General features: G+C 53.8%; 2 protein-coding genes and 1 non-coding gene across 3 annotated transcripts; 1 reads left to right on the top strand and 2 right to left on the bottom strand.

Annotated features, from left to right (window-relative positions):
- Positions 1-8,690: 8,690 nt before the first annotated feature.
- On the top strand, positions 8,691-75,280 carry Ahdc1 (AT-hook DNA binding motif containing 1). Its single transcript, XM_052718776.1, is given in 8 exon segments — positions 8,691-9,051; positions 9,288-9,382; positions 52,276-52,457; positions 58,702-58,813; positions 58,940-58,977; positions 59,284-61,253; positions 61,255-64,189; positions 74,838-75,280. Coding segments are annotated over 2 exon segments (4,788 nt in total). The 5' UTR covers positions 8,691-9,051; positions 9,288-9,382; positions 52,276-52,457; positions 58,702-58,813; positions 58,940-58,977; positions 59,284-59,357; the 3' UTR covers positions 64,147-64,189; positions 74,838-75,280.
- Positions 30,038-37,918, bottom strand: LOC128096244 (translation initiation factor IF-2-like). Its single transcript, XM_052715585.1, has 3 exons — positions 37,915-37,918; positions 36,233-37,566; positions 30,038-32,099 (listed from the first exon to the last, which is right to left on the bottom strand). The coding sequence occupies exons 1-2, from the start codon at positions 37,916-37,918 to the stop codon at positions 36,398-36,400; spliced, it is 1,173 nt and encodes a 390-aa protein (XP_052571545.1). The 3' UTR covers positions 30,038-32,099; positions 36,233-36,397.
- Positions 75,281-93,679: 18,399 nt separating the features above from the next.
- Positions 93,680-93,786, bottom strand: LOC128098035 (U6 spliceosomal RNA). The gene has a single exon (XR_008214075.1). It is a non-coding gene; the product is annotated as a U6 spliceosomal RNA (small nuclear RNA).
- Positions 93,787-105,113: the final 11,327 nt, after the last annotated feature.

Genomic DNA, 105,113 nt, shown 5'->3' with positions numbered 1-105,113 from the left:
GTTCCAGGACAGTCAGGGATACATAGTGAGACCCTGCCTCAAACAAACAAACATGCCTGCTGAACATCAGATGTGTTTTGCCTCGATTCCCCCAATGTAATCTAACGCTGAGACTGTTTTCTATGATTAGTTCCACTGGATAAGAAAACCGAGGCCCAGCGGTTACATGATATGCCTGGATCACTTGTTGTATGTGGCAGAGCTGATCTTATACAAAGCCCTTGGTCTCTTCACCAGACTGTGTTACCACTGGGCTTTCAAAAGGGTGTGTATCCTGTGTGTGTGTGTGTGTGTGTGTGTGTGTGTGTGTGTTCTCTAGCTATTGGCAGAAAGATTCCCTAGAAACTCCCGCCAAGCTGGGGGTCTAAAGGAAAGGGGGCAAGATGGCATTAACTGAGACTTCCCTGTGACCACGTCTGTGTTGAGGGTTGTTGAATGGAATCAAACGATGGAGAGAATCCAGGTGGCTGCTGAGAGGCGTTGTCACAGGATGGTAGCCTTAGCTCTGCAGACAAACTCTCAGGTACCAAGGCTTCTTGAGGCCACAGTCTCCTAATCAACCGAATTCACAGGAGCCCGACATACAAGCCAGAAGGTAGCATTTCTTTTTTCCGGCCATGGAGTAAACAGTTAAGAGCACAGGTCTGGAGCTGTACTTCCTGCTGTGACCTCTGCCTCTACCACTTACTGGCTATGGGATGCTATGTAAGTTTTTAATTCCCGTAAGCCGTAAAATGTTGAATACAAGTCAGCTGCCGGTCACTGTCATTTACAGAATGTTAACTCCATGCCAGGTGTCCTGCTAAGGGCATGCTGACATTTCAACCCCGCATAACCTAGGACAACAGGAGGCTGTTCTAATAACCTGAGGCACTGTGAGGTAAACTATACCCCCCACCCACTTTGGAGATAGACTTTCTCTACGTTGCCAGTTTTCTCATAAGCATATACCATCATGCCCTGCCTAAGTCAAATTTTTGAAGGTGTCCAGCACATAAGCCGTGGATCAGGGGCTGAGACCAAGTCTCTGGCCCCAGATTTAGCGCTCAGCCTCCACAACCCTTTCCTGGAACCAGGATATTCTTGTCTGCCTCCTGGGGCCCTGCCTGCTGCCTGTGTGGTTTCAGTAAAGGCCCAGCAGTGCGGTGAACCATCTGGAGTTCGCCAGGCCCCTTGCTGCTCTTCAGCAGACCAGAGCTTCCCTGTGTCCCCAGGTTCGCCATCATTCCCTCCAGAGCAGCTGGATGAACCTCCTCGGCACCCCCCATTTTAGTACCGCCTTCTGTTCCCTCCAGATAGAGCACAATGCAATTGATTAGCCCACTGCTCTCGCCATTTCAATCACATCCTCTCGCCCTGCCTCCCCGAGATTACAGGGGGGTCACCTTGATTGCAGCTTGCACCGTTCACAAAACTCTTCAGTCGTTTACAAAACCATCTCTCGCCTCATTCACTCCCCCACCTGGCTCTTCTCCTCCGTGATGTGTGGATTTTACTGGCTTAAGACTTAAGGAGGGCAATTTTATTTCCAAGTTCGTGCTGGGGGAGGGCACCTAATTGACTGATGCGGGGTGTTTCATTTGCATGGTCTAATTTGATCCTTGCCACGAGGCTCTGCAGCAATGTGAGATTATAAGCATTTACCCCCCCCAAAAAAAAAGGCTCTGACCCTCACCCAAGGTCATACAGGAAGACGAGGGAGTCCGGTTTGAACTTGTGCATCCCACTCTCACATCCCTTTGATAGAAAATCTAATCCTGACCCAGGGAGGCTATGGGTGTAGATATGGACCCAGAGTGTCGCCATACACACTGCTGATTGCCTTCTGTGGGGACTGGAGAAATGGCTCAGTGGTTAAGAGTGCTTGCTGCTCTTGCAGAGGACCTGAGTTCAATACCCAGCACCCATATCTGGAGACCCACAGCTGCCTGGAGCTCCAGTTTCAGGGGATTCAATGTCCTCTGGCACCTGCACTCACATGTGAACATTAACGCATGCAGGTGTACATATATACACATAAGTAAAAATAATAAAAAACAAACAAAAGCCCCAACCTAGCCATTTGTTAATTTTCTATACACCCGTTTTTGTGCTGTTTTGTTTGTAGTTTTTGATGGGTTTAGTTCTCTTTGTTGTTGCTGGTTTTGAGATGAACATGGTCTATGTAGTCCAGGCTGGCCTTTAACTCAAAATCCCCCTGTTGCTGCTTCTCAAGAGCTGGGATTACAGGCATCTGCCACCCTGTTGGGCTATTTTGCATTCATTTAGTGTTCTCTCCATTAGGCTGGTCTTGTCCAGGAGGCAAGACAGCAAACAATTTCAACACGTAGCAGCAAGGCCAGTGTAGATGCCCGGGGAGATTTCTCGGAGTATGTGAAATAAATCGGCCAGATGAAATAACAGAGCGAGGTGATCCTATGCAAAGGCCCAGAGGCACGGCAGAGGGAGGCTCATTCGGGCAAACACAAACAACTACGTAGGAGATGGTTGAGGGTGTAGATGAAGCCAGCAGAGTACGGATGGCGGGTCAGAACAGGAGAAGCAGGAAATCAAGAAATCATCTGGGAGTCCAGGGCACATTAGAGGAGACTTTCCTGAGTCCCACTGCCCCCAAACTGAGCTGGATGACTCCCCTGTCCACTCCTGTGGGTGCTTCCCGGTACAGTTAGGAAGCCTCCCTCCCTCTGTCCCACCCACCCCACGCACATGGCCAGGATGGCCCCGCGGTGATGCTTGCCCCCCACCTAGTGGAAACTCTGAGAACTACATCAAAAAATGAAGGAAACTTTTTTTTTTTTTTTTTTTGGTTTTTCGAGACAGGGTTTCTCTGTGTAGCTTTGCGCCTCTCCTGGAACTCACTTGGTAGCCCAGGCTGGCCTCGAACTCACAGAGATCCGCCTGGCTCTGCCTCCCGAGTGCTGGGATTAAAGGCGTGCGCCACCACCGCCCGGCATGAAGGAAACTTTTTTAAAAAAAAATCTGAGTGGGATGCTGGGGTGTCAGGTTCCAATTCCCGTTCTCAAGGTACACAAAATTTAATGGTAACAGGGTTCAGAGGAAAGACAGAGAAAATGATAGTCTAAGGTGTGTTGGCAAACAGGGGAGGATCCAAACTCAATTGGGCAGGAATTTTTCTTTTTCTTTTTTCCAAGACAGGCTTTCACTATGTAGGTCTGTCCCAGAACTCGCTCTGTAGACCAGGCTGGCCTCAAACCCACAGACACCCACCTGCCTCTGCCTCTGGAGTGCTGGGATTAAAGATGTGCGCCGCTACCATAGGCTTGGAGACGAGAAAACAAACCCAGCCAGCCAGGTGGAGCGCTATCAGGCCAGCACTCTGAGACAGGCAAGCTGCTCTCGGTGAGTTCTAGGCCAACCTGGAACTACATAAGCTATAAAGGGAGACTGTCTAAAAACACCAACAAAACAAACACCAAAGACGAAGAACTGGAGCTGGAGAGGTGGCGCAGCAGTTCAGAGCACTGGCTGCTCTTGCAGAGGTCCGGGTTTGGATTCCTCGCACCCACAAGGCGGCTCACAAGCATGTGTTACTCCACTTCCAGGGGACCCAGTGGCCTCTTCTAACTTCCAGGGCACCAGGCATGTACTTGGTGCACATACAGCGGGCAAGCACTCACACACATAAAATTTTTTGAAATGCAAGTAAAAAGGGCGGGGTGGGGGGGGATGACTAGGCATGGTGATGCATTCTAGCCCTTGAGGACTATGAATTTGAGGTGAGCGTAAGCTACATAAGGAGAGACCTTGTTTCATTAAGAAAGAGACAGAGAGCCGGGCGGTGGTGGCGCACGCCTTTAATCCCAGCACTCGGGAGGCAGAGCCAGGCGGATCTCTGTGAGTTCGAGGCCAGCCTGGTCTCCAAAGCGAGTTCCAGGAAAGGCGCAAAGCTACAGAGAAACCCTGTCTCGAAAAACCAAAAAAAAAAAAAAAAAAAAAAAAAAAAAAAAAAAAAAAAAAAGAAAGAGACAGAGAAGAAAAGGAGTGGGGAGAGGCAGTCCGCTGCAGCACGCCTATGATTTCATCCCTTAGGAGGTGGAGGCAGGAGAATTGAGAATTCAAGATCATCCTTAGCTGCACAGGGAGTTTCAGGCTAGCCTGGGCTATTTGAAACCCTGTGTCAAAGTACCCCACTTAAAAACATTTTTTTTTCTTTTTTAAAGAAGCAAGAGACAGAATTAAGTGAACCCAGAGACAGCAGGAAATGAAAACTGCCCGGAAGTACATTACCTACATTAGGTAGGGTTGACTGGAGGGGACTTCGCTTTGCTGGGGGTTAGTGCCTAAAAATGAAGATGAGTTTGCTAGCGTCTGGTCGACCACACACTTGGCTGGGATTCTAACCCTGGAGCAACAGGAAGCAAAGTAGAGTTTTGTGGGTTGTTTTTTAAAATCATGTATATATGTGTATATGTGTATCGTGCAAATGGGTGTGTACACATGCACATAGTGTCTGTGTTGCCAAAGGCATGCCACTCCCTGGAGTTCAAGTCACAGATAGTGGTGGACTGCCCGAGGTGGGTGCTGGGAATCGAACTCTAGTTCTTAAAAGAACAGCTGTAAACCTGTGAGCTATCCCTCCAGTCCCCTGTTTTGTTTTGCTTTTTTTTTTTTTTAAATTTATATTTTATGTATGAGTGCTCTGCATGTATACCTGTGTGCCAGAAGAGGGCATCAGATCCCATTACAGATGGTTGTGAGTCGCCATGTGGTTGCTGGGAATTGAACTCAGGACCTTTGGAAGAACAGCCAGTGCTCTTAAACACTGAGTTATCTCTCCAGCCTTTGTTTTGCTTTTGAAACAGGGTCTCACACTGTAGGTCAGGCTGGTTCGGTAGTCCAGGTTAGCCTCAAATTCACCTCCAGCCTCCTGAGCGCCGAGAGTACAGGCATGTTCAGCCACCGTAGAGTTTTGAGTGTGAGGGTAAACAAGGCCACATCCACTTTTCAGAAGAAAACCCCGGTGACCAGCGTGGAGGGATTTGACGGGAGGATATCCAGTCTGAACACACAGTACCGCCCTAGGTCACACTCACAGGACATGGAGCCTTGACCAGGCCCGTGAACCCCACATACCGATATACTTGATAACACCTACAGACTTATCAGTGGTGTCCCAGGCTAAGCGCTCACAGAAGGACAACATCGTGCTGACCTACAGTCTGAGAGATAACTGAAAGTACACCAAAGACACACACCTTTACCCCTGGACACAGGGAGAGAGCCGGGAACTTGTCCAACCTGAAGGGCACAGGAATTCACACACATGCAGTGTAGCTGCCAAGGGCCCTACCCTGCCCCCTCTGTCTTCTCCAGGTCCCTCACCACCTCTGGCAGGAACAAAGCTGACCTTTGCCCTGTGGCCTCTGGCCTCTCCTCCCACACCCCCTGCCCCAGAGGGAGGAGCTGTTTGAAGTCTGGGCTGCAGCTGGGGTTTCCTGTTGCCTGGAGGAATGTAGGAGGACTTGCACCGGGGAGGGAGGGGGGCTGGGCGCAGAAGGAGGGCTAATGGGGGGCCTGGGGGCCTGAGTCTCCACTGTGAGGGGGGCTTCCTGCTTCCCTGATCTCCTGGGCCCCAGCTCTGGCTGCTCCATCCGAAGCAGGAGTAAAGCAGGGACCTAATGGCTCCAGTCCAGTGGGCCTCTTGTTCTCAGATCTGCAGCTCAGCGGCTCAGGAAAGTTCAGGAAAGCTTGTTAGCTTTCAGTTTCTTCTTGTACGGACTAGGCTGAATTGCTCTCTTGAATCCAGACCTCCCCTGAAGAAGCCCCAGAACCTCCGCACTCAGAGAGGGGACATCACCTTTTCTTCCCTTTCCATGAATCCCAGGGATTTGTCAATTATCGCATCCTTTTTATGACTCGATGATCTTTCCTGTACCTTGCCATTTTTCAAAGCATTTTTTTTTCCCAAGAGAGAGTCTCATGTACTCCAGGTCAGCTTCATATATCTCTATAGCTAAAGATGACCTTGAACTTCTGATCTTCCTGCATCCACCTCTCCTGTGCTGGGATTATAGACATATACCACTATCCCCAGTGTGGTTTGCAAATCACTTTGGCTTCTATACGTTACGTTAGTCTCAACCTGACTCTATTTCACTCATGGGGAACCTGAGCCTCTGACAAGAACACACAACAAATAACAGCAAGATCCGGTGTGTCTGGGTCCCAGTTTACAGGGCCTCTAAAACCTCAGGCCCCCACAGCTTTATCTGGATTTCAGCATATTTGCTGGGGACTGAATAGACCAGGTTTTCTTCCACTGAAACAAAAGTGGTTGGAGGAAGCTGAGCCCAGAAAGAGAAGAGATGGAGACTCTTGGGAGACTCAGTTCTTTTCAGCTTGTGTTACCGACGCAGCAGATATGTAGACTGGACACTAGGTGGCAGCAGCATCCCACAGAATATTTCATGTGTGCTGTTTGGGGGGAACCCCCAACATACTTTGGAGAGGCTCCATTTAAAAAAAACAAAAAACAAAAAAACAAACAAAACTGCCCCCAAATCCCACGAAGACTCTGATGCACTTTGTTCCCAGCAATCTGCAACACTTTGGGGCTACCCCCACGTCCTCAGAGCAGACACCTGCCGCAGCTTGAAGTGCAGGGGACATACTTGGAATACCCTACCTAACTTCTGTGCCCTGTCACCACCTACCTAGCATTCTTTCTCCCTCCTTCCATGCTTTCCCCAAACTCCAGTCAGTCCCATCTTTCCCGGGGCTCTCTACCTCCTGTAGTACTCCACCCCATCCTCTCCCTAAATTTAAGTCAAACAGTAAGGGTCTTCACATCCTGTAGTAGAGCCTCAGGGTGGTAAGGGTGTGTGAGGAATTAAAGATTGGGGGACCTGGGCTTCTCTCACTCTCTTCAGTGTTAAAGTCTACACTGTGCGGTGGGGGGTGGTGAGGAGGGGCAGCTATGACAAGACACCAAAAATGTCATCTCTTTGTGATAACCTCAGGGTTGGAATTTGGAACTACAAAAGGGCCTCTAAAGTAACTATCGCTTTTATTGATAGCTGACCTTATCATAATCAATTCCCAGGGTTACTTTGTCTGTAAGAGAAGCTCCCCCTAGATAGAGGTCTCCCCAGTGGGTCACATGATGCCACATCAGTGGGTATACTTTTTAGAACCGTTCACTTGTTTTCTGGGAAAATTCCAATTCTTCTATAGGAGGGCTTGTGGGGAGTGGGGGTACCGGACGATGGTGAGAATGTGCTGTGGTTAGCATGTTGTCACCATCTATTTTCCATACATGTTGACTAGCTATGACCCTGAAAAACTGAAGACGACATGAGAAACAGGAGGACCAAGCGTAAGGACATTGCCAGTTCAGAAGCTTTGGGCATGGGACAAGATGGACGAAGCCAGCAGACACTGGGCAGAGGAATGTCAGCCACAGCCGTGAAGTTGGGATCAGCTCAGGACCAGTCAGCAGACATGTAGCGAAGCAGTGATCATGCGTTATTCATCTGCTTCTCCTGCAAACCTCAACAAACGCTTGAAGTGCCAAGTACACAGACACACGGAAAGGTCAGCCAGGAAGAGGGATATGGGGAATCGCCACTCTCTGTCACTGCCCAAGGGTTAAGTATGTGAGCTTTGGACTTAGCCAGACCCTGGAACAACCACTTTCTAATGGGGACACCTGGGCTTCAGAACTCCTGTATCTGTAATTGAAATAAGGACTTCTAGGGTTGTTGCGAGGCTCAAGGGCTCCGTAGTGCCCGGGTGCTCGGTTAAATGGCAGCCGCGGCAATTCTCCTTTTAGGGCTGTCCAGCCACCTCCCTGGAGTAACAAAGCCTTCCTCAGCGGCGCACATTCCCATCTGTGGGGTAGACAAGGCAGGGGGCCCTGAGCCAGGGGCTGGAGAACAGATGTGACCTGAAGAGGAGGTAGGTGAAAGTGCTGAACCCAACCCCCACGCCGCAGCAGGAGCTGGAGAACTGTTGAATTCGGCTTACAAACAATTGTTCAAATTCGGGAGGAGGCATGGTATCTCTGAGTTGTCCAGGATTTTTGTGCCCTCGTCGCCCTTGGACGACAACAAAAAGTAGGCACTGGAGGAATTAAATCCAGGGCTGAGTTTGAGGGGAAGGGCCACTAAGTGCGGAGGAGGCTTTGGCGTTTCCAGAGCGGCTTTCTCGCCAGAAGCCTCTTCTGATAGGCAAAACGTCCCCAAATTGAGAGTGTCAGTTTTTTCTTCTCTCCACGGCCCCTCTCAACGTGTTTGGGACACCCCAGAAAGTCGCAGCCCTCTTGGCTCATCCTCTGATGCCCTATTCCACTCATTCCATTCTCAGACCCCGCCCCTGCGCTACCACCCGCAACCTCGGCGCAGCCAGAGCCCGGGGTAGGGGCCTCGGAACGCTGGGAATGTTCCTAACCCTTGAAGAGGATCAACAGTCCTAGATAAACCGAGACTCATCCCGGCCAGGGAGACTCAGGCACAGGGTCCGCTTCGGGCCGCGCCGTCGGAGCAGCGGGAGCGGCCCCGCCCGCCCAGCGCGCGGAGCGGCCGAGCGGGGACTACAAGTCCCGGCGTGCCCTGCGCGCGCTCCCCCCTGGGGTTCCGGATGGTGAGCAGCGAAGGTAAGGCGAGCTCGCAGAGGCAGCGGCGGCGGCGGTGGAGACGGAGAGAGGCAGGCAGGCAGGCAGGGCGAGGGCGAGAGACGGAGGGAGGGAGCGAGCGAGGCAGACCAGACAGACAGACAGGCGGGCGGGCGGGCAGAGCGAGCCACCCGCCAGGCTGCGCTCAGCCCGGCTCGCAGCGGAGAGAGCAGAAGGCAGGAGGAGGGAGGGGAGGAGGGAGGAGGGAGGGAGAGAGGGAATCCAGCTACCACCACCCAAAGCCAGCGTCTGCTTTCTGTCCTCATTTCCTTTTCCCACCCAGCTCGGAGAGCAGAGAAAGGCAGAGAGAGCGAGAAATAGAGACAGGCAGACAAACAGACAGACAGACAGACAGAGCGGGAGGGAGGAGGGCGGCGGAGGAGGAGCAGGAGGACTACGCGGGGCGCCTTCCCTCCCAGGTTTGCAATTGGGGGGGTTGGGGGCGGGGGTGTCCAGGGCTGTGAGAGTGTGTGCGCGGCTGGGGGAGCGAGTGGGGCGCAGATAGAGAAGGAGTGATCGTGGGGGGGGGGGCGCCGCGGGAGCGGGGGGCCGTGTCCAGCAGAGTTAGCGGCGGAGAATGTGAGCCGAGGCGCGAGCCATGCTGTCAGCGACGGCAGGCGGCTCAGGGCTCCTCTACGACTCCTCTTCCCAGCAGCCAGGCGTCCGCGTCGCTGCCGCTGGCGGAAGATAGACGCCCCCCGAAACCCCTCGCCTGGCTCGGACCCACGGAGCCGGCAGCCCAGCACTCCGGTAAGTAGCGCCTCCTGCCCAGCTCTAGACGCCGCTGGGGACCGGCCGGCCAGGCTCTTTTGTGCAGCGCACTGAGGGGGGGCCCAGCGCCCCCAGTCCGGTCCGCCGGACCCCGTGGCTGCGGTGCCCGCGGTGCGATCGGTCTTTGTTTCCACCGGGGCCCGCGGCTCGGCTGGGCTCGGCTCGAAGCCTGGCAGGCAGCGCCGGGAAGGGGGAGGGGGAGGTGGACGGGGAGGGGGGGCGGGGAGGGGGGGTTCTCGGGTTTCCTGGCCGCCCCGCGGCTCCCCCGGCTCGGGGGCGAGGTGCGCGCCCAGCGCTGCCGCGCACCCCCTCCTCCTTCCCCCTCCCTCCGCCTTTGGATTTAAAACTGCAATTTGCTCTCCAGCTTGCTGAGAATGTGGGGGGGTGGGATGTAGGGGGACCGTGGGAGCGGAGAACAAGGCTGGATTTTAGGATAGGCGCTGGGAAACGGGGAGACTGCGGAGGGAGGAGCCCCTCCCCTCCAGCCCCCAAATCCCAAGGTTCTGCTGGCGCTCAGGGAGTTGAGGGGCGGGGACCTAATGACCCGGAGGGGGTGTGGGGCGGAGGAGGGATTTGGGGGCGGCCTGGCCAGAGGGGTTGGGCCGCGTGCCCGGTTACCTGGCGAACAAAGTCGGCTCACTTTTGCATAAATAAATAAATAATCGCCTATCAATACGTTTCCTCTAGGGCTCTGATTGAATCGGCCCCTCTTCCCCAGGGGGTGGGGTGCTGAGTGACAGCTGTCAGCCCCCTAGGTCGGGAGCTGGGGTGAGCTGCTGAATCTCCGCTTTCTGGCTGAGGGCGCCTTTCCCGGCTGGGTCTGGGTCCCCGGGCAGAGCCAGAGGGGCAGGGGGCTGGCTCTGAGACTAGGAAATAACCTTGTTTCCTGTTCTACAGGAAAAGGGACAGCTACCCAGAGTTTGGGGGCTGGGGATGAGGACTGATGGGAGCTGGGGGGAGGGTTCCCCAGCAGCCTGACCCCCCAGCCTCCTGCCAGGCAAAGGGGCCAGCTGAGGGAGGAAGGATGTGGGCCTTGCTGGCCGGAGGCGGGAGCTGGGGCTGTCCCTGAGGCGGGCAGCGGGCACAGATCGCACAGAGCAGGAGGAGGGAGAGAAGCGGGGGCGGGAATTCTCTACCGCAGACCCTAGGGGCCAGGGCCAGATGTGGAGGGGTGGGGAGTCTCCCCTCCCTCCCAGCTTGGGGGCCCTGGGGCTGGGCTGGGAGGGGCTGAGCCTGGTGCCCTCGGTTCTGCACCAGTGCCTGACTGGCAGGGCCAGCTGAATTTGGGCCCAGGCGTCACCCTGGGAGGCAGGGTTGGGCTGCACCAGCCTGGTCCCTGAGCACAAGGAGGGACCCTTGGGGGGCCTGTGCCTGTCTGGCTGGGCAGGCGTTTCCCGCTGGACCAGTTGGTGTCAGGCGGGACTTGGCCCCAGCTCCCTGGGCTGAGCTCAGGGTGTGAGGACAAGCTTTGCCTCCGGGTCAGGGTGGCCACATTCTGTCCGCTCTTGCTGTTGCCGCTGGCAGGGAAGGGGCATGAGCCCAGGCCTGGGCAGAGTCCTGCCAGGAGCATTTGGGGTGTTTCTATTGTTGACTTGTTCTGTTCAGTGTGGCCCGGTGTGTATGGCTGTGTGAGCCAGGGCTGTAAGTGAAAGATTACCAGCCTGTCCGCCTCCCCCTCCCTGCACAGGAGGAGCAGGCAGGCTCGGTTGTGGTGGTCAGCTGTGGAGGGACCCTTGAGGTAGCACATGCATGCCACTTGTTATCCCCTTCCTTTGAGCAGATGTCTATTTATTTTTATAGTAATGGAAAATCAAACTGGATAGTAAGTTGAATTCATTTCCCCGTGTCAATAGTTGGAGTAACCCCCAGAGACTGATGAACTTCTGGCCCCAGAGCTCCCACCCTTCAGAGGTGGCAGTGACTAGTGAAGGTTTGAGCTTTGGGAGTCCATGGGCATCAACCCAAACCAATGACTCATCTCCCACTTGGTCTGGCATTGGAGCAGGTGCCCAGGTAGGGCAGACATTGCCCCCTCCCCAGGCATCCCCAGGGTACAGTCTGACCATTCAGTCACCTCCCTGGCCAGGGCCTAAGTTGTGCCTAAACCCTCAGGGACATTCCCCTGGTGGGCTTTTTTCTCTGCCTGGGCTCTAGACCCACGTGCTGATATTTATTTTCTGTACTAAAATCCATTTTTAATGCCGTTACTTTTGAAATAATATAGAGAGAAACAAATGTGATGTGTTTAAGTTGCCCTCTGTGAGTTTTTAATGTGATCTATGGCTGAGGTAGTGATGGAAAGAGCTGTTGGGCTTGGAGAAATCTGTAGTCAGAGAGAAGGAGGGTTTGCTGTTTACTATGGTTTTGGGCTGGGGGGTCTGGAACAAGGTTGTGGGTCAGGGAACCCTGACACCCCCAGGTAATGTGGGTGAACAGTTTAGTTTCTCAGTTTTAGTGTGCGAGACTTCCAGGATTATATTATATGTTCCCCAGCCCAACTGATGGGGCCTTTGGTGATGGGGTGGGGTGGGGGGCAACCCCCCCCCCTGCCACCATGTGCTTAGATATTGGCAGGAAGATGTCTCTTTCTTGCTGAGTTAAATAGAGGTATATAGTAGGGGGGTTAGATTTGGATTCAGAAAGATGTTAAGGGGTGGGGGTTCCACCTGATTGTGACTTTGGGGCAGACTGTTCCTGGCAGAAGATAGTTGGGGTGGGTGCACCAGTAGAGGCCCAGAGGAATGTCAGCTTGAAGCATGCCTCTGTTCCCCGTTGGACAGGGCTTTCCTTCTAGCAAACCTTGATTTGGGTTATTTCCCCTCCTTGTCCTGCTCCACCCCCAGGTCTACTTGTGTGCCTGTGCTTAAGTGCAAGTGTGTGTGTGTGTGTGTGTGTGTGTGTGTGTGTGTGTGTGTGTGTGAGCTTGAACAAGCTCCATATTTTCTGCCAGACTCCCAAGACCAGGGGGTGCCATGCCTGTGTACCAGATGCCCTGGCCCTTCTGCTCTGGCTGGGTGAGGTCAAGCAGATGCACTATTATGGGATGAAGCCAAGCTCTGTCTCTGGTGGCTGGGATCTCTTGGGACACAGAGAAGGGGCAAAGCCTAGGTGTGGTGGAGCTGGGGACGGCTAGTTGAAGCAAGGGTAATATTGTTGCTAATGCCAGCAGATGGGCCCCCCCAGGGAGAGAGAGTGGGGTGGGGGAGGAGACCTAGACAGCCACATGCTGCTGAAGAGAGGGAGATAGAGGCCATAGCCTTTGAGGAGAGTGAGAGAGAAAACAGGCAAGGAATGCCAGGATCTCAGGGCTCAGTGGTGAGCTCCAGGAACCTCAGAGGGCCTAGGCACATCCCACTGCCTGTATGTAGCCAGACTCAAGGAGCCACTGAGGGCTTAGCTGCCATGACTGAGTGCTGGGACTGTTTTTTGGCGGAAAGATAAGCGCAAATGTCTCCGGGAAGTGGGGAGGACAGGTGGGAAAAAAGTGGGAAGAATCCCACAGGATGAGGGAGAGAGGGGGATTCCAGGGGTCTTGCCTAATGCTTCCAGCCAGAGCAGCTTTTCCTCTCTGTCCTTCTCAGGTGTCTGGGAACCAAGCTAAGTTCTTGGGATGTGTGGGCGGGGCCTGGGCTCGGCAGAACACTCCACAGGTTGGCAAGTACCCTGTGCTAGGAGACACCCATGTTATAAAAGTGGGAGACCTAAGGTGTCTGTCTCACGCGTCGGGATCTCTTCCCTTCCCACTTGATGACAGAAGGAATCCAATCTTGAGAGGGGAGCCACTTGCTCAGGGTCACAGATACTGTGGCAACCCAGGGTCTTGTCGCTGTAGCTGGAGAACTGGATCAGCTGCAGGGGGCCTCCTCGGCACAGAGGGGGGCTGGAGCCTGGGGAGAAGAGCGAGCAGGCACCCTTGTGGCCAGAGCCCCCTCAGGGGAGGGGGAGGCACTTCTGCCAGGAGGGAGGGAGGGAGGGGAAACAGTGAGTCAGGCTTCCAAGAGCCGAGGATGTGAGAGCCAGAGCTTGGAGGGAGAGGGCGGGAGGGCTGCTCTGGAGGGGGAGAGGGAGAGAGCCCAGCCAGGGGCAGGAGAGCTGTGGAGGGAGGCAGCCAGCCCCTGGCCCCAGCCCAGTGGCACTGCGGGGTGCAGCCAATATGGGCTTTGCCTGAGGTGGGTCAGGAAGGAGCCATAGTGTGACCCTTCTGCATCTCGTCTCCTGATCAGCCTCGTTGCTGATCTGACCCCAGGGTCTCCGGAGGGTGATCGTGTCTTCCCCTCCCCTTCCTCTTGCACCCCATTTTCACTGTCAAGTGTGGGACTTGAACTCTGAGCTATGGGAGAGGGAGTGGAAGAATGTGGGGGTGTGGTCTTAAGATGATGGCTGGGTGCTGGGGCACTGTTGGAGCCTGCTGGGAATGCAAGGTAGGCGGCAGGTCTCTGGGTGTGTGCCACTGCAGTGGGGCCTAAGTGAGCGGGCAGTGGCACTAAGACACTGTGTATGCATGTGGATATGGTGGGTAGCCTCTGGTTTGGCAGTGGTGAGTGGCGGATAAGTTGCTTTGTGCCTCTCAAGATGACCAGTGCCTAGACTGGACTAGGGTCCACATATGGCCCAAACTGTCCTCTGCTTGTTTCTGGGGAGATACTGGTGTGATTTCCCCCCACCCCATGTCCCTTTGGGTAGACAGGAGGTAGAAATGGCTCCATGGAGCTGACAGGAACTGCCAGTATAACCCCTAGTGCCTGGAGTTGGGAGGGGTCCCCAGAGACTGCCTGGAAAGGAGGAGGGAAAGAGCCCCTCCTGCCCAGCTGACAGGAAGCCCTGGCTCCCAGCCCCTCCTTCCCTCAAGGCCTAGCCTTTCCCTCTCCCAGGATCCCTGTGTCTCTCTCATTGGCTAGGATACAAGGAAGGTGGGCACTGAGGAGCCCTCGCCTACAAGGCCTGACTTTGGGGAGAATTGTGACTTGAGGGTAAAGTGAGACCCCTGCTAAGCCATGTAGGAACTCAGCTGCGGATACAACCCTGCTTTCACTCTGGTTTCTGCTCTGGGGTCCTTGGCCTGGGAGCCTAGGGAGGGGCTGCCTCTGCAGCTGGCTGGCCTCAACACCCAGGGCATCCCAGATGGTACTGAAGGCAGAAGCTGCAGGTCTCGACCCCCTCCCCTCCTGAGCCAGGAGAGGCCTTTGCTGACCTAGAGGAGCTTGAGAGAGCGAGTGGGTACGCTTCGAAGGACTAGCACAGACAGATGGATGGTAGAACAGATGGACAGAGACACCCACGCACAGACAGACCGAGACGGACAGATGGACTGGGACAAGGAGAGACGGACAGACAGAGGTGCTGGCAGAGAGAAGAGTCAGAAACATGGAAAGGCTGAGGAGAGGCAGAGATAGAGTAAGCGAAGAGAAAGATGGGGAGCGCTGAGAAAGAGGAAGAGATAAAGAAAGGGGAAACCCGGGTGGAGGGGGAAGAGAGAGGAGAGGAGAGAGAGACACTGAGAGACTGACTGACTGACTGACTGACTGAGGCTACAAACCACAAACAGGAATTTGATGAGAATCTGGAAGGTGTTTTCTGCCTCGTCCCTCCCCAAACCCCCGGCCAGCCAGCCAAGTCTCCATTCCTTCCTCCCCCGGCTCGGTTTCCAGCTGCTAAAAGAGGTCAGGGAGAGAGAGGGAGAGAGCAAAGCCTTGCAGAGCTCCTTCTTCTCTGCTCTTCTGTTGGAAGGGGGATTGCCGAGAGGGCTCTCCTGCCCCCTACTCCAGCATGGAAATGTGTGACTTTCTTGGCTCTCAAGAAAGGTCCCTTCGCTTCCCACTTGCTGGAGGATGTCTCCTCTGTGTAAATGTGCCCCTGGACTCCCACCTGTACATACACATTTTATGACTTGGTGCCTCGTCTTTACACTCTGTTTCTTACCATGTAACAGATAACATGCCTGTGCCTCCTTAGCTATCCAGGTGGTGACACACAGGCCTATTGTGAGGTCTCGGAAGTGTCACAAACTCAAACTCTGACACATTCAGTGAGAGTCATACCTGAGCAGAGAGGGCCTCCACTCGGACCCAGCTGGTAGAGGATCTACTCAGTGGGTAGAAGCTCTCCAAGGAAGGCAAGGCAATAGCCCGGACACAAAGGTGCTGTGGAGGATTGGATAGTAGGAAAAAGGTACCTGAGAATTGATAAGGGCGCGTGTGTATATAAACATGAACACGCGTGAGTCTATCGTGGAGTATGTGAGAAAGACTGAGCACTTGTGAGATGGGGTATGTGTGTGTATGTGTGTGTGTGAGAGAGAGACACAGAGATCGAGATAACCGCTTGGCAGGTATCAATGTGGATGCATGTGTATGAGATAAGGGTGTCTAAAGAGGGCTGGGGCTGTAGCTCAGTGATCGAGCATTTTCCATATATACACAAGACCCTCAGGTTCAATCTCTAGTATTACCAGAAGAAGAAAAAAAAGAAAGAAACCTTGACTTTAGGTTGCCTTGACAAGATGGTGTGTAGCTACACTGGGTTTCACAGAGCTGAGTAACTACATGCAGTGTGCCTGTGTGTACAAGTTCAGGGGCCTGAGATTGAGCCACGTGTATAAGGGTGCAGTGGTGCACATTGTACGTGGAAGTGTGTGGGTGTCTGTCTGAACTTAGGAGGTGTGCTTAGGTACCAGTGCCTGTTGCCCTGGCTTAGATGGGTGGTTTTCAAGACCTTGGTGATGACTGACTAGGGACCATCAGCATAAAAACATGACAAGGGCTACGGGGGGGGGGGGGGTGTTGCAGCTGGGGGCTGACCCACACAGACAGCCCAAGGACAGACATGCCTGCCCTTGTCCTCCTGCTGCTTCTTGCCTGGTGGCCGTGGTTTTCAAAGGAGCCTCCATAAGGACTATTTCTGGGTCGTTCTCCCCATCCCCAGCCAGTGCCTCTTCAAACATAGTGATGCCCTCCAGGCAGTCTTGTGGAAGCTTCTGCTTGGACCATCTGAAGGCAGGTGGGTGGGCTGAGGTTCATTGTTGCCCCCCAGGGACAGAGGAGGGAGCTCTACTCCTGGGGCCCAGGCACAAGGGGAGACAGATGGACCTGCCTGTCTCAACAGTGTGGTCTCAGTACAGGTACCCCACAGCAGAGGGTTTCTAGGGGGGCAGTCCCCAGGTGGGCCTCTGAGCAAAGGCTAGGATTCTGCCTTTCATCTTCCTAGAGGCCTAGTCCCTTCCTCTCGCCATACAGCTCCCCAGCAATTCCTTCCGTGCCTCAGAAATGCACAAATGCCCCACGTATATGCTCACAGCCTCAACGACTCCAAATAACTGATAAACATACCTACAAACACACAGTCCCAACACTTCTACACACAACAACCCAACACCAACACCTCCTTGATATCCAACTGTCTCACAAGCACATAGCCAACACCCCCCCAAATACATACACCACACAGCTACCCGTGTAAGCTGCAACACCTCCCCAAACCCCCGGGAGCCTAGTTATAATCCTGATACCCTCCCACACGTGTGCTTTATAACCCCAGCATCTCTGATAGCAAGGATCCATACTTGCCCTCCCAGGACGTAGTTCTCAGGCCTCTGGCACCTCCCCAGACACAACCTCCCTATACAGTACAGTAGCTCCTACCACACTCTCAGACCCACAACCCCTTCTCTAGTCCCAGCACCTCCATATCCATTCCCAGTTAAGATCACTGTAACCTGTCCAGAAACATCGCTTCATCTTTCCAAACACAGTGCAGTCCCAGCGCTCAACCAAACCCTGATTTTTATGACTCCTAGACACCCCAACACACAGGTTCTACCACATTTTCAAGTACATCAGAGTCTTCTCCAACCCCAACACTTCACCAGATAGACCCAAGACCTGCTTACAGCCCTCATACCTCCCCACATACATAGACTTCACATCCAACATCTCCCCTCACACAAGCATTTACCCCCAGCTAAAGCCTGGCAGCCTGCATCCCCACCTTTTCAAATAAGCCCCCCAAACACACGCACACACACACACACACACACACACACACACACACACGCAGCCAAAGCTCCTCATTTCCACCTTTATCTCAAACTCACAGACAAAGCTTCCTCTAGCATACCTCCAAAGGTCCTCACAGCTTCTAATGCCTTCCCCAGCATGCATGTGCATGCATCCCCACTTCCCAGAGGTTCCCACACTTCCATAGGCAACCCTGCCTGAGCCCAAGCACCTCCTCAGACTCAGCCTAGCTCTGATTCTAGGCTCAACCCTGGAAAGGCACAGGGACACTCCTACACCTTTCTCCAAACACTCAGCTTGTCTATAACATGCACAGCCTTGCCTAGTCACCGCCCTGACCCATTCGCCCCTTTGAGCTCACATGTAGCTTTTCAGCTTCCCCGGCACCCCATGACACCCTGTCACACACCCCACCTCAGCTTCATTTCTTCTGCGGTCCTCACTCCCACCAGCCACACATTCCAGCACACCCTCCCCCACTCAGCTCCTTACCCCCAGACAGCCTCGCCTTATTCACACGCACTGCTCTCTGTCTACTGCCTCCTCCACTTCCCAGAGCCTCCTCTGCTTGGGGAGCCATCTCCACCCCTCACTGCCCCGGGCCTTTCATTCCTGGACAGTGAGGCTGGACATCTGGTTCAAAGCTGCCCCCCAGATCCTGGGCTGTGGACACTCTGGCCTAAGCTTGGGGGGTTGAGCCCCTTTGGGGAATAGGCAGAGCCACTTGGCACCTGGTCACCCTGGACTCTCAGCCAAGAACTCTTTGAGTACCTAGCTTTGCCTGGGCTCTGGCATGCATGTTGCGGGTAGGGGAAGTTACTCCCACATCTCAACCCTGCCAGATTTCCCCCCATACCTGAGAAGGACAGGGCTTTGGGAAAGGGATGGGGAGAGTGCTGCTTGGTGAGCCCCCACAGATCTAGGCTGTGGGGCATGGCCTCCCTGGGAGTCAGTTCCTTTAGTAGATGCCTGATTTTAAACGGAATCTCCACCATCTGTTCCACCCCCTAATTACAGATGCACAGAATCCGCCTCAGAGGGCAGCATGAGGGGAGTGATTTAGAACCCAAGCTGCTTCTGCCTGCTTTAGGGATGGAGAGATGGGGGGGGGGGCTGTTGGGTATTGCAGCCCCCCCCCAACTCACTCTGTCTTGAGGGTCCCTGGTATCTCTTGCTGAGAGAAGGCTCATAGAGGGCTTCCTTGGCCCCCAAGTCCTAAAAGAGGAAGCAGTTATATTGCTGTGGGAGGGGTCCCCAGGACACTGCTTAGCTAAGAAGGTTCTGGCATAGCAAGTCCTAGGTTGCAGGCTACATTAGGCTCTTAAAAAATTCAGAGGATACGTCTCCTGCCTTTGTGCCCTTGGGAGCCACAGACACTAGCTTGACCAAGCTGTCTGTTCACCCCGGGGTGGGTGGGGGGGGTAGCAGGGATTGGGGAGATAGGGGAGTCATAGCTGAGATATGGAGCAGCCAGGTTCTGGCACACCAGACCCAGGCAGGCACTCCAAGTGCTACCAGATGTGTTTGTACATAGTGCCCATTCGCCTTGGTACTGCTGGGTATGCCCGACCCCAGCTGGAATTGTGGTCTGTGGGATTGGGTCAGCAGCACCAAGGGGGAGAGGGTTCTGAGGGATGTGGGACTGAACCCTGAGGATGGGCTCATCTTTATCCTTGGGCACAAGGGACCTGGGGCCCCTGCTGGCTTGGTCGTGGTGCTGGTGGAGGCAGTAACGCAGCAGCAGCAGCAGTAGGTACACTGCGGTAGACTCCAGAGCATTCACTGCAGGGAGAAAGGGAGAGAGGTTGGGCTGGAGGAATTTTAAAGATTGCTGCAGGCAGGAGGGTCTCGGAACCCTGTGGAGCGGGCAGTCATGCAGAAGTAATCCTATCGCTGCCTGCCTGGAGGAGTGGAGAGGAATTGGGGGGGGGGGGGGACAAGGTTGGGAGGGAGGACAGGTTATTGCCCCTCTGAACCCTGCCCCAGCCAGCCCCGAAGGGAGCCAGGGACTCCAAGTCCTTTCCTGAGGACCACCTTGTGTTCACCCTCCCACCGTGGCATGAGCCCCCAGAGGGCCAGTGTCACAGCTGCTGTTCCACTCTCACCTCAGAGTTTCATAAATAATGCAGCTCAGTGGTGGGAGCCAAGCCTGCCCCTAGTCACCTTGGGTCACACAGTGGTACCTCTAGCTAGCGGTCCTGTAGCAGAGCCCCTCTCCTTCCTTCTAGCCTGCTTCTTTCCTGCTGTGTGAGCCTGAGCCAGAGGCCTAGCCACTCTGGGCTGGGACCTTGGCAGAAGAGTGTGGAAGAGCCCAGAAGCCCCCGTCTTTTTGTCCCACCTCCTGGCTTTCACAGGCTAACTGGCAGCCAGCTCAGCCAATCCACGGTGGAGAAGGATGGCCTGCTCGCCCAAGGCCTCACCTTCTGGCCCCTCCATTTTGCAGATGGAGTAACCGAGTCCAAGGGCGGAAAGGATGGTCAAGGCCAGCCAGCAGATGAACCCCCTCCTTCCCACCGCATTCTGCTGTCACTCAGGCTCTTCTCAGCTCAGCTAAGAGCAGGGCCTGGGGGGGGGGGCCGGCGGGGGATGTTTGGGAAAGTGGTTGCGGCTGAGAGGTTGCCATGGCGATACTGCAGGATGCCGAGCAGAAGTGGGGGTCCCACAGGGTCTCTGGGGCCCCCAGCTCTACACCTCTGTGGGCTTCTCTCCCCATCTCCTGTCCCCCCACCCAGATGCCTGTCAGGCGGCTTCAGTGACAGGCCGGGTGGGTGACAGGTGGTGCAGGTGACGGGCTGGGTGGGTGACAAGCCTGGGTGGGTGACAGGTGGTGCGGGTGTGAGGCAGGCAGGTGACAAGCTGGGTGGTGACGGGCTCTGTGGATGACAGGCAGGGGGTGTGGTTGGCGAGGGTGCTGTCTCCTGGCTGGTGGCCTGTTGCGGCCCCCCTACCCTCATGCGCGTGCACACATATAGACACACTGGGCTCAGAGCTTGGGGCTAAGCTACTAATGAGGCTTATTACGCATGGAGGGGCAGGTGCCCCGGCTCACTAATGAGAGGCCTTTAACGAGTAGGGGAGACAGCTGGGGGGCTTCCAGGAAATTTGGCTGGCCCTCCTGGTCTGAGGCTCTGGGGGTCCCAACCTGGCTCGAGGAGGTTGGTTTCATCCTCCAGCCACATCTGGATCCCTCCTTCCCTTCACCTCTGGCCACTTGGATTTATGTGAATATAGTATTAAGCAGGTAGGAGAGCAGCCACTGTGTGTCAGGCACTGGGCCAAGGCGTTTGCCCCTATTGACTCGGCTGGACTCAATAATCCTATGAGGGCTACAACCCCATTTTACAGATGCAAAGTCCAAGACGGAGAGAAGGTGTGGGAATTCACACAGCCGGTTCCTGGTACAGCCGTACATTAATTCACGTCCCCCCCCCCCCCCCCGCCCCATAGCTTGACCCTCTCCCTGAGTCTTAGTTTTTACTGATCCCCAAAATGGATAGAGGAGGGAGAATAATCCTAGGTTTTTAGCACTGACTTGGGTGACCTCAGTCTCTTTCAGTTAGTTACCTGGGCCACCTCACCCCATGTGGCCCAGTTTCTGTTGACTCCCTTTCACTGGAGAGAGGGCAGGGCCTGGTGTTGAAGGGGCTGAGCTGAATGGAGAATACCTACCTGGTCTATCAGAACCGCTTCCGGTAGTGTGTGGTGGGCCCAGAGAGGAGTAGAAGCCACTCAAGGTCACACACCCTGGTGAGCTGTAGGGCCTCTCTGGATCCTAGGTCTTCTTTCGGGCCTGTTGAAAAGGTGGGGCTTGGGGGTGGCGATGGGGCTGGGAGGCACCTCCTCTTGGGCCTCACCCCACCGCCTGGTTTTCTCCCTGGAGGTTTTGAGCCCCCCAGCTCTTGGGAGGGTGTTGTTGGCTGACTTTTCAGGGCCATGCCCCCTCCCATCCATCTGAGTCCCCAGTGTCGGTTAAGCCCCTCCCTTTGGTACCCGTTGGGGCGGAAACTCCCTGGCAACAGCTGATGGATGGGTTGGGGCCTTGACATTGGCCTGGGGCCACAGCACAACCCTGGAGGGACCAGGCTGGGACTGGGGGACTTAGAGGGGAATTTGAGGGAGAAGAATGAGGCTCATAAATCTTGGGAGTCTCTGGTTCCTCTTCAACCTTAATCTCTCACCAAACCAGCTTTCCAGCTGCTCATCCCATGTTGCTGGGGGTTGAGAGAACCCACCCACCTGCCCGTTCTCTTCCCCAAACTCTGATGGAGGCTCACCCCTCCGACATTGCCCTCATGGGAAAGAGAGAGGCACAGCAGCATTGATGGGCAAAATTAAGAGGCCTCTGGATGGGTGGGTAGAGGGCTTATGATGGGTAGAGTAGAGAGGGCTTCATTCCCTCAGTTTCCCCAGCTGGTGCTGCTCAGCTCAGTCCAGAAGGAGAGCTGGGACCAAGAGGATTTCACAGATGCAAGACTCATAAATAGTCTTGGCCTGAGAATCCCCCCAAGTCTTGAGAAGAGAAACACAACCCTGTCCTGCATCCCTGAGACCTGGAGGTGAGCCTTAGAACGCAAAGCAGGGTGTGTGCTGAGGTCAGGCTAGGGCGGTGCTTGGTAGCTGGCCTGGGAAAGCAGGCTTCAAGGAGGCCAGAGGCAGGGTGGTGGCTAGCCTGGGGGGTGGGGGCTGGGGAGCCATCTTTGGTTGGAAGGCAGGGGGTCTGGCTTTCCCACAGGCCCAGGCAACTGTAGGCTGGAGTGCTGGGGCCCTCCCAGCTCCCCAGGGAACCCGTTGCTGCTGGGCCTTGGGGACTCAGGCGTCCTGGCGGGTGAGGGCGGGTCTCCAGCAGGCGTCCTGCCAAACCCCGCAGCCTGCTCACCAGGAATCTTGTTGCTGAGAGATGGAAAATCCCGGCTGGGCCTGCAGCTCATCCCTCCCCTCCGGGAGGAGGAGGGGCTCAAAGATTCCTTCCTGCAAACCCCCCCCCCCATCTGGGGCAGAGCCCTCCTTGGCAGTGGGTGGGGCTGGGGGGCCCAGGACAGGCCTCTAAGGCCCAGTCACGTGTCCTGGAGCCCTGCCCAGTCCACAGTGGGCACCAGGGCACTCTGGAGGCCGCATGAGCCTGTTGCAGCAGAGGAGGGAGAGAGGTGCCAAGGGCCAGAAGGGGCCTGAGTGGGGGCTGGAGTCTGGCCCTGGCCCCACTGGCTCCCCCAGGGTGGAGGGTGAAGAGTCGGTTCTCTCCTTGGACAGGAAGACGAATGATCCTATTATGGGAGCGTGATTTTATTCCACGTGTCACGGAGTCTGAGATTAACTTGCTCACCAGTCTGTGACAAACCCCTCACACCCAACACACATACACAGACACACACATGCAGAGGTAGAGAGACACACACATCCACAGTGTCACAAACACAGAGAAGCATTGCTGTGCTACAGGACATAGCATGGCGCACACAGAGACACACTCGTTGCACACACTCAGATACACCAGAGCTTTGGGCCCACAGCTTCAGAATAGTGTGTCCTCCAGAGGAAGGCCACCCGGATCTGCAGATGCCGACAAACAGCCCGAGAGGTCTCTTGCGTCCACCCCTTAAACATGCAGAGTCAAGGATACATGGTACCCCATAGACACAGATAAACTTAGACACAGAAAACCAGACACTGCCACCCAGACAGGCATAGACCAACAGCCACACTCTCAGACAAAGGCCCTGGATGCAGACAGACAAAGACAAGTGCAGACACACGGCTGGCAGGGCTTACACAAGCACAGGCGTGCACACCCGGACATAGACAAAGACCCATAAATGCCCAGAGGTTTTGCTGTGGACAGATGTGGAGGCACACGCACATCTGGGCCTCTGTCTCAGCCTCCCTGCTTGGGAACACAGTGATCTGGCACCTGAGAGGCTCTGAGGAATCTTCTGCTCCCTGAGCCCCAACCCTTGGCCCCCACCTCTGGCACCAGGCCTGTGGAGAAGCCACCCCAGCCACACCCTCAGCAGAGCCCTGACACCTCTTCACTTCTGTGTTGGTCACGCTCACGGAGACATGGTCTTCCCCTGTACAGTCTTACAGCAGCCCCCCTTACAGCCTCACCCCCTCGGTCACGTGCCCCTCCCCTTGTCTTCCTCAGTCATTCCTCCTTCCAGCAGACATGTGCAACTTCGGTCAGGTACATACAACACCCTGTGTGTGTGTATGCACACACACACACACAGTTTCCTTGCTTACACACCAATGCAGTCCCACAGCCTCCATGGCTTTCTCACACAGAGTCCAGTCAACTCCCCCATTTCCTTGTGTTCTCACACACAGGTCAATTCACAAATGCAACACACGTGCATCCTTACCCCTCACACACGCATGCATGTGCACACACTTCCTGAGCCTCCCTTCACTTCCCGTCCTCTGCCTCTCGCAAACACTCCGGCGGCCAGGAGTGGAGCTGTGCTGCAGATCCGGCCCTCATGGCATCTGTCGTGGCTCTTCACGATGTCCTTGGCCTTCCTAGCCTCAGTCTCTCCTCCACTTCCGGCCCCGCATACCGTGGCCTTGTATTCTTTTGTCCCTTTTTTTTTTTTTTCTGTCTAGTCAACAAGTGTATATGGAGCACTCATTCCCTTACCACATATGGCTTGAGCATTGTTTATGGGTGAAGCCCCAGGAGACTGATAGCAAAGACAGGCATTGGCTCCTTTTTCCTTCCAAGTTTTGTGACCAACCTGGCTATTTGTTGCTTCCCTCTTTCTACTAGATTGGAAGGTAAACCTTGATCTTGGCTATCAGGGGATGTGTATGACGTCACAACAGGAACACTGTGGGAAGGGTGTTCTAGCCAGAGGGAACAGCATGTACAAAGCCTGAAGGGGAGCTAACTTTGACGTGCTGAGAGAATGGAGTACAGCTGAAGAGCAGAGGAGAGCTTCGAAGAGGGTAGAAGGCCGTCCTGCTCAGGGAAGTGAGTTTTGTTCAGTGAGCCACGGGAAGACACCGGAGGGTTTTTGTTTTTTTAATGTAATTTAACCTTTACTTTATGTGCACTTGTGTGACGGTGTCAGATCCCCTGGAACTGGAGTTTACAGACAGTTGTGAGCCGCCAAGTGGGTGCTGGGAATTGAACCCAGGTCCTTTGGAAGAGCAGCCAATGCTCTTAACCGCTGAGCTATCTCTCCAGCCCCAAAAGAGGAAGTCTTTAGCATCCGAATCTGGATTAGATTAGATCATTAGACTGGAAACATGTAGTTGGAAAAATTTGGATTGTTCGTTTGTTTTGTTTTTGAGACAGGGTCTCACTGCATAGTCCTGGCTGGCCTGGAACTCACTCGGTAGACCAGGCTGGCCTTGAACTCACAGAGCTCCTCCTGCCTCTGTGTGAGGCACCGCACTTGGCCTTGTTGTTTTGAGACAAGGTCTCCCCCTGTAATTCAGGCTATCCCCAGAAGTCATTGTGTAGCCCAGGAACTTGCCATCCTGCTTCAGCCTTCTGGGATTATAAGTGGTTTATCTGGGAGGTTTGAGTACTACAGGCCCGTGGGCTCATCTAGAAGCATGAGCATAGACGGGGAGATTCATGTACAGGCAAGGATCGGTGTGCACAGCTCCAGGTCCAGGGCTGTGAGGCTTCTATGAGCAAGGGCCATCATGGAACGATGGGACAGTGTAGGTGGTGCTGGGCTTGTCGCTAGCGGGTAAATAGTAGCCGCTGCAGTCAGGTATCAGCAGGACATGGTGGAGGACATCAGTTAGATGAGACCCACTCAGCACCCAACGGAGTGTTGGGTACCACGCCAGGTGCTGGGGTGGACAGTACCATTGGATAACATTATCAGGCAGACAGTAGGAAGTGCTCTGGCAGGGGTGGAGGTAGAGCAATCCTGATTGCTTAAAGGAGGCAAGCATCGGTGCCCTGGCTGGCCGATGGAGCTGCGGGTAAACGGGTAGAATCTGGGCAGGCTGAGGTTGGGGGAGGAGCTTCAGGTGGAACCATTCATTATCTGCCATCAACAGCTGGAGGGCAGGAACTGAGAGGCTGTTGTTCATCCATTGTCGGGGAGGCCACAAGGTGATGGAGCAGTAGCATAGGGTTATGGGAAAGAGGGGTCAGTGTAGTGCTGGGTTTCACTCAAACGCTGAACGTTTGATGGTAACATGAAGTGTGGTCACTGAGATTCAGCTTCGGGCCCCACCACGTGCTTGCCCTGGCCTCAGTTTCCTCATCTGTGAAATAAGTTGTTACCTTGTGTGGGAGGAAACTCTGGCCTCATGTGAGGGTTGGGTGAGCCACCTGGAGTGAACGTCTTTGGCTTGGATTCTGGGCCTCGGTAGTGCTTTCTTCCCGAGTGTCCTGAGAAAATGAAGGGAGGGGTCTCCAGAGAGGGACTTTAGGCACCCGGAAGAGAGGCTAGAGCCCAGCCCAGAAGACAGAGGTCTTTCCAAAGCCTGACTCCACCCCTAGAAAGGATCCAAATGAGAGGGCCTGTGTCCCTCTTCCGTCCTGCCCTAACTTGTGTGGCAGTGGATGTGGGCCATGTGCCCAGGAGGACACAGTCTAACCTCCGACCTGGGCTGTGTCAGGCCCTTCCTCCCATTGATGGGGGAGCAAGGTTCAGGAATACAGTTCATGGAGTCTTTTGAGGGTGAAGAGCCAGGAGGCCAACTGGGGTATCAGAGCCAGGTGAATGCCTTCAGGGAGCTATGTTGTGTGAGGGGTTGTAGTGAGGCAAGTGATCTGCCACACATCCCCTCAGCTGCCCTGGATCCGGTTTGTGAGGGGCCCTTTAAACATCTCACCTGTGAGGTGGGGCTAGTAGAGAATTAATCTCCTGTGCTATTTTAATTTTGCTGTATTTAATTTGCTGTTTATTTTAATTAATTAACAGAGTTAATCTCTTATTCTAACTTGCTGCCACTAGTTCCTCTTGCCTCTCAGAGAAGTAGAAGGCCTGGCCAGGTGCCGCTCTGTGGGAGAAGAGCAGGGCTCTGGGGAGCAGGTTTCTCCCTTTACCTTTCCCATCACAGGGTTTCCTTCACAGCCCCTGCTGCTTCCCCCAGGGACTCTTCCCGCCTTTGCTCTCCCTGATTGGCTTCAGGCCTTTGGCTCTAGTGGTTGTGACCTTGAGAAGCCTGACTCGAACCCTTGTCTATTTCAGTGTTATGGGGTTGTGAGTGGGAACGTGCTTTGGGTGGTATTCCAAGACTGTTGGAGAACGTTCGAGGCAAGAGGATGTCAGTTTTTAGGGACAGCTCTCTGCCCTACTGGTGCTCGGATGACATGCTCCTGGTGTGGTCAAGGGTCTAAGTTACCAGCATGACAGAGTACCTGTGACACATCCATGGATGTGACCTCAGTTATCACTGGGAGGGGACAGGATTACCCCCTGGTCGGTATGAAGAAGGTAAAGCCTCTGAGGGGCTGTGGCTTGCCTGAGGTCACACAGCAACTAAGAGAGCAAGGCCTGGATTTAGGCAGTAACCTGTCTTGGGTGGAAAGGGTTAACAATGGGAGACCTTTCAGAGATTAGAGCCGGAGGGTTAGGCCAGATGTCTGATGAGGCCAGGAAATGGGGTCCACTGGCTTGGGAGGATGTGGGGTTGGGGAGTAGGTCCCTGTCACAGTGGCTCCCCCAAGGGTAAGGTTTCTGCCACCTCTCAATTTTCCTGAGCTCTTCACTGGCCTGTTTGGAACTGAGGCGCTCTGTGGCCGACCACAGGAGGCCTTCCATGGCAGGGCGGAGCCTTCCTACTTTCATGAAGCACCTTTTTCCCCTGGTGCTGAGAAGTGAACCCAGAGCCTCATCTACACCGAGCACATGCTCCTCCTCTGAGCTGCTCCCACCTCCTCAGCTTCACTTAGAAACACTTAGAATTTTACAAGCAATAGCCGCCGCCTCTGTTGTCCTTGTTTACACTGCCACCCATGGCCTCTGTTTTACTTCTCTCTTTTGGGGTTTTCAAGCTAGGATGTCTCTGTATGGCCTGGAACTCACTCTAGACCAGACTGGCCTTGAACTCAGAGATCCACCTGCCTCTGCCTCCCAAGTGCTGAGATAAGAGGTGTGTGCCACCATCACCCAGCTTTTTTTAAAAAATTAATTAATTTTTATTTTATGTGCATTGGTGTTTTGCCTGCATGTATGTCTTTGTAAGGCTGTTGGATCCCCTGGAACTGGAGTTACAGTTGTGAGCTGTCATGTGGGTGCTGAGAATTGAACCTGGGTCCTCTGGAAGAGCTGCCCGTGCTCTTAACCACTGAACCATCTCTCCAGCCCCCGGTTTTACTTCTTTCAGTTAACTGTGGTCACTTAAGAGTCCAAAACTATTAACTGGAAGATTCCAGAAATAAACAATTCATAAGTTTTTTTTTTAATAGTTTAACTTTATGTGCATTGGTGTGAAGATGTCAGATCTCCTGGAACTGGAGTTACAGATAGTTGTGAGCTGCCGTGTGGGTACTGGGAATTGAACCTGGGTCCTCTGGAAGAGCAGCCAGTGCTCCTAATCCCTGAGCCATCTCTGCAGCCCCTGCTTCATAAGTTTTAAGTACTTTTGTTACACTTACTATATTGTAAGCATTCAACTATATTGTTGCTAATCTCTTAGGGTGAGTGATTGACAAACTAACTAAACTTGAAAACATAGTATCTGTAGGGTTTACCGTTTTCCAGTCTCAAGCATTCACCCGGGCAAGTCTTGATAACTTACCTCCCAGATGAGGGGGGCTCCTATATCACAGAAGCAGGGCTTAGAGAGCTACAGAGCTTGTCCAAGGTCCTACAAAGCTGGTACTTTTGAACTTGGGATGCTGGGACAAGGTCTCTTATTTTGAACCACCAGGTTCTCTCCACCTCTCCACCTCACCATGGTGCTTTAAGGTAGAGATGGGAGCCCTGGACTCACAGGAGAAAATGTATCTTTGGGAAGCCTCCTGTCTAGGTTAAGAGGCAGACTCTTCACCAACTCAAATATTTGAATGGGCAGAGAGAGTCTACAAATCAAGGCGGGTGGATGTGTGTGGAGATGGACGGACGGACAGACACAGATAGCACCAGGTGTCCCTGACTAGGGATCCTTTGTGGACATGGCCCCATTGCTACAGTGGTGACTACTGGAAGGGGCCATGGGAGATTGGTTGGCCTCAGAAAGCTCCTGGTCCCGCTGGAGGAATGACGTTGGTGTGGGTGAATGGCTCTCAAGGGTTGTGTCACACATTAAGAGAAAAAGAAAAATCTCAAACGCCATGATGTAGTTGAGAGTTTAGATTTGGATCCTGTGTCTGCAGTTACTTGACTCCTCTTTGAGCCTCAGTTTCCTCATTTGTCAAGAGAACGTAATTACAGGACTGATGTTTTAGGGTTTTATCAGGCCCGGTGAGGGCAAATACAAAGGGTCTGAGCTCCAAAGCACAGAGGTCATCGAGTGTCCAATGTTGATGTTCAGCTCCAACCCCGGAGAGTCCCACCCCAGAGCACAGTAGGTGGGAAGAGCCGGGGAGGAGGCGGGTGTGTGTGTGTGGGGGGTGTGCTGTGGTAGACCCAGTGCTGGAGTCAGACTGCTGGTCTCAAGTCACATTCATATGGCCAGAGAGATGGCTCAGGGGTTAAGAGTCTTCGAGAACACTTGTTCCTTTTCCAGAAGACCCAAGTTCAGTTCACAGCCCACGTGTTGGGCAGCTCACAGTCATCTATAACACCAGATCCAGGGGATCCAACACCACCTTCTGGCCTCTGAAGGCATCCACACATATGACACACACACATACACAGAAATAAGACCCAAATCTTCAGATCCCACTCATGGTGCATGGCCTCGACTGTCAGAAAAATGAATGTAATAGTAGCTCTCCCCACCTTAGAGTATGGTGAGGATTTAGTTAATTTATTTAACGAGTAACACAAAGAGCCTGCTGGGTACCAGACAAGTTTCCAACCACTACAAATAGTAAGGGACTGAACACTGTAGCTGTCTTCTTCTTTCCATCGTAATCTGGAAAGAAGTGTGTGCAGGGGGGCTCTTCAGAAAGGAAGAACTGAGCAGGCTGAGGCTCTTCGGATGGAGATGAGCAACACAATAAAATGTCATGATGTGGGTTGGTGTTCCCTGAGTGCTTAGTGTCAAGTGTGTGTTCAGAAGGCAGAGCATGTATTCTCCTCATTTTGCAGGTAGGAAATGAGTTCCAAGAGGTACAGTTACATCCCTCAAACACAGCCAGTCAGAAAGTGTCTCTCTCTCTCTCTCTCTCTCTCTCTCTCTCTCACACACACACACACACACACACACACACACACACACACACACACACACGGAAAAAAAATAAGGAAAAAGAGAAAGCTAGCTAGTAGGGTGGGGCTGCCCCTTCCTTCCTTCCTTCCTTCCTTCCTTCCTTCCTTCCTTCCTTCCTTCCTTCCAGACAAGTCTTTTCACATAGCCCTGGCTGTCCTGGAATTCACTATGTAGACCAGGCTGGCCTTGAACTCACAGAAACTTCCTTGCCTCTGCCTCCTGAGTGCTGGGATTAAAGGTGTGTATCTCCATGTGGACTTGGGGCTACATTTATTTATTTCTTTCTTTTTTCTTTTCTTTTCTTTTTTTTTTTTTTTTTTGGTTTTTCGAGACAGGGTTTCTCTGTGTAGCTTTTGGAGCCTTTCCTGGAACTCACTCTGTAGACCAGGCTGGCCTCGAACTCACAAAGATCCTCATCTCTGTCTCCCGAGTGCTGGGATTAAAGGCATATGCCACTGCCACCGCCGCCCAGCTTGGGGCTACATTTCTTAATCAAAAAGATTCAAACTAGTTGGGGGCTGGGGTCGGAGGTGTTGATCTAGCAGATGAAGGAGGACGCCCTGGTCAGGAGAGGGACAGGGATAGCAAAGAAGGGACAGAAGAGGACAAGGCCTGTGTGTGCATGATGTGTGCGTGCACAGACATGCTCATGCTCAAACACAGAAAAAGGAGAGTAGGGAAAGAGACGGAGTGACTTGTGTAGCTCAGGCTGGCCTCAAACTTGAACTTGCTGCAGGTAAAGGAAAGTGGAACCTGGCTAGAATGCTCCCACACATGAGTCTTGAGAGATAGGTGAGCTGAAAGAGATGGGGGCCCAGGACATTCTAGGCAGGGCCTAAGCACCGGCCCCAAGGGGAGAATGAGTAGTGTAGCTTACTTAGAGCTGAGAAATGGGAGGAAGTGGCCCAGTGGAGAAGAGTTGGGAGGCTGGTGGCCTCAGGGGCATGTGATGGGTGACAGTAATATGAGGCTTAGCTAATCACAGGAAAGGAAATAGAACACAGTCATTAACAGGGTAGACTCTGGAGTCACAGCCTAACCAAGCTGCTTCCTCCCCATTTTTTTAAGCACCTGACCCTAGGCTGAGACAATCCGTGAGCAGGATGGTGCCTGGAACATAGTCCAGACGTGACTCGTTCATTCATTCCTCAACTAACAATGCATATTTGGTGTTAGGCTGTTCTAGGACACAAAGCAGTGAACAGAATTGTTGTATTAAAAAACAAAACAAAACACTCTACCCTCAAGCAAATGTACACAGAGTAAAATAATTCACACAAAAGCAGGTAAAATGTATGGATTATTAGCTGGCTAGGCATGGTGGTATATGTCTGTAATCCTAGGGTGGCTAAGGCAAGAGAGTCATGAGTTTAAGGACAACCTGACTACATAGTGAGATCCTGTCTCCAAAATAAACAAGAGCAAATGTGTGTGTGTGTGTGTGTACTCATGAAGAGAGAGAGAGACAGAGAGGTTTGTTAGATGGTTATTAGAAGTACCAAGCAGGCAAACAGGGTAGGGCTTAGAGAGTACAAGATTGCAAGAGTGCCCTGGATGTAGGTTTTTATTTTTTTGGAAACAAAGGTCTCACTGTGTTGGCCAGCTGCTGAGGGACTCCTGGCCACCCTCCTGACTCAGCCTCCCGAGTATCCAGAAGTCAGGGTGCATAGCACCTCTCTTGGCATGGATGAGAATCTGAAATAAACTTAGAGATAGAGTCTGTGGTGACTATTTGGAATTTTTGCAAACTTTACTAGAACACATCTACACACACACACACACACACACACACACACACACACACACACACACACAGAGTCTACAAGCAATCTAGCCTTTGTGAAGCTCATGTGAGGTGCAGATATGGCTGTGCCCATCTACAGAAGAGACACTGACACTCAGAGGGGAAAGCAGACTTGGAGACTCCGTCCCAACTTTGAGGGTGGTGCTATGCCCTTGACTCCCTGCGGCAAGGGGACAGAATGAGAGTGGAGAGGACAAGTGAGACCTAAGGTAAGCCAGTATCCAGACATGGAGCCAAGCTGCATAGTCAGGGCAGTGGCCTACTTCCTGGAGCTGGCCGTGTGGTCAGTACACCTCAGCCTGGTCTGCTCAAGGAGAGCTGAGAGTGTCTGGACCCAGGGATAACCCCAAGGGCAGAGTGGGGGCAGCTGGCTAGGCCTGAAGCACTGGGTGACAGGCCAGCAGGGCAGGAACTGTCCCAACCTGAGTGAGCCTGTGGGTGGTACTCAGACAGTTGGAAAGGAAGAAATCAGCCCACTGACCAGAGGAGAGGGAAGGGTGCGGTGACCAGTGGGCCCCAGCTGGCTGTGAAGGCCACCGAATGTCAACCTGGAGACCTTGGCCTTGATGATGTCGGCAGCAGCAAGGCAAAGACACTGTCATGAGAAAGGGATCTGAGTAAGATATCTGGCACAAGCCGGGCGGTGGTGGCCCACGCCTGTCATCCCAGCACTCGGGAGACAGAGGCAGGCGGATCTCTGTGAGTTCGAGGCCAGCCTGGTCTACAGAGCGAGTTCTAGGACAGGCTCCAAAGCTACACAGAGAAAGCCTGTCTCGAAAAAAAACAAAACAAAAGATATCTGGCAGAAGTTTAGAGGAGGTTCCGTGACAGTGATGGGGTGGAAAGCCCACTGAGGAACCTCCACAGCTGATCCTGAGGAGGGATGAGGTCAGGCCAGGCAGATGGATTGGTACAAGAAATGAGACCTGAGATCTGACACGTTTGGACACTGGTCCTTCCTAGTGCTAGCCACTTCTTTTCTTCTATGTACCTCTGTTTTCTCATTTAGATTTTTAACTTTGGGGGCTCAGGATCCATTCTGAGAAAATGACAGCGCCAGGACCCTCTCTCCAGATAAATATAAGAATGGTTTGGTCAACAGTTTGTGAGGCTATCTATAAACCTGACAAAATCCAATTTTGAATTAAGCTGGAGGGTCAGTGTAAGTACCAACAGCACCTGGCACTAAGTGCTCACTCTGCCCCGGGCGCTGCGTGAAGGGTTCTGTCTCACAGTCTTGTTAAAGCTGTGCAACAGCCATAAGAAATGCATACCACTGAATGTGTTCTGTTCTGTGGGTGTGGAAACTGAGGAGGCCTAGAGAGGCTGAGTGCCCGACCGCTCAGGGTCACAGCTGGAAAGACTTTGTCAACCTGGCCACTAGGGTTAGCCCAGCATTCTCAGACCAAGGAGAGAGGAAAGGCAGATACAGGCCAGGCCTGGGAGGATTTTTAAAGAAAGCCATGAAGAAGTCAGAGCTGGAGGTAGGGAAAAGGGCCTGCTTAGCCCTGAGGTGTAAGGCATCAGGTGATCCAAGGTGAGGGTGGAGAATGAAGATTTCATTTAGAGCTCCCTGGCCTTCTAGGAGCCTACTGCTAATGGACCCGCACTGGAGACTGCCGGGAAAGGGTGGTGTGTAGGCTACTCTAACTTCATGACCTGATTATGTGCAGTGCCTGGCAGAGAAGGGCTTATCCCTGACCCTTTGACTCAGCCTCCAGTGCTGTCTCTGGAATCTACCCTCCCTCCCTGTCCCAAGGCCACCGAGAAGGGCCAATGGGCCCTTGAACTCTCCAGGGGAATGTCGGAATGGAGAGAGTCTTTCCATTCCAGAGAAGAGGCCTGGGGTCCATCGGATGAGATTACAGTAGCATCTGGAACCCAAGCTGCTTGGGACTCATGTTAGGGTCTCATCAGGCTCCATCAGAAGCACAGCAGGAAGAGACAGAGATCAGACAAGGCCACTGGCTCAGGCTGAAATCTAGATTTATGAGGAGTTGAACTTGGTTGTCTAGAATAGGTCTTTTTGTAAAGAGGCAGATAATAAAAAATTTTAAGGCTTTGTGGGCCATTCATTCTCTGTTGTGATACCTTGAAAGTGGTCTCAGCTATTGCATAAACAGGTGACCTGGCTAGGTTCCAGTCAGACTTTAATTGTGAAATAGACAACAGGCTGGACTTGGCCCATGGGCTGTAATTTGCCAGCTCCTGGTGAAAAGCCTTATTCTTTCTGAAGGGTGTGCAGATTTTAAACTAATATTAGTGATCTCTAAGCAAACAGATTTGGTGTATCGGGCAGGTTGACTTAGAATGTGATCTAGCCATCTGGAATTAGTGAGTAGAAAATGGACTAGGGCCAAGTGTGAGCACATCCAGGCACCGGGGAAGTCAAGGCAGGAGGATGTTGAATTTGAGGCCAGCCTGGGCTACACAGTGAGTTCCACACCAGCCTGGGCTACAGAATACAGTCATGTCTCAAAAAGAAGCAGCGGTAACACCTAGATAGTGGCTGAAAATAGTTCCAGATCTCTTGACTTTGCCGGGCGGTGGTGGCGCACGCCTTTAATCCCAGCACTCGGGAGGCAGAGGCAGGTGGATCTCTGTGAGTTCGGGGCCATCCTGGGCTACAGGAAGAGTTCCAGGATAGCTAAGGCTACACAGAGAAAAAACCCTGTCTCAAACCAAATACAACAATAACAAAAATCTCTGGCTTTGCCTAAATTCACAGAAAGCTGAGGTGAGGGAGCATGGGGCATTGAGATTTAGACCCATGTGTAGGGCTGTGGTCTGGATATGGGGAAGTGGGTGAACGACAGCCACAGATATTGATCTGCAGTTGGCAGAGTTTTGGTCGTAAGCCAGAGCACCATCTGATCTGGAATAGCGTGGTGTAATAAAGCACAGAGGAAGTAATGTATGTAATTAAAATTTTTCTAATACCTCTTTTTTTATTTTTTTTTTATCGAGACAGGGTCTTACTGTACAGCTCTGGCTGGTTCTGGAGATTAAAGGCGTGTGCCATGCCTAATACTCACTTTTTAAAATTTTTAAGACCAAGTTTCTGTGTGGCAAAGGAGGCTGGGAACTCACTAAGTAGCCCAAGCTTGCCTCATCTCAAACTCAAGACCCTTTCTTAGACTCCCACATGCTGGAATTACAGGCATGTGCCACCAGACTGGGGCTTCTAATACATTCACCGAAGGAAAAAACAGAAGCAAAATCCATTTAATAACGTATCTTATCTAACTCAGCAAATCAAAGATAGGATCGTCTCAACATATAATCATTATAAAACTACTGAGATATTTTCCTTTTTTTTAGGGTAAGACTTAAGTATCTGCTGTGTATTTTATACTTAGCAGCATTTCCCACTTCACACTAACATTGTTCTCAATGCCCAGAAGCCACATGTGGCACCTGGCTAATAGGGCAGCATGGATTTAGAAGCAGCCTTTCCTTTGGGACTAGGGTCCAGGAGTCATGAGCCAGAATAATCTGGAATACATAGGGTTGAAGTGCTAGGTTACACCCTTGACTAGCTTGAACTGGTATAGACTGGCCCAGCAGGAGACAGCACCTGGGTTGTGGGTTGAGGAGAAAGGATTCCCTCCCTCAGAATTCTGATGAACTGGCCTCAGGTGGAACCTCTGTTGTGGCTCCAGGCCCCTCAGGACATTTGCCATCACCTCAGAGCCAGTCCTAAGCTCTTCCCAATGTCACCTCTGACTCTGGAGTCTGGTCTGGCCTGGCAGGGGGGCAGGGCAGGGTGGCAGCTGGACCCTTGGAGCAGAAGCTCTGCCCCTCTAAGCCAGCTGCTGCCAGCCTTCCTGGACTGACTCTATGGAAACAGGGGACCCGGAGACAGAAATAAACTGCCAGGTTTCCGGGGCGGAGGGGAGGGGTTATGTGACTGCCAACCTTTGTGTTCCCTTGCTGGGGGGGATGTGGAGGGAGCAGGAAGCAGCTCTAGACTCTGTCACAGGATGCCCCCCCCCACACGTGTCATCTCCTTTCACATCTCCATACCCCTTACCTCTGAGGCTGGGTTGAGTCTAGAATTTGACAAATTAGTGGACTACAGGGGCCTAGTAGTCCGAGATGAGCATTTGAGAACAGTGTGCAGTCTTTGGGCTGTTGGATAGTTGGGTACCCATTTTTAGACACTATCCTGGGGACCCCCTAGCTGTCCTATAGTAGGTGTTGAATAGATTCAGAGGGCTGCATGGGGTGCTAAAGAGCTGGAAGATTGTATTGGGTACCTCCTCTGCCACTAGTCAAAAGCAGCTGAGTGTTTTAGGGTTTGTCTTGGGTCAGTAATTACCTCATACTCTGAAGCCAGTTTGTCTGACTTTGGGCTGGGCCATTGTCTAACCTTTGGCAGGTTACTTAGCGAGCCTCGGTTTCCTCCGGAGTAAAAACACTGTATCTTTATTGGGACCTTAATGGAGTTAATTCATTCTGATAATGCAGAGCCAGTGTGCACGCCGTTGTCCACCAACGTTGAGTAGGCGCTAGATGCAAATGTATTGTATGAAAATACATTGTTCTGGTGTGGGGAACTTTTCCTCTGAAAAGGGGGCTTCTAAATCCCGCTCACTTTATAAATGTTAAAACTAAGTCCCCCCAACCCCCTAAGAAAAAGAAAAGTGTTTTGCCCGGGGAAAGGCGCGCACAGCAAAGTGAATATGATACCCTCCAAATAAAGCCAGATAGCTCATCCCAACTTACAGGTAAGGAAATCGAGGCCGGTGATTGGCCACTGGTGCTCGGTGGCGCTATCCAGTGAGGCCTGAGTCCGCCGCTGGGGAGGGAGTGCCCCGGCCGCCGGCGCTCACCGGAGGAGGGGCGTGCAGGTAGCGGGCGCCCTGGAGCCACCGCCCGTGCAAGGCGCTATTAGTAATCCCGTCGCTCGGCCCGCAGAGCAAAGCAAGTCGGGCCGGGTGTCTCCGGGGCCCTCCCCAGCCCGGAGCCGGATCGAGGCTGCCCTCCTCTCCCCTTCCACGTGTCCCTCCTCCGCGGGCAGCCGAGGGCCTGGGCTAGCGGGCCGGGGGCCAGGAAAAAGCCGAAAACCCCGCGGCCGGGCCGCTCCCCTTCCCGCTCAAAATAGCCCCCAGCCGGGGCCGCCACGCATTCCGCCGGGCCCCCGGGGCGCGGGAAGGGGTGGCGGGCCGGGCTACGTGGCCGGCCGGGCCGAGTGGGACAGGGTGGGGGCGAGGGCGGGCCGCGCGGTCGGCCGGCCGGCCGGCATGTGGCTCTCCTTCGGGGGAGCCTTGGCAGCCTGGGCTGCGCGCTGCGCCCGGATGATGGAGAGCTTCTGGAATTTCCTGCAGCTGGAGAGCGCGGCCGGCCGGGGGAGCCGGCCCAGCGCAGCTCGGGAAGGGGCGCCGAGCCGCCCGATCCCCGGACGCGTCTCCGCCGCGCTCCGGTGGGGTGGGAGGTTTCCCCGGCCGGTCCCGGACCTCCCCCGGGCGAGGCAGGAGGCTCCCCTCCCCCGCCGCTCCTTCGGGGCTGGCGGGGGTCCAGGCCCGCCCTTCCCGGCCTGGGCGGCGGACAGGGGCCAGGTGCAGGCGACGCCCCTCCCCCAGCCGCCTGGTTTCCCTCTCGGCCCGTCACCTCTGCAAGAGTCACAAGCCCTGCGGCCTCCTGGGGAGGGGGCGGGGGCGCAGGCGCAGGCACCGGCACCGGCACCGGGGCCGGCCAGGTAGCTCGAGGGGCAGCGGCGGGAAAACTCGGGAGCGGGTTCTTCCGGCCGGCCGGCAGGCAGGCCCGCGCCTCCTGCTCGAGCCGAGGCGTCGAAGGGCTTCCTCCGGAGGAGGGAGGCGAGGCAGTCCTCTCTCGGGCCCCCCGCCTCTCGCAACTACCGAGCCAGTGGGCGGCGGACCGCTGGAAACATCCTGGATCGTTTCCCCAGCTCCCGCAGCAGCTTGATTGGAGGGGCGACTCTGAACCTTGCAGGTCAGAGGGTCCAGAAAAGGGGACCCCGGAGGGAGGGCCTCCCTTTTGCCGGAACCCTAGGAATCCAGGGGAGTTGGTAAGTGACCTCGCAGGGCTCACTCTGGGCACTGGTGGGGGGGGGGGGGGTGTTAAGGGATCGTTTTCCCACAACTTTGCCTAATTCCGGCACCGTTTGGCTGAGCTCTGTAGATGGAGACGGATGAACCGTTTGGCCACTCCCAGCCCAAGGCCCCGGTTCAGTTACAATGCCCGCCCCCACCGAGCTCACCGCGTTAAAGCAGAGCAGCCGTGGCAGGCCGGTGGCCCCCTTCTGTAGTGCACTGTTCAGTGACCCTGGGCAAGTCTCGTCACTCCTGAGTTTTCTTTTCTCTCTGAAAAACTAGAGGATAGTAGGCAGGCCTGGGCCTTGTGGAGCTTGCAGTTGGCACTTGTGAAGCAATTAGTGTGATGCCTACCCATAGTCAGCACACCTGAGTAACATGCAGTCCCGCTCAGGAGAGTAGAGGCCACCCTTAAAGCATTATTAGTCCCATCCACCGTCCACCGGACCTGTGAAATGTGGCCTCCCAAGGTAAGCAGTGCCTCATGGGAAGGATGGGAAGGGAAAGATTGGCTTTATTGAGTGTTCATTTATTCATTAAACTCACGCTTTCTGTTGTTGGTCTCAGCTCGCTCTACACTGGGGCAAGAGACCTTTAGAGTGCTGGGAGCCGAGTTCTGGCCACTATGCTTTAAATTAAAGCCCTTCCCCAAGTATGGACTGGAAACTGATGCCCTAGGAGGGGGCTGGTCTCCTCCGGATGCTCCCACTGTTCCGCTGGGGGGTGGGGCTGGCAGAACACAAAGCTTGGCTTCTCCAGGTGTAGGGCCCAGGCAGGCTTAAGGTCAGTGGGATTCTTCCTTTGGGGCTCCTGGCTCACTTTACTCGGCCACGGCCAGATGTGCAGATTCAAATTCAAATTCCCCTAGGCTCCACTTCAGCCCAGGAAGTACACCTGGGCCTGTGTTGTTCCCACCCTCTCCCCACCCCCACCTTCCCCAGGTCTGTTTTCTATTTGCTTGGCCTTCCTTGCCCACTGGGAAAGACGAGGCTACTGGAAGGGGTTCAAGATTCATTTCAATAGGCCCCGATGTTGCATGACTTTAATCCTAGCACTTGGGAGGCAGAGGCGGGTGGATCTCTGTAAGTTTGAAGCCAGCCAGGGCTACACAGTGAGACCCTGCCTCAAAACAACAGCAAAAAACTTGCCATTCGACTGTACACTTGAGGCCTACCTCTGTGAACCCCGGTTTGCCTTTCTGCAAAAACTACTTAGGAAAGGCCAGAGATGGAGCAGAATCTTAAGGTGCTTGCCTATGGCCCAAAGCCTTGCTTGCATTTAACTCCCAACACCACCAGGTATTATATATGGCTATATATACCTTGAATACCTCTTCATTCATCATCCTAGAGGCATCCTGGCAGAGATCTACTTAAATAATACAAGACAGGGATGCCTTGGAACTCAAGGGATTTTGCTTTGAAGACAGGTAGAGGGAATAGAGAAAGCTTCTTTGGGCTCAGCTCGTGCCCTGGGATCCCGGATACAAAGTTCAGGAACTTGCCCCATGACTAGACTAAGTCCAGCACAGCCCACTCTGACCACCACACAGGGGCAGCCTGTTTTGCAGAAGCAGAAAGTGTTGGAGCCTGTGTTAGGAGTAGGCAGCAGGTTGTAAAACAGGTCCCTTTGGAAGGCAGCATGCATATATCTGGCTAGTTTCCGTCATGCTCGTAGAGGGCTCACAGTAATGGACTGAATGGAAGAAAAAAAGCTGCAACCAGCAGCTAGGCTGTGTGACTTTGAGCGGGTGATTTCTCCTCAGAGTCTCTGTTCCCTTCTGCCTGACACAGAGGCTGGATTAGTGACTCCCTCAGGCACCTTCTAGCTCTGACAGGCTCCAAGCCCGTGTTGACTGATGTATCCTAGGAGATGGCACACAGAGAACCAAGTCGGCTGGGAGATCCCTGTCAAGGTATCCCCCCCCACCCCCCCCAGAAAGCCAGAGTGCCTTCCTTGCTGAAACACACCCTTCAGGGATTCTGACGGAAATCGTGGTGGGTGGAGGGGGCATGTCACCCAAATGAGCAGTGTTGCTGACTCCCAGGGTTCCTGGTATCTGAAGAGAGGCCTGTGCTCAAGAATGAGCGCTTGTGTCAGGCAGGACTGTGAGGCTGCATGCTTCGAGAGGAAAGGAATGTGTGTGTCAGGGACCAGTCAGCCTCTAGGGATGGGGTGCTGGGCATGGGGCTGCTAACTTGTGGATGTGTGCCCAAGAGTCATCACAGCGGCAGTGGATTGGGGTGTGCTCTAGACAAGGAGGCTGGCTGTGGGGAGGAGGGAAAACAGGGTAGAGGAGTTGGCTTTGAGTCAGTGCTGGACAGCCTCGTGGGTAGGAGAGTTTAGCCTGTGCCTAGGTTTGCCTACTTGGCGGAGGGAGTTGAGCTGAAGGACACTATTCTGAATCGCAGGCTATGTTCTATTGTGAGGGTTCCTGTGTGGGGTTGTTGTCAAGGTTTCCTGAGCAGTGAGTTATCTGGAAGGTGTATCAGTGGAGGTCTGTGTGGTAAGTAGGCAGCCCCTGGTCGTTTGGGATGCTGTCTGTATGGGCCTATTGATTGGTATTTTCAGGCTGCCAATCAATCCTGGTCATGTTCTCTTCTAGTCCCTACCTAGAGGGAGAGAGACCCCAAAACTGGGTGAAGAGAGGAGGGACGTCTGCCTTTTCTAGTGGTGCTTGTGCAGGTAACAGGCAGCCGCTAGGCCGCTCACTCACAGTAATTTTACCACGGTGCCTAAGTCAGGAACAGGCGTGAATTGACCTTTTAACCCCTTCCCCACCACGGGATTAGATTCTGTTTCCTGTTCAATCTCCTCCAGAACCAGTTCCATCATCCCGACTCACCTCCCACCCCAACAGTGGATAAGCAACCCCATCCATCGCTTTTTTCTCCCTCTACCCTTATCAGGCCTTGGGGGGGCCCGAGGGCCAGGCTGGTGCAGGGTCTGGCAGGAGCTGAGGGCCCAGGCGGGAGTGATAAATATTGAAGAGGAGGGATTTCGGTGTGGGCTGGAGCAGCTGCAGTGGTTCGAGTGTCACACTATCTCTCCCCAGGTTTACTGACCCATTTCCATTCACGCGGCTGCCGGTTTCCTAGCAACGGCAACAGTCCCCCCAGAACAGGCGGAGTGTGTGTCTGCCATTAGCGACTGCTGCAACTGTGTCAAGGTTACCCCGCTCCCTGCAAACCCACCCCGGCGGCGGGTTTGTTTTCTGCCAGCGCCTGGCACACACCATGCCAGCCCAGGCAGGGGGAGAGAAGAGGGCTGGGGGCCAGCCTTAGGGGCTTGGGTGGGGGTGGGGGTGAGGAGGAGCCGCTTTCCCAATCCAGTGGGAGCCAACTTGGACAGAGTCCGAAGCCCCCCCCCCCCCACAATTGCTGGTGGAATTCCTGAGCCTGAGGGGAGCAGGGGGTGGAGCTGTCCCTCAGCCCTGACCCCCGAGATTCCAGAGCCTGGGGGGAGGGGTGCAAGGCCAAGGGCCTCCGGGAACCCTGCCCGGCCTGACCCCACCTGGCTGGTTCTCCTGTGCTGGCTTCCTCTCACTTGTGAGGCAGCTCAGGGCCCCTGTTGCTCTCAGCTCTTTGTCCCAGCCTCTGTGCCTGGTCTCCCCCACCAGACTCCCCAGGGCAGGGTTGTGTTTCTCCCATCGGACGAGGGGCTCCTGAGGTTGGGGTTCATGAAGCCTCCTCTCGGCCCTCAGCACCACTGGCTGTTCTCCCACATTATGGGAGATGAGACGAAACATTTAGGGTGTCGAGGGATTTCTTAATAAAGAGTAGCCAGGCAGACAGATGCCCCCATCCTATTGGACAAGGAGGTTGTGCAGGAACACGTCCTACCCTCCATGAAGCCGTGATATATATAGAGCATTGGTCAAAGGAAGTAGAGTACCCATCTTTTCTTCTTGAAAACCAGACTGCAAAGGGTTAAACTGCCCCCCATCTTGGTATGTGAGCTCCCCTAGGCTAGGGGGATGGGAGCATGGGGGTGTTCTGTCACCTTGTAACCACTCTTGGTCAGCTCAGACCTGACCAGTCACATTCCTTCCCAGGAGGGTTGGAGCTTAAGGCAGAGAGAGAGAGGGCAGGGGCAGAGGCCTGGAGGGAGTTGAGTTGATAGGAATGGAAGGGGCAGCTGGGACTGACGTCTGAATCCACTCCTATCCAGGCTTCAGTCTCCCTGTCTTTTCTCCCACTTTATACACCCGCAAACCTTCCAGGTAGGCCCACGTGTCTGTGCCATAGGTGTACAGACCTGATACCAATTCTGAACAAAGAGAAGAGCATGGCAGGGACAGTTTCTGACATGCGGAGTGGCCCAGGGACTTATGGGTAGCCTCCAATGTGACTTTTGGTGCTTGGGGGAGGTTGGCTGGGTCAGAGGCTCTGGCACCCAGGGTACAGAGCAGGTTGTTAGAGGCCTGGGCGGGAACTCAGGGAGCCTGGTTCTCTGCCCAGGCCCAGGCCTGGCTCCTCATGGCCTCAGTCATGAAGAGCTTAGGCCAGTTAAGAGCCCTTGTGTCCTGTTAGTCAGTGATTCTGGGGGAGAGATGAGTGAGGGTAGGGAGCCATGGTCTGGAGAGGTGTGGGCAGCAGCCAGCTCAGGGGGAGTTGCAACACGACACTGTAGCGAAAATAGCCCAGGTCATTTTCAGCTGCCTGGGCCGGGCATCTGATCCCAGCAGGGCAGCATGGGCAGGGGGCAGGGATGTGCCTTCCCTAAGGCTCTTTGGAAAGCCGGATAGGATGGGAGGCGGGAGAAAGGTTGGCATGCCTGGCTAGGCTCCTTCAGACCTACTAGGCCCTGGCAGGAGTCCAGGAATCAAATAAGGAATGCAGAGGGTTAACAGGAGGTGAGGCCTGGCCTCCCCCTTTGGGTCCAGGCCTGGATGAGGTGAAAGGTCAACCCCAAGGAGTCCAGGGCACAGCTCAGGGAAAGAGTAACCTGATCCTTCTCCCTAGCTAGCCTGGAGGATCACAGCACCACCTCCCCCAGAAAGGTGCTTTGACATCCCCAGGAAGGAGTTTGTTTAGACTTGTTCTCATCAGGGACAGTGGGCTAGGGGAGGGTCCAGGCCCAAGGGGTCAGGCACCCCAGCCAGTGTGTGGTGCTTTGTCATCCTGGGGTTAGGGGAGTCAGAGGTGACCCTGCTGGAGAAGTTAGAGGTAGTCAGTCTCTTCTGTTCCCATTCATGCTCTAGACCTCTGTAATTCTGAGGGACAGCATAGACACCGAGGAGTTAGAGTTGCCCGCCTGGTGCCAGACTGGCATTGAGATGTGTGGGATGGAGAGTTACACCTCCATGCAGACATGTCGCTGCTGTCTGGTCATGTATGTGGTAGGGTGCTGGGTGTAACACGGTGTGACGGCAAGCAGAGATAAACACATGCAAGAACTTGGGCTCTTAAATCAGGCCTGGCTTTGGTTCGGACCTTTGCCTCTGCCTTAGTGTTGAGATCAAGACTCAAGACACTAAAGCAAGCTTTTCACCTAAGCAATGTTGACCTGTCCGCAGAGGAAGGCAGAGCAGGTACTCAGTAAAAAGTAATGTGAAGCCGGGCGGTGGTGGCGCACGCCTTTAATCCCAGCACTCGGGAGGCAGAGCCAGGAGGATCTCTGTGAGTTCGAGGCCAGCCTGGGCTACCAAGTGAGTTCCAGGAAAAGGCGCAAAGCTACACAGAGAAACCCTGTCTCGAAAAACCAAAAAAAAAAAAGTAATGTGAGCAGGGCACTTACTTGACATGCTTGAAGCCCTGGGTTCAATTCCAAGCACTACCAAGAATAAAAAAATAAAATAAAATAAAAAGGGTGATAATAAGTCTCACTAGCTGCCAAGCCAACTCTCGAGAGAGGTTGGGAAGCTGTCGACAGGATGAAGGGGAGGGCAGCTTTGAGACTGCCTGGGTCTCGCAGTCAGGCACCTCAGGCTGTGGGGCTATCTATAACTGACTTGGATGGAATATGACGAGGTGTTCTGTGTGAGGCAAGGGTTGGTTCAGCTTAGGGCTGTTCCTATTGTTGACCTCTGGAGTAGCTGCTGCAAACCCCCCCTCCACCCCAGGCTTTGTGTGCCTCTGTGGGTGTAACTGTCCCCAGAGTGCGGCTGTAGGTATGTTTGAGAAGGCGCAGGCATCTTGAGAACAAGTAGCCTTTTGTCCGCTTTCAGCCCCCAGCTGGCTGGGCCGGGCTCTCTCTGGGGGATCCCCTGTTTCTAAGCCCAGATCCCAGCCCACGGACTTCGTCTTTGCCCACAGGTATCCATCTAAGGGGTGTGGGTGCTCTGAGCCCCCCTCCTTCACCCTGGGCAGAGGGAGACTAGCTCTGAAGTCCCAGGAAAGAGGGTCAGGGACTGAAGTTGTACCCAAAGCTCCACACCCCCTTCTTGAGATAGGTGCCACCATCCTCTGGAGACTTGCCTACTCCCCTGAGTTCCGGAGCGCAGTGGGTGGAGTCAGCAGGAGATGCTGGAGCAGGCTGGACTGACTTTGGGGCAGGGAGACCTCAAAGACTTGCCCCTTCCTGCAGTGGAAGAGGCTGAACGGGGATCCTGAGACCATGGGGCTGGCTCCCCTTTGAAATCTTAACAAGACTTCTTCTGGAGGCCTCTGATTTTTCCAGTTCCTGTCCACATTTTGCCAGATACTATTTTCTGCAGAAAACCTTCCCAGAATCGATCCTCACCTCCAGTAAACGCCCCCGCCCATTACCTTTACTCTTGGCTGTGCTTACAGAGGGAGAGGCGCTAAGGTCCTCACAACCCCCGCTATCTATGAAGCAGTTTACTGTGTGCTAGACGCTGCCCCTTCCTTGTGATTTACCTTTTCACAGCAGGGTTGGGAACTCCTGAACGGGGGCTACAGGCATGGCAGGAGTCAGACGAGAAGGACAAAGGAGGCGACAAGCTTATGTGGAAGGAAAACTGTCCAGAGCCACACAGCAAGCAAAACAGAAAGGCCAAAAGCCAGGCTCTTGGCTCTCCTCACACCTCTGGCTCTGAGTGTGACTGACGAGGGAGGGGGAACTACAGGCAGAAGAGCTGGAGGCCCCCCTCCCCCCCTCCCCAGAGAGACTGTTCAACCCCAGCCCTCTGCACAGAGAGCAGGAGAGCACTAGGTCTGTCTGTCTTTGCCTTCCGCACATCTGTACCAGACCCTCTGACTTAGGGGATGAAGAGGTGGTTGGGGGAGCTAAGAGCATTCACAAGCCGCGGGAACCAAGGCTGGACTTCATGAAATGTCGTGAGCCCAGTGATTGGGGGTTACTGGTTCTGGGGACATAAAGATTTAGCTTGCAGGTGGGAGGTTCCAAGTTGGGCAAAGAGGAGTGTTGGGAGCCAGAGTATGTGGGGGTTCGGTGCAAAGGAGGCAGAGATTATGCTGGCCCAGCACTCTTCCCCTACACACACCCACAGGCTGGCCTAGTGGAATGCTGGGAAGGAAGCCCTAGGGATGAGGCCAAGCAGCCAAGGTGTCTCGGGTGGCACGGAAGCAGTTAAGAGCTGCCTCAGCCCGTTCCTTCAGACAATTAGTGACATGTCGCTTGACAACACCACACTGAGCCCATGCAGACCTCGGCCCCCCCTCCCGGCCCCCCCACAGCCGCTTCAGCTGTTTATTCTTGGGCTTTAACAATTGGGATTCTGACTTGGAGGAGCGGGCGCCCTGCACTGCCCTCTGACCCACCGTCGCCTTGGCAACTGGAGCCCGGTAGGCCTGGGCTCTGCGTTAGGATTACAGATCCTGAATTCACAATCTTGCTTCCCTGCAAGCAGCAGCAGCCGCAACAGCATGTGGGATCTTCAGGCAGACTGGAGGGGACAGAGGAGGAAGATCCCCAGGGGACATCCTGAGACACAGGTGGAACCCTTGGATGGCACACGTGACCTGGGGAAGGGTGCCCCCCTGGGGCGGGGTAAAGCCCAAGAGCCCTGATCGGCTCCAGCATCTTCCAGTTGCTCTCTGGAAACTTCCTGGTAGAGCCCTGAGGGCAGGGGCGAGGCTTCTTCATCACACACACCCCTTTTCCCCTTAGTCAGCCCCCTACCATGCCCAGAGCTCCAAGTGCCAGCAGACTGTGCCCCTGCCGTGCCCGCCGTCATGGCAACAAGGCCCCCCCTTCCAAAGCCCTGCCCCCCCCCCCCAGCAGCCAACTGCCCCAGCTGAAACCAGAGCCGATGCATCTGTGAGCCTCATGCCCAGACCCACATTCCATTTCTGTCCTCTGTCGTCCCCCCCAGTTCTGGCGACATCTCCCCTCCTGCGTGCGCCCCTCCCTCTACCCCTGCGTACTCCTGCTGTTCCCCCCACACTCTATCCATCACTTAGTGCCTCCCCCTTCTCCCACCCCAGTCTGTGAGTGTGTCTCACCCTCTTGACTGTCTCCCCCAGTCTCTGGGTGTGTCATTCCCCGTCTCCAGCTCCTTGGGTTGCTGTGCCTAGGCCTGTCTGTGGCAGGCTCCTCCATCTCTCTCCCTCTGTGTGTGTCTTTGTCTCTGCATCATCCTGCCTCTCTCTCTCTCTTTGTCTCTTTCTAACTCCTTCTCTTCACACTCTTCCTGAGTCTTTTTCTTGCTGTTTTCCCTGGCATGCTCTCCCTACCTCTCCCCAGCCCCGTTTCCTATCCCTCCCTCTTTTCTCCTTAGGCTGTTTTTCTTGCACCCAACATCTTCCTCTCTCTGCCTCGATCTCTCCCTCTTCTTTCTGTCCTCACTGATTCTCTAACATGCAGATTTCTTTGAGATTCCTCCCCTGTTTCCTACTTGGCCATCTCCCTTGTAACCACTGGCCAGGGAGCTGAGGGTGTCCCTTCAGAGTCACCCCAAAGAAATGCCCCTTTCTAGTAGGGACTCTCCGCCCTGAGAGCCCCACTGGGCTTGAAATGAGCAGTCTTCAGAAAATAGGGTACCAGATGAAGAATCCTTTGCAGTTTGAGAGGTTAAACATGCCCTATTTTGGTCATCCTTCCGCCAGCCCAAGTGGAGCAGTCCCGGGTGCTAAGCTAGGCAAGAGCCCTGCCATCTTGTAGGGTACCTAGGCCTCACTGATCCTTTCCTCCTGATATGATGGCTACCCCAGGCTATGCCTCAGTTTCCAAACCTGATACTTCTTTAAAGCACTTTGAGTTCCTTCAGTAACTGCCCTGCTCACCAGCACCAAGTGCACCGCTGCCCAGAACAAGAGTCTTGGTGGAATCAGGGTCCTATCTCCTTAAATACCGAGTGGAGGGCAGTGCCCACCTCTCCTCAAAGCTGGTAGCCCCAGTCTGGACAATGGCCTCTGGCCTTCCTCCTGTCATCCTTCAAGGAATGATCTCTGAGTCGTTGGCAGATCGGTCCTAGGGTAGTGAGCCAGGCCTTTAGGGCCCACCCCTGGCCTCTTGGTATGATGAGGCCTAGTCAGGCAGACAATTCTAGGACCCTGGGTCTGGACACTACTCACCAAGGGGGTCAGGTAGGGGGGTGCCAGGGGGCCGGGTTGCACGCAAAGCATGCTGGGCCCCCTTGGCGGGTGGGTGGGGGGAACAAAGCTGGCATCGAGGCCTCGGCTAAAATTAGCTGCTTCCCTGCGCGGGAGCGAGCATGCCTGCCAGCCGCCCAGATCGCCGCTGCCTCGGCAGGCCATCTGTCACCAAGTTTTTTTGCTAAGTCCCCCAGGGCCCCCTAGCTCTAGCCACCCCCAGGGGCTAGAAGGACTCTGCTCTGAGAATGTTGCTGAAGAGAGTTCTTTGCTGCAGCCCGGCTGTGTGACCTCGGGCTAGGTCTGTCCCTCTCTGGACTTGCATACAGTAAAGGGCCTCTTGAATACTCCCATCTCAGGTGCTCTTGTGGGTCATGGGGGCATCGGGGGGGATAGGGCGCGGTCCATTCCCTCCCTTTGAGCTGTTGCACAAATCCAGGGTTCTAAGGTAGTCCAAGTGAGGTTGAGGGTAAAGGTGAGGGGGAGGACAGACTTCTGTCTGATTCCTTGGTCTTAGCTTAAGGCAATCTGTCCTCTATCCACCAACACCTCAACACTCCCACCCCACAGCTCCAGGCTGCCATAAAGAAACAGTTCCTGTGGGAAGCCAGGCAATGGAAACGGGGTTCAGCTGACACTGGTCTAGCTAGGGGGGGTGTCCAGCTCCTCAGTTACTCCCCTCCCTTCCCGTTCTGCATGTGCCGTGTGATCTTCTGAGGCCAGCTTTATAGATGGGGGACTGACATGCAAGGAGGGGAGGGAGGGTCCTTGAGGAAGGAAGCAAGAGCAGAGATGGAGCCCGCCGCCGCCCTCCCTTCCCCAGAGCTGCTTTCTGATCCCAGTACTTCCTTGGCCCCTTCTCTCTCCCTCAAGCCAAAGAGGCTGAGCTGCTGCTCCAAGGTCACACAGCTTGGCTTGGGAGGAGCGTAGACTTGAACCCGGGCCTCTTGGCTCCTGGCCTCCCTCACCACTCTGGCCAGCAGGCTGGGCCTGTTCCCCAAGTGAGTCATGCTCCTGGACTTTGGCCTCCTTGTCCCTATCCCTAGTTCTGTGGCCTGAAGTTTGGAGAGGGGGCCTTTATAAGGAAGAGGGACAACCTTCCCAGCCAAGGGGGGCTCAGGCTGCTGTCCTGCTCCCTCCTTGAGTTCATTAGGAGTGGAGCGGGAGCTTGGGAAGGTGACATTTCCTGGTTGTCTGGTGCCCAGGCAGTTTCCTCCCCAGCTTGTCTCAGCGCTGCTGCTTGGCTGCTGGGTTACCCAGGCAGGAGGCCACAGTACCTCCCCTCCTGGTGTCCAGGGAGCAAGGTCACACCCAGAGCCCTGTGTGCCTCCACCTCCTCCTGGGGCCAGTAGCGTCTGTCACTGGGGCAACGTGTGGCTGTGCCCGGTTCTAGCATTGCTGGGGTGACATTCATGCCCTGTGAGCTGTGACGCTTCTGCAGGCAGAGGACAGACAGCACCACCCAGGCTGGCGACAGTGCTGGAGGAGGGATGTGGGTGGGCTGTCACCTGTCCAGAGCAGGCAGAGGTGGTATGTGGTGTCTAGATGGTGGGGGCGGGGAGACTCAGAGAAGGACCAGGTTTTGTCCCGTGGTGGGGGCTGTTTTGGTGGTACACTGTATGTGATAGGTTTCCTGCACGTCCTGTTATTGGGTGAGAGGTGCCTGGTGGTAGTTACAGTGTTGTGAGGGGTGATAGCTGGACACCCATCTTGTGTCATCTGGGGGGTGTCAGATATGACCATCTCACACTTTCAAGTAAGCAACAGGTAATGTGCTCAGTTGTTCCCGTAGGGGAGGTTGTCGGTGACCATACACCTGTCTCCCCGGCTGTTGTGGGGAGTGGCATGTATGATTATCTCATGTTGTTGGGATGATCAGTGAGTTAGGAGCTTGTCTCTCATCCTAAACAACATACTGCCCTGTGATGTGGAGCTTCCCCATAGAGATCACAAGGCCCCCAAAAGGCTGGCCAGAGGAACTAAGTAAGCACAGTACAAGGTGGGCGTCTTAGTGTCCCATGACCTACCTTCTGACCTAAGTGCCAGCCCTTGGGACTGTGCCCCAGGAGAAAGGACCCAGTGTTTTTCAGATGGTGTGGGAAGGGGCCTCTGGGGCCTAAGCAGGTGTGTGACTGGGGAGGTGACGCTCTAGACAGGGTTTGCATGAGGGCTGTGTCCCCATAGGCCTAGGGACCCTGTTGCCTGCCTCTTCTGCCCCTGAAACTGTTAAACTAATTAAGGCTGTGGAGCCGCAGGATTAATCGGGGCAGCTCACGCGGGCTGGGGCTCAGGTAGTCGATTAGTGCGCCGCGGAGGATATTGGATTTCTGAACCGCAAGTCAGCACTATTCGGGTCTGTTATCTCCAAGGCTTGAGGGTCAGCAGGCGGGAGGCTCAGGCACTGGCTGCCCCCGCCCGCCACCCGCCTGGGCATTCACGTCCCTGCCTATGAGGCCCTCGCCTCGCCTTCCCGCCCTGTCCACCACATCGTCTTCAGGCTGCCTCCCTGGGCTGCTGCTGCCCTGTGTCTGGGGCCTAGCCCAGCCTGCCTCCTCGTCCCGTCCCCCACTGTCTCTCTTCACCTTTCTCATGACCAGCCTCTGTCTTCTGTCCTTGTCTCTCTGTCTCTCTTCCTTGCTGCCTCTGGTGCTTGCTAGAGAATGCCCCCCCCTTCTCTCTCTTGTGTGGTCTCTGCTGGTGTCTGCAACCAGAACAAATCTCCCCCAGCCAACACCCCCGAACAAGGAGGCCAAAGCAGCTAATGGGAAACATGTGACTCTGCCTTGCGCCTGGAGCACCGTGAAGGGAACCTTAGTCCCAGCCCAACACTGCTCCCCCTTGCCACATCCCCTTACCACACAGCCCCCCTCTCCAGCCTGAATGGGTTCAGTTGCATGCTCCATAGTTGTTTATTGGGGGGCTGGCATTTATCAACTGGAGAATATCAGGATGTAGATGCTCTGAGGGCAGCTACTCCTTCGGTCTCCTCAGCCCTGAGGGCCGGGCAGATCCCATGCAGACTCCTCTCTCACTCACCCACCCTATGTAGGAGAAGAGGGCCAAGATTAGCTGAGCTGTGGGGTCCTAATGGGGGCCAGTCAGTCACTAGGGTTGGGGGGCTCAGGCCACCCAGAGTCCCACCTTTTCCACCTTTCTGGGCCTCTGGGGGACTGTGGAGGTGGGGGCTCCCCGAGGGCTTGGGAGCTGCTACGCTGCATTTCTGTGCCCACCCAACCACAGGGAAGGGGGGGGGCGGATCAGAAGGAAGCTCTGGCAGGTTGAAATTCTTCTCTGCCTGTGGATAAATTGTCCCTAATCCAGGCTTGGGGAGTTGTCTGGCTCCTACAGAGAGAGAGAGAGAGAGAGAGAGAGAGAGAGAGAGAGAGAGAGAGAGAGAGAGAGAGCGCACACTCAGGCACTCAGGAGATAGGGAGTGAAGAGGGGAGCCAGCACACACAACACACAAACAGTGGCACACACACACAGCCTCACAAAGGTACCACACGAACACTGAGGCACCATTGTGCTGACAGGCACGTAGACCCTCTCATGTGTTGATGCTGACACCCAGCCACGCTGGCACAGATATATAATGGGATAACACAGGGACCCACCAACATACCCAAATACACGGTGTGCACAGACTCACAATGGTAAGGTCACACAAATCCACGCATGCAGAGACACACCCGCACGCACATGCTGACCGTGGCAAAATAAACCCACAGGGACACTGTGACCAGTCGTGCCGTCACACCGTGACCCCGAAAGCCCACAGAAAGGAAAGGCAGAGGTAGAAGGTAGGCGATGCTGATCCGATGCTGATCCGCAGTGACACCGGTGCCTGCGGTCCCAGGCCTGGAGATTGGAAACCTGCAGGGACAGCAGAGGATCAGCCACCCGCCCCCACCCTGCTGCCAAACACATCCAAAGAGCTCTGAGGCGGGCAGGAGCTGCTGTGGCTCCTGACACAGTGAGATTCAGCGAGACAGGCACAGTGTGTACATACACAGGCACACTCACAGCTGGGCACACCTGTCACAGGCTCAGCTAAATACACACACAGAGCTGAACTGAATAGAAATGTAGATGGTGCCCATATCAGCAAGTATAACTGAAGACGCTTGATTCTGGTAGACACAGGCATAGACTCAGCGATACACCGGTCATTACTGATCAAACACACGATCCCACATGTGTGTGTACACTTATTTATTGTGGTGCTGGGAGTGGAACCCAGGGTCTTGTGTATGCCAGGCAAGTGCTCTGCCTCTGGGCTCCACCTGAGCCCGATCACATGCACAGTCCAACATTGGCATAGAGAGAGGCGTAGCAGACAGAATAGACCGAGCAACCCTCATACAGGTGTGTGTATGTACTCAGATGGCTGGAAGTCATAGCTGTGCATTTATACAGGCAGAGGTCTCACACATGCACATTAGCAGGCAACCAGAGCCTATAAGCTTCCGTGAGGCTTGTTCCTTAGACACACACATACACCCGGGCTTCAGTGCAGACCTCAGGGGGCCAGCCAATGGGCAAGAAGCAGGGAAGTAGTGAGAAAGGCCATGGTTTAAGAAAACGGGAGGTGTAACCAGTTGCTGCTGGAGATGGGCAAATGCCAGCTGCATATGTACCTTCATGAAAATGGGCATCCTACCACGCAGAACAGCAGCCCACACCTGCACAGTCACAAGCCCCCTCCCTCCCTCAAGCTTGCTCCCCCTCTCGTTTGTAAGGTGTACCTCCCCGTTTTAGGGATGAGAAGATGGAGAACCATAAAGGATACTGGATGAGGGAATTTTGCCAAGGGGAGGTTCCCTCCTCTGTCTCTCCTGTGGGCAGCTTGTGCACATATTTGAGTACCTAGACATGCAAAGACACCTCTTCCAGACAGGAGCCTGGGGTTGTTAGAGACAGGGACTCAGGAGAGATGGCTCACGGGTTAAGAGCACTTGTTGCTCTTGCTAAGACCTAGGTTCCATTCACAGTACCTATATAGTGGCTCACCACCACCTGTAACTCTAGTTCTAGGGGATCCAACCCCCTCTTTGGCCTGTGGGCATCAGGCATGCAAAACACACAAAATATAAGAATTAAATACTTAAAGAATTACATGGGGGTGGGGAGGTACTCAGTCTGCAGCGGGATAAAGTCAGAGCTGCACTGGTACGAAGCAGGCCCTCCTGGCTCAGTGGCCTTCTGCCCTCTGCCTGCATCTGTGCTTACCTTTGGCGTGCTGTGTTTGCTTCTGCAGATGGGAGCTTGCCTGATTGTCTACTCATCGGCCTGGACCCCAGAGCCATCCCAGCTGAGTGTGTGCAGAGGGTCCCAGGCGAGGGGCACCACTCGGGCATCTGCAGAAACCACCCTGGAGAAGCTGATGCTGGTGGAGACAGACCTTTCCTGCTGAGCCAGGCCTCTGCAAAGCCTGCTCAGGTAACTGTGAGCAAGGCGGGCCTGGGACAGCGTATCCAGGATCTCAACTTAGGCAAAAAGAGAGGAGAGAGAAACCCCTAAGTCAAGAAGCCTTTAAGTCCAGCTTATTCGACCTTCCCATCATCCAGAAAGGGCAATGGGGACTTGTGGATAGACAGTGAGTCTCTTAGAATCCTGCCTTCTAGCCTGAGGACTCTTCCCTGTGCCTTGGTGACCTGAGAGAACTGGGTGGAGAAATGGGTTGTGACGTTGACCAGGATTCAGGGCAGAGGTGGAAACCAGAGTGCCTGATATGTTCAGCTGATCCCCCCCACTCCATGACACCCCTTACTGGAGTCTTTGGAAACAGAGCTAGGAAGCCAAGATGAGGTACTGAGAGGGTATGGTAGTCCAGGTGTGACTGCAGCCGGCTAGGGGGCGGGGGAGTGATAGGACCCATCTTTCTCATGGCCCAGGTTAGCCCACCCAGGCTCCTAGTCACAGAGGCCAGGTGGGGCTGCCCTGCCCTATAGAGGCAACTCCCTAAACTGACACACACACACAAGCCTCAGGCTCCAGGAAGCTCCTTAGTTTAGCCTGCTGGGAACCCCACCCAACTTCCAAAGGAGCATTCCTGAGGTCTGTATGGGGGTTGGGCCTCCAGGGATAGGAAGGGTGGGGAGGCAGGGCTATGGGAGGATGTGGGGCTGTAAGTGCACTGGTTCTGCGTTTGTGTGCAAGCAGGTGTGCAGGGCCCTCTGTCTTTAGTGCATAAGGCTGTGTGTCCAAGAGTTATGTAAGTGGCCTAGGCTGGGGGCATAGTTAAGAGCTCCCTTCACAGGCGGTGCGCTGTGGTGGTGACTGTACTGGATGTGGGTCCTGTGCAGGTGCGGGTCTACTAGGTTGTTCCAACCACCCAGGTTGCTACTGGAGAGGTGTGTGCTCAAGACTCCGATACCCTCGGGTGGGTTTGGTGTGTGCTAGGTGAGGTGGCATGAGCACATGGCTTCCATTGTGCTTTGGAGGTGGGCTGGGCAGGACTTGAGCTGAGCTGGGCTCAGCAGTGCCCAGCCTTGTGGCCAAATTGCTGAAGTCACTTCCTTTCCAACAGTGGCTTTCCAGGAGGAGGAGTTCTTCCGACCTGGTCGGCAGCAAGGGGCGGGGCAGAACTGGCTCTCTCTGGGGAGGGACGTGGGCGGGGGTGGGAGAGAGGTGGGAGGAGGTGCCAGTGGTACTGGAGGAGGGAGTCCTCTGGGAGACAGAAGGAAAGACAAGGACAGGAGTCTGGAAGGGCCAAGGGCAGGAGGGGATGGGGGTGGAGTGGGCGGGAAGCTCAGTCCCTGGGTGACCTCGGAGGGAGGAAGGGAGGGCTGCCAGTGGGGTGACCCTCCGGTCCAGTGAGGGCTGGCAGTGGTGTCTACACACCTGGCACCCAGGGCAGGGGGCTGGCAGGGGGCGGTTCAGGAACAGACCTGCTTGCCAGGTGCCCCACTCTGGACAGGAAGAGGGTGGGCGGGGGCTGCACAAAGGAGCTCTGTGTGGCTGGGGATATGGTAGGGTGGGGTATGCAGTGCTGTACTGAGCTGGGGTGGGGGGGAAGCTGTTGCCTGGGGGGCGGGGCAGGACCAGCTCCCCTTGGGGCATCAGTGGCTCCGAGGGGACACCTAGTGGTCAGGGGAGGTAGTGCATCTTGATGACAGGTAAGAAGCTAGGAGAAAGATAGGTTAGAACTGATAGTTAAGATAGTTAGGGGAGGCGAGCTAGGCTTAATCTCCGGGTGGTGAAGCAATTTGGTTTAGAGGATCCCAACAAAACCAAATTTACACAACAGCAAAATTGAACGGCATGGCTGTGTGTCCTTAAGGGCATGACTAAGCCTCTCTGTGCTCACATTTAAAAAATAAGTGTCTGGTTCATTGTTTCGCTATGACCTAGGGCTGGAATCTGCTTGCTAGAAGATCTGCAGGTTGGGTGGACACTAGAGGCTAAAAAGAAGAGAAGACCTAGAGGGTGATACCAAGTTCCTGAGAGGGAGGGGGCTGATCCTGGGTAGAAGCGCCTCAGTAGAGAAGAGAGGTCCTGAGGAAGGTTTCAGAACAGCAGTGTTTCCCACTGCTGGGAGGCCGGGGACATCCTTGGGCCTTCAAACCAGCTGAGGGAAACGGGGGGGGGGGGGGGGGGGGGGGGGGAGTGCATGCAGGCTGGAGAGAGGGTCATGAGGCCGGAAGTGAGAGCTGGGGCTGGCAGCTTGGCTCCCCTGGGGAGGTTAGGGGTGGGTGAGGGGGAGGAGGGCTGGGGAAGGGGTGGGGTGGTCACAGCCACAGCGGGGGAGGGTGGGGCTGGGGATCAAGGATGTGGGCTGGTGCTTCCCGGCACTGTGCTCTGCAGGTTGGGGCCCCCCTTCTAGCCAGCTGGTGTCCCTGTGGGCAAGCTCAGACACTGACCCGGGAACAGACACGCAGACAGAGGACCCTTTTGACTTTTCATTCACAGACTGGGGCTAGGTAGTACCTTTGAGAAGAGGCCAAAAGAATGGCTGCCTGTTGGGGTGTGGTGGGGAAGGGAGCCAGCTGCTTCCCTCAGATCCTGAAGGCTGCAAAAGACAGTGGACAGTCAGGAGGATGTGGCCAAAGGTCTTCGTGGGTGGGTGGAGCCGAAGCAGCCACTGGAGAGGTTTGTCTCTTCTGCCAAGATCACACCCTCGGGCCCCAAGTGGGAGGCCTCTAGAGCAGGAAGGCCTGCCGAGCCACACCCACAGCAAGGAAGGAATGGTGGCTGCTGGTAGGTGTCTCTGAAAGCCAGGTCAAGCTTACTGCTAGAAAACTGACTCGGCGATTCCAGAGTCTGAGTTGCTTCCGTACTTCGAGGCAGGGTCTTATTCTGTAGTCCTCACTGGCCTGGAACTCGCTCTGCAGACCAGGCTGGCTTTGAACGGACAGAGATCTGCCTGCCTCTGCCTCCTGAATGCTGGGGTTAAAGGCGCGCGCCCTTGCCTGGCTTTTCCTACACTCTGAAGGTGTTGTCTCTTCAAAAATAGCCGTGCTAGCTGAACTCACTGGGCATGGTGGCATATGCTAGTGCTGTCAGCACTGGCAGAGGCAGGGGGATAGCTGCAAGTGTGAGGTCAGCTTGGTCTGCATAGTGATTTCTAGACCAACCACAACTCCCAAGTAAAACCTTGTCTCCCAAAAAGAAGGGGAGGGGGCTGGAAATGTAGGTAAATTGGTAGAGTATTTGCCTACCATGCACAGAGGCCTGGGTTCAATCGCCAGCACCCACAAAAACTGGGTGTGGTGGTGTACCCTGTGGTCTCATTAAGGAGGTGGGGTCAGGAGGATTACAAGTTCAAGGTTATCCTTGGTTGCACAGCTGCCTGTTAGGCCAGCATGATGTACATAGAGAATTCCAGGTTACAGTGTGTGTGTGTGTGTGTGTGTGTGTAGGGGAGAGAGAGAAGCAGTGCTGAGCTGAAAGGGTACAGGTCCTCAGCTAGGTATGGGAGAGTTAGCAGGTGTAGTGGAGGCCGAAGGATGAGGCCTGGGACGGTGGACAGAAATGGAGACTGACCTGGATACACAGCAGAAGGGTCCTTCATGTATGTACTGTTTGTGGCCTGAAGTGAAGACTCCTAAGCTCTCCCCATTTCGGTCTCATCTTCCGTGAAATGGCATGAGAGCACAGGGTACCCACTGGGGGAGCAGATTACAACGACAGCTTCCCAGATGTCCCTCAGATGTGTGAGTCAGGCCCTCCTGGACTAGGGCCTGGGTATCTGGAGTGTTACACAGCTCTTCCACTCCCCCAGGCTCAGGGCTTGGAAGCCAATGGCTTAGATAATTTCAGTGTTCCTCCCAGCCTTAAATTAGACCACAGCTCTAGAAGGAGCCTTTCCAGAAGTGGCTGAAGGGTTGTTACAGGAGCTGAGAATGGGAAAGAGGCTTTGGCCCTAAGAGATTGAGGAAGTCTGCCTCTGAACAGCTGTGTGGCTTCAGGCGAGTTTCACAGGGGCTCTGGGCCCATTTGCTCTGCAGCTCCAGGATAATAAGCCGTGCATGCCTCCTGGGTTGCTGTGAGGACGTGGTGGGCCGTATATGTGGGCTGCAAAGTTCTTTCTGCCCACTACTTCTGTGGGCTACATTCCTTTCCAGATGTTGAGAGATGAAGTGAGCGGAACAGATAGCCTTGCCCTGGTGATGCTTAGAACTCAGTGGATTGCATATCGCTGCTTACCACAGGGGCCCACAAGAGTGGCCTTTCCCACAGTGTCCTCCCCCTGAGTCAGCCCTGCATTCTCCCTATGGGCCAGCACTAGGCAATATGGCAACCTGTCCATAGAGCATAAGCCGATGATCCGGCGCTAGTTCAGGACCAAACAATAATAGGCAGGGATCCGAGGCTAGACTCTGCTCTGTCCTGGTTCCTGCTCAGCTCTTAGTCTTCAGGCGCCTTTGGGAGTCAGATAGGCCTAGGTCTAAGTCCCAGCTCTGCTCTGACCAGCTCAGAGTCACTCCGTAAATATTTATGTAGCATCCATAGCTCAGGCTCTGGGGTCAGAGGATACAGCAGTAAACAAGACATGTGTGATCCCTGCCCCTGAAGAAGCCACAGTCTCGAGGGAGACACACTAAATAGCCAGTCACACAAGTAATTGATTACAGTTGTGATAAATACCAGGAAGGTGAAATAGATAGGACTCACGGAGGGCGGAGGGGCTGGACAGAAGGAAGGCTGTGAGTAAGGCAGGATGCCAGAGACAGGCGAAGGGCTACATCCTTTCTTTTCTTTTCTTCTGTTTTGGTTTTTGAAGACAGGGTTTCTCTGTGAAGCCCTGACTGACCTGGAACTCGCTCTGTAGACCAGGCTGGCCTCGAACTCAGAGACCACTTCCTCTGCCTCCCGAGTGCTGGGGTTAACGGCGTGCAGCGTCTCTACCCGACTCCGTTCTTGTCACTGTTCTTCCCTCTGCATCTTTGTTGGGTCTAGAAAAGAATAAGGAAAGAACTTCATGAGAGACAGACACGGTGGTGCCTGTCTGTAGCACCCGCTGTCCACTGCCCTGTCTTGAAAGACGGGGAGTAATGAGGAGGCGGGGGGGGGGGGTGGGGGGGGAAGGGGCTGACAACCTGAGTTCAGACCACGGGACCCACAAGGAGAGAACTGACCTCTGCAAGTTGTTCTTTGACCTCCATGCATATACACGTACACACACACACACACACACACACACACACACACACACACACACACACTCACACACAATTAAAATGGAATAAAATAATAGCTGAAGAGATAGCTTGGCAGTTCAAAGCATTGGCTGCTCTTGCAGAGGATCCTGGTTCAGTTTCCAACACCCACATGGTGGCTTACAACCATCTGTAACTCCAGTTCCAGGAGATGTGATGCCCTGTTCTCAACCTCTGGGTACCAGGGCATGCACAAGATACACACACACACACACACACACACACACACACACACACACACACACGCGGGCAAAACACTCAAACATAAAAATAAATTTTTTAAAGTGTAATAAACATGTGCGATTGCAGATTTGGGGAGCTTCGCGCATCAGGAGACGAGCCTTTCCTGGATGGCTTCTTTGGAAATGGGCAGGGTAATAACTGATTTCTGTATGGCAGGAAGGTTAGATGAGATGATCCATTAAAGTGCTCAGCCTGGGGTTGGTAATAGAGAAAGTGTCCCTCAAGTACAGGCTTTTGCTGTCAGCTTCCTGGTGGCTGCTGGACCCTTGGTCCTAGGTACTGCCTTCACTTTTCTTTTCTTTTTTTTGTTTTGGTTTTTCGAGACAGGGTTTCTCTGTGTAGCTTTGCGCCTTTCCTGGGACTTACTTGGTAGCCCAGGCTGGCCTCGAACTCACAGAGATCCGCCTGGCTCTGCCTCCCGAGTGCTGGGATTAAAGGCGTGCGCCACCACCGCCCGGCCCACTTTTCTTTGTAGCTCTTACTCTACTAATTATAATTATAAAGTCACTTATGATTATCTGTTCAATGTCTGACTACCCAGGCCTTGTGCAAAGTAGACATTCCGTAAATAATGAACATATGAATGTATGAATGAATGAATGAATACTACTTCATGTCTGAGCCTCCATTTCTTCATCTGCAAAATGGGGTTATTAATAGCCCCTACCTCACAGGATTGGTATGAAGAATTAAATGAAGCAATGCCTGGACAGCTTCCAGCCCAGTGCCTGTCGTGCAGTGGGTGCTCACTAAACCTGAGGTGCCGTGGTCCTTTCCAGGCGCTGTCCACATCCCGAGGCCTGGGCTCAGGCCGAAGTTGCTCCACAACATCCCCAGCTGACGGCCAGCGACTGGCAGAGTCCCCAAGCACGGGGGCCCTCTGTTTACCAGGTCAGGCATGAGGGACCTCGGGTGGCATCTGGAAAGGTGTGGGGCTGTGTGTGAGTAGCAGGGGTTGAGTGTGGACCCTAAATCATGTGGAGAATTCAGATCTGTTACACGTCTTGTTGCCCACAGAGATATCCAGTGTGACAGCCCAGGCGGCAGAGCCGAGGGTGAGTGCACCTTGGGGAATGGGGATGAGAAGGGAGGATGCCGTGGCTAATGGGTCAGTTTTATGTGGAGTGGTCATCTTGTCCAAGACAGGGATGCTATCCTCTCTGATCCTATAGCCTATAGAAGGGGGTCATGAGGAGTTTACTGTGTATACCTGACTGAAGACCTGCAAGCCATTGGGGCTTGGGCCAGGGGCTGGAACATAGAGGGGCAATGGAACTGTAGAGAATGGTCCAGGGGCTTAATAGGGTATGGGAAACTGAAAATGCTCAGTGAAGGACCTCCTGTCTCTCCTTTCCTGGCAGGTTCTGGTCCCGGCTTCTCGCACCCTCATGTCAGCCCCGGCCCCGCCCGGCGGCCCTCGGAGGACAAGGTCAGGATGCGTGTGAAGCCCCAGGGCCTGGTGGTGACTTCCAGTGCCGTGTGTAGCTCTCCTGACTACCTCCGAGAGCCCAAGTACTACCCCGGTGGTCCCCCAACCCCCCGGCCCTTGCTTCCCACCCGGCCCCCTGCCAGCCCACCTGACAAGGCCTTTTCCACCCACACCTTCTCTGAGAACCCACGCCCACCCCCACGCCGGGACCCCAGTACCCGGCGTCCACCAGTCCTTGCCAAAGGAGACGACCTGCTACCCCCTCGGGCAGCCCGGCCTGTCTCCCAGGCCCACTGCCCCACACCGGCCCCAGACAGCAACTCCCTCCGCCACTGGGACAACGGCCGTGTGAACCTGCGTCCAGTGGTGCAGCTGATTGACATCATGAAGGACCTGACAAGGCTGTCCCAGGACCTGCAGCACAGTGGTGTGCATCTGGACTGTGGTGGGCTGAGACTGAGCCGCCCACCCGCTCCACCACCCGGTGACCTGCAGTATAGCTTCTTCTCCTCACCCAGCCTGGCCAACAGCATCCGCAGCCCCGAGGAACGTGTCACCCCTCACGCCAAGTCAGAGCGGCCCAGCCACCCCCTCTATGAACCTGAGCCTGAGCCCAGGGATAGTCCCCAGCCTGGCCAAGGCCATGGTCCTGGAGCCACAGCTACGGCCACCGGTCTACCCCCAGAGCCTGAGCCCGATGGGCCTGATTACTCTGAGCTGGCAGATGCTGATATCCTCAGTGAACTGGCCTCCCTTACTTGTCCTGAGGCCCAGCTCCTGGAGGCTCAGGCCCTCGAGCCTCCGTCGCCGCAGCCTGAACCGCAGCTCCTGGACCCCCAGCCCCGCTTCTTAGACCCGCAGGCACTGGAGCCTCTAGGGGAAGGTTTGGAGCTGCCACCCCTGCAGCCTCTTGCTGATCCTCTGGGGCTGCCGAGCCTGACTCTGCAGGCCCTAGATACCCTACCTGACTCCCTGGAGTCCCAGCTCCTTGACCCCCAGGCCCTCGACCCCCTGCCCAAGTTGCTAGATGTTCCCGGTCGACGTCTAGAGCCCCAGCAGTCCCTGGGGCACTGCCAACTGGCTGAGCCTTTACGCCTGGACTTGTGCTCACCTCACGGTCCCCCTGGGCCTGAGGGCCACCCCAAGTACGCCTTGAGGCGCACCGATAGGCCAAAGATCCTATGTCGCCGGCGGAAAGCAGGAAGGGGGCGGAAGGTAGACTCGGGACCTGAAGGCCGCCTGCTTCCCCTGCCCATGCCTACAGGGCTGGCAGCTGCCCTGGCTGAGCCCCCACCGCTGCCACCACCTCCACCACCTCCTGCTCTGTCAGGCCCAGGCCCAGTTCCCGAGCTGGAGTCAGAGTCTTCTCAAACCCCAGTGATCCCCACCCGCAAAGGCAAGTGCAGGGGTGTGCGGCGCATGGTGGTGAAGATGGCCAAGATCCCTGTGTCACTGGGGCGGAGGAATAAGACCACATACAAAGTTTCTTCCTTGAGCAGCAGTCTGAGTGTGGAAGGCAAAGAGCTGGGCTTGCGGGTGTCGACAGAGCCTACCCCGTTGCTGAAGATGAAAAACAACGGCCGGAACGTGGTGGTGGTCTTCCCGCCAGGTGAGATGCCCATCATTCTGAAGCGGAAGCGTGGCCGCCCCCCTAAGAACCTGCTGCTGGGTCCCGGCAAGCCCAAAGAGCCGACAGTGGTCGCCGCTGAGGCTGCTACTGTGGCAGCGGCCACCCTGGCCATGCCAGAGGTGAAGAAACGGAGGAGGCGGAAACAAAAGCTGGCGTCTCCGCAGCCGTCGTACGCGGCGGACGCCAATGACAGCAAGGCCGAGTACTCTGACGTCCTTGCCAAGCTGGCCTTTCTGAACCGCCAGAGCCAGTGTGCCGGGAGGTGCTCGCCACCCCCGCTGCTGGACACCCAGTGAGCCCGAGTCGGTGCACCAGGCCCCAGACACCCAGAGCATCTCCCACTTCCTGCATCGCGTGCAGGGCTTCCGGAGGCGAGGAGGCAAAACGGGAGGCTTTGGAGGCAGGGGTGGAGGCCATGCAGCCAAGGCAGCCCGCTGTTCCTTTAGTGACTTCTTTGAGGGCATTGGCAAGAAAAAGAAGGTGGTAGCAGTGGCGGCCACTGGGGTGGTGGGTCCTGGTCTCACCGAGTTGGGGCATCCACGCAAACGGGGCCGAGGGGAGGTGGATGCTGTCACTGGGAAGCCCAAACGCAAGAGGCGGTCCCGGAAGAATGGGACTCTGTTCCCAGAGCAGGGGCCCAGTGGCCCAGGCTTTGGGGAGGCAGGTGCCGAGTGGGCTGGGGACAAGGGTGGTGGCTGGGCCCCTCACCATGGGCACCCAGGAGGGCAAGCTGGCCGAAACTGTGGGTTCCAAGGGACTGAGGCCCGGGCTTTTGCCTCCACTGGACTGGAGAGTGGGGCTTCAGGCCGCGGCAGCTACTATGCGGGTGCACCCTCGGGCCAGACGGAGCTCAGCCAGGAGCGCCAAAACCTCTTCACTGGCTATTTTCGCTCCCTGCTTGACTCGGATGACTCCTCTGACCTCTTGGACTTTGCCCTCTCAGCCTCTCGCCCAGAGTCCCGGAAGGCATCGGGCACCTATGCGGGGCCTCCCTCCGGTGGGCTGCCTGCTCAGCGGGGGCTTGCCACCTTCCCAAGCCGGGGAGCCAAGGCTAGCCCGGTGGCAGTGGGCAGCAGTGGAGCTGGGGCAGACCCCTCCTTCCAGCCCGTCCTGCCCTCCCGTCAGACCTTCCCACCAGGTCGGGCAGCAAGCTACGGGATAACCCCAGCCACTTCAGACTGCCGGGCAGCGGAGACCTTCCCAAAGCTGGCTCCCCCTCCTTCAGCCGTGGCCCGCTCACCGACAACCCACCCGCCTGCCAACACCTACCCGCCTCAGTATGGTGGCTATGGGGCAGGACAAAGCGTGTTTGCCCCAGCCAAGCCTTTTTCGGGCCAGGACTGTGCTAACAGCAAAGACTGCAGCTTTGCCTACGGCAGCGGCAACAGCCTTCCTGCCTCGCCCAGCAGCGCCCACAGCGCTGGCTACGCCCCGCCGCCTACTGGGGGTCCCTGCCTGCCACCCAGCAAGGCGTCCTTCTTCAACAGCTCTGAGGGGGGCCCCTTCTCCGGGTCGGCCCCCACACCCTTGCGCTGTGACAGTCGGGCCAGCACCGTCTCCCCCGGTGGCTACATGGTGCCCAAGGGCACCACAGCTTCTGCAGCCTCTGCCGCCTCCTCCTGTTCCTCCTCCTTTCAGCCCTCACCCGAGAACTGTCGGCAGTTTGTGGGGTCTTCTCAGTGGCCTTTCCGGCAGGGGTATGGAGGCCTGGACTGGGCCTCGGAGGCCTTTAGTCAGCTCTACAACCCCAATTTCGACTGCCACGTCAGCGAGCCCAACGTGATCTTGGACATCTCGAACTACACGCCGCAGAAGGTGAAGCAGCAGACCGCCGTGTCCGAGACCTTCTCCGAGTCGTCCTCCGACAGCACCCAGTTCAATCAACCCGTTGGCGGTGGCGGTTTTCGGCGTGCCAACAGCGAGGCCTCGAGCAGTGAGGGCCAGTCCAGCTTGTCTAGCCTGGAGAAGCTCATGATGGACTGGAATGAAGCCTCGTCTGCTCCCGGTTACAACTGGAACCAGAGTGTCCTCTTTCAGAGCAGCTCCAAGCCCGGCCGCGGACGGCGGAAGAAGGTGGACTTGTTTGAGGCCTCGCATCTGGGCTTCTCAACATCTGCCTCGGCCACTGCCTCTGGCTACCCGTCCAAACGGAGCACCGGGCCCCGGCAGCCTCGGGGTGGCCGGGGTAGTGGGGCCTGCTCAGCCAAGAAGGAACGAGGTGGTACAGCGGCTAAAGCCAAGTTCATCCCCAAGCCACAGCCAGTTAATCCACTGTTCCAGGACAGCCCAGACCTTGGCCTGGACTACTATAGCGGAGATAGCAGCATGTCACCACTGCCCTCCCAATCGAGAGCCTTTGGCGTGGGAGAACGAGACCCCTGCGACTTCATGGGACCCTACTCCATGAATCCATCTACACCTTCCGACGGCACTTTTGGCCAAGGCTTCCACTGTGACTCTCCCAGCCTCGGTGCTCCCGAGCTTGATGGCAAGCATTTCCCACCGCTGGCCCACCCACCCACAGTGTTTGATGCTGGCCTGCAGAAGGCGTACTCACCCACCTGTTCACCCACGCTCGGCTTCAAGGAAGAGCTGCGGCCACCACCCACCAAGCTGACTGCCTGCGAGCCCCTCAAGCACGGTCTTCAGGGGGCTAGCCTGAGCCACGCAGCCCAGGCCCACCTGAGCTGCCGGGACCTGCCGCTGGGCCAGCCTCACTATGATTCCCCTAGTTGCAAGGGTACAGCCTATTGGTACCCACCAGGTTCAGCCGCCCGTAGTCCACCTTATGAGGGCAAGGTGGGTTCAGGGTTGCTGGCTGACTTCCTGGGCAGGACGGAGGCTGTATGCCTCAGTGCCCCTCACCTGGCTAGCCCACCGGCCACGCCCAAGGCCGACAAGGAGCCACTGGAGATGGCCCGGCCGCCGGGTCCACCCCGTGGCCCTGCTACAGCCGCCGCTGGCTATGGCTGCCCACTTCTTAGTGACTTAACCCTGTCCCCTGTGCCGAGGGACTCGCTGCTGCCCCTGCAGGACACTGCCTACAGGTATCCGGGCTTTATGCCACAGGCACATCCTGGCCTGGGTGGGGCCCCTAAGAGTGGCTTCCTGGGGCCCATGGCGGAACCTCACCCCGAGGACACATTCACCGTCACCTCCCTGTAGTACCAACTGAAGTGCCGACTGGACCACGAGGTTTTGTTCCTGGGTGAGTCTGGGGATGTGGGCACAGAGGGTAGACACCTGAGGGGTAGGGAGGGGGTGGTGAGGATGCTTGGTCAGGGGGAGAGCTGTTTGATGAGAGGGAGGGTGGGGTGGTAGGACTGGCCAGCAGGAGGGAAGGACTCGAGATAAGAAGGTGGATAGAGTCTGAGGAGCTTGTGTGGGGAACCCAGTAGAATATTCAGAAGTCCTGATCGTTGGAGTGGTAGAACCATAAATTGGGTAAGACCAAGCGTTCATTCCCCTCGTTCTTGCCTGGGTAAGAAACACCACTTACCTCTTATGAAGGAGGGCATTTACCTCACCCTGGATGAAGGACAGAGCAGGCCAGTCATCCCCTCGGGGTTCTCTAGGCTCCTTTGGTGTAGTTAGCTTGGCAAGAACTTCCCAAATGGCCCATAGGATTCTCTCTCTTGTCCTTTTGTCCTCAAAGGCCTTTCTTAAAGATTGAGACAGGGACTCACTGACCTCACACTCACAGGTAAGCCACCTGCCCCGCCCCCTCAGTGCTGGGATTAAAGATGTGTGTCACCACGCCCAAACTCTCCTTGGGCTTGATGTTGGTTCCCTGTGGTCAGGCCCCCGTGGGGACAAAGACAGAGATGTGCAGAACAGTGCCATTTCTGCCCCAGGAAACTGTAACCAAAGGGCCTGTCCAGGTAGAGAAACCAGTCCCTTTCCTCAAGCCAAATGCTTCTCCAGCGTTCAATTAAGTAGTCGGAGACACTTGGCCATTATTTCCATCAGGTGCTGTGCCTTCGTGGTTGAAGTCTGCTTTAGTATTTTCAGGAAAATAAAAGGTGGAAAATGTTGCCATATAACTGAAGAGAATCGTGGGGTTAGAAGAATTATCTTCTTTTACAACAGTTTATTGCAAACTACAGCCACAGCTAGACCCACTCAGGGCAAGAGATCTGCCTCGGAATGGGCCAGATGTGGCCGTTGGCAGTGGAGTAGCCGAGAGCTTGACTAAAGCCCTCGTCACTCCTGCTGCCCCAAAGCCTCCTGGGTGTTTTGTTTCCCGGTGGACTAGCCTGTCATCCCTGCTCTGGAGAGGCCATTCGAGGCCAGGGTGACTCAGGGTCCTGAAGTAGAGTCAGTGGAAACTTATGACCCCCCCACTTTGCCAGACCCCAGCTGCCCTGGTGCCTGAGGGTGGCAAAGAGCCATTATGAGAACCAGGAGGCCCCTGGGAACACCAGTCCTTGGTTGAACACCAGCCTGTTACATGTTGAGCTCATGCCCTTTCCTGGCCTCTGTTTCCCCATCTGTTTGAGAAAACTGACTTCAGTAACCTTTTGGGCTCTCACAGGTCTGTATGGCAGAGGCAATGGCTCAGGTTTTTTGCGGGGGAGGGGAGCAGTGTTTTTTCCTTCCTAATGAAGCCCGGCGAAGATTAAAATGGCCTTCCATTCCCGGTGCATCTCACTGCAAGTAGCAGGGCCCCAGATCTGAAGCAGGCCAGGGAGAAGCTGCTTGGGGTTTAAAATGTCAAACTCTTGATCCTTCTCACCGGAGGGGAGATGTCTCATGGATAATCCAGAAATGTGAAATAATCCCAAAACCGTTCCTCCCAGACTCTGGGGTGGAAAATGAATGTGTGGGGGCTGGGTGTTTGGGCAGGTCACAGCTCAGTGCAGTGCATAATGGAACCACCCAGCGAGGCTTGAATGCGGGAGGAGCTGGGATACCATCCAGCCCCACATTCTAGCCTGTTCCCCACCCAGCACTGGGAGTTAGCAGGGACACATGCAGTTCCAGAGACATCTGTGCAGCCCTCCCCACGTATCAGGCATCGGAAGCACCACAGACGAGGCGCTTGATCCTTAGAGAGGGCCTCCGGTTCCAGGGAAAGACACTGAACACAGAATGGCACAGAATGGCACAGAGCACTTGGTGGTCAGAGCCATGGGGAAGGGTGGTGCAAGGCCCACTAGGAGCTCGTGAGAGCCTGCAACAGGCTGCCCAGACCAGCTTACAGCTGCTACCAGCAAGATGCAGGGGCTAGATGTTGGATGGGGAAGACCATTCTGGGCAGAGGGGACAGCAGGCAGGGTATACAGTCTTGAGGAGGGGAGGAACTCAGCTCTGAAGAGCTGACGGATAAGAAGGCAGTCGAGCTAAGCAAGGGCCAGGCAGGCAGAACCAGATCCTGTAAGACACTGCAAGGAATTTGAATCATTCCAAGATGGACGGGGAGCCCTGAAGACAGCGTCACGGTGAAACTGGGCAAGTGTTGAAAGAAAGGAGACCAGAGCAGCCAGCCACGATGGTGGCTTGGACTAAGGTGGTCTGGGTAGTTTCCCTTCCTTAGTTAGGATAGCATACAAGCACCTCCGTGTAGGGCGACCCTCTCATGCCAGTGGTGAGAGTGAGAAAGGTCGGAGGATACAGAGAGGAGAGTGGCGAGCGAGGAAGGACCGTTAGTAGAGGGCGTCACATTGTCCACAGAAGGCTTAAGCAGAGAATGACGTGCTCACTCACCAACAGGTAGTGAGCAGCGTTAGTGCTGGGCACTGGCACTGGGAAGCAGTAATTCAGTTCAGCTGCTCATCTTGAGCCCTTTCCCGCTAACTCTGTGACAGGCGCTGGGGAGACAAAGCAGACATGGCTCCTGTGTGGAGATCAGCATCTGTCCCAGGAAGTTAAAACAAGCACACAGAGAACCTGGAAACACCGGGTAGGAAGTGGCAGGTGCCCAGAGTGAGGGAGAAGCAAAGGGTGCATCGGAAGTCATTCCTCCGTACACACACGTGTTGTCCCTTTGTGTGGCACCACCCCAGGGACTGCTCGCAGCATTGAGTATGTTCTTGGCTTTCACTGGAGAAGTAAGGAAGCAGGCACAATCGAGATCTGCCCAGGAATCTGTAGTTTATAAAACATGGAACCATCCCTGGCTTTCAAAGCTTGCCACATGGCTGCTCATCCCCCACATGTCCAGCTCCCCGGCTCCTCGGCTCCCTGGTTCCCCGGCTGCAAAATGATGGTCACATTAGGTGAACCTATGGTTCTTTAGGGGGCTGAGTTTTGTTTTAGGGGAGCCAGGAGTAGTTTTTGTGAGACAAGGTCTTGCTATGAGGTAGCCCTGGCTGACTTGGAACTTGCTTCCTCCTGCCTCAGCCCTCTGAGTGCTGGAGTTACAGGCTTGTACTCCTGTATCCAGAAGGTCTAGCATTTTAAATGAATTTTGTGGATGTGTGTTAAGAAGCTGCACTTGAGCTTGAAGAAGAGACCACCCGATGTGGAGCTAGGGAGGGCCACTGCAGGCAGTGGGAACCAAGGGCAGAGGCAGGTTTCATCCCCGTGAGAGCTGGGGGATGAAAGGGCAGAGGAGACAGCGAGGAATGTGTGCCCTGAGTGCTGTAGCTGATAGCACAGTTAGGGGTAGGTCAAAGGAGGGGGCCTCGGGCCTACAGGCATCTTCTCAGGTCCCTTAAATGAAAAGCAGAGCCAGACAAACTGGCTCCATATTGGGACTCTTGAACCAAAGATCCACCACAGCAGACCCCGGGACCAGAGGTGAGCAGGTGGGAAGGGCCCGCATATATCCAGGAATCTCTAATCCTTTTCCCCTCCCTACTAGCTAGCTCTTGGCTCTGAAACTGAGGCCAAGAGAAATGTCACAGGTCCTCCCAGGTTACACCAGCTGGGACCTGATGGGAACAGGAGGCAGTTTCCAAGGCCACCATCCAGCCAGGGTCAGCAGGCATGCCCAGGCCTGGGCCAGGCCCGGCTGCTCTGGGCTTTGTCTCTCTGAGTCTTGAATCCTTAAGAGGTCACTTGATCTTGCCTCTGGCTCTGAGCAAGAGGCCTCATGTCAGGGCTCAGCCAGCCCTGCCCTGCTTCCTCTGAGTTCCAGGTTTTCTCCCTTTTCTGAGGTCATCCTCCTGGTCTGCTTGCCTTCCCTGCAGCCATGTTTAGGCCATGCCTTCTTGTTCCGAGCCCCCACTTCTTGGAAATACCATCTCTCTATGAGCATACCTTCCGCTGCTCTCCTCTCCCTGCACCCCACATCCTTGGTAAAAGCAGAGCTCCAGAACTGGCAGGCAGTGGCTAGGGGTGCCTGTCTGTGGTCACACATAGGCCCCTAAGGTGGTTCCGTCCCTTACCAGCTAGGTGATCTGGTGACTCACATAACCTGGTGAGTCACGTCATCCCTATCTCTTGTAAGAATTAAGGGGATTGACATCTAAAGCCCTTAGTCCTGTCCTGGCCCACAGGAAAGCACCTACTTGGTGGCTGGTAGATGGGTGGATGAATACCTTCCCACAGTCTGAATTCTGGGTCCCCAGTTCAAGCTGTGTGAGTCATACATCTCCAACCCCTGTTCCTGACCTTTGCTTGACCTTTGCTCCTGCATCCGCTTGTCTGCTGCCCTCCTACAGGGAGGGGCCTTGTATTCTGCTGTGGGCCTGGAGCGTTTGGGAACCTTGAGATTTCTCTGGTGCTGGAGATGGAGCTGAGTGTGAAGAGTGCTTGCCTGTTGTGCACAAGACAGAACTGGGGGATGAGGGACAGGCTAATCGCGGTGCTCTTTGTGTTAGCCACTGGACTGAGTCCTCCTGGGGAGAGGTGGAGACACAGGGATGAAGTAAGCCCTCCTCCAAGGACCTTCCAGGAAGCTGGGTCAGCTAGAATCCTGTCCACACAATCTGTAGTCTCTCCCCAGGCACAAAGCACCCGAGAAGCCTTCCTTAGGACTTTAGAGCGTTTGCCCTGGTGGCTCAGTCTGTCTTGTCCCTGCCAGCTTTGGTGCCACTGTGCCTGGGCTGGGGAGGTAGATGAAATCTGTGTCCAGTCCACATGAACTGGCAGCCCACTCTGTACTGGCCAGTATCCCGCTGACCCACAGGCCTAATGGGCTTGTTTCAACCTCTACTTGAGTACCATGTCCAGGGGAGGTACCACAACTCCTCCAGCAGGAGGGGGGATCCTCTGTGCCAGCCCTTCGGAGCTACATAAGGAGGGCAGCAGGGACTTCCTTGAGGCTGGAAATGATCCTAACAAATTAGAGACTTCAGCAGCTAGAGCCGTACTCAGTCACCTGGGTCTCCGGCCCACCCCCGACCCAGTCTGTTCTGGCCATGGTGGCCGCCAGAGTGCTTGTCGTTCAGCATTTTTAGATGCACGATGTCTGGATCCCCGAAAATATTTATTGGATGGATTGATTAGAGCACGTCTGCTCTTGCAACCCCATGCTTCACACCTTTTGATTGTATCCTTCCTCTCCAGCCTTCTTGTCTACAGAGTACAAGCCTGACGGCCCGGTATGGCGCAGAAGCTCTTCAGGCTTCTGTCCTGGCACCCACCTGTTTTTCAGCCCCACCTCACACGCAGGCATAGTCAGGAGGGAACATCAGAGAGGTCTCTGCAGAAGGTGCCCTTCGCTTTGCCCTGGCCTGGGTTGCCCTCTCCTATCCACTGTGGTCTCCCACCTGTCACTGCCAGTCTCTCCCTCAGGTGTCACCTCCTTCGAGAAGTGTTCCGTGATCCTTCCCAGGCACAATCAATCTCCAGCTCTTTATGCATCCTTGACAGCCCTTTCCGGCAATGTCCCCAGCATACCATCAATTCCTTTAGGCTAGTCACTCATCTTTGCATCGTCTCCCCAACTCCAGTATCTCACCATTTTGGGGGTATTTCAGGGGTGTGTGTGTGTACGTGTACATCAAGTGTATGGAGGTCAGAGGACAACTTTTAGGGGTCCCTTCTCTTCTTTCACCATGTAGGTTCTGGGCATCAAGCTTAGGGCATCAGGGTTAGCAGTTAACGCTCTCCCCCCCCCCCCCAGCCATCTTGCTGTGTGTGTGTGTGTGTGTATGTGTGAGAAAAACAAGCTAATACACTGGAAGAACTAGGAGAAGAAAGGTCAGCTGAGCATGGTGGTTGATGCATGCCTTCAATTCCAGCACTCAGGAGGCAGAAGCATGTGGACTCTGATTTCCAGACCAACCAGGGCTACAAAGAGACCCTGTCTCCACAAAAGAACAGGATGAGGAGTGAAGGTTCCCAAATCTTCAGGAAATAATCCTAAAAGCAGTGCATAAAAGCACCGTGTGTCAGTGAACCTATCAACTCTCAGGACCAGGTGGCTTTCGGAGGGAGGCCTCCACGCAGTGGGACTCCTCCTAGGAGCGACAGAAACACTGACAGAACAGAGTGACTCTTGGGGAGCACCAACTCCATCATCCTTTGCCTTTGGCATCCACTTTGGCTGCGTGTCTACGCCATCAATGATGCCTGTCCTTACATAGGACATTCCCTGCAGGGAGGGTGGAGAGAGATGTGTATGTGTGTAAAAGTGTACAGATGTGGGTGTAGGGATGAGGACTTGTTCTCTTGGGGCAAGATGGAAGGGGAAGTGGGAGGCGTAGTCACAGCAGATTGGTGGGTGTCTACAGGTAAGAAGCCATGTGGTCCCATAGCAAGTGCGGTAGGTCTCGGTGTCTGGCAGCAGAGGAGGCTCCCAGAGCCAAAGTTCAAGGCACAGATTTTGAAAAGTAGAGGAGCTGCCCCGCACCCCTGGCCTCTTTGGTTCCAGTTGGGAACCCCTGTGACCCTTCACTGAACCCCTAGTGGTATTTCTGCCTATCAGGTGTAGTTTGAGCCCCACACAAATAACCTTGTACATCGAGGTACTCATAGGCCTGATAACCTGAAAATGCCAGAGAAGTAGCTTAGTCTTCATGCAATTGGTTTGTCCTTTGACCCCTCGTGTCTGGGACACCTAAAGATCTCTCTCATCACCTGTTCAAACTCTTTGCAGAAGGAAAAGTAAGGCCTACAGAGGGAAAGGCCTCCCTCTCTGTCTTCTCCCTTGTGTGACACTGAAATCCTCTTCTGGAGGCAGACTGGGGGAAGTGGAGGTCAAGCCTGAGCACACACCCTGGCAGGAAGTGGATGTGAATCATGGTTGCTTAGTGGAGGCAGGAGTGTACGCTCTGTTTCTAGGGAGAATGGCTCTCTCTGGGCAGCCTGATGTCTGTATCATCTCTAGCACTTTGAATCTCTGCCCAGGCAAAGACCACTGAAGTCCCTGGCACCTCAGTTGCTAAAACCGCTAGAGTGTGAGGACGCAGGGAATGAATGTGGAGGCACAAAAGGTTGCACCTTAGTAAAAGTGGTCAGTGTCCTGGGGTCGGGCGCGCGCATACTGGAACCCAGGGCTCAGAGGTACCACACACAGGTCTGTGCTCCAGAAGAGCAGAGTGGAGAACAGCAAGTGCACCGGTAGCTATGGCAACAAGGCATTCTAAGGAGGCATCCTAGAGGTGTGTGAGAGAGAGCTGAGCTGGACACCCTGACATGCTGACCAGCCTTAGATCAGTCATGGTGCTGTCGTTCAGTCCACACACATGCACCATCCCAGCACGCTGAGCTCTGTACTCGGTGGTAAATTTAGAGCTGCAGCCTTCCTTCCCAGACTGGACTGAGTGCTCCTCCTCTTCCTGAGCCCCACAGCACTTCCCTTGGCACAACCATCTACCTGCATGGAGATTGCCGGGATAGGATCTGTCTGCTTTGCTCTCCACTCAGCAGGCTTTTAGGTGGATCCAGACCTATTCTGTTCTCTGCCTTGTTCCTAGTCCTGAGCTGGGCTGCATGGCACCTTCGTGTTTGGTTCAGTTTTCGAGAGCTGAGCCTAGCTAGGTCTGTGTTCCATTCAGTATAGCATTCTCCCTTCACCAAGAACACCCCCAGCCTGTGATTCTTCCCCACCCACTACCCTCCCCCAGATTCTGCCTGAGCCCCTGGCTGGCCAAGTCCCGGAAGCTGGGAGGGCGGTGGGAGGGGAGGTAAGGTGCTCTGGGTAGCTTAGCAGAGGGTGAGAAAGCCTCCTGCTGCCTGGCCGCAGGCACCATGGGAAGGTTCTGGCAGGAACCGCCTGCTGGGCTGAGATCACCATGGAGACCTGGCTTGCAGAGGGTCACTGGCAGTGGCTAAGGGCTGGTGGGGGTGGGAGTGAAGGGGATTTATGCAGAATGTGTGCCCTGGGCCTTTGAGGGGAGCAGGCAGAACTGGGGTTCATCACTGTCACTGTGCCAAGTAGTTTGCAGCAGCCCACCCTCTCTCTCCAGTAGTTCCCCAGAAGAACTTGGCAACTGTCCTTCACCTGCAGTGAAGCCAGCCTCTGGGTTGAGGCTTCTCTGGTGCTTGCTAAACCTGGCACCCCACATACCGTAGTCCCTTCCCTTCATCCCTGCAATTGGTCGTGCTTGTCGCCCTAACTGCAGAGAGCTGACGTTCATCTCCGCAGCACCCCTGCTCCTTTGCTGCTTAACACCCCAATTGTGATACATCTGCCACCTCACAGGCACCCTGGCTCACCGCCCCCCAGTACCCCTTACTGTGGTACAGATCTAGTGTCCCGAGCCCTCAGCCCTCACCCTCCCTCATGCTTCTGGCCTAATCATCAAGATAGGGTGCTCCCTTTTCCCTGCAGGAGCCCACCTGGTATCCCTGGCTCTCTAGGGTGTCCTGGCAAGTCCAACCGGAGGACAAAAGTCATCCCTGGGGCTGATTGCCCAGCAGACAGCAGCTGAGGCTGAGCGGAATGCCAATGTGGCCCTGTTGGAGAGGAATGCTAAGAAAGACCAAAGGGAATGGGGCTTTCTGTCGCCGCCTGGCTCCTGGTGCCGTGGGGGAGGACAGGTGGCACCCAGAGGCGACCTAGGAGGCGGTTAGCACCTCAACCCTACCCCTGATTCTGGAGGACATAGTCTCACACTTGGCGGTGGGAAGCCAGAATCCCAGCCCTCTGAGAGGCTGGCAGTCTAATGGCCCAAGGTTCTGGGAATGCCCTAAGCTGGCCCTGTCTTGGCTATCTCTTCCCTTACAGCAACAGAGCTGTAGGTCTGGCGGGGAGGCGGGCAGGCTGGTGGTCTGGATAGAGAAGATAAGTTCCACACGTGTGATCCCACACACATGATCAGAGCTGTCTAGCAAGAGAAGGTACCGTAGCGGTCATGGGGACTGGGGAGTTTCCAGGCTTCAGGAAGGCAGTGTTCGCACCAAACACAGATGGCATTGTGTTGGATGATTTCTTCATTTCTTCATCCAGACTGACTTCCTCATCACCTCATCTCTCCTAGGAGCAGAATGGATGAGCGGGGCTGGGAAGAGGGGTGGATTTAAAAAAAATAGAAGCAGTGTTCCACACCTGTGTGGTGCTGAGCTGAGGCTCTGCCCTGGTCCCTCTTTCCAACCATGGAGGTTAGAGGCATTACCAAGCAAGCTCAGTAGTACAACATTTGGAAACTGAGGTTTAGAGAGCCCATCTGGCCCCAGGAAAATAATAAAAGTGACAATTAATTTTAATGTATGACACATTTGTGTTCACCCTTTATCTGGCTTAAACACTGGATCCAGTAACAAACCTAGGAGGGTGGTCCTGCTGCCCTCCTGTGACTTGGTTTTTAAAACAGGGTCTCCTGTCTCCTGCCTCTGCCTCATGAGCACTAGGGTGACGAGCTACAGCCACACCTGCTTTGTGCCATGCTGGGAATCAAACCCAGGGCTTCATATGTGTTAGGCAAACACTCTACTAAATGAAATATGTCCTGTCTCTGTTTGGTGGTGTGCGGCAGTCTGGATGCAGCCTAGGCTAACCTCAGACTCAACATCTTCCTCTCTTAGTCTCTTAAAGTGTTGGAATTACAAGTGTGAGCACCATGTTTGGCTTTCTAGTATCCCTTTCACACTAATGAGTAAAGTAAGCTGGGTGCCATGCAGGCGCCTTTAAATCTTAGTACCTGGGAGGCAAAGGCAAGTAGATCTCCTAAGTTCAAGGCCAACCAGAGTTCTATGATGAGGCTCTGTCTGTCTGTCTGTCTGTCTCTCTCTCTCTCTCTCTCTCTCTCTCACACACACACACACACACACACACATACACACACACACACACACACACACACACACACACACACACACACACACACAAATAACAAAGAACCTTCAATGAGTAAACAGGCTTCAGCTCCTACCCAAAGTCACAGAACTTTTAAATGATGGTGCTGGCATGTGAGCTTAGCTATCTCTTAACTCCAGAGCCTAGGTTCTCAGGACATCCTGCTTGGGACCCTGACACCCTTCCAGCTCATCTTTCTTTCTTTCTTTCTTTCTTTCTTTCTTTCTTTCTTTCTTTCTTTCTTTCTTTCTTTCTGTTTTGTTTAGAGTTTTTTTGAGGCGGGTTTCTCTGTAGCTCAGGCTATCCTGGAACTCATTGTGGACCAGATAGGCCTTGAACTCACAGAGATCCACCTGCTTCTCCGGCCCATCTTTCACTCTTGGTATGATCTTGGGCGTTTACAAATGGAGAAGCCACCTGTAATTATAGTTCTCAGGAGGCTAAGGCAGGAGAATCAGGAACTCAAGCTAGCCTTGGCACACAGTGAGTTTGAAGCTAACCTAGACTGCATGAGACTGAACAAAAGTACCACCGGATTAGGACACAGCTTGGAGAAGACAAGGCAGAGTCCCAGAGTCACATGGGGGCCCTGCCTGGAGAAGGAACAGTGTTAGCTTCTCCAGAATTTTGGTGGGAACTGAGCCAAGCCTCTTTTGAACCCCCTGGTCTTGGAGTCCAGTGTCTGTCTGCTGCTAACGTCTGCCTCTTCTTTTGTGTCTCTTCACAGCTTTCAGAAAACCAATGCCAAGACCCCTCCCAGCGTCCACATCGTCCTCTGGCAGGAGTGCCTGCCCCTCTGCCTCCCACCTGCCCTTTGCACCCCCTGCAGCCCCATATCCCACCCCTACCCCTCCCTGCCCATCTCCTCCACGCAGAAGCCGAAGGTGAGCCCTTTCTGCTCAAAACCAGCAATTGTAAATACTTTTTAAAATGTACAAAACTTAAAAACAAAACACAGTTTTAGAAAAAGACAAAAAAAAAGAGAGAGAGCGAGAGAGCGAGAGCGAGCGTGTGCAAGAGGTTGCGAGCGGGGCTTCGAGGTGTCCAGAACCCCTGCAAGTGTGCACTGAGAAATTTATCTACAGGTTGTTTGACAAAAATGAACAATATCCTATTTATTGTATATACTGTTTTATTATAAATTGTGGATTGTATATTGCATTCTGTAAACCTGCTGTGGTCCCGTGGTGTGCAAATTCGCATGGTGGGGGGGGGAGGGAGAACCTCTTTTGGGAGCTTTTTTTTTTTTTCTTTTTTTTTTCCTTTTTCACTCTTGGGTTTTATCTTCTGTTGTTGTTGTTGTTTTCTGTTGGCAGGACACACCCAAAGATCCAAGTTTGTATTAAAAAGAAATGAAAAAAAGCAAAAAAAAAAAAAAAAAAACCCTTGTGTCTTGTAAAACAGAGTATGTGAGGGTTGATGGACTGGACAGGGACACAGCTGGGCCTTGTTTCCAGCCATTGGTCCTCCAGAGGAGTTGAAATACCAAGTGTGTTCCTGTGTTCCCTACCTCTGAGTTACCCCATTTGCCTGGTATCTGGGTGTCCCCCCCCCAGACTCTGTGCCTCTCCTACCTCTTAAGCACCTCCACCCTACTCCCTAGAGCTTTAAAGATGGATTTATTTTATTTATGTGTATGAATGTTTTGGCTGCATGTATGTATGTGCACGGCATGTGTGCTTGGTGCCTTTGAAGGTCAAAAAAAGGGCATGGGATCCTCGAATTCGAGTTACAGACCGTTATAACCTACCTGCCTTTGGATGCTGGGACCCAAACCCAGGTCCTCTGCAAGAGCAGTAAGTGTTCTTAACTGCAGAACCATTACTCAACACTCCCCCTATTTCTATCCCAAATCCTGTGGCTCCCAAAGACTCACTAGGAGCTTAGCCTCCATCCTCTTCCTCTAGATTCCCTCATTTCACCCCAGGTCCCAGGGCAGCACCCCAAGTCTATTCATTTGTCCTGTCTCCCTGGCCACTAGGTCTCTGGCTTCTATGGTGTTTCCAAGATGCTAATATTGAATTTATTTTATTGAGGTAGAGTGCCTCTATGTAGCCCCAGCTATCCTGGAGCTTGCTGTGTACACCAGGCTGGCCTTGAACTCAGAGATCTGCCTGCCTTCACCTCCCGAATGCTGGGATTACAGGCATGTGCCACCACACCCAGCAATATCAGTCTTTGAAACACAAACCTTTGGACTAGAGTATATGACTTCCTTGCATGACTGGAGTAGCCCTTGTGATGTATCTTCCTCCCCAGGTCCTGAATCTACCCTATCTCCCCTTCCCCCACCCCCTCATTTACTATGATGTACCTATCTGCTTTTGTATAACCTAAGGTTTCCTTCCATCCTGAATTCTAAATGCTATCCATATGTTTCCTCCCAGCTTTGGTTAACGGGAGAACTAACCAGATTACTTCTTATTCCCTGACCATGGCCTGCCTGGCTCTCCATTTCCTTAACTCCACAATGTCCACTTTGGCCTGGTCTTTAGGGTTTTCAGGAGCATGTTTTCCTGTGACCCACTTGACCTTGAAGCTCTGCTGAGTGTGACTTCCCTGTCCCTCTTCCTCAGTGACACTCAGAGTGATGCCAGGCCGTGTTCCATGTGACTTGGCTTTCCTGCCACTAGCAGCAAGGTTCATGCCTTGGGGTCATCAGGAGAACTCAGAGAGGCAAGCATGCCCCCACCTTCCAGATACCCCTGCCTGAAAGAGGCAGAAGGATTCACAGGTCACATTCCTGAAAACTGCATCCTCTGCTGGATGTAAAAGCCATCTGCTACCCAGCCCCCTCCACACATCCTCAAGATGCAGACCTTAGCCTAGCCTTCCTGCCTGCTGTGGGGAGACACCACCACTCAAGCTGACAGTCCCCTGTGGAGCTGGAAGTGGGGGCAGGAAGCAGGAAGACCTGCTGAGAGGTCAGGTCAGGGAAGGGGCTTTCCAAAGGAGAAAGCTTTTCAAAAGCCACACCTAGGGTGATAACAGAAAAGTGAGTGATTTCCAAAGTAAGAGAGATGTACAAAGGCCAGAGGTGGGAGAGGATGGCAGGAGGCAGAAGCCCCACCTAGGTAGGCCTGACTTCAGTAGACAGGCCATGTGTTTGGGAGAGCCGAGTGGAAGCATTCTGGCAAGGTCACTCTGGAGTGGAGAGGAAATTGGTAGAAAGGGATTGGACATCACAAAAAGCCGTGGGGCTGTGGGGCAGGGCAGGTGCCTTTGAGTAGTTCAGTGACAAAATGCTAGCACAGCAGGCCCAATTCCCCACTCCCCAACAAAACAACAAAATCACCCCAGGACTGCTGGGCTAGACCAACCCCAAAGAAGCCCGTTTGCTGCCTGAAGAGAGAAAATGCATGTGTTTAGTGGCTGCTGAGGGCAGAAAGGGGAGTCTAGCCAGGTGGAGCTGGCAGGTGATGGAGGCTGGGCTGAACTGGCATCTCTGGAAGCCAGGGTTCAGTTAGAGGGTAAGGCCTGGTGGGGGCTGCTGAGGGCTCAGAGGGGGAGGTGCTGGGGGGGATTATGTGGTGGAGGGGGGTTGCAGCTCCACACAAGATGGATCTCAAGGGGAGGAAGGCAGTGAGAGGCGGCATAGGCTGCAACTGAAGGAACTGGGGTGGGGAGACCCGTGAAGAAGTAGGAGTTCAGAGCAGAGAGGAGGCTCCTTGGCTTGGAGGAGGGAGGGGCTTGCTGAGAACCTCGTGCTCCGTGAGAGAAGAAAGGGGACAAGAGAGAAAGGTGTCCCGAGGGTGTAGTTCAGTGGTAGAGCTCTTGCCTTGCTTACACAAGCCCTGATCACCAGTACAACAAAAAAGCAGTGTCTGCGAGGAAGGAGGAGATCAGCAGCCTCCACGGCTCTGCTATGCGGTGAGGGGTGAGGGCTCCAAGGTGTGTTTCAGAGACCAGACTGTAGCTCTGGGGATGGAAAGTTTCTCAAGCCCTAGAATCTCTGAGGGAAGGGCAACAAGACACCCTGCCCAGGTAAGTGAGGTAGTGATGGAGGTCATCCTGTTTTGTTCTATTTTCAGAGGTTGGGGCTTCACCACAGCCAAGGTATCACCCCCGATTCCAGAATGCATCAAAACTACATGGTTCCTACCTGGGCCTGATGGTACAGGCCTTTAATCCCAGCTACTTGGGAGGATGAGGCAGGAGGATCTGAGGTTCAAGGCCTAGGCTATAAAGTGAATTCAAAGCCAAATGGGCAGCTGAGCAATACTGACTTAAAAAAAAAAAAAAGGAGGTGGTGTGCTTCCAGGATGACTTACCAGTAAAGAGATGCTTGGTGGCAAGCGCCTGACTACCCGAGTTCTAGTCCTGGAACCCACGTGGGAAAAGGAGAAAGTTATTCCCATGCATTGTCCTCTGGCTTCCACAAACACCGTGGTATAAACAGATAGGGGCTGGGGAAGTAACTCAGTCTAAAATGCTTGCCACATAAGCATGAAAACTCAAGTTTCATCTCCAGAACACATTTGGGGAGCGGGGAATCTGGGCATAGTGGTACGTGCTTGTCATCCCAGCACTAGGGAGATGGAGACAACCTTGGGGCTTGCTCACCAGCCAATCAGGCCTACTTGGTGAGTTCCAGGCCATTGAGAGATCCTGTCTCAAAAACAAGACGGATAGCGCCTGCAGAGAGCCACCTGAAGTTGATGCCTGGCCTCTAGAGGCACATTCGCAAATGTGTGCCCACATGCATGCACAAAGTTAGAAGAGGGTTGGGAATATAATATAGCTCAGGGGTAGAGTGCCTGGCAAGATGGCCTGCGTTCAATAACCAGCACCAAATAAAACAATAAAGACGGTGCCTACGTGGTTTGGACTTGGCTACCATTGCTAATACTTCTCCAGGGTGTCCATTCTTCAAGGGAATCTGAAATCGAGAAAAGATCCGTCATTTATAGGTGACAAGACAGGTTCTCAGTGACTTGCCCCTGGAGTGACTTGTCCAAGGTCATGTGGAAAATGGCAGAAGTAGATCGGCCTGAAGACTGACTCTAAGTCTTTGCTTTTTTTGTACAGACTTCATGAAAAACCAAATCTGTTCAGCACAGGGACATAGAAGAGCACAGTGCTTAGCATGCCTGGGCCAGGGTTTGATCCACAGCATGGAGGAGGGAGGGGGCACTTAAAAAACTACAAGTTAGTCCAGTCTATAGTAAAAGGTTTTAGGCCAAGATACAGCTGATGAGCTGATAAAATTAGAGTGTGTGTGTGCATGCCAGCTTTTCTGAGCACTTTACACATATACACACACGGTTTCCACAACAGTGCCCTGAGGTTTCACTGTAACTGTATCCCATCTTACATACGGGAAGTTCAAGTACAGGGTAGGGTATGAGCATGCGCGAGGCCATGGGTTCAATAACTATCATTTGAAAATAATGTTAGGGTTAGATATGTATCTCGGTTATCGTAGTGTTTCCCTTGTATGTGTGAAACCCTACTACAGTCGCCAACACATAAACAAGGTGTGGTGGCGTGGTCCTCGGATGCACAGGGAGTTCGAGGTCAGCCCAGGTAATGTGGTCATGGAAAAGGAAAAAAGAAACCCGGGCCAGGGAGATGGCTCAGTGGGTAAAGGCCTCTGTCACCCAGGCTGACAGCCTAAGCTTGGTCCCCAGGATCCACACGGTAGAAGGAAAGCCAACTCTTGCAAGTTGTCCTCTGACACCTTGGTAAGAACGTACATACACAAGAAACCCTCAAGTGCAGATACGGAATTTGCCAAGGCCAGCCAGTAACTGGTGACACCAGAACTGAGCAATCCAGTGGTTCAGGAGTCTACAACTCACTGTACTGTTAAAAGTGAAAACCCGGCAGCTGGGGTCTTACTCATTAGTAGAGTGCTTGCCTAGCATAAGCAAGGCCCTGAGTTCAATCTCCAACATGAAAGAAGAGGCCCCCAAACTGCTCTAATTGGACCTCTCAAACCTGTATCACAGTTCTCCAATCTACCCACTCAGATCTGTGGTTCTTGACCACGTCTGAGAGAAGCCACCCGGAGAACATCAAAATGTTGATGCCTGTGCTCCATGATGGAGGGGCTGGTCCATAATACTAGCACTGAGGCGGGCTGGAGAGATGGCTCAGCAGTTAAGAGCACTGACTGCTCTTGCAGAGGACCTGGGTTCAATTCCCAGTACCCACATGACAGCTCACAACTGTCTGTAACTCCAGTTCCAGGGGATCAGACACCCTCAGATATGCATGCAGGCAAAACACCAATGCACATAAAGAAAATAAATCATTAAAAAAGAAAGAAAGAAAGAAACTAGCACTGAGGAGGTCAGAGCCAAGATGATACCAAGTTCGAGACCACCCTGGACTGTGAGTGAGATCCTGGTTTTTTGTTTTTCAATAAATAACAAAAAATGCTGGTGGTGGTCAAAACTTGGGGTGGGGTCTGGGCATGGGTTTTCTTTTTTTAAAGCTCCTCGAGTGTTCTCAGTGTGCAGCCAGAGTTGGTAGTCTCTAGTCTATCTATTGTACTGAGCATTTACACAAGCATCCACCTGTGCACACACACCCATACTTAACATGATCCCTATGTGTGTCTACGGTGTTTTTCCTGTGTGTACACTGCAGTGGTCCAGAGCATCCTTCACTCTTGCGTTCCCAGACACTGGCCCAGGAATCCTTATATTTGGTGTTGTCTCTTCCTGTGAATGGCGGGGGTTTGGAACCCCATGAGGATTGACTGGCAGAGCTTTGGACATGAGAGATTTGCTCTTGTGGCTGTGTTCTGCCCGTTGTACAGATGTGAAGAACAGGATGTTGTGGTGCAGAGGCAAGTGGATCTGTCTCTGATTCGAGGCCAGCCTGGTCTATATAGCCAGCTCCAGGCCAGCCAATGCTACATAGTAAGACCCTGTCACAAAGCACACAAACAGATGTGATAAAGAGAGGCATTCTCATAGTGTGCGCCTGGGTTTGACTGACTGGCTATGTGGTGTGTGTGTGTGTAAAGGTGTGCATAATCCAGACCCTGTAAAAATGTGGATAGTGGGGAGGGGTGATAGAAAAGATCTATGCATAAGGTAGGCACCAACCCAGAACACCACAGATCACACACACACACACACACACACACACACACACACACACACACACACAGCTGTGAGGAGTCTGGGTTCCACTGGAACCAGGAAAGCTATGCTTTGGTATGTGGGGGAGGCGTAGCTGGGGCTGGAAACTGGAGAGTGGGAGGGAGGGAGGAAGGGAGGGAGGCTGGGGAGCCACATCCTTGATCTCTGTTCTGTTTCAGTAGTTCCGGACTTGGTGCTCTGGGTCTCTGCGTGGCTCTGGGTGTCCCTTTCTGTAATGTCAGGATCTTGGCATCTGTTTCTCTTCTGGGTCCTGGGCTAGGAGGCTGATCATGTGACTCTGGGTCTCCACCTCTCCAGTCTACTTGGCTCGGTGTCCCCTCCATGTCTGAGTCTCTGCCTCCATGTCTGCCTCTGTCCTTCCCTGTCCTTGCCAGGTGGGGGGAGGGGCCCAGTACTCAGAGAGCAGGTGTGGGCTCACTCAGGCAGCAGGGAGCGAAGCCCAGGAGGGCCAAGAGCCAGCAGCCTCTGGACACAAGCACACTCCAGGATACACACTCTGAGTGCTCACAGGAACACACAATGACCTCTAAGTACAAGGATGGTTCCTGAGGACTTTCACAGGAACACACACAGGTACAAAACTAAACAGTCCCTCCCAGAAGCACACAAGGATGCCAGACACAGTGGGTCACATGCAGATATTAACGACTCACACAGACATGCTTCATAAAAAACCCTCAGCCAGAGACAGAGAAAACCCCAGAGCCACAGATGTGCACTGGGACACACGCACAAAGACACAAATATAGACGATGTAGGCACACAGGCTCACTCGACACACTCAAAATCACACACCCAGGAAGAAGAGGGGAAAAGCACACCGAGGCATAAACCCTCAAGGGCAATCAGAGACAGAGGCACACGGAGGGACCCACGAGGGACCCGGACAGAACAGTCTCAGATACACACTCCTCCCTCAGGGCTCACTTTGGAGTACTTGGGGACACGCCCATAGGTGACAGGAGGTGACAAGGGCCCTAGCGCACCTGGCGCCCTCGGCGCGCCCCCAGGCGCCAGGCGGCCCGAGCGTGCGTGCCCGTGCGTGCATGCGTGCCCGCCCCGAGCGCGCCGCCACCACCTGTGGGAGGAGAGGTGCGCGCTGCGCCCCGGGCTGCGGTGGGGGGGAGCGGTTGCCATGGCGCGCCGAGCGCGGCCGCATACTAATGGGCGGCCACGGGCACTGCCCCCACAGCTGCCCCCCACTGGCCGCTCTCTCCTCCCACTCCTTCCTCCAGCTTCCGCCGCCACTCGGGCGCGCGCCCTCGGCCCACGCGCTCCACACGGATCCTGGGTCCCTGGTCCCGGGCCACCACCGTCTCATCTCTCCGGCGATGGGTCCAGGCAGGCCCAAGGACGATGGCCTGGCCCTGCGGGGCTCCCTGCCTGGGCGGATGCAGGCACCAAGGGGACTTTGCAACAGGAAGCGAGGGTCAGCCTTGGCAATAAGGCGACCACCCTGGGGGAAGACAGGCCAGGGCGAAAGAACGGGAGACCCAGGCCCGGCCGTCTGTCTTCCCATGCGACCTGGTCAACGGCCAACACAGGAGCACCCTTCCCCTGCTTCTAGCTCCTCTCCAAGTCGCACGTGACTTTGGGGTAGGGAGTAGTTGGTTACCACCACGGCTAGGTGGCTCTTCCATCTCCTAATAGGGCGAGGTGGGAACTGAAGAGTGCCGAGGCCTGGGCCCGAAAGCACACTGGAAGGATTCACACCTCCTGCTGGAGTCCCATCCCCAAGCTGCTCCGACTCTTAACTGCCGTGGGGGTGACCAGGAGGCCCTGTGGGGTGGGGTGCCAGCAAAGAGTTTGCAGGTAGAGGCAGTGAGAGGGGAGCCCGGTGGGGTGGGGGGGTGCAGCCAGGCGGTTGCCTAGCAACCCCACAGCTGTCTGTTGACCTAGAAGAAGCAGTGCTGTCTTGACACAGCTGGTGTTTACATGTAACCGAGGCTCTGGCTTAGCGCTGGCTTGGAGCAAAGCTGAAGCAAGGCCCTGGTGGCAGCCTGGCCCCAACCCTGCCTGTCGTGGGCTCCATGACTGCCTGCCCTATTGGCTTCTCTCCCATCTCAGGTCTCAAGTCCCACAGAGAAAGAGCAGAAGAATCTCAGGGCTGGAGGCTTTGGGAAGGGCAGAGGTACAGGCACACTCACAACCCTGAAGCCTTAGACCCAGAACAGGAAGAGACTAAGAAAAGCAAACTGGGGCTTGAGGTATGGCGTGGTGGTGAAGAGCACTTGATGCTCTTCCAGTGGACACAGGAGGTTTGGTTCCCAGCACCCACGTGGCAACCCACAACTTCCTCTATTTTCAGTTCCAAGAGATCTGACGCCCTCTTCTGGCATGCCTTCGTGCCACAGAGAATACTGGCATACACAGGGACACCTGGTCACAGCCTCTCCAAATCAAAGTGATACAGGCACATGCCGAGAGGTGGTGTATACCTGTAAATCCTGGCATTTTGGAGGTGGAGGCTCTCAAATCAGGAGTCCATAGTCAGCCTTTGCTGTATGGAGGATTCAAGGCCAGCCTGAACTACATGAGCTCCTGTCAAAACAAGATGCAAGAAAAAAAAAAAAGTGACATAGGAAATACAGCCCATCACAGAAATCCCCTTAGGCATGATGACACACGCACAAATACAGGAACACAGTCATCAAGTGATTGAGACACGGACACAAATATGCCTGCAGATATCTTGACACCAAAGCTACTGACCATCCAGCAGACACACTCAAGCCCAGAGACAGGCAAACAGAAGCCATCCCACGCCAACACCAGCAACTCCCACATGCACAACAGCTCGTAGTGTTTGTAGGTCTGTGTGATGAAAGACAAAAGGCCGCATACGGAGTCATCCACACGCACACACTAGCACCCACGGAAACACAGCCCACCAGATGTTTACTGATTGCCCACAGTGCCCAAGACAGACAGACAGTGGCTGACACCGTGACACAGGAAGACACACCCAGGAGCCCTACATATGAAAAGACATGGTCCCCAAAGGACCACAGGCCCTGACATGTCCCACCTGCACCCACACAAGTACTCAAGGCACAAACATGTGCTAGCATAGGGTGTGGTGTGGACAAAGTTGAGACTCCTCCTTGCCCACAAGCTCTCTGTAGCAGCACATCTGCCTCAAAGTCAGAAGGTTCTAGTCCCAGGAACAGGGCTGGATGAACTCATGTGTTGGCTGCTGCACCCCTAATCCTCAGCCCTAGGGAGCAGACAGTGTCATCAGTTCCCTTGGGGGCCCCTATCTGGATGAGGAGGCACAACTCTAATCTCTGAAGTCCCTCCCAGGACTGACAGAGGAAGCAAGGTCCTGCCCCAGAAGCCTGGAGTCTGATGGACTCTGTATCTCCCTCCTGGATAGCTTGGGATACCTCAGACACACACACACACACACACACACACACACACACACACACACACACACACACACACGGAGACACATGTGCCTGGGAGGGCTTCCTGAAAGAGGTGAACTTGGGGTCTGGCTTTGGAACCTAGAACGAAGAGGGAAGGATGAAGACCGCCTTGAAAAGGGCCTCCTTTCTTTCCCTGCCCCAACCCCTCATCCAGCAGTTCCTCCTCCCCCAGGGCCCAAGGGGCCAGCTGGGGCCCCACAGTCCCATCAGCCCAAGCAGTGAGCAGAAGGAGGAGAGAGGATATTTTTAGCTCCTCTGCCACTGACATTTCGCAGCAGGCGACCTGGGGTGAAGCTGAGTGAGTGCTGAAGGCTGGGAGAAGCCAGCCGACAGCGACTTCCCGCCCCCACACACATGCACACAGAACTGTGCACACACAGCCATGTCCCCAACACTAGCAATGCTCACGTCGTGGCACGGCCTCAGGTATACAGTCCCATTTTGAGGCACACACGTGCATCTGAGCACAGATTTGGTGACCATGTCACACATGACAGAAACCTCACATATCTGGACACATACAATAAAGTGTCACTTTACACACCCAGACACACAGTGGGTATATATTTCTCACACCGAGCCAAACCCATGCTCAATCATCATCCATCCAAGAAGTATATACTCAGTGCCTCCTATGAACTGGATACGATTTATCCTACTCACTCAAAAGAGACTGAATGAAACGTTAAAATTGCAGTCCTCATAACCTGAGTCGATGGTAGTGGGAGGTTGACAATAAAAAAAAAATAAATAAGTCAGGCAGTGGTGGCACACGCCTTTAATCCCAGCACTCAGGAGGCAGAACCAGGTGGAGCTGTGAGTTCGAGGCCAGCCTGGTCGACAGAGTGAGTTCCAGGACAGGCACCAAAACTACACGGAGAAACCCTGTCTCGGAAAAAAACAAAAACAAAAGAGCCCTACATATGTCTGACCTGGTAATTTAGAGCTGTAATCCCAGCTCCTCAGGAAGCCGAGGCAGGAAGACTGCAAGGTGAAGGCCTGCCTAGGCTACAGAATGTGTTCCCCAGTAGCCTGGGCAATTTAGTAAGACCTGTCTCAAAATAAGAAGTCAAAGAATTCTGGGAAGCTAGTGAGATGACTCAGCAGGTAAAGGGACTGACCACCATGTCTGGTGACTGAATTGAATGCCCAGAACTCACACAGTGAAAGGAGAGAACTACCTCCCCTGATGTCCGAGAGTGTGCTCACACACACACACACACACACACACACACACACACACACACATTTTTTTTTGTTGTTGTTGTTTCTGAGACAGGATCTCTCTGTGTAGTCCTGGTTGTCCTAGAACTTGCTCTATGTAGCCCAGGCTGCCCTCATACTCACAGAGATCCTCCTACCTCTGCCTCCCAGAGTGCTAGGACTAAAGGTGTGTGTCACCATGCCCTGCCTACATTAAAACAACAAAAAAGGACTGCTGTGGTATAGCTCAGCGACAGAGTGCTTGCTTAGCATGCCCAAGGCACTACAGTGAATCCACAGAACTCCAAAAAGAAAAGAACCACGTATCCACATATGGCTCAGACCTCCAAAATATATAGCCATGTGTGCGGACAACTCCTTCATATTCAGTACCCTACAAATATGTATGAACTACATTCATAACCCATAGTCAGGAATTATAGAGCAGCCGGTAAAATGGCTAGTGGGTAAAAGCACTTCTGGGAACGTCTGAATACCTGAGCTTGCTCATCATATCCCAGGGAAGGAGGAGAGAACCAATACCCAAAGTTATCTTCTGACCTCCATATGGTCCGCAGTGCACAGGCACACACCCAACACACACAATAATAAATAACATACTTGACAAAAATGTAATGACTCACATAAGCAACACATGTGTACCTCAGACTCATGTACACCACCCTACGCATACACAATTGCACGCTTCACATGTACTCATGCAGTTCAGGAGACACGTAGGCCCAGGCACACACTCACTCTTGTAGATGGCTTTCCAAATTGCTCGTCTACATGCACAATGCTCAGCACGGAAACAAAGATTCACAGCCCTACACACACACACACACACACACACACACACAGCCATTCTTTGCCTGTCACGAACATTCCCAAAGGCGTCTTCCCTCCTTTGCAATCCCAACCTGTTTGTCACATGCTCACACATGCACGCAGAGTCCTTTCAAAGTCACCACCTCACATACACCTACCCATGACCAGGTTCCAAGAGGCCACACCCCTACTCAGCACATGCCCACGAAGCCCCTCCCCTCTCTCGTGGCAAGTGTGGTCAGCATACAGCATAGGTGTATGCCTGGAATGCTGCCCTAAGATTCCACCCTTCTGTCCCTAGGACCTAGGGGACACCCCCAAACAGGATGCTCAAAACAGAGTTTGGCCGGGCGGTGGTGGCGCACGCCTTTAATCCCAGCACTCGGGAGGCAGAGCCAGGCGGATCTCTGTGAGTTCGAGGCCAGCCTGGGCTACCAAGTGAGTTCCAGGAGAGGCGCAAAGCTACACAGAGAAACCCTGTCTCAAAAAAACCAAAAAAAAAAAAAAAAAAAAAAAAAAAACAAAAAAAAAAACAAAAAAAAAAAAAACAGAGTTTGATCTGGTGGCTGGTGGTCAAGTGGGAGAGCCTGCTGCTCAGGTCAGCCCCCTACTCCTCTATTCTGTTCTCCGCCCCCCTCCCTCTCTTCTTGAATCCATCTCCCTAGTCCACCCCCACCCTCCAGTAACCTTGGTACAGAGCCCACGCTCTCTGTTAGAAAGTGTAGCAGCCACTGTGATCAGCAGATGGACTAACAGCAGATAGACACCTCCACATCACTTGAGACAACAATAACAACAAAGTCATTGTCATAACCTGAAGACCTGGCAGGGGGAGGGCGGCGGGGGTTGGGGGGGGGAGAAAGAACTAAATGAACCATGAGAAGAGTAAGACGGACTGGCCCATGGACCTCGAGAGCTTCATGGCTCCTTTCCGAGAAGCCGCCCCGGGTTCCGATGCTGCTCCTGTCGTATGACCCTGGGGATCAGTTGCTGGCCTTCCCTCGTCCTCTTCTGCTTCAGTAAAACAGACAGTGCCAGAGAGTGATTCCTGAGGCGCTGGCGTTCTGAGACACTGCAGCAGTTGTATAAGCAGGGGGCAGGGCGAGGAGCCTGGCTTAAGCTGTAAAAGCCCCCTCCCCAGAGGCTTTCCCTAGCAGCCACCCCCCCTCCAGGCCTGCTGGTTTAGGTTAAAGCACCAGAGGCCAACAGCACCCCCTGTTCCCCAATACACATAAACACATGTACTCTTCCAAGATTCAGGCACTTCCTCCGCTCTCTCTGGACCTCCGTATCCAGGCTTGTGTATTTAGGGGCTCGGCTTTGGGCTCTGTGCCATGGAGCCAGTCTATGTGTGCACTGTCTGTCTGTCTGTCCGTCTGCCAACAGCCTTCAGGCGCCAGGAGGGGAGGCAGCAGCAAGGAGGTGGGGGAGGGAAGGAGGTAGCAGCGTTGACAAGTTCCAATGTCTGGCTTTCCCTCCTGGAAACCCCAAGCTGGGCTGCCCCCCCTTCCCTTCCTGTCTCTCTCGCTCAAGCACGTCCCTTCTAAGCCCCTCTCTGTAGACACCCCCAGTGGATCCAAGCCCAGATCTGCTGCCAAGAAGGCCGACATTTCTTAGACTTGCCACGTTAAAGGGGCCTGCACAGGCACACACTCCAATCCTCCCACCATGTCCTCCTCCTTTGCATGTTCAGGCAACCTGAAACACACAAAGACACCACGGTCGGACACAGCGGCCACCTGTGCACACATGAGGTAGGACCTGACCCCAGGTGCACAGACAAATATGAACCCAGGCGTGGACTCCCTCCCTTTCCAAGCTCGGCTCACCACAGACCCACGTGGTTTCCATCACACAGTACATAGACACACACACACACACACACAGGCACACACAGGCCCGCCATACAGAGAAACAAGTGCAAATCCTAAGCAGCGTCGCCCTGCACAGCACCACCAACCATCACCCCCACCACTGCCATCACTACTGTCCTGCCTCCTACTCTCTCATACACACAGTCAGATATATATGTCACATCATGTTCCCCTAGGCCACCATCAATAGCCACAGAGATGCTGCATGCCTACCTACCCCTGGACATTTGGTCCAGCCCACACAGCTACACAGTATTTTCCCAGACACAGATTACCAAACCACAGCCCCACACAGCATCTCTTAGTGCAGACATCCCCCTATGTCTTGTTCATAATTACCTCATTATTCTCTTGTCAACTGTAACAAGTGTCAGGCAGGCCTGCCACACCCTGACATGGCATATAGAAAGCCAGGCACATGCACTGACCCCTTTGTGTACACCTGGATTCCTTACACACTGGTTGTGAGGGGCACACACTGCTAGACACAGCATTTCTTTGCACTTAATCTGAATTCAAACTCAGGACACACGCGGCGGCTTTCTTTCCCTTGTGCTTATTCAAACACACAGTGGGTCTCTGAGCAGCATAAATGTACACACAGCAGAACTTGCACACTTGAAGCAAATAAATTCACCCTCAATATGCCTTTTCAGGCATGAGTGTGTGTGTGTGTGTGTGTGTGTGTGTGTGTGTGTGTGTGTGTGTGTACATGCTCCTGAGGGGACAGACCCAGCTGTCACATACTCCAGCCTCCTAGCCCCCAACCTCAGCTTTCAACGTCCCTCCCCTGGCTGGTGAGAGCAGAGGGCTCAGCCCTTGTTCCCTCTCTCCACTGGCTGCCTCGCTCCCTCCCATCTGGCAAAATCAGCCAGCCCTGCCCCAGCTCAGGCTCAGGCAGCCCTGGCTGCTCTGGGCAAACTCTCGGCTGGTTGGTCTCGGCTGATGCGGCAGCAGCAGCAGCAGCAGCAGCAGCAGGGGCGAGAAGGCTTCAGGCGGCTGCCAACGTGGCAGACGGCGGGCAGGAAGGAAGCTGGGCCCATTCTGCGCCCACTCGCTGGGGGAGACAAAACCAAGGGGCTGAATGAGCAAGCAAGGCAGCTGGGCAGGGGACCTGGTGCACAGCTTGGGCTCTGGGCCCACATGGGTCCCACAATGGCTGTGTGACCTTGAGCAACTTGTTCCCCATCTCTGGTCTCATTTCCTCCTTTAGCAAACGCACAGTTTGGACTGGACAAATCATGTCTCCAATTCTGCCAAGGCAACTCACAGGATGGAGATCCAGGCTCACTCCGTGGCCTCTAGCTCTTTCAGCCCCTAAATAAAAATTCCTTATCTTTGTACAGCTGCCTCCATTGACAAATCCTTTTCATTCTGCATTGGTAATGCCATTTCATTAATAAGAAGAGAACATGTTCAAGCAGGCATGCCTGTAATCCCGGGACTTTGGAGACTGAGGCAGGAGGATTGCCATGAGCTCAAAGCCCACTCTATCTCAAATAAGAAGGAAAAGGGGGATGCTGGGAAGATGACTCAGAGATTGAGAGTACCTACTGTCCTTATAGAGGACAGGAATTCAGTTCCTAGCACTAATAGGGCAGCTCAGAATCATCTGTAACTCTCTTTCTGGGGACGCCATGCTCTCTCCTAACCTCTGTGGGCACAAGGCATGCACATGGTTCATAGATATACATGTAGGGAAAATTGTACACATAAAATAAATCTTTAAAAAAAAGTTTTAAAGAAAAAAGGAAGAAAAACCAGGTTTACCCAGCCAGTGCTCAGAAGAGCTGAGATAGGATCAGAATCAACACTGTGTCTCTTATCTTCCCGCCATCCCATGCCCTCCCTGTTCACTCACAGCCATCCCCTTACCCCACCTCTTCACCCGGGGCCCCCACAGAGCCACCTGGTTCTGCCCTGGAGAGTCAGGGTGCAAAGGTCAGACAGGCCTCCCACCAGCATTCCAGCTGCCGCTGGCTGGGAACACAGCTGTCAGCGGGGTCCAGAGAGCCAAAAACCACCTCCTAAGCAGGCCCACATTGTCAGCTTCAAGATGGAGCTGCTGTGGGGTCCTGGGCCACCCTGAGCCTCAGTGTTTTCATCCCGATGGCTGCCAGGGATTGGACTACATGAGTTCCCAGGACCCTCTCAGTTTGTAGCATTACCTAGGGAATGAGCAAGGAAAACCACAGAGTGTAGGGAGGTGGCTGTATCCAGGCCCCCAGCCAACTGTGGGATGCCTGGTATCTGGGAGCCTGGATCCTGCATCATCTGAGGCTAACTAAGGTGGTATCTGCATCTCTGAGGCCCCCATATAAAGGAGGGGTTCAGCCCTTTTTTGTGGGAGGGAGGGGTAGACAGATGGACAACAGTATGAAGAGGAGAGGGAAAAGAGACCTCCATGGAGTGCTTAGCAGGAAAAAGGAAGGGGGGGGGGGCGAAAGATCTCTCCCCTTCCTCCCGGCTTGTTTTATTTCACCACTTTGGTCCCCGATGCTCACTCTTACCCAGCCCAGTCTATGGAGACCTCAACTGTGGGACAGTTACAGGAGGGTGGAGCATCTGTGGGATCATCCTAGTAAGTGTGGAAGAGGACCCAGATGGTCTGTGGTGGCAAAAGAAGGCCTGGAGTTGCCAGCCGGAGTAACACACGCCTGCGATCTCAGCACTTGGGAAGCGAAGGAAGAGAATGAGATGAGTTCAGGGTCGTTCTCAGCTAGTTCAAGATCAGCCAGGGCAACACACCCTGTCTCAAAAACAGGTTTTGTTTTTTTTTTTTTTTCCCATAGCCGAGGACCGAACCCAGGGCCTTGCGCTTGCTAGGCAAGTGCTCTACCACTGAGCTAAATCCCCAACCCCTCAAAAACAGTTTTTAAAAAAGAAAGAAAGGGAAGAAAGGGAAGAGGCAAAAGGAATGGCTGGTGATGGGGAAGGCACGGGTATTGAGACCCAGTCTCCAGGAAACATCCGCAGCATTTCCGGCTGTGCACGTACACTCATGCGCGTTTATCGTCCCCATCCTACAGATGGAGAAATCAATGCTCAATGGTAGGGACAGAGCCAGGCTTTTATACCCAGCCTGGGCTGGCCTGACTGCAAAGCCAGTGTTTTGTGTGCTAAGCCGTGCTGCCTCCTGATGGAACGAATTGCTAATGGTGGCATTTCCGATGTAGCGACAGTGCTCTGGGAAGAGGTTCTGGACAGATGGTTCCCAACTGGGCCCCTGCCTCAGGCTAGCGGAGCAGAGGGTTGTTGGTGCAGGAAAAAGCTCATCCCCCTCCGTTCTGCTGTGTGTGGGATGCAGGCAGGTCCCCTCCGGACTCCTCACCATCCCCCGCCAGCCCTTTGGCCTTGCCTGGGTGACCTGCATGAGCTCAGCTTCCCAGCAGCCCTGCGGAGGAGTCAGCCAGGGCAGAGACTGCCTCTGCCCTCGCTGCTTGGCAGTGCCAAGGGAGGCGGGGCCGCAGCAGAGGGGTGCAGCATCTCCCAGACACCAGACCTCCTTCCTGTGCCCCAACTCCGGCACCCCTGGGGTCTTCTGCAGAGGCCCAAGCTGGGATGAATGGTGCAGAGCTGGGCACACTGGTCAGGCCCGTCCCCACTGCTGCAGCCTTGTTGAGTTGCCATTAACAAGTGGCCGGAGGTTGCCGTGTCTCCATGGAGACCAGACAGTCAGTGCGGCTCTGGGGTGAGGGCCGTGATTAGTGAGTGTCAGTTTTGCCAGCCCTGTCCTTCCCACTGCTGCTCAAGACAACAGGCCTGGGGGGTGGAGGGGAGGACAAGGAGGGGGTTCAGAGCCTCACAGGCAGGGGGCATTCAGGCCCAGCCTCAGGTGCTGTGTCTTTGTCTCCCCGAGTGGCTCCTCAGTTCCCCCTCCTCTTGTGGCCTGCCTTCCCTCCGCAATCCATAATCCATCTTACACACAGCCACCAGGGTGAGGTTTCTAAAACACGAGCTGAATCCTGACACTGTCTTGCTTAAGAGCATTCCATGGCTCCTGACACCCTGGAGGCTGAGTTCAGAGCGCTCGCTCTCTCTCTCTCTCCTCTCTCTCCTCTCTCTCTCTCTCTCTCTCTCTCTCTCTCTCTCTCTCTCTCTCTCTCTCTCTCTCTCTCTCTCTCGTCTTTCTTAAAAAAAAAACAAAACAAAAAAACAGGGTCTCATGTGTCCCCGAGTATTCCACGATGTCCTTGAACTGGATGTGTAGCTGGGGATGATGCTGAACCCCTTGCCTCCGCCCCCCAAGTGCCTAGGGTCTAGTCACTTTAGACTAAAGGCCCTAGACTAAAGATGTCCACAAGCACTCCGGTTTATGTGGTGCTGGGGACTGAACTCAGGGCTTTGTGCTTGGTAGGCAAACACTCTTCTAACTAAGCTACAGGTCTTCAACAAATGGCTTCTGAGCATCCTACTATGGGTCAAGGAGCTTGCCAGATGTACAAGGTCAATGCAGCAAGCAAGTTCTCTGCTTTCCTGGAGGAAGGCAACCCGCCAGTCTTGTGAGGGGAATACATTTTAAATAAAATACGGGGCTGGAGAGATGGCTCAGTGGTGAAGAGCGCTAACTCACTAACCAGAGGACCCCAGGTTCAGTTCCCAGCACCAACATGGCAACTCACAACTGTCTGTAACTCCAGGATCCATCACCTTCACATAGACATGCACGCAGGCAAAACACCAATGCACATACAAATAAATAAAATACAAATCAAGAGCTTTTTGCCAGGCCAATCTCCATGTGTTCGAGGCCAGCCTGGTCTACAAAGTAAGTTCCAGAACAGCCCAGGGCTACAGAGAAACCCTGTCTCAAAACCTCCCACCAACCCCCCCCCCCCCAAAAAAAAGAGCTTTTCGGCAAGGTGGCACAGGCCTATGATCTCAGTACTTGAGCAGCTGGGGCAGAAGGATTATGAATTCAAGACCAGTCTGGGTTATATAGTGAGATTTTCCCTAAAACAAAACAAAGTAACGGGAGTCAGCCAAGTTCAGGCTGCCAATATTAAGGAGGCAGTTTTGTATTCGAGTGTACCCACATGTACATTCACAGGCATGGAGGCCAGAGCTCAGTCTTCAAGCGTCTTTCTCCATCACTCTCCACCTTATAATTTTTTCCCCCTTTTGGAATGCTTCAAGAGAATTTGAGTGTCATCTTTGCCCAAGGGCCATACTAATCTTCTCCTTATCATTCCAAGTTCAGAGAGCTGCTGAAGCTAACAGCACCTTTTTGGACACAGGTTTCTCACCGAGTCTGGAGTTCACCAGTTCAGCTAGACTGGTTAGCCAGCAAGCCCCAAGGCTCCTCCTGTCTTCGGTTCCCTGGGATTATAGACTCTGGCTGCTCCTTGTGTGGCAAGCATTTTATCAACTGAGCCATCTCCCCACATGCCCCTTTTAAATTATTTATCTATTGGGCTGGAGAGGTGGCTCAGAGGTTAGGAGCACCGACTGCTCTTCCAGAGGTCCTGAGTTCAATTCCCAGCAACCACATGGTGGCTCACAACCATCTGTAATGAGATCTGGCACTCTCTTCTGTATACATAATAAATAAATAAATCTTAAAAAAAAAAAAAAAAAAAAAAAAAGGAAAAAAAAAAAAAAAAAAAAAAAAAAAAAAAAAAAAAAAAAAATTATTTATCTATGTATATGAGTATGCTTGTGTGAGTTTATGTGCACCACACATATGGAGGTGCCCACAGAGGCCAGATGAGGGCGTCAGAGCCCTTGTAGCAGGAGATCGAATAAGTTGTGAGCTGCCCGAAGGCATTGAAGTGGGTCTTTTTCAAGAGCAGTAAGTGCTCCTGTTTATTTATTTATTTTGATTTACTTATTTATTATGTATAGTGTTCTGTCTGTGTGTATCCCTGCAGGCCAGAAGGGGGCACCAGATCTCATTACAGATGGTTGTGAGCCACCATGTGGATGCTGGGAATTGAACTCAGGACCTCTGGAAGAACAGCCAGTGCTCTTAACCTCTGAGCCATCTCTCCAGCCCCTCCTGTTTATTTATTTAGACATCTTCTCACTATGTATCCCTGGCTAGCCTAGTACTTCTTATGTAGACCAGGCTTGCCTCAAACTTATAGACATCTGCCTTGCCTCTGCCTCCCAGATATGAGTTATAGGTGTGTACTACCACATCTGTCATGGCCTTTTTTTGTTTTGTTTTGTTTTTGAGACAGAGTATAGACCAGGCTGGCCTTGAACTCAGAGATCCACCTGCCTCTGCCTCCTCAGTGCTGGGATTAAAGGTGCATGCCACCATGTCCAGTTTGGCAAGTTTTTTGTTTGTTTGAGATTTATTTTTATTTTGTTTGTGTGTGCACATGCCTGTGTGTGTGTGTGTGTGTGTGTGTGTGTGTGTGTATCACAGCTGTGCGGGTACCCAAGGAGACCAGAAAAAGGTATCCCTGGAACTGATGTTGCATTCAGTTGTGCACAGCCTGATATGGGTGCTGGGAATTGAACTCAGGTTCTCTGGTGAACACAAGATAGCTTTTTTTTTTTTTTTTTTTTTTTTTTTTTTTAGTTTTTCAAGATGAGGTTTCTCTGTGTAGCTTTGGAGTCTGTCCTGGAACTCACTCTGCAGCCCAGCCTGGCCTCGAACTCACAGAGATCCGCCTGCCTCTGCCTCCCGAGTGCTGGGATTAAAGGCGTGCGCCACCACCGCCCCACACAAGATAGCTCTTAATTAATCATTGGTGTTATGTATCCCCATGTTGGCCTTTAACTGCATATGTAGCTGAGGCTAACCTTCAACTTCTCATCCTCCTGCCTCCATCTCGTGAGAGTTGGAATTATAGGTGTACACCACCACACTGAGTTTACCGAGATGTTGGAGATCAAACCCAGGGCTTCATGCTTGCTAGGGAAGCATGCCACCAACTGACTATATCCATAATGCCGAAGACATGTTTATAGAGTGACGTGTCCTGATATGGTTCCACCAGTGGGCAGACAGGAGCATTCTAGAGAGCATGTGCCAGGCCCCAGGCCCCAGCCTCCCACCCCTCTGGCCTCCTCTGCTTCCCCTCCCTGTTGCCAACCCCTCTTTCATGCTTCCTATCTTGGTTAAAGGCAGGGCTTATCCAAGTGAGTGGGGGTGGGGGCGATGGGACAACCCAAACCTCTGAGTCATCATGGCTCTTTCTTCTCCCCTGTGCTCGCTTGCTTCTCCTCAGCCCTCGTTCCTGTCCACTCGAGCCCGTCTCTTTCTGCTGTCCCTGCAGCGTTCCTCATGTGCACTCCCGCTGTCACACCTGTCCCCATCAGGCTCTTGAATCCCAGATCGGGGGCCTTGGGTGCCAGGCACTGAGTCACAGCAGACCTTGTGGCTACGGCAAAGGGCAGGTGCATGGTCCCTGCCCGAGGCCAGAGTCCAGTCAGGAAGGCCATGGGTCTGTAAGTGCAGAGGAGAACCTAACCTAGACAGGGTGTCTAGCAGCATTCCAGGTGGACAAGCTGCTTAGCTGGGACCCGAAGGGCCAGGAGTGAGCCAGGCAAAGGGAGGGGGAAGATGTTCCAGGCAGAGGAACAAGTACACACTCGGGAAGGCAGGAAGTAGGAGAGGTCAGAGCTGAACCAGAGGTTGGGGGGGCTGGGCTCCCACCGGGAGTATGCTAGGATCTCCTCCCAAGCATGACCTCCAGCCTCTCCCTTCCGGTTCACGCTCCACACCACAGTTAGCATGGGCTCTCTAAAACAGCCCAGAGTCCCGCTCCGCACCCACAGTCCAAGCAACAAGGCCCTTGAAGCACCCCAAAGGCTCCTCCAGCGGACTTTCTGCTTGCTCCTCCCAGCCAGCCACACCCAAGCAGGTCATTTTCTTTGTCTCCAGGAATGCTCTGCCCCACTTACCCCTAAAGGCCCAGCGTGGATGCCCCTCCCCCAGGAAGTCTCCTTGACCTGTCTCAGTGAGTTTCTCCTCTCTGCCTTCCTACAACAAACCGGGGTTATGTGCGCAGAATAACGGATAGCTGATGCTCATCGGCTGCTTTGTGGGAGACTTTATAGATGTGTCCCATGGTGACGATCTTAGTTAACTCAATGGCTCTGCAGTTAAGAACACTGACTGCCCTTTCAGAGGCCCTGGGTTCAATTCCCAGCATTCACATGGCAGCTAGCAATGGCCTCAAAGCCCAGTTTGATCTGATGCCCTCTTCTGCCCTCTGTGGGCATACATGCAGAATAAATACCCATACACATAAACTAAAAAGTAAAATAAAACCCTGCCAGCTCCTCAGTGTCACCTCTGCTCAGGTGAGACTGAGGCTCAGAAAGGCCAGAGTGTCTGTGCTGGTTCCCAAGGGTTATTAGTGGCAGAGCTGGGACTTGAACCCAGGTTGGCTGCTGCCACTAAGACCTGTGGCAAAGTTTTCTAGCACCTTTCACCAAACGAGCAGCACTTGGGAGGGCACAGTCCCAGGCTGATGCATTTGGGCTCCTGAGAGCCTCAGACATGGCTGCACCCACAGGTTAGTGTATACAGGTAGCATGCTACCAGAGGGTTGGGAGAGGGGTTCACCCTCCGCACCCTGAGTGGACCTGGTCATCATCCTGGGATTGAGCCAGTGTCCAGCCCAGGATCTGGCTCCTGAATCAGGCCTCCAAAGATCTACTGGCATTTCTATCCCTTGTCCGGCAGCTCTTCTGGAATCAGACAGATTTGTGTTGAACTTCAGCTCTGCCTTTAGATACACGTCTGTGAGAACCTTCAGATCTCTGAGTCTCCGGTTCCTCATCTTCAGGATGAGCTGGGAAGTATCTGCTCCCCGGGACTGCCCTAGAGGGAAATAATTGTTATCCTTGCTATTTCCCGAGTGTCTTTGAGCAGTGCTGAGCTTTCTCATTTTTTAAAAAAATGTATTGATTGTATTATTTATTTATTTATTTTGAGAGAGGTTCCCACTATGTAGACCAGTTTGGCCCGGAACTCACAGAGACCTCCTGCCTTTGGCTCCTGTGTGCTAAGGTTAAATGTGTGAGGCACCCCGCCCAGCTTATACCCTTTTTTAAAATTGTGTGTGTTTATGTGTGTCTGTGTGTGGGTATGTGTATATGTGAGTGCAGGCACCCGTGAAGGCCAGGAGAGGGCATCAGATCCCCTGGAGCTGGAGTTACGTGAAGGCTATGAGCCTCTTGACACAGGTGCTGGGAACTGAACTCAGGTCCCCCACAAGAGCAGTCCAAGTTCTTCACTGCTGAGCCATCTTTCTAGCCTCCTCATTTACCTTTTTTTTTTTTTTGGTTTTTCGAGACAGGGTTTCTCTGTGTAGCTTTGCACCTCTCCTGGAACTCACTTGGTAGCCCAGGCTGGCCTCGAACTCACAGAGATCCGCCTGCCTCTGCCTCCCGAGTGCTGGGATTAAAGGCGTGTGCCACCACCGCCCGGCCTTCATTTACCTTTTTAAACAAAATTTCTGGTTTATTCCACAAGTTCAGAAGAGAGAGTTGGATATACTAGAACTAGAGTTACAGATGCTTGTGAGCCATCCTGTTGGTGCTGGGAATTGAATCTGGGTCTTCTGGAAGAGCAGTCTGAGCCATCTCTTCAGCTCTGATCTATTCTTTTGTTTTGTTTTTGTTTTCCAATACAGAGTTTCTTTGTATAGCCTTGGCTGTCTTAGAACTAGCTCTATAGACCAGGCTGGGCTCGAACTCACAGAGATCCCACTGTCTCTGCCTCCCAAGTGCTGAGATTAAAGGTGTGAGCCACCACTGCCTGGCTTTCTGTTTGTTTGGTTTTTGGTTTTTTAGAGACAGAGTTTCTCTGTGTAACCCTGGCTTCGGATTTATTCATAATCAGTACCACCCTTTAATCCAGGCAATCAAGGACCTGGGTCCTCAATACTTCAAAAGGTCACACCAGCCCTCTTCCACTGGTTCCTCCCTCAAGAATGAAGACTCAGAGAGGCTAGGAACACATGCCCAACCAAAGTCCATCCTCACTCCCTTCTAAAACAGCTCTGGATACCAAGAATCCTGGAATCCCTGAGCCAGCTGACAGGGTGTGGGCGTGCCCTTCCCTAGTCCAAACCACACTGCCCGGGTAGATTCCTGGGCCTGAGGGGTAGCCAAAGGCAGCTGTTTACCAGGAGGGGGTGCTGAGGAAAGCAAGGGGCAGGGAGGCGGGGCGTAGGAGAAGGGCCTCCAGTGTGCTCTGGTAAGGAACACTTTGTCCTTCTGAGTAACAAGTGCCTCAGAAGGCAGGAACTACCAGCTCCGTTTTGGAGATAAAGGAACCTGTGCTCAGACTAGAGTGACTCTGAAGTCTGTTTACTGAGCTGCCTCAGAGCTGGCAGGGCTTCCTCACATCACAGTACCACACACCTAGCTCCTGTTTTGACTCCCACGATGCCCCGGAAGTAATATTATTGTCCCACTTTTCAGATGAGGAAACGGGCCCAGCAAGGTTGAGAGACTCGCCTGGGGTTGCGCAGTTTATAAGTAACATAGTCAAACGCTGGCAGTCAAGCTTTTAACTCCAGCTCTGGTGCCCATTACCATTATCTTAGTTAGACTTGCCCCTAATCTGGCTAGCAGCCACTGGTCTCAGTGGTCTGCCTGAGGAATGAGACACAGACATGCTCCGTGTGGCCGGTTTTGGAATGCCAGAAATGGTCCGTCATCCAAACTGAAGGTGTCTCGATGCCGACTGTGTTAGGAGCTAGGGAAGGGCTGGGGACCGGAGCTTAAGCAGCTTCTCACCTTTGTCCTGGGACAGCCAGGCAGGGCCCTGGGGCTGTCCAGAGAGAGGCCCCTCCAGTTTGTAGCTGTGCTTGTGGCCTGAGAAGACGGTGCTTTCACAGAGTGGAGGCCAGACCCTCCCCCTTTCCCTCTGCGGCCTGCCCAGCTGTGGCTGCAGTCCAAGCTCCCACAGGCGAGCCCCACCTCTCCCATACCAGGCCAAGCTGCTGCTCTGTGGTCACCTGGACCCAATTCCCTTCTTCCTGCCTCCTCCCATCTCTGGGAAGCACCACTGGACTGACTGCCCTGCCAATTTCAAAAATCTTCTTCCCCAGGAAGCCATTTCTGTCTCCCCCCACAACCACCCCTGGGGTCTTCTATACCCCCACTCAGAGTTCCCCAGTGCATCTCCCTTTAACTCCCCACACTGAGAATCACTTGGACCGTCAGTCCATTTTCCATTTGGTTCCTGGCTGAACACTGGGTCCCTGGTCAGACTGCGAGTTCCCTTCCCCTGGGCGGTATCACACCATGTGTTTCTCTCCCTCCCCGCTCCCAGTGGCCTGGCAGAATTGAACCCAGAGCCAGAAAGCTGCCCTTCCCCAGGAACCAAACCTTAGAGCTTAGAGGCCTGGAGCCAGCTCAACCATCCTCCCACCACCCTTTCTGTGCCAGGTGAAGTTCCCCGGGAGGCCCAGGAAGGGGAAGGAAGGGACTGAGCCAAGATCACCCGGAGGCCGACCCGGGCCTCAATCCTCTGTCTCCTGACTCTCAGGCCCAGGTTCTGACCCTGTACACAGATCAAGTTTCCAAACCCCTCAGGGTCTCATTTTCAAGCAGGAAACCAGAATAACTCCCAGTGGTGTAAGGCCCGAACCCCAGGGGTTAATCTTGCTCCAGACGCCACATCTGGAAAAGCCCTAAGGAGATCATTAGTCCAGCCTCCCTTCTCCCACAAACTGAGACCCAGAAAGCAGAGGAAACCTCCTTGGGGTCACACCAAGCTGGGACACCAACTGAAGAACACTGAATTCCATGTGGCCTTCTTTGATGAATTAAGTATCGAGGGACTAGAAGTTAGACTGAGTCTCTGAGAGGCAGACAGGCAGGGTGAGGGGCACAGCTAGGCAATGAAGATGCTGGGTTTCCAAGATGGCCGGCTCCTTCTTCACCATCTTGTCCTGAGACAGAGACCTAGTGGGCTTTTTCTCCGCCCAGTAGGGCCACCAGTAGGGCCCCTCTGCCTGTGGACCAGTCTGTCAAGTTCAAGGCCAGATCAGCACGTGGTTACCCCAAATTTTCAGACCTATTACCCTCCCTGTGGTTTTTCAAACTGGCCAACCCTCAACCGGGGAAAGGAAGACCCCCTCCCCAACCCCCACCTCACCCCCCTTAAAACGCCCAGTCCCCAAGGAGAGAGACCTTGGCTTCTGTAGTCTTCCCTCTGTTTGGCAGATTTTCCCGTCTTTTTTTTTTTTTTTTTTTTTGGTTTTTCGAGACAGGGTTTCTCTGTGTAGCTTTGCGCCTTTCCTGGGACTCACTTGGTAGCCCGGGCTGGCCTCGAACTCACAGAGATCCGCCTGCCTCTGCCTCCCGAGTGCTGGGATTAAAGGCGTGCGCCACCACCGCCTGGCCCTTTTTTTTTTTTTTTTTAAATATATTTTATTTTTATGTGCATTTGTGTTTTTGCCATGGGTGTCGGGGTCCCCTGAAACTGGAGTTTCAAACAGGTGTGAGCTGCCATGTGGGTGCTGGGAATTGAACTCAGGTCCCCTGAGCCATCTCTCCAGCCCCAGATTTTCCCGTCTTTTAATTCTTTAAACAGCAGAGAAAAGTAACTGATTAAGATCCCTAAGCAGTAACAGTATCTCCAACTCATTCATTCATTCAACAAACCGTGGAAGTTGACTAACTCCTGGCTGTGTGCTGGTATTGAGAATACAAGAACGAAAAGGACTGGGATATGAGCTGGGAATGTAGCTCTTTGGTAGAGAGCTTGTCTAGCATGCAGGAATCCCTGGGTTCAGTCCCCAGCATCGAATAAATCCAGCCTGGTGGCAAACCTTGTCAGTCCCAGCCCTTGGAAGGTGGAGACAGCAGGATCAGAAGTTCAAGGTCATTCTCAGCTACCTAATCATTTCCAGGTCAGCCTGGGCTATATGAGACCCTGTCTCAAAGCAAAACAAAACAAATTAAAAAAGCCAAGACAGCTGGGTGTCGGTGGCACATGCGATTTCCAGCCCCTCCCTCACGCTGCACCAATGGGAAGTCACCATGAATCACGGGTGTGAGCGTGACATGGCTGCTGTAAGACAACAGATGGAGTTAGGAAAGGTGGTGCATGCCTGCAGTCCCAGCACTCAGGAGGTGAGGACAGGATTCTAAGTTTGAGGCCAACCTGGGCTTGATTACAAAATTCTATCTCAAAACCCCAAGGCCTTGGTGATAGGATCTGTACCTAGCACGTGCAAAGGCCTAGGTAAAGGTAAAGGAGAGCTGGAGAGAGGAGGGAAGGAGAGAAAAAAAGGAAGCGTTTAGGAGAACCTTCATGACCTGGAATAGGCAAAGGTTTTTGCAGGTTTCGAACGCACTAGCCACAGTCTGTCAGAGGCACAGGCCTGCTGTAATCTCAATACTTGGAGGCCAAGGATCATGAGTTTGAGCCTAGCCTGGGCTACATAGCATTGTCCTGTCTCAGAAAAACAAGAGCCAGCTATGATATCACATGCCTGAAATCCCAGTACTTGGGAACCCAGGATGACTCTGAATTCCTTGTCTTCTTACAAGAGACCCTATGGCAAAACAACAAATCAGCCAGGCATTGCTTTTAATCCTAGCACTCAGGAGGCAAAGGCAGGTGGATCTCTGTGAGTCTGAGGTCAGCCTGGTCTACAGAGTGAGATTCAGGACAACCAGGGCTACACAGAGAGACCCTGTCTTTTTTTGTTTGTTTGTTTGTTTGTTTGTTTTTCGAGACAGGGTTTCTCTGTGTGCCTCTCCTGGAACTCACTTTGTAGACCAGGCTGGCCTCGAACTCACAGAGATCCACCTGCCTCTGCCTCCCGAGTGCTGGGATTAAAGGCGTGTGCCACCACCGCCTGGCTGAAACCCTGTCTTGGATAAAAAAAACAAAACAAAAAAACGTAACAAAGATAATTACATTAAAAAAAAATGAAGCAGCTGGATGTGGTGGTATATACCTTTATCACAGTATTGCAGAGGCTGAGTTCCAGGCCACCTGGTCTACCTAGCAAGTTCCAGGCCAGTCAGGGTTGCAGTGAAACCCTTGCTTGTCTCAAAACAAACATAAATCAGAAGAAGCAAGAAGCAGATCACCCTGGGCTCTGAGGGCTGTATAGGGGTTGATACTTCATCCTGAGGGAAGTGGGTCATCAGAAAAGGGTCTAAAGGGTTCGGCATGGTGGTGCACGCCTTTAGTCCCAGCACTCGGGAGGCAGAGGCAGGCAGATTTCTGTGAGTTCGAGGCCAGCCTGGTCTACAGAGTGAGTTCCAGGACAACCAAGGCTACACAGAGAAACCCTGTCTTGAAAATGAGAAAGAAGGAAGGAGAGAGATAGAAATGAGGCGGGGGTGGGGTGGGGGGACGGGACTTAAGGAGAGGGAGTGATGGGAACCGCAGCGGAAGCAAAGGTTGGGGACAGCGTGACCTCCCACAGCCTTATGGATGAGTTCTGTGCACCCTCTCTGCTGGGCATGCGACTGCACAGTGTTGCCTAACACAAAGGGGAGTAAAGAAACCCCGCCCCCTTCTCCTTGCTCAGCAGAGACAGGGCCGGGCTTGGATTCTACCCCTTTGCAATCAAGATGCAGTTTTACAACTTGAAAAGTCACTTAATCCGGGTGCCAGGACGAGGTGGGGCACTGCAGGTGGGGACTGGCTGTGAGGCCCGGTCCTGCAGGGCCTAGCCCTGGTCTTAGAGGAGCTGCAGCCTGCCAGCTCCTACCCACGCCCCAACTCCTGCTCCAGCCCCACCTGCTGTGCTCAGCACCTGGACTCCCCCTCCTCTGCCCAATCTTCCTCTTAGGGAAGAGAGAGCTTGGCAGAGACGGGAGGGAGCCAGGAGTTTCCTCCACCCACTCCCACTCCCACACAACAGAACCTGCACCAGATCTAGAGGGCACCAGGCACCAGGTTCCCGCAGAATCCCCTCCTCTGCCAGGCACTCAGGAAAGGCACTGGCAGATTTGGGTGAAGTGGTGCATGCCTGTGATGCCAGCGCTTTGGATGCTGAGATAGGAGGATTACTAAGGGTTCAAAGCCAACCCGGGTTATACAGCAAGACCCTGTCACCAGAACAAACAAATAAAACCCGAGCTCATCGGGTAAAGTTTGCTGTGCAAGCCTGGCCACCTGAGTTCAATCCCCCTAGTCCACATAAAGGTGAGAGAACCAGCCAGGTGGCACAAGCCTTCAATCCCAGCACTTAGGAGACAGAGGAACATCTCTGTGAATTTGAGGCCAGTCTGGTCTATATAGTGAGCTTCAGGACAGCCAAGACTACAGAGTCCTGTTTTGGGGGGTGAGGGGTGGGGTGGAGAACCAACTCTGATGTCTACATGCCCCTGTACACACATCATGTATACCCACAATAATAATAGTGAATAAAATTTAAAACAGGACAAAAATCCACAACAACAAAAACCCAGGGGGGGAAAAAAACTGGGTGCAGTTGGGCAGTGGTGGCGCACGCCTTTTATCCCAGCACTGGGGAGGCAGAGGCAGGTGTAACTCTGTGAGTTCGAGGCCACCCTGGTCTACAGAGTGAGTTCCAGGACAGCCAAGGCTACACAGAGAAATCCTGTCTCAAAAAAAGAAAAGAAAAAAAAAAAAAAAAGCTGGGTATGGGGAGCTGAAAAGATGGCTCAGCAGTTAAGAGCACTGACTGCTCTTTCAGAGGATTCAAGTTCAATTCCCAGCAACCACGTGGCAGTTCACAACTGTCTGTAAATTCAAGATCTGAAACCCTCACACAGACATACATGCAGGCAAAACACCAGTGCACCCAAAATTAATTAATTAATTAATTAATTAATTAATTAATTAAAAAAAAAAAAGCTGGGTATGGTGGTACACACCTTCAATCCCAGCACTCAGGAAGATAGGCAAGCAGATCTCTGCAAGCCTGGTCTACACAGGAAATTCCAGGCCAGCCAGAGGTACAGAGTAAGACCCTGTGTCAAACAGACACACAAACAAACAAAAACCAAGATACAGGACAAAAATGGTGCTGGGTGTGGTGGCGTTTGCCTTTTTAAAAAAATAATTTATTTAATTAAATCAATTAATTAATTAATTTTCTTTTTTTGAGACAGGGTTTTGCTGTGTAACAGCTCTGGCTGTCCTTGGACTTGTTTTGTAGACCAGGCTGGCCTTGAACTCACAGAGATCTGCCTGCCTCTCCAGTGCTGGGATTAAAGGTGTGCACCACCACCTTCTATTTGATTTTATTATTTTATGCACATTGATGTGATGGTGTCATATCCCCCGGAACTGGAGTTACAGACAGTTGTGAGCTGCCATATGAGTACTAGGAATTGAACCCTATTCCTCTGGAAGGGCAGCCAATTCTCTTAACCTCTGAGCCATCTCTATAGCCCCATGGCACACGCCTTTAATCCCAGTATTCAGGAGGCAGAAGCAGGCAGATCTCTGTAAATTTGAGACCAGCCTGGTCTATATAGTGAGTTCAAGGCTAGCCATAGCTGCACACAGCACACAGGAAGACCCTGTCTCAAATCAACAAAAAACTGTGAAGTTAGCGGCATTGTGACCCTACCCAACCCAATTAGCATCTGTTGAGTACCTGGTGCTTGCCAGGCCCTGTATCATTTGCGAAGGACA

Source organism: Peromyscus californicus, unplaced genomic scaffold (genome assembly GCF_007827085.1).
Source record: "Peromyscus californicus insignis strain IS unplaced genomic scaffold, ASM782708v3 Scaffold_5__1_contigs__length_169319896, whole genome shotgun sequence".
Lineage (NCBI taxonomy): Eukaryota > Metazoa > Chordata > Mammalia > Rodentia > Cricetidae > Peromyscus > Peromyscus californicus.
Note: the sequence above shows the minus strand (reverse complement) of the source record. Positions and strands in the feature narration are given on the sequence as shown.